The 137,984-nt window shown below is 46.2% G+C and overlaps 7 protein-coding genes across 19 annotated transcripts; 1 reads left to right on the top strand and 6 right to left on the bottom strand.

The window, feature by feature from the left end:
- Positions 1 to 1,285: 1,285 nt before the first annotated feature.
- Positions 1,286 to 3,180, bottom strand: LOC126052223 (potassium voltage-gated channel subfamily A member 3-like). The gene has a single exon (XM_049832619.1). It carries the CDS (start codon positions 3,136 to 3,138, stop codon positions 1,381 to 1,383), a length of 1,758 nt encoding a protein of 585 aa, XP_049688576.1. The 5' UTR covers positions 3,139 to 3,180; the 3' UTR covers positions 1,286 to 1,380.
- A 41,906-nt stretch (positions 3,181 to 45,086) lies between these two features.
- PNPLA1 (patatin like phospholipase domain containing 1) lies at positions 45,087 to 57,592 on the bottom strand. 2 transcript variants are annotated; one of them, XM_049832657.1, is made up of 10 exons: positions 57,471 to 57,592; positions 56,986 to 57,380; positions 53,873 to 54,105; positions 52,562 to 52,627; positions 51,000 to 51,212; positions 50,563 to 50,623; positions 50,338 to 50,478; positions 49,923 to 50,022; positions 49,331 to 49,441; positions 45,087 to 48,818 (listed from the first exon to the last, which is right to left on the bottom strand). In XM_049832657.1, the coding sequence occupies exons 2-10, from the start codon at positions 57,185 to 57,187 to the stop codon at positions 48,815 to 48,817; spliced, it is 1,131 nt and encodes a 376-aa protein (XP_049688614.1). In that variant the 5' UTR covers positions 57,188 to 57,380; positions 57,471 to 57,592; the 3' UTR covers positions 45,087 to 48,814. The 2 variants fall into 2 exon arrangements, with proteins under 2 accessions (XP_049688614.1, XP_049688613.1); XM_049832656.1 differs by having other exon boundaries at positions 56,986 to 57,592.
- A 4,788-nt stretch (positions 57,593 to 62,380) lies between these two features.
- Positions 62,381 to 66,658, bottom strand: LOC126052236 (apoptosis facilitator Bcl-2-like protein 14). 3 transcript variants are annotated; one of them, XM_049832653.1, is made up of 6 exons: positions 66,575 to 66,658; positions 64,893 to 65,614; positions 64,035 to 64,172; positions 63,590 to 63,651; positions 63,049 to 63,312; positions 62,381 to 62,673 (listed from the first exon to the last, which is right to left on the bottom strand). In XM_049832653.1, the coding sequence occupies exons 1-6, from the start codon at positions 66,604 to 66,606 to the stop codon at positions 62,626 to 62,628; spliced, it is 1,266 nt and encodes a 421-aa protein (XP_049688610.1). In that variant the 5' UTR covers positions 66,607 to 66,658; the 3' UTR covers positions 62,381 to 62,625. The 3 variants fall into 3 exon arrangements, with proteins under 3 accessions (XP_049688610.1, XP_049688612.1, XP_049688611.1); XM_049832655.1 differs by having other exon boundaries at positions 62,381 to 62,670; XM_049832654.1 differs by having other exon boundaries at positions 64,035 to 64,169.
- Positions 66,659 to 71,262: 4,604 nt separating this feature from the next.
- On the bottom strand, positions 71,263 to 77,805 carry ETV7 (ETS variant transcription factor 7). The gene is given in 9 exon segments (XM_049832658.1): positions 71,263 to 71,876; positions 71,879 to 72,072; positions 72,739 to 72,839; positions 73,184 to 73,326; positions 73,627 to 73,818; positions 74,738 to 74,845; positions 75,126 to 75,290; positions 75,552 to 75,669; positions 77,724 to 77,805. Coding segments are annotated over 9 exon segments (1,086 nt in total). The 5' UTR covers positions 77,730 to 77,805; the 3' UTR covers positions 71,263 to 71,817.
- Positions 77,806 to 78,470: 665 nt separating this feature from the next.
- KCTD20 (potassium channel tetramerization domain containing 20) lies at positions 78,471 to 109,525 on the top strand. Of its 7 annotated transcripts, XM_049832633.1 has the most exons (9): positions 78,989 to 79,226; positions 100,412 to 100,611; positions 101,895 to 101,929; positions 102,032 to 102,174; positions 103,071 to 103,173; positions 103,694 to 103,814; positions 104,777 to 104,974; positions 105,494 to 105,604; positions 106,212 to 109,525. In XM_049832633.1, the coding sequence occupies exons 2-9, from the start codon at positions 100,461 to 100,463 to the stop codon at positions 106,502 to 106,504; spliced, it is 1,155 nt and encodes a 384-aa protein (XP_049688590.1). In that variant the 5' UTR covers positions 78,989 to 79,226; positions 100,412 to 100,460; the 3' UTR covers positions 106,505 to 109,525. The 7 variants fall into 7 exon arrangements, with proteins under 7 accessions (XP_049688592.1, XP_049688589.1, XP_049688590.1 ...); XM_049832635.1 differs by lacking the exon at positions 78,989 to 79,226 and adding an exon at positions 78,471 to 78,546 and having other exon boundaries at positions 101,895 to 102,174; XM_049832632.1 differs by having other exon boundaries at positions 78,951 to 79,226; positions 101,895 to 102,174.
- Positions 109,526 to 110,501: 976 nt separating this feature from the next.
- On the bottom strand, positions 110,502 to 127,353 carry STK38 (serine/threonine kinase 38). Of its 4 annotated transcripts, none has more exons than XM_049832621.1 (14): positions 127,113 to 127,353; positions 125,117 to 125,249; positions 122,778 to 122,829; positions 122,499 to 122,621; positions 121,840 to 121,923; positions 119,842 to 119,965; positions 118,836 to 118,990; positions 117,617 to 117,719; positions 116,605 to 116,666; positions 115,945 to 116,062; positions 115,623 to 115,746; positions 114,804 to 114,899; positions 114,457 to 114,551; positions 110,502 to 113,792 (listed from the first exon to the last, which is right to left on the bottom strand). In XM_049832621.1, the coding sequence occupies exons 1-14, from the start codon at positions 127,342 to 127,344 to the stop codon at positions 113,662 to 113,664; spliced, it is 1,632 nt and encodes a 543-aa protein (XP_049688578.1). In that variant the 5' UTR covers positions 127,345 to 127,353; the 3' UTR covers positions 110,502 to 113,661. The 4 variants fall into 4 exon arrangements, with proteins under 4 accessions (XP_049688578.1, XP_049688580.1, XP_049688579.1 ...); XM_049832623.1 differs by lacking the exon at positions 127,113 to 127,353 and adding an exon at positions 125,591 to 127,097; XM_049832622.1 differs by lacking the exon at positions 127,113 to 127,353 and adding an exon at positions 126,196 to 127,097 and having other exon boundaries at positions 125,117 to 125,714.
- Positions 127,354 to 129,116: 1,763 nt separating this feature from the next.
- LOC126052250 (parathyroid hormone 4-like) lies at positions 129,117 to 130,661 on the bottom strand. The gene is made up of 2 exons (XM_049832671.1): positions 130,573 to 130,661; positions 129,117 to 129,520 (listed from the first exon to the last, which is right to left on the bottom strand). Exons 1-2 carry the CDS (start codon positions 130,659 to 130,661, stop codon positions 129,118 to 129,120), a joined length of 492 nt encoding a protein of 163 aa, XP_049688628.1. The 3' UTR covers position 129,117.
- Positions 130,662 to 137,984: the final 7,323 nt, after the last annotated feature.

Here is a 137,984-nt window from a genome sequence, read left to right as displayed (position 1 = left end):
GCGGGCGCTCGTGTTTGCAGGATGAGACTCCATCCCCAAATTTCACTGCCAAGGTGTGAGCTCCTCTGCGAGGCAGAGGTGGATTTGTGGTGTACTTATTGCCTACGGGCGCTTTATTCGGCACCGGGGAAGCCGTGGCGGGGACGTGGCCCGGGAAGGGGGTGCCAGGATGGGGTCGCGTAGCGGGGCAGAGCCGCGGTGTCCTGCGGGATGATGGGGCTGGAACCATCTGGAAAGGTTTTTTGCGAGAAGAGCGAGGACCAAGGGGGATGGGAGAAGGGATGCCATGACAACCTTTGGGGGTTTCCCAGGAAACCAGGGTCGTCATGGCAACTGCATCACTCCGGTCCGAATTAGTGACTTCCGCTGGAAGGCGTGTTCGCCACTTTAATCTTCTTGCGATAAGCGGCTGCATCTCTCCCAAACGCATTGCAAAAAAAGGAGGAAATATCCCTTTGTCTCCAGCTGGGTGGGTTTGAGGCTGCACAGCCACGGCGAGGAGCCTGTCACGGATCCTGCATCCCCTGGTCCACGCCAGCATCGTTCCCTGCGCACCGTCGGCTCCTGAAACCATTCCATTTTGCCTTTCGCCTCCCTTCTCCCCACACACAGACCCACTGCACGGCCACAAATTTGACGTTGGATGAAATAATGCCGTAGGGTTACAGGGGAAGGGAATTAACAATGGAAAAAAGGGCTTTTTCTTTTTTTTTTTTCTATTTAAATCAGCACTGATTGCACGCGGTCTCTGACCAGATTAGAACTCCATAAATGATCTAATGGGGGAGAAAAGGGAATCTGTGATGTGCCTGTAATGGCACACCACATGTTTCAATATTAAGCGTCATTTAACAGTGTGGTAACAGAGACTCTCTGCAAAATTAAATGATTGTTTCCTCCCAACCCCCTTCCAGTTCGCTCTGCAACATGTTTTCCTTGTCTCCCCACCCAACCCAGGGTTGTTAATCCAACAAGTGAGCTTATGTGATGGAAGGGAAATCGGTTACACGCTGCCTTTAGGGAAGAGGGGGAAATTCAGGAGCAAAGAGAGAGGTCCCCAAAGCCAAGAAAACAAAAGCAGCCCTGCAACATGTTGCAGAACAAACACCTGTTTTGACGGTGAGTGTGTTTCGTCTTCATCTTTCTTCTCTTTACCCTTTAGCCATCCTCTTCTTCAGAGAATTTTAAATCCTTTTTTTGGATCTTTAGAAAGGAAGGATCTAAAAAAATAAACGTATAAAAACGAGGGCACACACAGACCGACGATGGTGCATGTTCCACACAATACCGAGTACACAGTCACTTTGCATTATTATTGTTACTATTATTTTTTTTTACCGCATCCTCAGATTTTGTTGCTGTTTGTTTGGTTTTGTTTTTTTAAACATCCGTAAAGACCTTTTTGATGTTCACACAGTTGGGATTGTTTGTGGTTGTGCAGTTGCCTGTCTTAAAGGCAGCCTGTTTGAATGCACTGTGGTTGATTCCCCCTTCCTCGATCACCATATACTCAGACTTGCTGAGGGTGGAATTGCTGCGAGCCTTCCTCATCTCCTCGCTGGACGAGAGGTGCTGGCAGCTCCCGACATGCATGTATTGGGCTTGCTCCTCACCCTCTGTCTCCCGGTGGTAGAAGTAGTTGAAATTGGAGACTATCACAGGCACGGGGAGAGCGATGGTTAGCACCCCTGCAATGGCACAGAGAGACCCCACAATCTTGCCCCCAATGGTGATGGGGTGCATGTCTCCATAGCCCACTGTGGTCATGGTCACCACTGCCCACCAGAAGGCATCGGGGATGCTACTGAAACCTGAACTGGGGTCATCGGCTTCTGCAAAGTAGACGGCACTGGAGAAGAGGATGACGCCGATGAAGAGGAAGAAGATGAGCAAGCCCAGCTCCCGCATGCTGGCCTTGAGGGTCTGCCCCAGGATCTGCAGCCCCTTGGAGTGCCGGGAGAGCTTGAAGATACGGAAGACCCTGACCAGCCGGATGACTCTGAGGATGGCTAAGGACATGGCTTGCTGGCCGTTGCCTTGCCTCTCAGCCAGCTCGGTGCCCAGTGTGATGAAGTAAGGAATGATGGCCACAATGTCAATGATGTTCATGATGTTCTTGGAGAAGGTGGCCTTGCTGGGGCAGGCAAAGAAGCGGACCAGCAGCTCAAAGGAGAACCAGATGATGCACAAAGTCTCCACCACAAAGAAAGGGTCAGTGAAGGATGACACCATGGAAGCAGCCGAGGACGAGGAGTTGGTGAAGACATCAGGTGGGAGAGGGCCACTGCCTGTCGCGAAGGTTCCCCCAGTTCCCTCATAGTCGTGGTCATCCCTGAATTCAGGCAGAGTCTCCAGACAGAAGATGACGATAGAGATAAGGATGACCAGGACAGAGACGATGGCAATGCCTCGGGCCGGCCCAGAGCTCTCGGGGTACTCGAAGAGGAGCCACACTTGGCGCTGGAACTCCTTGTCGGGAAGCGGCCGCTGCTCCTCCCGAATGAAACCCTCGTCCTCCCGAAACTTCTCCATGGCCTCCTCCCCTAGCTGGTAGAAGCGGATCTCCTCAGAGAAGATATCGATGGGGACATTGACGGGTCGTCGGATGCGCCCACCCGACTGGTAGTAGTAGAGGATGGCGTCGAAGCTGGGCCGGTTACGGTCGAAAAAATACTCATTGCGGAGGGGGTCGAAGTAGCGCATCCTCTTACGTGGGTCCCCCAGCAGCGTCTCGGGGAACTGTGCCAGCGTCTTCAGCTGGGTCTCGAACCGCAACCCCGAGATGTTGATCACCACCCGCTCACAGCACTCGTGCTCCCCACCACCCGCGGGCTGGCTGGCAGGGACGGCGGCCGGAGTTGGGGCGTGATCGTAGCGGTCCCCCCCGAGCAAAGGATGAGGATGCTGCGGTTCTTCCAGCAAAGGGTCTCCGCCGCCGCCGCCTCCCACCACGGTCATGCTGCCTTCCTCCCCTTCTTCACCCTCTTCTTCTTCTTGGTCGGGTCCCGGCTGGGGGGTGGCGGGGGGCAGCTGCTCCGTGTAGCCCAGGTTGTGGTGGCTGCTGGTCGAGCCGCCCCTCGGATGCCGGCTGGCGGAGGAGGCAGCCGGAGAGTAGAGCAAGCTCCGGCGCTCGTCCATAAAGGTGTGGGGCGGAAGGGGAAGGGGAGGGGGGGGATCGGAGAGGCGGCAGCCGAAGCCTCTTCTTCCTCCTCTTCCTCCTCCTCCGGGCGGAGAGGGAGAAACAGCCGCCCAACTCCTCCAGCGGCTGCTGCTGCTCTGAAGAGCTGAGGCTCTTCTCAAAAAATCCGCCCCCAGCGCTGGCACCGCCTCGCTCAGTCACCGCTCCTGGAGACACCCACCAGCACCCCCAGCCCTGCCCTGCAGCCCCCAGCAAGCCGTGGGCACCCCCTCCCCGACCCCTGCCCGGGGGGGCCCAATCCGTACCCCCCACCCAGCGACACTCTGAGGGGCTTCGGTCCCCTCCCGGAGAGCATCCTTTGATGCTCAGCGGGTTACAAGCAGGGAGAGTTTTTTCCTGGCAGAACCGCTGCCTAGAAAGAGTTTTTCTGCCCTTCCCCGGGGAAGGTGAAATGTAATTTTTATTATTAATTTTGGGGTTTGCCTGTTTGTTTCAAGTCACCGTTTTAAGCCACGGCGGGGCTGTGGGTAATGGAAAGCAGACCGCGGCGGCTGGAGCCGCCAACAGTTGTTTTGAATCAGCGTTTCAGCTAGTGCTGGGGATTTTTTTTTCTCTATAGGAGAGAGACTCTGTGTGTGTGTGTGTGCATGTGTCTGTGTGTGCCCACGTGTGTGTGCGTGTGTGTTTGCACACGCATGTGTGTGCATGTGCATTCCCCCAGCAAAATAAACAGAGAAGTGAAGCTGAGCCAGCCCTCGACCAAGACAGCTTCAGTGTGAACCCAAATCAGCTTTTCAGACTTTCCTGCAAGAAAGCCAAAAGACTCCACATTTTTCTTCTTTCTCCCTTCAATTGATCTTCTTATGCAAATAGTTCCAATTTTTGTCAAAAGGGACTTTTTTAAGGTGAAAGCCTCCTCTGCAGGAGCCCAACACTGGAAAACGCTCCGTTCCCTGGAGATGTGCATCAGGGACAACCTCTGATCTCTGCACCCAGCTGTGTCCCCTCAGTTCCCCCAATGGGTCCCCATTTTCTCAACCCCCCCCCCCCAACAGCAAAAGTGCTTTAAGCCCCAGTCATGTGCCAAGCAGGGTTTAGGCAATTCAGGGAGTTCCCAGTTTGGGAAAAAGCCCAACCACAAGCGTAGGGGAGAGGCGAGAAGGGCGACCACATCGCCGTTCCCATGCTGGCCAAGTGGTCCCACCGTGAGGGAAGTTAAAACCCCTCCACCAGCCGCACTTTAGCTCATCACTGTGATTATTTTTAACCAGCACAGCCTGCAGAAGGTAGGGAGAAAAACAGATGAAAAGATCAAACTTATTTATACTTTAAATTAGAAACAAGCTGTACAAAATATACAAACCTAGGGGGGGAAAACAACAATAAATATTGGTGTAACAGCTGACTCCAGACTGCGAATGGCAGATTAACAGTGCAGACGAGGTCTGAGCGAGCCAAGCCCCCCTTCCTCTTTGCTGACAGAGGGGAAAAAACCCTCTGCCACTAGAAATCAGGGAGATTTCCTGGGGAAATAAGCCTCAGCTAGGTCCTGTGCATGAAAAGGTGGACCTGGCTGCAGGACCTAACCCAACACAGCCTTTAGGTGAGCCACCCGCTCTGCCTCCATCCCCACCAACCTCCCAGTGCTGGCATGGCCAGTGCTGGGATTTTCACACCAGCACTAAGGCAGCAGCTCTGTGTGGCTGTTGGAAGACATTCACCCACAATCACAGGCAGGGACACCCATCTCCAGGCCATGTCACCTTGCCCCAGACTTGGACACGTGTCCCTTGTTGCCACCTCCATCCTTGGCTTTAAGCCCCGCTTTTGAGTCCTGTTTTGTTTGAGGCTGCAGATCTCCTGGCAGGAGGGAGTTGTAGCGATGGGTCCCCAGTCTTGCTCTCCCATCATTCCTACAGCAATTAATAGTGCTAACCATCAACATGCTCCCAGCAAGACCATCCACTCCTCCTTTCCAACATACAGTATCTCCCAGACATCCCAAAACCCAGATAAAGGAGGAAGCAAAGCCCTGGAGCATCATTAAGCTTTCAGCTGCCCATGTTGCTTGCAGGTTGAGAAAAATTCCTGGAAACAACAGTTCACATCCAAGTTTGAGGCTCTATTTTCCACAGGTTTCATGGTCATGAAATAACCATCAACTCCTCACTACATATATGTGTGTAGCGCTTCAAGACTTGCCTGGCTCATCTCTTTCCTCTGCTAGGATTTCTGCCAATAAATCACTGTCATCTGGTCTAAGGGAAACAAACAAGGCTGCTTTAAACCATAAACATTTATTGATGACAAAAGGCTTGAGGCAACAAGGCCTAACTTCCATAATTGCAACAGTTTAGTCTGGATCTCAGGCAGGGCCAAACTCTTTGGAAATTATTGAGAGACCCACAGACCTTTGGGATGCTGCTGGGAAAAGCCCTTCCCTTAAAACCAGCATGAGGATTAAGCCCTTACACCCACCCCCCACCCCGCCCCCCATCAGCCACAACACAGCAGCATTAACTCTTGAGCTCCAGGCAGCTTTGGTCTGGCATCTCACTGGCTCAAAGGATTTGTCCGGAGGCTACAGCCCGGCAGCCCCAGGCACTGCGTGGCCTCCTGGCCCTGTTTACTCCTCCACTGCTTCCCTGTAATCCTATCAAAACCAATTAAGCTGTGCCAGGCAAGCAGCGTCGCTGCAGGCAGAGAGCAGCTGAAGGGGCAGATCACCTCCTCCCCAGCAAAGTCCCCTCAGCTCCTTCCTTCTCGTGAGGTCCCCAGCCAAGGCTTGGTTCAGCGCTGGGGATACAGCAATAGCATCACCTCCGGCTTGGCATCACCCACCTCCAGCCCCACGCATGTTCTCCACAGGGGTTTGCATACAGGCACTGCACCAAGCCCAAAATTTGTCAAGCAGCAACAGAGGTGGCCTAGGTCACATCCCAAAACCAGGAGGTCTGAGCACAAGGGCAGAGGCAGGGGAATAAAAGCCCAGGATAAGGGACATCTCTGTGATGTCCCACCTGGCCAGCGCCTCCCTGCGAGCTGGGAGCTCGTTGTCCAAGGTGCAGTATCAAACCTGCTCCTCAAGGCTGTGGCTTTTCTGTCTAATGCAGTATGTCCCAGTCCTCCCTCTGCAAGTTTCCCTCTGCTTTTTCACCCAGCTCTTCTGCTGCATCTGGTCTCAACAAACTTAATTTTATTCCTATCGGCCATTTAAGAAATCCCCCTGAGCAATGATCTACAGGCTGACCTATAACATCAGATGCAGTTTCTACAAAGAAGCAGAGCAAGCATCATTCTTTTGCTCTTTTAATGGCCTTCTCAGGGCAGCTTTCCAAGCAGAGGGGGGGACACAGCTTCCCTCTTCCCACAACCAGACCTGGACCACGAAGGGAAACCCCCAGCATTCCTCCCCAGGGGCACATGGGCTGCACAAAACATCTCAGGACCTTCACCCCGACCCTCAGCTATTCCAGGCATGGGGCTGCCTTAGCACCCTGCTTCCACCTTGAAATATTGCATCCTTCTTGATTAACCCCATCACCTCTCAAGCAGCCTTTTGGGGTTGTCCTTCTCCCACCAAACCCCCCATTGCCCTCCGTTAGCACCAAGCAGCTGGGCAGAGTGGTTCAGCATCCAGCCTGGCTGCTGCAGCAAGCGGGATCTCACCCGCTCTCCCCTCCCGCCAGCTCTCCCGTCCCTCGTGTTTGAATGGGAAACCTGCCTCCATTGATAAATCTGGGACAAATCTGCTATTCTTTATTTCGGAGGATCAGAAACCTTTCAGCACAAACGCCGTTACAATAATACCTTAATGCGCTGTAAATGTATTGTCTCTCCTCCCACAGCGGGGAACGTGCAAAGCCCCAACTGCTACATCAAGGCAGTGCAGTATTAAGTCACTGGAGAGGTTTCTCATGTCATCTCAGAAACATGAGCTCTACCTCTGCCGCGCATAACGTGGACAAACGTTACAGATAAAGGCTCAAGGTTGTCACTCAGGTCACTAAGCATTGCCTGAAGCCTCTGCAGACAGGACTGCAGAGGACCATTGGCATCAGACAGACATCAGCATCAACCCAACTTTTCAAGGTTAACTTGGAGCAATCCATATACTATACAGCTAAAACATACGTTACACAGCTAAATGAATGTATGCTCTAACCCTGCTCTGCTTAGTTTGCTTCAGTCAGGTTCAACTGCTTGCCCTCCCTGTAGCCTTCAACTAGTTCTTCCCTTCCAGATTATCCCCAATTTAATTATGATTATTTGCTCAGCAGCTGGGGAATAACTTGAACAACGTGACCTCTGGCTCCACACTGACCAGTCCTGCCATCCTCACCTTCTCCCTTGCGGACACAGGAGGTGGGAGCATCCCCGCAGTCCCCGAGGCTCACACCCTTCCAGGACAGCTGTGATGTTATCTCAACCTACAGCAACCTGGGGTCACTGGCCCCATTCCCAGAAATCAGGCATCGCATCTCGTCTCCTCATCAAACCACAAAAGCATCCAGTGAGGGTTACACCTCTGGGGTAACAGCTGTGTAAGACAAATTCTTCATTGATGTCACCCAGGGAGGCAGCAGGAGGGATTGGAACTGAATCTTGATTTCCCAGGATGAATTTAGTGCTCTAACTCTGGAGGACACAGTCCCTATTCCTGTCCCTGTCTTAGTCAGACTCCGGGTGTAACTCAGTCATGGAGTGAATCCTTCAATCTCTCCGTGCCTCAGTTTCTCATCTGTACATTAAGAGAATATTTCTCGCCTCCCACCTAGACTCTATTTAAATCCTACACCAGAAGCCTTTCACTGCGCTCATGGTTGCCGAAAATGAGAAAGACACTGAAATCTGGAAAAGGGAGGAAAAGTCAATGCTGCCTAAATACTGTGGCTTGCTTAGCCCTTAGCACAGGTGAAGAGCATCGCTGCGAGCTCCGTAGGGATAACTGATGCCTCTCTTTAACAAGGTATTTAGCACCAAGCACAAAAGGACCCCGAACACTCTGGGATCCTCTTTGACTGCTGCAGTCCAGCTACGGAAGACAGCACGTCTTTAGAGAACAGTCATTACTGTTAATAGATTGGGGAAGTGAAAATTGAACCGCTAACCCAAAATAACTGAGCATGGACAGGAGCTATTTTTCATATGGTTTTTTTCTACAATGCTGTGGATTTAGCAAGAGTATTACTTGGTCAGCAAAGAACAAGATTTGGTGGCTAAAAAAGATCAGCCAAGTTACTCTGCATTGCTCCGTTATTTCACTCAGTGACTCTGTTGGCTATAACGGAGCTGCCTGAGCTAAATCCCATCCAACCCTTTGGGGATATAGGGGTTACAACTCAGGATATAGTTAGACCTATTTTAATATCCTAAAAATATGATTAACCGGGTGAGATTATGGTGGCCAAACAATGTTAATGCAGATTCTACTGTAATGGGGATCATGTTCCACAGCCTTCACAATGACAGCAAAATGATACCCAGCGACTTCTTATGCAGCTCCTGTTGCATGCCATTATTTGGTCATTAAGGTATAAGATTACATTGACAAAGCAATTTAACCACAAATCCAGGGAGAAAACAGGGCAACGTTACTGTGTTTTCATTATGAAGGTAAAAATGTCCACAGTAGCAGAAGACGACCTGTATTTCAGCGATGGGGAGGAGGAAAGCCAGAGGACTCCTTGGGGACTCGAGGCAATGTCGGGAGAGGAATGGTGCCGAGTTGGACACACCCTCGGCATAAAGACACGAAAGCCCCAATTTCTAGCAGCAAAAACCATGGTGCAGGCAAGGGGTGACTGCTCACCCCCTGAATAATTTATTCGACGGATGTCACTTCTCGTCGGAGTTGGCGACAGTCACCCAGCGAGGCGGCACAAGGCAAGGCACAGCCTTTGCATCCTCCTTAAGCTGAGCAAACCACAATGCCATCCTACGGCAGCGAAAACTCTTGCTATCAGCCCCTACAAGCAAATCCAGCAATGGCTCATCCATCTAAATGAATGTGGTCGGAGCAGTTTGCCCTAAAACACAGGATCAGTCTCTTCACAATACTATTTTAAGTTGAATTTTCAGAGGCTGCTCAAGTTATTCAGGGTGAATTGGTGCCTAACTCCCTTTGGCTGCACAAACAACTCTGTTTTTAAGTAATATGATCTCGTTTTGCATAGAAATACTGGAGAATCTATTAGCCACCATGGGCCACAAAGCACTCCTTGTACAGGCTCAAATGCTTATTTTTTAAACATGTACTCTCCACCTTTTTCCCACTCTTTAGCCAGTTATATTCAGAAAAACAAATCGCATCACGGAAATGAAGTGATTTTTCCTGTGTTGGGTAGCTGGGATGGAGCCTGCCTCAACCCTCCTCTGCCCTGGCACCAGGCACAGCGGCCTCCCAGCAATTAGATCAGTGGGAGCTGGGCAAGGAGGAGATTTATTGAGGGCACTGAGCTGTCTCACCCGAGCACAGGATCCCCGTGACAGCCACTGTGCTGCCTGGAAAGCAGGCAAGGACTTTCCAACTGGTTTTTGTCTCTTGGATTTCTCCACCCTTCCCCAATCCTCCCGATTTTTTCATGACTTTTCATTTGCCAGTTCAGTGAACATCGTGTTAGAGGCAAGAGATGAAATCTGAGCTTGAAGGAGTTTGATCGACACAGCCCCAGAGCAAATAACGAGGGATGAGACATTGCCATCATGTTGTATTCAAGTGGGACATGACTTCCATCAACTACACATCTTTGGCATCTTTGGGGAAGACCCATCATTTAGCAGATTTGGTGTCAGTAAGGAGCTAGCATGAGGAATGCAGCTTAATGCAAGCATCAATATATTCAGCTTGGGGACAAGCCAGCTTTTGGAGAGCCAGGCTTTTCCCCCAGAGCATCCCAGTCCCCTAAGGGCTAGTGGGACTGGGGGAGCCTGACCCAGCTCTGGGTACCCACAGCCCCCATGAGACTACGCTAACCCAAAAAAACAAAACAAGGAAGCTCGCTGGTTTCCACCGAAATCACACGATAGATTTTGCCAGAGGTGTAACTGCTGGTGGTTAAAATGGGGAAGACGACAGACAGGGGAGAGCCAAGAGGGGACAGAAAAGCCCTTTTGTAGGTCATCACGTTTCACCTTCTAACAAACACAAGAGCAAACTCACTATGGTATAATTACTCTGAAGCCATCAAAATTCCATTAGAGTTTAATAAAGTCAAGGGAAGAAACAGGGTGGCTGCCCGGCTGCAATTAGAGAGCCACATGACAAAGACAAGGATGCTCCAGTGAGCTGGATCCCCCAGTGACATGGTCCTCGGGTTTTCGGTCTCAAAGGAAATGGCTAAATAGAAAATTAAAACTTGCACACGTCACCAGGCAAAACACATTACTTCAGCCCTGGCTTAAGTTAATTAGTGAATGTTTGTACAGTGCTTTGAAACACACACAAAAAAGTGCTAATATTGTCATCATTTGCTTTCTAGCTGACAATCCAGGTGAAATTCTCTTCTGCCTGAAGGCCCTTCTGTCTGTCCTCCCCATCTTCAAGTGCATTTAACCCTCAATCACCAGCACTGGGAACTGGCTTGTTATAAAAAGCCCTCCCTCAGCTACAACATGGGGGTCATCTTCTGCAGGGGAGACACATTTGCTCGTGGCTTGCAGTTTGCAAACACAGGCAGTGAGTTTGTTTGCATTTAGCTGTAACATCTGGATGCTGGCAGATCTGCAAAGCCTGCAGGTAAAGCTGGAGCTCCTTAATGCTTCCCAGCCATTAGGTAAAGGCTTCATTTCTAGCTGGGAAACCCAAACGAGCAAAAATTTGGAGCAAAGGAATTTGTGCAGCATCACAGGGAGTCTGCAGGAGAGTTGGAAGACCTGAGCTCTGCAGCTCAACCTTGTGATTTATTTTTAAGCAGATTTCCTGCTTTTTAGCAACAGCACTTCTTCTCCAGGAACCCCCTTCTTGCACAGCCTGTTTCTGAGAAACCCTGAAAACCTTCTTCAGAAATACCCTTGTATCACAGGGTGTTCGCAAGGAGGAACACACCAAAAATGGTGTGAGGGGTAGAAGATGAGTCACTTTTTTGTGTTCTTAAGCCCTCTCATTGGGCCCAAGGGGTGCAATGCTGGGCGACGGGTGATCGGTGACACAGTCCTGCCAGGAGATCACCTATGGGTGCCACAGGGGCTGACCGATGTCCTTTTTGGCAAGAGCTAGTAATAACGAACAAGATCTGCTAACAACGCAAGATTTCTCAAATGACTTTTCTTATGCAACCTCCAAAGCAAAAGTGAAAGCCACCACATTCCTCTTTTCCATTTCTCTAAGCCCCAAATAACAATATAACCAATCTGAGGATGCTGTCTTTGGTGGGGGGTGCTTTCTGGAGCTTGGCTTTTTTTTTTTCCTTGATATATTAGGAAAAACAGGTCCTCGCTCAGCTTGGGGACACCAGGAAGGCTGATCTGCTCTGTCACCTGTGACAGTAACCCCAGCAACAGCTCGGCTGCCGGCAGAGGCAGGAGAGGATGCTGACTCACTGCCTGCTTCGCTTTCACAGCTCACCCTTCATAAAAAGCATCGCTGGAAGAGTCTTGCTATTCCTTTCCTCTAACCCTCCCCTTAAAAAAATAATTAAGAAACCTCAATTATAAATGAACACATGAAAAAAAATATCAGTGAATATCAAGGAAAAGTTTAATTCCACAAAGGAATTCATTTCAGTTCAAAAGGCAGTGCCCACCATTAATTCACTGAAGTCATTACAAACAGAAATGACTCGCGAGACGGAAGGTTTTGCTGCAAATATAAATCACTGAATTATTAACAGCCTGGAGATAACAAGAAAGGGGAAGAAACTTGAGAAGGCCTTCTTAAAAGAAGAATTCTCCCCTAAATGACTGAAAGTCTCTTCTCTCTTTTCCTTTGACCTTATTTGCCTGCTGCTTGCTTGCTTTTTTAATGCAAATCTTGTTCTTTCTCCACTGCTTTGTTCCCCTTCCTCTCTTGGGGAAGCACAAAATGAGACCCAGAACAGGCAAGAGAGAGGAAATCAGTTGACTTCGCCTCTTCTCACAGCTCTTCCTCCTGGTAAAGTCATTTTGGCCAGAGAGCAACAGGAAAATAGTGCAGGCAGAGCATGCAGATGCTGGTGGGAGTGGGACCCAAAGGGAGCTTCCAGCATCTCAGGGAGAGAGGGAGTGGGGAGGGAGCCGAGGTGTCACTGGGGTCCACGACAGGACACACTTCTGCAGCTGCCCCTTTGGGAGCAAAGCTATGTGACACCCCTCCCAATAAATAGTGAATTTGACGATGTTTTTTTAATTGCCAGGATTTATTTCTATTTTTCATTCGTCCATCATGAGTAGTATGTCTAGGTGCCCCCAACTAGCTGTGAAGCTGCCCAGATGGTCTTGCCAGATGTAGTCGTGTCTGGGCTGGGTTCCCTCTCCCCCTGACCCCAACTCCTGCCATCCAGCAGCAATGGAAGACCCTCACCTTTCACTCAAAGGGTGAGTTTCCAGCCCTCAGGCAGAGCAGAGCCAGCAAAAACCCTGCACGAGATATTATTATTATCTTCCAAAAACCTCATGAGGTGCCTGATGATTTCGGGGAGGGGGAAGAGCAGAGGATGAGATGTGACTCATGGCTGGGAAACGCACGAGGGTGGCAGTGCCTGTTAGAGAAAAATCAACCCAAAAGATCCCTCCTTGCTCAACAGTTATCTTAAGCCAGATTTCAACAGGGAAATCCTGCTGAATCCTCCAATTTCTGCAACATACACAACCATGTTCAGCACTGCAGGAACCCAATGATGTCAGAGCCCAGGGCATGTGGATAATGGGGGTCTGGGGATATGATGGGATATTGAAGAAGCTCTGCTGGCCATATAGACCCTACACACACCTTCCTTCCCAGTTCACCCACATTTGGGTGACAAACATCACCTATAGATAAGCCTCCCTAGGAACCCCTATGCCGTAAGGCCAGGTCCCTCCATCCCCAGGAAGCAGCCCCTGCGCCTTGGAGATGCTGCTGGCAGGTCCAGCCTCCTCCTTCTGCTCATGGCATGGAAAATGGGTGAGAAAATGTGTTTTTAACCCCATGCCCTCTGCAACAGGGTTTCAGGCTGTACCTGCCTGTGTCTATTGTCTGCCACCTGCCTTACACAGGAGCTTTTAATAGCTCCATTATGGCAGCAAAGACAGTGCAAGGCATCTCAGCAAAGCTGAATTGGAAATGCTTTTTAATGAGGATGATTCATGGCAGCTCCTAGCCCCAGTGTCAGCTGCGGCACTGCGAACAGGGCGCTGCCTTGCACTGACATTTCATCAGGATGGAGCTTGGAAGAAAAGCTTACGGCTACCAGCATCTCGCAGCTTTATGCAGTGTGGAGGAGAGACTGAGGTTTGGACCTGAGGCTGTTCTCTGCTCATCTGAATCTCCAAAGCAAAGAGGTAAAAGGGGTTTTTGAGCTCCACAGTTCGCAGGAATGCCCCAAAATGTGATGTGAGCAATACTGCAACCACCTCCTCCACCAGCCCGACTCAAGGAGAGGGATAAAGACACAGACCAGGGACAGGAGGAGATCCTGGACCTATATTTTGGAGGCTGCTTCATCATTTAAAGGTACCTGAACTGCAAATCACGGTCAGGGAAAAGCCAGGAGGTTTGACCACATCTGGGTCTGGTTTAGACCATCATTCACTATTCCATTAAACAGATGACTTTGGGACTATTTCCCAAGGTGATGCACAAAATCTGGGGGAAAAGGGACTAAACCCCACGTCCCCTCATCCCTGTCACTGAGGCTCTGCAATGCCTCAGTCTCCCCATCTGTAAAATGGGTTGCAGGTACTGACCTTTCTTGGTGGAGTGCCTTGAAATCTAGGGAAGACATGGTTAGAGTGGCAATTATAATTATTTACACCATCCCAATGGCATTTTAGAGCCCATCGTGGTTGTGCCTGGATTTCTAACATTTGTTAGAAAGAGATAAAAGCTTTTTTTGCTGGTCGGTCTGAAGACTTTCAGGGTCTCTTTGATGTGCTGTGGCTAATAGCCCCTTCATTTGATTAATTTTCATTTCTGCCACCGGTCTTTAAGAGCTGCCACACAGACTTTGTGAATGGATTGGAAGAGACAGAGCAGTGATCCCCATTGAAAGCTGCTCCAATTCTCATTAATACAAATCCCTGCAGGGCAAACTCCCAGCCCTGTGTTCATGTGCAAGGAAGCCAAAAATAGCAACGTTTATAATAATAATAAATAACAGGGCGGGTGTTAGAAACCATGAAGTGCCTCCGAAGGATTGTGTGTGCGTGTGTCTGTGTGCAGGAAGGTCCCAAAATGCAAGTGACAGCAATAATCGAGGCTTTTGTCAGAGCGTGAGTGTTAGGAATAATTGAATTGCTGCCTTGTTACATACGGACCGATTTAGACCCTCATTATGCATTTGGCAAGTACTTAGCATAACGAATCAATTTAAAATGGCACATGAGACTCAAGTAATTCATAATGAAACTCCAAATCAAGATTACAAGGCAAAAGTAAGCCTCCCCAGCTCAAATTAATGGGATGGAGAGGCAGCCCGTGATGAAGATGAGATGAGGGTGGGAAATAGGCTGGAGGAAGTCTCGAAGACTCTGCCGCCACCTTCCACATGGCCTTGAGTCAGGCATTTAAGTCTCCTGGGGCTCTGGACCCTTGTGCCAAAATTGTATGTGTGGTATTTCTATTTCAGAGAGTATTTCATGTCTAGCAAGAGAGAGGCAAGGTCTGGTCTGTGGTCGCTGTTGGGTGTTCCTGGCTGTATCACATCTTCATCTCTCTTGCTACTCAAGAAACATCCTCAAATCTAACTAGTTTCTTCTCCTGAACTTACCCCCCAAAAAGCCCCTTTGCCACCATGGCATATGAGCTTACTGAACCTCTGTTGTCCCTCTCTGCTGAGCCACAATACTTCCCTGCCTCCTAAATATCACGCAGTTTAATGGGCTCAAAACAGTGAGATGGGAAAGAGGCATCATGCGTGGGTGAGATGGGATACCCAGGACAGGACCGAGGCAGAAATGAAGAATGTAAATCCAGAAAGGCTTCACAAACATCCCTACACAGGCGTACCCAACAAATCCAGCACATGATGGCAAAACTTAGCAGAAAGAATCCAGCTGCTGTCCAAGAGGCACAGAGCAAGGCAGAGCCTGGCATAAGCTGCGCTCAAGCCCGGCTTTACGCACCCAAGGCAGCAGAGGAACGTAACAGCACATTCTCACAGCAGCTGTCTGCTAAGGCTTTACCTCTGTGCATTTTAGGAATTATCCAGCTGGGATTAAAAATGCCTCCCACCCCTTCATATTTAAATATAGGTTTTCAGGCTAACAAAAAAAAAAAAAAAAAAGACAGAGACAAGGCTTTGCTCAACTAGAGCTGAATAATTAGGGATGACTAATACGATGTACTGTGGGAAAGCACAGAAGAGACTCTTGCCAGGATGCAGACCCTGGCTGATAAAGCCTACTACATCCATAGGTCATCTGGGGTTTCTGGGATACTGCTGTTTCAAGTTTACAGCCTCCCTTTCTTCTGAGTCTCCAAACAGGCTGCCTTGCTCTAACATGATGGGTAAAAGATGAGTCTATGGGGAGTTTGCTGGGCTGGGATCACCCGTTTCATCCTGTTTCTTTGAAGAGGTCCCAAATACACACCAGAGCCAAGCGGGTGCCCTGCGGGATGCAGGCACAGCTGGCAGGGCTGGAAACTCTAACTTGGCTGGAGCACTTGGGTTACTTGGGGAAAAGAAAAAAAGCCCATCCGAGTAAACTTACACCCAAGTGACAGCCTGGGAGTCTCCGGTGCAGGGGCTGCTGCTCAGCAGCAGGAGGAAGATGCTCCTGCAGAATCCCTTTGCTCCAGGTGGTCCCTGGTTAACCTCTATTCTCCCCCAGAAAGATCAAAAGGGGAATTTTTCATAGGTAATTCCAAATCTCTGCTTCTTGTGCTCAGCCCGACACCTCATCCTAGCTTCTGGCTTAACAGCATAGGTCAACTAAAAGGTATTTTCCAGCCTTGCTGCTCCATGCAGTAATTCCCAGTCATATAGGGCTGCTGCTGGAGGGTGACAAAAGGAAGTTACTAGGCTCCTGAAAGGCAGATGCAATCCTGAATCTCTGTATTATAATGTAAATCATACTATCAAAAATATTTGGGATTCTCTTATATTCCCAGTGCTGCTAAAGTTGCTACCTAGTGCTACATGTGTAGCTATTAGGGACCTGCAGCAGCAGCTCCAATGCTTTTTTTGAAGATCTCAGGAAAAAAAATGGGAGATCTGTGTGTGCACGCACATTTAATGAATGAGATTTAAAAGAACAGTATCATATCCAGTATCACAGTGGAATAATTTTGCCTGAAAGGCATCTCTGGAGGGATGCTGTGCACAGGAACCTTTAAAGCAGTCAAGCATTGTACAAAAAATATTCATGGAAACTTGTAAGTTGTGACAAATCAAGCTGCCACTTGTTGCATTAAGTTTCCCTAGACATTTATTTTTTTTTAATTAATGCTTAAGTTCTTAGAGGTGCAGGATTTATCCTACAAAGCATAGGGATGAAGTTACAAGATTCTTCACAAGGCCATTTTGTCTATTTTTCAACATACAGCACCTAAACATTCTCTTCTTAGTATTACACCAACAATGCAATATCCTATACCGATCCCATTTTGTACAATATTCTGCTCAAACCTCCGCTGCCCTATGCTGCTGCTGCATGTTACCATTAAGGCAGAACAACAAATGTTTTCTGAGGAATATAAAGTTTTGGTGGGATGGGCCCCATCATCTCCAAAGAGCTGTCCCTGAAGTCACTGCAACTTTGCAAAGTTAGCAAAATTAAGGTCCTTGCTCGTATCTTCCATTATGGTCACTGGATCCATAAGGATCTTTACATTAAATGCCCAGAAGCAAGTCTTTCCCATCTCCTCACTTTCCCCAAAATGATTCTTCTCTGCCGAAAACTCTTAGGTGCTAAAAGCAAGTTTTTTCTGCTTCTTCTAAAATCTGATACAATGCAATAGAAGATGAGAAGTTCATTCCCCAAAATATGTTCATAATAATGCTACATAAAATACTTTACAGGAGTCAAAACCAGAATTAAATATTTGCATAGACAAGGCACTTCAGGACATGGTTTATTGGGCATCGTTGACAGTTGGACTGGATGATCTTAAAGGTCTTTTCCAGCCTAAATGATCCTATGATTCTATGATTCTATAAAACATGGGACTTTTAGAGCATCTCTAGTAAGATTAGAGAGTTTGGATAGAAAATGGTGAACTTGGTTACCTAAGCCAGCGAGGGAGCATGTGTGTGCATGCACACACGTTTGCAGAGGACAACTGGGACACAGGCAAGTGTGGACGGTGCATTTTATTAGAAATTAATGTGCTTCAGTGACGGTTCTTCATTAGTATTTTGCAAGCTGCATCTGGGGGGACTGCCTTCCCCAGGACCCGGGTCCTCCACGGACACACACAGATGGTTTCAGGATCATGATGCTGACACTGGTTGAAAACCAAGCCCAGACAGCACAGGATCAGTGCATCTTCTGTGGTTCCAGCGAGTCGTCCTGTATCACTCAGAATGAGAGCAGGTTTATAGGTTGTCACGTAACCTCCTCCTGCCATTTTGTGGCTATATAGGACACATAGCCTCCAGGGAGGCTCCAACGCTGATACGGCATTCTTGATTTACTGAGCTTTGTGCTACAACATGTTCATTGGCAGATGGATTATCTGGGCCAAATCCTGCACTCGGGGATATCCAACACATCTCTCGATGACTTCATTAAGCCTCCTGATCTTGCTGAGCCACACAGGTAGTGTGAGCCTGGGGTCTGTGTGCAGCCACTGGAACAGCCTCCCATGCATCCCATGTGTCTCTGGCAAGCTGTCCCAGCACACAGCCACAGGGCACGGCATGGGGACAGTGGGGAAGGGGGGGATGCAGCCACCCACGGTGGGGATATCCCTCTCAGTGCGACAAGTGTGCCCATGCCAGACAGTCAGAAAGGCAGAATGAAAAGGATAGATGGTGGAGGTGTTCATCAGCTCCCCAGCATGTGGGTTTGGGTTTTTTTAAGTTAAAGGATGGGCTGGTCAAGACAGATTTCAGTTCCTGCTTGTTGTACTGAGCATTTACCCTGAATCCTCCCCAAATCCCAGATCTTGAAAGAAGCCAAGTCCCAGCTGCATGTGTTCAGCCTGTAAGTGCAAATTATTATAAACCCTTTTCTAAGGAGAACCTACCCTTCCATCCCACCACCACCCACACAAATCAATGTCCTCTCCCTTGCTGAGGAAAGGAGTTGACCTTATTTCCAGCTGTCCCTCCTCCAGAGCAATGAGGGAAGATGACACAGTTTGGAGATCCAGCTGTGCCATGCAGTGTATGAGCCGGTGCCTTGGGCTTCATTAGAGCATCCTGCAAGAGTTGTACTAAACTAGGAGGGGTGAAATTTTCAGCACCCACCACCTGCTGCAATGAGCTCTTCTAAAATGCTGACTTGCTCTTAAAGCACCCAAAAAGAGCTTCATGCTACTAAATTCTTGTCCTGGGTAAATGACTGCTCTGAAATACCAACAGCCTAAGTTTAGCCATTTCTTGGGAAACGTCCCCCAGAGTGTGTCCCCAAAGCACAGACTAAATCCATTCTTATTTGACAAAGAGTTTAAGAAAATGATCTGGGCTTCCCCATATCTCGTTCGATGTTAGTACAAAACGCAGATTTAAAGGCCAGCAGGAAGGCTTTTCATTGTGTCTTTCTCCCTGTTTAAAATAAAACAACTTCTTGCCCTGTAATTCCCATATCAAGCCTGGTTTGTAACAGAGCCAGTGGTGATCTTTAACATTACACCTCATCTCAGTGCAAAATTTCCACTACTTCTTCCATTCCCTCTTTATTCCACAGCTGAGTTTATTTAGCTACATCCTACAGACACTCCCATAAAGAGCCCCTTCACTGCTGCGGAAGATAGTCTTTGAACTGCAGATCTTGATGTCTCAGCTCAAAATATGATGGAAATAGAGCCACCATTTAAAAGAAGGAGAGAAGAGCAGGAGCATCTCCCTGCCAAGCATTTTAGCGCTTAAGCCTACCGGATACAGACACACAGCTTAGCCCAGCTTCATATTAATTCTTCTTGAGATGCAGAGTTTGAATGAAAAATGCAATTTTGCTTAGGAAGAAAACTTTATCGCCAGCTGAAGGAGAGACTGCACCACAGCCCTTGACACTGTCCTGGAGCAAACACAGCCATCGAACTCAGCCATCTGAGGTCAAGGAGTTTGTTTCTTATCCTATTTTAACACCAGCTGGGTCCAGGTGGTGGAAAGAGAACAAATGCAGCTGGCAAAAGCTGTTGACTTAATTTCTATTTGTCTCCTTCAATTTTGTTTGATGTTGAACCTATTACTTTTGATACATCCCATGAAGATGCTGCACTGCTCTTCTCAGGAACAGCTTCTGTGCATTATCCAAGCACGACAAACTCAGCAGTGACCAAATCCTTTCTGGTTCTTGCATTAATCCCTACTCTCTCCATTTTACCTAATAATCTCTGTGTTGCTCTATTTATACTGCTCTGCTGACCTCCAGCTATACAGGCTCTCCTGCACTCCCCATGTAGGAAAGCCAGGGATTAGGCTTGTGAATTTTCCAGTCGTGCAGGCATATACCTAGGTGATGAGTTAAAAATTCTGGCTTCAGATTCACAATCTATCTCTCTCATCTCTTCCTTTTTTTTTTTTCCCCTGTTTTTGGAGATTGAAAATTGTGTGAGCTGTGGGGTTTGGGGGACAAAACTGCCACAGCAGCTCCCAGCCCCATATGCAAAGATGGGCACCCAAGAGCAAAGCTGGGGACAAAGAGTGGAGGATCCCCTGAGTGGCCTTTTCACTCCTCATCTCAGACTGACTCAACTATAAATATATGCAGAGAAAATAAGAGGAAAAAAGACTAAGTTTAGCCATCACTGGGTGGATGGGAAGGTTTACTTGTGAGGCTCAAAGATTGACCTTTACAGGTCCAAGGACCAGAGTTCAGTCAAGCATAACAAGTTCATCCAGAAAACCTACCGCCCTTGGTTATTAGCTCTGCTTTAATACAGATGCTACAGGACTCATCTCTCTGCCTTGCCAGTGGGGAAGTCTGTCCTTGGGGAGGCTGTGAAGACACACAGACACCCAGCCTGGTCCCTTCGCCTGCACATTTAGACACCTCCCTACACACACGCACAATCCCCATCTCCTTCTCTGATGTGACCTGCAGAGCCCCAACACCTCTTGATTTCTGCTCATGTACTGGGGGGGGGGGGGGGGGGGGGGGGGGGGAGCGGTGGCAAGCATGGAGGTGTTTTCCAGAAAGCAGAAAACCCAGATTTCCCCAAGTCTTCCCCCAGATGCCTCCAGCTCCCAATCAGACTCTCTTACAGAGCTGCATACATTAAAATCAGAAGCAAATCTCTCCGCTGTAGAAATATCTGACAAGCCTTTGTTCCTTCCCAGGCATAATTGCAATTTGAGGAGTGCTCTCCTCTAAGAGAAATGTCTATTTAACCTCCACATTATCTAGAGGTGGTTAAACTCCATATGTCCATCTGCAGCAGCTGATAGGGAAACACTGAAGGAAGCTGATACCATCTTTCATTTCTCATCAGTAACCCCACAGCTAGCCTGCTGCCAGCCAGCTTATTTTCCATTGTACAAGGCACCAGCTGCATCGTTCCGGGTCCTAACAGCCCACTTTTATATCTATTCAAAGCCTGTCATTTCTACCAACATCATTAACGACAATGATTTGGGACAAAATGTTGTGCACCTTGGTTTTTTTGTTCATTTTATAGTCACAGCTGGGAGAAGGAGGTTTGTTTTTTGCTTTGCAAAGGAAGCTGCTAGGAGAATGACAAGCCTTTGTTCTTCCTAGGGCGCTCAGAGAATTGGCACTTCCAGAATTCAAGTCCTTAGGAGGCCATTCAGACCCAAGGCTGTTAAGAAAATTGATTATAAATTCCATTAAGCAAGTTGAGACAAACTGAAGTTGGCACCATTGATTGCCAGCCCTGCTCGCCTTGAGACAACACTCCAAAATGCCTGAGAGATCCCAGCACCGGCTTTGAGAAAAACCCTTTCCACAAAGTTCAGCAATGCAACTGAATAGCCCCAACACAGAAACCCAGGGCCAAGCGTTAGATTTGCCCCCCACATTTATGATAGTCACACAGTATCAAGCAGCCTGGCTGTGGCAGAGCCTCCACCCAAACCTATTCATCCCTTCCTAGATTAACAAAACATCTTGCAAACTCTCCAGCCAAGAGCTGGAAAATGAAGGGGAGCAAACAAGCAAACCCACCACCTATGTCCCCACTAGTGAGTCTGGCACTGGGATGAAGATGGGGCACTGAATGGCACAAACTAACTGCAGCAGTTGCCCCAAGCTCCTGCCATGGACCCCACACCAAGGAGAGGTTGTCCCTCCTTGCCACAGGTCCTGGCTGTCCACAAGATGTGCCCATAACTGCTAGAGAGCTTTCCTGGAGAGCTTGGAAAGCACTGCAGAACCACCAGCATCCAACACACATCCCTAGCACAGTAAGGAGACATCTCTGGGCATTTTATCAGTCCTGCATACAATGGGACAATCTCTTCTTCTGTGGGCTGATGCTGGCAACCCCCCACCACAGTAACAGCAGAGGGTTACTAATCCACCCTTACTCGATACCCAAAAGTCCTCCACCGGGCTCTGCCGCCCAACTGTGTCAGGTCTTGCCTACTCACCTACTGAAAGACCACTTTTGTTCCAAAAAGCTACCACTGAAAGTGCTAACCTTGCTTCAAAGATAGCAAACTGAGGCACAAGGTTTCCTCCAGCAGCCTCATCTCAGGAACTATGAGCAGATCTCGCATTTGACCTCAACATCCCTGCCACTAAACCACAGGCACCTCTCAGCCCAGCAAGGCGCAAGCTTACAGCTGCCAGGGGAGCAGAACACCAGCTCATTTTGGTTGCCTTTGCACAAGGACTGCTGAATTCTCCCCATTTCCATCACTTATGTTGCAGCAGTATCTATTCCCAACTCAAGCGCCTGGCCAGTATCATCTCACCAGGTGAGATGTGATGGGGGATGTGTGATGCACCAGCACGCCTCTATTTTAAGGTGCTACTGTGCGACTGCTGGAGAGGTGTTTTTCTTTTTCCAAATCTTCAGCAGTGTGAACATAGCATCAGGGAGAAGGTGGAGATGGCCACCCCATCAGGGTGCAGTCATGCATTTAGCTGTGCAATGGGAACACGCTCACATTTTCAACCTGAGTCATCACAGACACACAGAGAAAACAGCCTTCTTTTTTCCTTCCCTTCCCTTCCCTTCCTTTCCCATCCAGCCCATGGCGTGGAGAAGAGCTTGGGATGGGAAAGCTGATGATTTCTTAGGAGTGAGAGAATCGAGTGCCCAGTAACACGCAAAACTCCATCACCCCTTGGTGTCACTGGTGCCTGATGACAGCATCTTCAACCACTTCTAACTGGCCACCTGGGGACCACCACCCAAAACTGCCTGCTAGACAAGAGCAGATCTCAGTGCCCAGCTCAGAGGTGACTGCGCCTGTCTCCATTCCAGCCTCTCTGTTTTTCTACCCACACTACCAACTTACACACCCGGGCGCACAGCTGAACTCAGGGAGGTGAAAGGTGTGTGCCCCACCAGCCCTGCCGTGAAAAGACACATTATGCTAAGCTCCCTCCTGGCTGGGAGTTATTTGTCTTCTGGCATTTGGGAGGGTTATTAATACAGAAGCAAAACTAAGCAGACAATAAACCCACAGTGCTAGAGCAGCAGCACATGTTGTTTCAGGAAACTTAAAAATCCTGTCAACAGGGACTTCAGCCCAGTGGTGGCTAACCCCGTTCTGTTAAGCATGGTTGTGTTTATTTTTAATAATAATTCTTCTATTAAATCTGCAGTGACTGGGGGTTGCAGAGACAGGAAGGTAAAAAAAGGGGACATTGAACCTGGAAGCCCAGGCAGGAACCTCTGCTGTTTTCCTTATCCTGTTCAAAATAATCCTAAAACCAAAAAAAGCTTGTCTCCCCAGCAGCCCATCCTTTCATTTCAGGGGGACGGGGATCTACAAACCTTTTGGCAGACCCAGTAGAGCAAAGAAGAAAGCCCTATACGCTGACCTGCCTCTGATAACTAAGTAAAACTACATTTATGGGATTAGCTCAGCTAATCCCTGGTAAATGCAGTTTTGTTGCACTATGTTTGGATTCAGAAAACAACCAAGCATAAAAAGCAGGACAAAAAGCAGAGGTGCGGGTAGACAGATCCTGACAGGGAGAGGCTGGGAGCGCAGGTGATGGTAAACACTAAAATCCAGCAATCAACTAAAAATTGAGCCTAGGGGAGAATTTATGCTAGATGAAGGTAGTTGAGAGAAGGTTTCCGGGCTACTGCCTTTACACCTGGTTTTGCATTTAACACTCAACTCTGTGACACGCTCATAGAGCAAGAGAAATGGGTCTGAGGCCTTCATTTTAGCTTGGACTGGACCCAAAGCCCACCAGAAATACATTCCAGTGGGGCTGTTGCACACAATGAGATGCTTCCCCACCTCTTCATGGCACACTTCACTGGGGAAACCCAGCAATGCCCAGTACCCCCAGTGCAGCACTACTGCATGTGAGAATGAAGTTAACTTGGCTGAGGGACCAGACATGCCAGGGATGTCTCCAGTCCCCCTCTACATGCTCCAACACCTCCTGCTCTCTGCCATACCCCAACCTGCTCTTCCCCCATAGGGAAACCCACAGCAAGGGATTCTCCTTCCCCATCTCAACACAGCAGATCTCAAAATGGAAAGAGCATGATGCCATCCAGCGCATTCATGGCCACGTGAAGAATGTGGCCCTTCTGCAGGCATGGCTGGACATGTTTCAAACCCCAGGAGACCTCACTCCAGACAGTGCTTTCCTTCCAGGCCTGCAGCAACTGATTCTCTTGCTTTAACGTGACTTGACATGATTTTCTTTTTCCCAGGTACACTGTCTGTCTTTTCCTCTCTCTTTCTGGTTTCTTGATCACTGCAAAGCTGTCAGCCTCATCCCACTCTGCGGCAGGGCTGGCCCAGCTGTTTGGAGAGGGCAGAGCTCTGCAATAGCAGGGCATATGGGGAGAGGGAAAGCTATCAGATGCTGGTTTCTTCCCTTTAATTGCAAGAAGGGAGTCAGCCCCTGCTCCCAGCTTTCTCACAGGGCCAGCTTTTCACAGGGACTATATACTTCCACAGCACCTTGCACAAGGACACCACGAATCACAGCTAGACCCTCAAAAACCCCAGACCCTACAGATTTTAATGCAAAATAGGGTGCTGAACAGCTGGAGAGACCTTGCAATACTCTGCTGTTGCAACTGCAGAGGTGCAGGGTTAAACACAACAACCCAAGATTCATGACCTGTACGGCTTGAGATTTACTTTGGAAACAAACACCTCTCCCAGCTCCCATCCCCTTTGCCACGTCCCTTCTCAGAAGCAACAGCCTGGCAAGTTCAGACTCAGCGTGCCAGATGGAGGACCTCCAGGCGAGCAAGCATGGTTGGATTTAATGTGCTGAACAATCCTGCAGATATCATGGGCCCAGATCCTACATCTGCTCCGGTAGCCCGATGGTGCCTGCAGCCAGCCTCCACAGGGTTCCCTGCATGTGGGGAATCCTGGCATGACACCGATACCCAGGGTGGTAAGAGAAAACAAGTTTGGGGTGGGAAAATCAAGCTATTCCTGTAAAAGCACCTTGGGGACATACTGTGGTAGTCTTGGAGCTGATTTAAGTGACACATGGGGCCACCAGCTAACATCAAGGCCATAAAACAGGGCTGGGTTGTTGCTGTTCTCTGGCAGAGGCTGCATATCAATGCTGCCACACAGGTGACACAACCAGGCTCAGATAAGGCTGGAATACCCCTGTACGCTGCACCCCACTTTACAGCAGCGTGCCGCAGACCCCCCAAACCACACCTGCAGCACCAGTGGCCAATGAGCACCCAAGCCACCACCAACACCTGCTTTTTCATGCTCTATGTATACGTTTTCTAGTCCACTGCAGCAGGGCAGAGAAGTCCCAGGAACTCCGGGTCTGGCGTCCTTCCAGCATGCCGGGAGACCCGTCGCGAAGGGAGGGCGATGGAGTTGTTGTGGATGCCGAGTGTGGCAGGATCCTTGATGCAAGCTACAGCGTGCTATCTTTAGAAGGAACACATGCTATGCCCGATTCCTTCTGCTCTATTTCCTACATGAAACCCTTTACGGTGCATGCTTGCAGGAGCGCAGAGGGAGGAGGGGGTTCTCCATGTCCCACAGCTAGTGCTAACAAGACTAGTCAATGAGCACCAAGCAGGTTGGCATTTAAGCTACGATACCATAATGCATCTCCCCCTGCTGAGGACTTTGTTGTCACTTTATCAAGAGCCACAGGAGCATGCCACTCCAGTGAGGCGTGGAACAGAGCTGCCTTCTGCACAGCCACCCTCACCACCCATGACCAGCTTCAGGGGCAGGAAGGCTGATGTAAGCCCTGGTGCAGAGTATATAGGATCCATCCTCAAACTCAGAGTCCAGCACCCAGACTCATCCAAGTCTAGATGCTGGTGATTTCCATTCTTTTATATACACACAAATGTCAACCTTTTAGTAACAGCTACGCAAGCATGCCCCATGGAAGCCTGTAAGGCCAGTAGGTCTCTGCATGAAAGAACTACCCAGGAAATCATATCTGCTTGGTGTGGATGCTGTTAAGTGAGGTCCTTCCACTAAATTTCTCCATCCTTGGCAGAGATGAATTTTAACACCCTTGGGCTGGGGTTCAACCTCTGCTTCCTGACAGATTGTTTTCACTGTTAGACTCTGCTATAAATGGGACACAAGGGTATTGCCTGCCTTGCAGAGTCTGCAAGGAAAAGTGCTGATGGTTTTTGTGGGATTTGGGTGTGATCTCAGCCTTCTACCTCATGACCCTCCTGAGGCTTAGTCATACGGTGCCCTGGTTTGCAAACCCCAGAGGTCAATGCAACAGAGAAGCTCTGAGCTCAGACCAGCCAAGACAGCTTCACCATTTCCCCTAGATTTCAGGGGCCTCCACGCTTTACAGGAATCTGATATCAAAACCCATGTCAGGAGTAAATGGCAAGCATTTGCACCACCTGGGAAGGAGGACAGGAGAAAGAAACTCCCCTCTAGATGACAAATTAAACCCTAGTGCAGCCCTGAAGGAGAAACAGGAGTGAAGTGGCATTCAGGCTGTCCCTGCCCACACAATCCGGTCTCTGAAAGTCTTCTCAGTCTGCCCCCACCTTTGGGGGTTACAATCTAGCCAAACCATGTGAAGTAGAAAGAAAAATGTTTGGTGAGGAGTCGGAGGCTGCTCTTCTGGGCTGCCAAACCTCATCAGAGCTGCCTGCAGGCAAAGCGGGGCTCTGCCACCTCCGTGCAGCATTGCACACAGCCACCCACCAGCCCCACCACAGCTCCAGGGCAGGAGGAAAATACGCTGCCAGCTGAGGTGAGCAGAAACTGCCCAATACCGTGAGCTCCTGACAGACCCAAGGCAGGATTTTTAACAGCAAGACCATTCTCTCTATTAAGAAAGAACTAAATAGGGAGATGGGTCATTTATTGTCTTCAGTGAATTTAAGCACAATCAATACTGCACTGGTGCGTGATTTATCAGAAGGGTGACAAGGCTGTCACCCGTAATAACCTTGCCCGTTGTGTGCTGACAGTCACCCAAGGCAGAAGCGAGCGTGCAGCCCCCACTCAGGCAGGGCTGGCGGACACAAGGCTGACTGGCGAGACAGCTTGGTTGACTTCTAGGCCACTGCATCAGCAGAGGGGATGTAATCACGGGAGCTTATTGCTGTGAGAAAGCTGCTCAGCAGAGTTTAAATTCCTCTTCTGCAAAACGTTGCTCACTGTGAGCTGCCAGCTCCTGTTTACTTTGCAGGTGTTAAGAGAGGGGGAAAGTGGGAATCCTGCACATGAATCCAAACTGCTCCAGTCTAGGGAGAGAGCAGCAGTCATCCTCAGTCCTGGCAAAGGAGGAATTTTTCTCTGCTCCCCAAAGTTGTGCCCATAGAAGGAGTGCAGGGGACTTAGTGGTTCTCCTGTTCTCTGGGCATCTGGAGCACAAGTCCAATACACCCCATTTCCCACTGAACCCAGAAAGGATGGGGAAAAGCAGATACTTATTTTGCTTTTCTAAGAGGAACTAGAACAAAAAAGCCCCAGCAGTCTCCTGCAGCAAGCAGCCCAGCAGACCTGCTGGCCAGGCAAGCAATTAGCACATTGTCAAGGAAGCAGGAGAACAGCCCTAATGACTGCAACTGCAGAGCAGCCTCTGGCTTCTTCCCTTTTGTTTTGGAGGCAAAGGAAAACAGAGGAAGGAGTCACTCACCCTGTTGGCCAAAGGTCCAATGTGACTTGATCACATCAACACAAAGCAGCCTGATGCACCCTGAACGCCAAGCTGAAATGGATGTAAGGTGGCTGTGGCCAGGCAGCCAGGGTCTAGAGGCAAGACAAGGAGCTCTCTGCCTCTGCTTTGCCAGGGGACATTAGAAAAGGCCACTTTGTCATCCCAAAATGTTCAGCTATGCCTCCAGCCAAGCGGGGTTACCCTGACATTTCTTGCAGCTTCCTCCACCCACCACCAGAACTCCAAAGGGATAAAAACAAAGTCTGGAGGTAGGAGGAGAGGAATCATTTCTCAAGGCATTTCTACTGAAAAAGGACTTAGGGAGTTCTAGTTTCAAATCTCTTCTGGCATTTAGGAAAGCGGACAGCACACCTGTTCTCCTGGGGGACACCCAGCACCAGCAGAAACTCTTCTTGTAGAAGGCATCTCGACCCACATTGTTGCTGGCCTTAATGCCAAGATCCTGCCTCAACTGATACAGACACCCAGGCAGGCAATGGGATTTCAAACTGTGATTTTCAACCTCTGCAGGAATAAAGAGATTTTGACAGCCTCGCAGGGCCTGAGCACCATTCACAGGCAACATCTGGAGCAGGATGAGGTGAAATCTCACACCAGACTGGGTGCTCTGACCCTTTGCACATTGGCAATAATAAAAATCAAAGAATTACAGAGCCACAGATGGAAGCATTAAGCCCCTGAGACAGGGGAGGTCACAAACCAGGGCTGTGTTTTTTAGATGGCACAGCAGCAAGTTTGGCTCCTTCTGCCTGGGAACACACTTGAGCTTGGCTGAAACAAGGAGGAAAAAATAAATGGGGGGGGGGGGGAGGTGCTTGATTAAATATTCATATGAAAAAGCATTACTCTCCTTCATAAATAACAAAAATGTGTTCCTCCTCAATTAATATGCATCACTACTAACTTCTCTAATGAAGCCAAGCTCTATCCCAGGAACTGAACACTAATGCTTTCTGTCAGCAACACACAGCAGCACTCTGAGATTATTTTTTGATCTTTTTTTTTTTCCCTGATTTTCCTCCCAAGGTGGTAGTTCTCAGCTTGTGTCTGTCCTGAACACCATAGCCACAATATGTAAAAAAGAGCATCATGCTAGAAATACAGGAGCCATCACGCTGCACCAGGCAGTGCTACCCATCCCTGGTGGGTTGGGTTTTTTCCTTAACTAGAAGCATAAGCAATCCCTCTTGCTGGCCAATATTTGGACTAGGATATTTAAAGACGTGAAAAGAGGAAGACACAGAAATCCTCCTGAGGGAGGAGGATGACATCAGAAAAGACGAAGGTTGGGGGGGCAACATGCACCCCATATTTCCCATTTTGCCAGTCCATGGGTGGATGATTAGAGAATGATGATGCTGAAGTCCATACCCAGATGCAGTGTAAACCACCTCAAGGCAGAGCTAAGCTCCACCTTGCATCACTTGAGACCCTCGCAGAGGGAGTCTTGGGACATGCTTGGGGCAGTTGCGGGCCTGTACCTGAATGCAGAGGGATTATGCAGGGATTATGTAGATTATGGTTCCACTGACACTCTGCTTCACATCTCACTACAGGTCCTTCAGAAAGGTCCTTGAACCAGTTGCTTGCTTGAATACTTGCTGCACATCTTCCACATTAGTTACCCTGTCTCCTCCAGAGTCCTTTCTGATTGCCTGGATCTGTTCTTTCACAAAAGGCCAGTACATGGCACTTGCTGCCTCCAGCAGCTCTCTGTCCCCACCACATAACACAGCCAGCCGACACCACCGTCTCTCACCTCCCTAGCTGCCGTATGTCACTGCCTGACTTCAATCACTGTCATTTGCAGCTTGTGATAACGGGGCAGGCTGTGAACCGTGGCAGCGGGATGCAGACACATGTGAGCACTAAGCTGTCCCTCCTGCAGGGACAGTCACCTCCAGGCAGCCAGAAAGGTAGCTCCTTCCAGAGCACCAGCAAGATTCAGCAGAACTGGGCTGTCAAAGTCTTTAAGCCCTGGAGATCACAGCTGCTCCACATAGGTTCATTGATGTCTCCTTAAACCACCCTGAAACCCCCATGAGTTTAACTCACAGGGAAAAATGCAGCATCTGTCCTGCTGGTCACAAATTCCCCTTGCTTTGGCTGCAGTGAGTTGACTTTGACAGACGTCGAGCCGGTGGGCCATGCCCAACAGCACATCACCATGGGTCACTGCTCTCCACTTCTATAGCTGCTCTGTCCAGCCTCTCCAGCAGCCCCCAAAATGGTTGAGATGTGATTTTAATGACATCCTGCTGGCCCCGTTCTGTGTCCAACTGCAGGCAAGAGGCAGAGTGCCAAATGCTAGCACTAGCAGTCCTTCCAAAGGGGAAATTTGGGGTCGTTGTAGACAAAGAGTAGATGATGGACCCCGTGCAGCCTGAAGCCTATGAGCAACTTCTGAAATCGTGTTGCTGGTACCATCCTCCTCCTTTCTCAACTCCAGCCCCAAGGAGGAGGCACAAAGCAGTAGCAGAGAGGAGTGCAGGAGCCAGACCAGCTCACCAGCAGCTTTGGAGATGAGTATTTGAGTGAGTTTCCCCATTTAACCCCTCAAAATCAGGCTTGCACAGCCAAAGAGTGAGGCACAAGTCTAATTCCTACTGACAGTTTACACTACATGGTGCTTATGACACCACAGTGCCAGAGACTGTACAAATAAGTAAAAAACAGTCCCTGATTTAAAACCTTCTTACACTGGGTCCCATTCAGGAGGACCTGGAATTGATGGATCCCAAATTTTCTTTCACAGGGCTAGCCAAAACCTTGCATCTGCTTGAGAGAGCACGCGATGTTACACAGTAGGAGAGCCAAGAGCAATACTTCTGATCCTGCATTAACAAACATGACTCACCCATTTATTTTCACTGGTATGTTCATGGTTATTTTAAGCTTTGTCTAAAGAATGCCAGCTACTGTATAATAACTGGAATGCAAGATGGCAGTGTTTTTATTTTGCTTTACAACTGAAGATATATTTTTAGTTCCTTTAAAAAAAAAAAAGGGGGGGGGGGGGGGACAGTGAAACTGGCCTGTAAATTATTTTAAACACTTTGGCACTGATTTCCTAAAGCAGATCCCTGGGAGCAAGTCCCACCTCCAGGCCAGAGTCACCACTAGGGAAAATAATTGGTGGCCCAGGTGCCACCAGCCCTGGATCCAGCTCTACACTGCCCTGGGAGTCAGCCTGGCTGCCAGGACATCCCAGGCAAATCCCACCTCACAGATGAGGGTTTAAGAGATAAGACTTCACTTCGCAGGATGTTTAGTTCAAGCCCAGGTCCAAACAGCCCTGCTGTGTTTCCCCAGCCTCTTCCCAGCACTTAAGCGGGGTAAGATTAATTCTTGGCATGCTGGATCCATCCTTGCTCTGCTCCCTGTTGTGCCAGTTTGCAACCCAGAGCACTCCCCACACAGGGGCTGCCATGCAGGCTTACACCATAAGCTCGTTTCAGGCGGCCGTCTGCTCTGCACAGTTCACCATCTGCTCCCACAGCAAGTGGGTAGGGGTTACAGGCAGCGGGGAGCATGCAAGTCAGGACTTCTGGGCTCTGTTCCTATAGACAGATCAATGGAGGGGAGCATAAATATCCAGAGCTCGAGGTTGTCCTCTCTGCTTCAGAAGTGGGGGAAAAAAGGAAAACATGCAACACCCATCCCAGCCCTGGAGAAACTTGTTACTGAGTTGTTAGAGCCCAAAGTTCAATAAGCTTGTTAGGACAAGAGCAGGAGTGAAAAATCAGCACGCCCAGCTCCTTTCTCCTTGTCAAGATTCAAAGGCGCTCATTTGACCCCTGGCTCTGGGAAAACGGTTGCCTGGGGCTCAGTTGAAGCCTGTGGGAAAGGACAAGCTGGGACTGCTGGCTGCTTCTCCCTGTGGTGCCAGGTACATGGCACATCTCAACACACCCTGGCTACCCTGACAGGAGCTGGAGAAGCAGGGGTTAAGCACCTGTTCACATGGGTGATGACTTTAGTTTTGCACATACAAATTCATCTTACAGTTTCCTCGATGCTGGCAAACATGGAGCTCCCCAGAGCCAAGGCTGCTTGCTTTAGACCTGGCCAAAGCAGGGTTTTCCCTAGGCCAGATCTAAGCAAAGCAAAGATCAGCCACCCTGAGAGCCGCTGTGCACACTCAAGGTGATAGGTCTCCCTGGACACTCCACCATGTACGTCTGGTGATAATTGGTGGTTTGAATGCACCAGGGAGAACATACATCTTCTCCCTCCACCACACCAATTTGCAGGCCAGTGCACTAGTATAAACCACAGTTCCTGTTTGGGAACTGCTGGAAACAGGAGAAGCAGCGTATCTGGGACAAGAGGGGCTGAACTTCAGCTGAGTGAAGGAACAGCTAGCCACACAACTGCATCCAACCATCCATTCTCCAACCTCCCACAACCCTGGTTAAGCACCCTCCCATAGCTTCATTTCCTCTTCCCACTTTCCCCATACTTGTATTTGGAATAAATCCCCTTTGCCCTCCCCAGGAGACAGAGGGATGAGGATAGCTGTGACTCTGCTCATATGAAATACACAACTACTCACACAGGGTGCTCACAGCAGGGATGCTTCTCTTGTTTTTGCTGTCTGCTACATGTTTACGACAGCTCTCCAGGCAAATCTGCAATACACTTCTGCCTCAGAGCAGACCACAGCGTCCCTAAGAATTTTCCATCAGAAAGTCACTGTCACACAGACGTTTCCGCAGCCATTTTCTGCCCTCTTGTGAAGCTCTGCAGAAATCCACGACTAGAACTCTGCAAACCCATGTTCCCATGCTACCTTATTTCCCAGGCAGAGACATGAAGAGATGGTGACTGTCCCCAACTCAGGTCACTAAAATTTCCTGAGCGTGAATGAAGGGCTTTAAGGGCCATCACCTCTCCCAAAAAAAAAACCATTGCTACCAGTTCTGCAATAACCCACACTGGGCTCAACCCCATTTTATCCTGCAATAGATCACTTTTTAAAGCCCTGAGCCAGGAGATTCCCCCTTGTACTGCTGGCCTTGGCTGAGACAAAGCTCTCACTCTCTCCATCCAGCCTAGCCCAGGCCTTACCCCAGGATGCCATGGCAGTAAAGGCTGATCAATCTATTGATTATAAAAAGCCTGAGCATGTCTGTGTGCTCTTCCTACCAACAGCTCCCCAGATACACTGGCCAGCATGCTGCAGGGCTCATCCACGCTTCCATCCCTCCCCTTTTCATGACTTTGAGTATTGCCTACATGGGACACCAGGATTTGGTGGTTTATCCCAGGAGATGTGGCCAGGAAAGGGCAGGGACGCAGTAAGAAGCCTGGGGCTCAGTGTGTTCCTGCCTGCTGAAGACAAAAGTCATTTGTGCAGAAGGAGCAGGAATCTTTGGCTCTAATCCACATTTGGTGCCAGTGTGGGCCATACCAGCATGGCCCAAATTTCCACTTCAATCCCATCTCTGTCCCATTGGCTGCATGTAGGGACAGAAGGGATGTGACTCATCCAGAAACAAGACAGATCAGGGACAGAAGGGGAGGTCTGCTGCCTTGTGGTGCACACTGCCCTCCAAGCACACCCCCGCCCTCCACCTGAAACCCCGCCACCCCACCATCTGACCAACAAGTCATTTTCTTGTTCAGAGAAAATGATACATCTTGCATCAACCCAGCCCAGCCAGATGGGTCCTTCTATAAATCCATAGCTGCAATTCCCCCTGTGCATACAACCTGCAGTGCCCCTCCTTTACAACATCAAAACTAAGGCACAAAAAGGGCTGTGACTCAAAAATACCTAGGCCTGTTGGAGACCAGAAGATTCACCCACACACCCTGGCTACGAAAGCCAGCCCAGGTCAAACTCTGCACAGCAATCAGTATTCTCCTCCTTCACAAAAGTGTCAGTGACAGATGCCAAAGGCTCCCTGGGGTCCCTTTCATTTTCCCAAGGCATTTAATGCTCTCATATAGATTGTTACTGGTCCCATCAATTACTTGACTTTGGCATGATGACGCAATACAAAGTACAACTGCACAGCCCACTGGCTTTTAAATGCCACAGACATAAGGAGAACAAACTCCATTTGGTCTCCTCAAGTCATTTGTCATGACCATCGCAGGACTGCTCCTTAAAATGTAGGGGTTTATTCTGGACTGTGTGATTGCATCCAAGAGCACAACAACACCACACTGAGCCTTTTTCCTTCCAAGAGCTGTTTTTCATCGCTTGGGCTCTGAATCACGCAGGTGCTGCCAGGGAGCTGCTTGTATCGATGCCGGATCCATCCCAAAAGCTGACAATCAGTGTGATCCAGCACGTCCAGAGCCACACGCCAGATGGCATGGCCACCCTGCTCCGCTCCCAGACAAACACTCAGCGACTCACAGCCCAACCCTCTCTGACAACTAAGACAGAAGGAAGGTCAAACCATCTGTTTGCTGAGAGCTCAGTGCCATATTTAAGTACAAAGCATTTAAAGACTGGAAAGCTGATCTTAGAGTACCCCATTATATAGTTGCTTCAGTCTTGCTTCTAGGTAGACTCCATGAGCTTGCAATCGCTTTGGGTGCTAAAGCTGAACAGCTAGAACAGAAATAGGAAAACACCCAACACCTACAAGGAGCAGCAGGACAGTTGCCCTTCTCAAACTAACACTCCCACAGTGAAGCATTGTGCCACAAGACAGAGCCAGACCTGACTGTAAGCCCAGAACAAGAAAAAAGACTGTTATTTTTTACTATTTAAATTTCTGAAGCCCTTGCTGCTAAAATATTTTGAATTCTCCCTGCAGTTTCCATCCTTTCCCAGTGCAGAGCAGCTGGTGCCTTTCATCACAAGCAGCTGCATTTCATGAGACTTTAACTATTGCCAAGTGTTTGGGGGAGCCCCAAGACACATGTGCCCATCTACTCAGGCTTATTAATTCCTCCTGAAAACAAAAGGAGAGTTGGTGATTTTTTTTAAACCTAGCACTCCTACAGACCTAAACCATATCCTGAGTCCCCTGGTTTGAACTTCTGGCTTACACCACTTTGAACAGGAGAGCTGGACTACATGACCTTCTTCTGAGCTCTCGCAAGCTGAGTTTTCAGGCTGTTATTTCTAACTCTAAATAGGAAAAAGCCTTAGAAGCTGTTTCAGGCCCATTACTGTTTGCTCATTTGCTTTCAGAGAAAACAGCTCTAACACACAGACAGCAGCTACATGCAGAGAAGGCTCAGGGGAGGCTTCCTCCACTCCTGCAGATCCCTTGGTGTCCCTGGGACCCTCCAAGAGCTGATGAACACCCCAGGTCTGCAGTTTGCCCTGCCAGCACGTGCTGCAGGGTACTTGAGACTTAGATTTCATCCCACCTCCAATATACACAGAGCAGCCCAGGAGTTAGAGCTAACACACTAAGAAATTACGCAACAAAAATGAGGAGAAAAGACCCAGCACGACCCCACCACACCTCATCGCCTCAGTGTGGGGCGCCTGCCCCGCCCGGCCTTTTATACCCGCGCGAGGGGGCGGAGCCTCCTGCCCTCAGTCTTGCCCCTCTCCAACATGGCGGACAGGCAAACGCAGTCTTGCGCATGCGCGCATTCGGAGCCTTTAAAAATATGAGGGGGGCGTTTTGCCACGAATGGACACCCCTCCCCTCCCGTCATATTAATTTTCTCTGTGGGGGGATATGGGCTGGAAGAAGGAGGGGAAGAGAAAAGGAGGGAGGAACAGTGGGGGGGGGTGGTTGCGTGACGTCACTGGGCGGGCGGTGTGTGAGGCAGGGAGGGAGGGATGGCGGGGAGGCGGCCCTGGGCCGGCGGCTCCAGGTCGGGGACGTGGGGCTGCTCGGCTCCTCCTGGGGCAGGCCGGGAACAGGCCTGGCTTCACGCCGGGGCCGTCTCTGTTAGTTGTGCTGAGGGTGCCCCCTCAGCGGCCTCGGCCCTTCTGGGGGGGTTAATGGTCAGAGTTGCCCCTCACTCAGTCCTGGGCTGGTGGTTCCGACGTGCCCACTCCTGCTAGGCCCTTCCTGGACTGTGTGTGAGGCGAATGTTGAAGCAAAAGGCTAGGTCTGTTGTCGCTAATGCCCACTATGTGTTGGTGCTCTCGAATCATGGAGGAGTTCGGGTGTCCTGATTTTTTGGCTTCTTAAATGGCTGCCATTTTTGGTAGAAAGTGCTAAATGCCTCTGTAAAGATTAGCAGGGTTTTCTGCAAGTTGTGGCTTTTCTCTTCAGAGTGCGAGATAGCCCTTTTTGTTAAACTGCTCATATGAGGTGTTCAGATTCTGCCTCAGGGCCTGTAGGTTTCTGCATCCTTGCACTGGTAAGGGTTTTAAAACTTTTAACAGGCAAAGTCTACCTTTTCCTTGGGCTTTTCTCTTTCCAGAACGTGTTATGTGGCTGCTGACTTGCTGTCCTGGGTGGCGATAGCAATCCTACAGCCAAGAGCACCGAAAAGCTCCTTAGCGGTGTGGGTATAAGCACAGGTGATTAACGCATCAGGTTGAGTGAATGTGACTCTGGCTGCCTTTTAATGGGGAAGCAGCTCTTCCCAGGCCTTCTCCCCAACCTAAAAAGGGGATGATGTAACTTTGCTCTGATACCATGTAGCATCTACTACTATGATATCTTACTACTATAACAGGGTGATCTTAAGGGTTTGGTAAGGCTAAAGAATCCCTGCTAGCCTGAAGTGAAGTAGTGCCTGCCCTAACTTGTTCAGACTGGAGGTGGAGATGTGCTTCAAACGTCTCCTTGTCCTCAAAGCCCCATCAGCAGGAAACCATCTACAGCAGAGAGACCCAGTCTCACTGCGGTAGTCTGTTTTTCTGTGAGCACCATATGCTACTTTCTTTGCCTGCAACTGTAGGACACCTGTGAAGTCAGTGGTTTTCATCACCATTAGGACAGTTCATCTGGCTGCTGTAGACAGTGACATCATGTCATGTGCCTGGATGAGATACTTGTCACACGAGTAGGGGAAGGGTTTCTCTAAATAATGGTAAACATAGTATAGACTGGAGGTTTGTATGCCACATTCCTGTTATGAGGAAAAAAAATATATATATATTGGGGCACATTCTGGGAGCTGCCAAAATCACGGAAATACCAATTTATAAGGGAAGGTCTAGGATGGATCATTAATCTTTTTTTTCTTTTTTTTCCTTTCCTACTTGTAATAAAGGTTGTCAGTGAAATCGGTGACAAAAATGTTGATCGTGTCAACTCTGGCAAAATCAGTGTTTTGGAAGGAGAGCAAGCAGATGAGAGCATGGTCTCTGGAACTACTGTCAGTGTTTTCTGGTGAGGAGGCAGTGAGTGATTTATGATATAACACTTATGCTGGCTAAGAGGTAGGCAAGGTGCACAGGGTGAGCAAAGCACACATTGCCAAGTTGGGAGAAATGGTATTTCCCCAGGCATGGGCAAGTTCAGACTGCTGTCAGAACCACACCTTTGTTCATGCTCCTGCTTCAGTGCACTAAGCTGGGGAGGTGCCAAGGAAACGCCTTGATTAATCACTTTACAGACTATTTAGACATAAATAAACAAAAAAAATATTAATCTTCCATGAAGCTGAAAAAGAGAGACATAAACTGATTTTGCCAAGATTAGACTTTTACATGGAAAGATTTCAACCCAAAATAAAACTGTTATAGTTATTTCTACAGTGATTTATTTCTCTCCTCCCCAATCCTTTACTTTTTTTTTTTTTTTTTTCTCCTGCTGTAGCTCTAGGGAATGCCTGGTTTCTCTGTTTTGGACCCTGCACCATCACAGGTTACTTCCAATTATTCACAGAAGCAGCAAGGCAATGAGGCTAAGCTTGTATGCAGGGAAGCAGGACATGGGCTATAGGCAAGGCTGATGGATCCTTTGGTGTTGGGAGAGTCTTTTTAATGCAAATGTGAAGCCAAAACCAGAACTTGCACCCTTTTGTCCAGGATGTGTGACAGAGGATGCAGCCTAGGCTAATCCCGGCTGACCCCAAGAGAGAAGACACAGACACCTAACAGCAATGGGTAGTCTGTCGCTGTTCTGGAAATCTTGGAGGAGCTTTGCTTTCCTGGCAAGCCATGAGCCCTCTCCAGCTCAACATCTTGCAGTCAGTAACTTTTTTCCAAGTGCCTTTTGCATCAGCAGCTTCAGAGTTCAAAATTCTTCCTGGTCCTGCACAGGATTTGTCCCTGCCAGGGATCTTTCAACTGTCATGGGGCTTTTAGATCAGTGTTGGGCACTGCTACAAGTATAGCTGGATTAGGAAATTTGGGGAGGTGACTCAGCACACAGCTTGGATGAGCTCAGCCCCTCCCGACCTTTGCCTCTTGCCCTAAACATCCTGCCTATCTAAAAGCTTCCTCATTTAGAGGATGCATTTAGAGTAGCCAGACACTGCTGTCTAAGAGGAATGAATTTGTGTTATACATGGCTGAGTGAAAAAAAACATTCAGGACATGGCTTTTCCTTTTTCTCCGTTGCAGATGATATTTCTGGGCATCCAGTGGTCTGCGGGAGAAGCAATGCACTTACAGCTCACAGCTAGTTAAATCCTGCAAGGCACAGCAGTACCAGCTCATCCACTGCACATTTAATGTATTTGTCAAGGTATCTGCAAGTGCTTGAAGTCTGACAAACTGCACATCTATTTCAAAGCAGTGAGGTGATTTGTTGTCCCACAGAAATTAATTCCTCAAAGTCTTTCTCTTGAAATGACTTGCATATCAGAAACTGTATGTGGGTTAGGAACACCACTGGATTCCCAGGACAGTGCAGCCCTGAGGTCACAGTTCTGTCATTGCAGAAGATCTGTGGAAGAAATGTTTTGGTCTGGCATCAGGTCAGTGCTAAAATATACCACCTGGGGGAGTCAAGATAACTTCTTGGCATCTGTCAGCTTATTCCCTGCTGTGTCCTACCAGGCTGCTGAGTCAGCTTCTGTTTCATTTTAATGCCATAGGAGGAAAATCCTATTTTGGGTATTGCCCTGTATTGTCAGTCATTTTGTGAATGCACGTGGATTCCTTTGTTTCACTTGCCTACCTGAAGTGGTTCTTCAAACTGGCCCACCCTGGATGGTCAGTTTGCATAAGGCCAAGCGTGGCTTTGTCTTCAAAGCCGGGATGAAAAATGAGAGATAAATGATCAGGGTCCCTCGGTTAGGAGCTGTTTCTGACCCGGTGATGGAGACATGACACATGCCAAAGAGTATGAGCGTGTTTGGCCTGGTAAAACAACAGACCTAAAACTCAGGACATCATGCAGGGATGCACACAATCTGTCCCATCCTGGTACAGGACAGAGAGCGGCCAAGAAACAGCTTCTGCATTTCCACAGCAGGATTTCTCAGTTACTGTTTATGCCACCTGGGTCACTCCTATTCAGATTTCTTCTATGTTACAAGCCCCACTGTTGAGGTCTGGCTACCTCTCACTGACGCAAAGCCTACCCAGGGCTGTGTAAACAAGTTTGCAATTATTTTTTTTACTCCTTGTTCCTTTTGAAAGACACCAGGGACAGTCTGAGTGTCTTAAAGATGGGGAGAGATGGCAGTACCTGCTAGTGATGGAGTAAGCAGGTGGAGACTTGGCTTCCCTCTACTTTTCCACTATAAACACTATTTACTTCTTGGTGCTGCAAGATTGGGTAAGAAGTTAAAACAAATGAATTTACAAACTATCTCAATAATACAGAGATGCAATTAAGAGTAAAACATGGCCTGTGTGGCCTGATCTGTGGGTTTGGTTTGCGATTTGAGTAGTACAATTATCCAGCTGTGTTTGGAAAGCAGTGCAATAATGTGTCACATTTCTAGCTCCCCACCCATGCTGCTCACTTAAGGGGAGGAGGGCTTGAACCCAAGGCTTGAAGCAGTGGGAATGTTGTTGCTTCTGCAAGCCTGGCTTTATTCTTTTGCCCTTGTCCTGGAGCTGGGCATCAAAGTTTTCCTTAATCTCAAGAGCTTCCTTTGAGTGGCTCACCACTGGGTTTGCAATGCCACATCCCTCTTGCACCCGATAAACAGCACAGAGCATCTTCTGGAACTGACTCTTCTCATTGCAGCTAATTCTTAGGGTTTCCTTACACTAAAGAGTAGAGGGAAAATTATTTCCGGTGCATTCGTTCTCTTGACTAGGCATGGAATATATTTATTCCTCTCTTCTTGAGTCTTCATTTTTTTCTTTGCTCTTTTTCCTTTGCAGTGGGATCTGCAATGTTCATGCAAAGTGTGTGCAAGGAGCCTAGTGGCTTGGCTCCTGGGTGGAGCTGGGTGGTGACATACACTGCTCCCATGTGGAATTGGGGCTGGATTAACACTGTGCCAGTGGGGCTCAGACAACAAGGGTTTGGGGTTTAGTGGAGACTACAACCCTGTTAGCACCAGCACATCCAGCACAGCTGCTGCATGGTCATCAGGGTTGCTTTGCAGCCTCTTTGCATAGATCAGGGCTGCATCCGGCCACAAAACTCACCCAGCACTGCCTCAACACACAGCAAAAAGGAGAGAAGCATCTCCTAGGTGGTTTTGGAAGCCTTTTTACCTGAAGAAATTGGGTAGATTTCCATGTATCTCAGAGAAATATACCCAACTTCTTACTGCTTGTGTTGAACAGCTGTTTCTGCTCTTGCACAGCTTTCAGTGCTGCTTTTCCCCATAGCAGTTTCCCAATGTCTTGCCTAGCTGCAAGGCTAAGAAGGCTTTGCATTTCTGGATGGATAATCAATAGATCACTGTGTTTGTCAGCCTTTTTTCCCCCCTCTTTACTTCTTTACTGACCTGTTGCTCTACTGAAACCTCAGCTATTTAGGAGGCAGATTAAGCCATGAGTTGTTACCTGGACTCTGTTTTTACCCTTTTGTAAGCAAACTCAAACCCTGAAATTGTGAAACTAGGAGAACAACTTGGGTTGTGATTTCTTTAATAATCCAGTCATGTTCTCCCACTCCCTGGGATAGGTTTAGTAACCTGTTACAAATGGGGCAGGACAGTTCAAGCAGCAACTTGCAAGACTCTTGTATACCAGGGAATATTTGCTGATTCTTACCTCCCAGGAAGCTGGAAACTTAGGCTGGGACCCCAGAGCACCGCTAAAGCAGTCCGCCAGCTTGGGAAGCAGTTTTTCTCTCTGGAGGGCTCACTTCAGAGGCTCTGCTGACCTCCCCTGGGCTGCTTCCCCAACACATCAGTGTGACATGTGGCCCTGCACATCGCCTGGGGCTTTTACCCAGCAGCTAAGTGCACACCTTAGAAACATATTGCAATGTAGTGATTTTATTTTAATGATTGGCTTTAGGTAATAAGACATAATATCATCCACTTCTGCCCACTGCTATTGTTTCACTGGACATTTGGCTTAGAGATCTATGTCAAACAGAGAGATATAAGACAGCAGGAGTGTGGTCAGAAACAGAAGCAGGTTGGGAACAGCCACAGCAATTATTGGCTGGCTGTAGAAAAAACCTTCGAACCTGTCCTGGGCAGCTGCTTTCTTGTGGCTTGAGTGCTTCGTGTTAGCAGAGGTGATGAAGATAAATGGAAATGAGAGAAGACCTTTCTCTATACTGTTTAGAGGCTGCAGTTTCTTGATATCATATGAAGCTGGAGTGTTATCTGCTCTGCAGGAATTGTCACCTGACATACTGAAATCTGCATCCAAGGTCTATGGGGCATCTTCAGGATCAGTTCTAGCTACAGTTGCATTGTGTGAATGTGATCTAGGTAAGGGCTATGCACTTCCATTTATTCTGTGTCTAAAGAGATCAAATGTTTGGAAATTTTGGAGTTGCAAAAGATCATTTTTTTTTAAATTATCCTTAATCAGGGGTTAATTCCTCAGAATTTTACTTTATTGACTTCTTTAAGAGTGGAAAACATGGGTAAATTAACCAGCACAGAGAAAACAGACTAGATAGAGTTATTAAATAAGTCATTGCATCTTATTCATTTGAATTAATGGTAAGCATATCTAATATAAGAAACAGGAGTGTCCTCCCTAATAAGGCATTTGGGATTGCTGGTAGGTTCCCAAAACACAGAGGGGAAAGAAAATATTGAATATGGGGAAGATCAGTATTGCTGTTGCATGAAATAAAAAGAAAGTTATGGTCACACAGCTGAGAAATACATTAGTGGGCATAGATGCAGAGCCAACAGGAGGAAATGTTACACAAAGGCTTCCTGTCAATTTTCTCCCATGTCTCAAAAAAATGTTAAGATGTCTTGTGGAAGAAATGGAGAGAAATGGGAAAAGAAAACAAAATACTTCTGCTTCCTGCAATATTGAAGTCCTTGGAGCATCTGGGTCCACTCATGAAAGCTTCAGCCCTAATGAAAATAATAGCTCTTTAAAAGCATTTACCAGCATGGTAAAATGCCCCTTTACTAGGTGGAAGTGCAGTCCAGAAAGTACATAAATAATAACATAAGGGATATGCAATGATTGCTTTGCTTTGCTTTGCTTTAGAGGAGGCGAAGCTGTACGTCCTCAGTGCTATGAAACCCACTTTCTGGGGGTGTATTCCTGGAGGAAAAATCCTTAAAATTGTAAGGGAAGTCTTAAACAAATATCTGCCTACGAACGCCCACCAGCTGGTATCTGGAAAGCTGCATGTTATCCTCACCCGTGTGCACGACTGGAGAAGTGTTGTGGTTTCAGAGTTTGCCTCGAGGGAGGACCTCATTCAGGTGAGCGTGGCCATAGCCACCCTGCAAGGGGAATAGCTGCATGAGATTTACTGCCCGGCCATGCCCCACGGCATCCACAGGGAAAAACTGGGGCCTTACAGTAGTCCATGCCATGATTTCTGTCCTTGCCACCCTCTGAAGCCAGACAGGGTCACAAGCTGAAAATAATAAGAAAATCAGCCCTTCTGATTGCTGGCTGAATTATCTACAGGGCCTGAGTATGCAGGGGGGGAAATGAGGCATTTCACAGGTTACCTTCCTACTTCTCGAACCCTGGCTGTGGATATCAGGCATGGTCTGGTCCACAAGAGTCAGTGGTGTCCAATAACCCAGCCATGGGTCCCCATTTTGGCATTTACAGATAAGCCACCATTCCCAAAGGCAACAGGTTTTTGTGGCTCTTCGCTCACCTGTGTGCTTTCCATCTCACCCACAGGCCGTGATATGCAGCTGCTTCATCCCTCTATATTTTGGAATTTTACCTCCTACATACTGTGGAGTGGTGAGTAGCCTTGTGGTCTGGAGACCCTATCCCAGGTCAGGCCAAGGGCCCATCTAGCCTGTGTCCTTTCTCCAGTGGTGGTATTAAGCATGTTTATACCTGTGTTTGCCACCAAAGTTGCTTGGTGCTATGTTCACAGTGTCTGCAGAGGGAAGAACTGAACCCAGGTTGCCCCACAATCTGACCTCACTGCAGAGAGAACTGACCTTCTTACAAAAGCATCCACCCTCAGCCTGTCCATGGGGTTAGCTAAACACCTTCCTGCTGCACTTTCCCTTGATTTCATTAGGTTTTCTGCTGGAAGGGAGGAGGTGGTGGATGTAGACCTGGAGCGCATGGGACAGTGGTCAGGGCTGTTCCCTGGAAGGCGATCTCTGTAGCCCCAGCACCTCAGTCTAGTTTGGGACTGGGTGGTGAAGAAACCCCAAATGCATGCACATGTGATGCAGCACTCTTCTCTGAAAAGAGGAGGGCTCAGGGTTCCTTGTTTTCTCTCCTAGCGTTACGTTGATGGGGAACTCGGCATGTGGAGGGCCAACTTCGTGTCCCGGACCACGATCACCGTGTCTGCTTTCTCCGGCGAATACGACATCAGTCCCAAAGATAGCCCAGCTGCCTTCTTCACTTTCCAACTCTCTGACTGTATTTTACACATATCAAAAAGAAACATTCACCGCTTGCAGTATATTTTTCAGCTTCCCACACGTCAAGTGAGCTGCTTCTACAGGTACACAGAGCCATGAGGCCCCTATAGCTGGCCCATCTTCCCTGACTGCCATCTCCCTCCTGCAGGTTCTGGACCAGTTTTATACCCATGGCTACCAGGATGCAGTCTCCTACTTAAAAAGACTGAGTAAGTGATTGGGAGTGAGGAGCAGGTAGGTCAGGTGCTTCTCTTACAACGTTGGTTTGCTGACAGAAAGTAAGAGGTGCTGCCAGTGCACCTAGAGTGACTGGGACAGAGACATCTGCATCCCTGGCATTGCCAGGATTACTTGAGTCCCATCCTCTCTGTGGCGTCTCCTGAAGCTCCCTGTTCACCCCTTCCCCTCTGATGATGTTAGGTCCCCTCTTCTCTGCCACACTGGGCATGGTAGAGATTTCCAGGGAACACAGGTCCCCAGGACCTAGGCAGGAGAATGTAGGCAGGCTCAGATGCCCTGTGTGGTATTAGACTGATAACCCACTGGTGTACAAAGCAGCAATGTTTGGTGATCCCTGACCCAGAAACCCAACTCAGATTAGCCATGCACTGTGGTCATCAATTCCCCTGTTTTCCAGTCAACCCTGGTCATGCCTCAGATTGCTGGAGACCTGGTAGTTGAGCAACAAGCAGTGAGAGCTGGATTCTCTTCCCACCAGGTGAATTCGGCATAAATTATCTTGATGATGACTTTATGCTTTCACTGGCCAATGAATCCTGTCAGAAAGGTGAAGGGACCCTGCACTGGAAGCCAGAAACAAGAGTACTTCCCTCCAGAGCCACATACCCTGAGGATGTCACTGAAGAGAATCCAGGGACCATCCAGGCAGCAGATGAAGTGGAAGAGGAAGCCCCACACCACCTTCTCCGCCATAAGGAAGGTAGAGAACCAGGACTTCCTTTACCTCATCAGTTTTCATTAGCTAAGTGACACTTGCTCAGGGCTTTCACTGCCAAAAGAGACTGTCTGAGTTTTTGCAGGCTCCAGTAGGTGAAAACATCAGGAATTGGAGAAAGTCCCTTCTTGGGTCAGTGGTTATTAGTGAAGCCTCATGCTGAAATTGTTTTGGGTGAGGATTGAGGACTTAGGCTGTGGCCAGGTCAGAAGAGGTCTTTGGAGAAGTAGCTCTTTCTATGAAGAAAGGCATTTACTCACCTTGCAAGATAATACCAGATTCTGCCCATGTATCTTTTAATTAAGGGTCAGGGAAGGAGCAGTGTCTCAATGCTTAGAGCTGGGTTTGCTGTGCCAGGCAAATTAAAATTTCTACTAAGTAACTCTGGTGTGCAGCCATGAGTAAATACTTCAGTGCACGGAAAGCTTATTAAAGCTGCAGGTAAACCTCTACCTGTATCATTTTTGAGCAACGTAAGGCAGGTTTAAATCCCAAACGTCTCATTTTCTGCAATCCTACGCAAAACAATGTCCCCTCCCGTTTCAATTTTGACATGGAAAACTGGTGAACCCTTGGCATTTCAGATTCCAGTTTGTTGTCTTGTTACTAGTGGAATACAAAGAAGTGTTTGCTGGAGTGTAACATTTCTTTAAATTTTATTTTTTATTTTATTTTTCTTCCTGAGTCCTTCAACATTTCAGAATTTGTCAGCTTAGGAAAAATTAGGCAGCTTTTCTAACATGATGATGGTTTAAAATGTTGCCAGATAAATTACATAAAAAGTGAAAAAAGACCCAAATATTGTTCTGCTATATCTAGGAGGACCACACCAAGTGAGGAATATAAAGGGGAAAGAACAGCACCATTACCATTCCAGATCTAAAAATAAAAGCTTGAAAAGCATAAAATGAAAGCAAAGACAACATTTCCATTGAAAACAAGACAACTCTACCTATGGGAAGAGACCCAATATAGAAATGCATGACACAGTGTTAGGCTATGAAGTTTGCTTCCATGCTTGCTTTTTTAAAGGCTTCATCAGTTTGAACTGCATGGAACTTTTGAAAGCAACATTGTAGGAACCAGTTTTCTTTGAGCATTGGGCAGGCTCTGGGCTATCAGGTGTCTGGGTCTCTTGTTTGCAGCTCGGCTGCAACATTTTTCACCAACCTAAGGTCACCTGTGGAAGGAGTCAAGACTCATTTGTTAGGCCAGAGAGCAACCAAGAGGTAAGTCAGGGCTCTCAGTCTCCAGAGGAAAAGCACATCAGATTTTTCAGTTCTTGGAAGTAAAAGCCCTGATGATCTAGGCCAGGAAAAGGCTATTTTGCTGTTTATCTGCACAATACTATAATATCAGTGGTTACCAAATAAGCAAGGGTATAAACCTGCCAACAGCTCACACTTGTTTTCCTGAATAAGTCAGAATGTCTCCAAAGGACTACTGCTGTGGTGGAGCCTGCACACCAGCAAGGCTCAGGCTAGATTAGCAGGTTAACCACAAGGATTTGCCTCTTTATCCATGTGCCCACCAGGAGAGTTGCACAATGAGTTGCACCCCCCTTGGTATCTAGACTAGAAGCAGAGTCTGGCATAAAGCACCTGCAGCCAACAGCCAGAGACACAGGCAGGATTGGACATGTTTGTTTTCATTTGGCTTAGTTGCATGGATCAGGCCCCAGGACTCCCCTTCCCACTAGATCTGCAGTGCGGTCTAGCTTTAGAGAGAGCTCCTGCTGACTTGGGTTGTCTCCAAACTCTCATCCCATTCACCTGAGGCTTTGCATCTCTGCTAAGTTTGATCCAGATCAGGGCAAGCAACAGGACAGCAGTATAAGAACAATATTTTAAGGATATCAAAACCTGCTTATCCTATTACCCTCTAGACAACAGGAGGGAGAGAAGCAGCCCTGATCATGCATTTGAGTCTAGTTTGTCTCACAAGAACTTCCAGAAGTGTCTGTCAGATCGACCATCATGGTTTTACTCTCTTTAGGGCGATGCCAGCCACAGAAGAGCATTTCTGACCCTGCTGCTGCCTTTGGCTCCAGTTCATGTTTTAAAGAGAGAAAGAGCAACTTGCAACGCAGCCTGCAGACAGACACCAAGCTGCACTGAAGAGCACACTGTGGCAGCAATGTCACCAGCACAGGCAGGGCCGCAACCCCCCTTGTATTTCCCCTGCCCCCAGGTGATTCCCAGGACCTGCCTTTAAAGGAGGCATTGCACGCTGAAGACAGGATCTATTCCAACTGGTTTGAACTGGGTGCAGCTGGATTTCCACGCTTGCTTCCCTAGGGGTGAAACAAGCTTCTGCACAAGGTGATTTGAAGAACTGCCAAACTTTGCCTCTCTCCACTGCCTCTGGTAAAGTCTCCTTTTGCCATTAGCTCCAAGCTCATACAGAGGAGACAGAAGAAGGGGTGCTTGATTGAAAAGGTGTGGGATTAATAAAGCAAAAGACAGCTGCTTTGAGTGATGAGTCTTTAAATACTTTTATCCTAGCACATCTTTGCAGGTTTGGAGCAGGAGGGGGTTTTTGCTGTGATTGGGTTTTTTTTGGTTTGTGTGTTCCTTGTAGGCTGTTTTTTGTTAAAGTTCTCAAAGTTTTACTAACTTTTTATGTTCAAGCCCCATGCCATGTAGCGGTAGGTGGGATGCACTGGGTAGCTCAAACTATGCTTCTGTTTGTGGCTGAGATTTGCAAACAAATTTAGTGGATTTGGATGTCCAATTCCTATATGAGAATTTTATTTGGGGGATTTTAATTTGCATTTGAATAGGGATAGTGTTACTGCCTGAGGCTGACTGAAATTATTATATCCTGCCTGGAGGTGGTGGTGCTTGCTAGGAAGATCAGGAGCCTGGTAGACGGACTGTTGCAGAAGTGGGGCTGTCTGCCTGGGAGGGAAAGGAGAAGTGCAGTATGAGCAAAACCAAACGATGGGCTGACTGCCCCTACTCCTGCCCAGCGAGTGATGAGTGTCTCTGTGCTCTCTCCACTTTAATCTGTGACAGGAACATAGTCACAGTTCACAAGCCGGTTTTGAGCAGCCCAGCTTTGGCTGCAAGGGTTGAGAGATGTAAATCCATCCAGGATGGAAGGAAGACAGGAGCAGGTTTTGATGGATCCAATGCAAATAAGCATCCAGGTTTCTTTTAGCAAGCTCATGGCAGACAAAATATTCCCAGGTCAGTGATTTCAACCAGAGATAGCAGAACATATTACATTATTCTTTCACTGAGCGTCATAGTTAACTTTAAATCTGTTTACATCAATGCAGCCTTCAGCTATTTCCCACATTCAAGCCTGCAGTCTCCAGAGCTCTTTGTCCAAAACTTCCCTTTTCCCATTTCCCTTTGTGCAATTAAACAACCTGTTTATTCAAATAAACAGCTTGTGCTGCTGTGATCTATTTGTTGCCCATCAGGAACCAACAAACGGGGGAGACTCAGTTGGGGTAAAGCCAATCCATCAGCCTCTGATGTGCAAAATGTATTTGGGATGATTAAGAGTGCTGCCAATTCATTCTACGTACAGACCAGCAACATGAGGTGTGTTTGCCTGGACCATACGCTGTTTGTAGCAGCGAGTTACAGAAAATTGCATGAAAAGAACTAACATACTTGTGAAATGTCAGCTTTCCCAGTGCAATAGGAGATGCAATCTGCAAGACTGTGGTACTTTGAAGCAGGGTGGGGTTAATCTTTAGGTTTCTCTATCCTTCTCCACAGCTGCAAATTCAGAGAGGTCCAAATGTGTGCCTACCTCCGCTGGCAGGACAAGCAGGCCTCTGAGGGTGTATGAAGCTCAAGAATAAATAATTGGTAATATCACTTCAGGGAACGGGACAAAAATTAGTTCCTGGCCAGTGTGATGCTCCCTAAGGCTTCTCTCTCTCTGTTTTCTATTTGACAAATCTCTCTTGAAGTTTTTGAGTGGGAGGAAAACACTTAAAATGTGGCATTTCCTGGCAAATCCTTGCCCTGTAATCTGCATTAAAGCAGGGTGAGGGATGCTGCTGGTGATCAGTAAGTGGAGTGGCTAGGGAAACTGGCAGCTGAGTTGTACATGCATGCAAGATGCCCAGTCTCCCCTACGCAGACTGCAGTTTGGTCACAGATGCAGCACTGCAGTGCTTTTCCTCGGCCGTCATGTTAAAGCAGATCAGTCCCGAGCAGGGAGACTACAGCAGTAGCACTGGAAATAAAAACAACTGGCTTCCCCAAGTGAAAAAAAAAAACCAACCCCCGAAAACCTCCATAAAAAAACCAGCAGTCATGCTGCTGTGTTAAATGAGCTCCAGTGTCGCCCACTGCTTCCCCGGGCAGCAGAACTACATGGCGTCAGAGACCCCCAGGGCCCATCCAGGGGGGTTACCTAAGGGAACAAGCTGGCAGTTAGTTGAGTCAGAGTCAATGAACCAACAGGGACAACTAGCCCCAGGGGCGTTTGATACTGAAGGGCTTTTTTGCAGCTGAGGAATTGTGTAGCTGCCTGCAGTATGAAATCATTCTGTGCAAGTCTTTTCACCGGCTGCATGTGAAGTAACTTCCAAGCAGGTTTTAGGGAGGTATGGCTTAAAAGCTATCTGTGTGACAAGTTAAATGCCTTGAATCCTTGAGACTTTAGTGCCAAAACACCTTTCAGGATCTTGGTGAATGTGCGCCATAGGGAATCAGCACAAAGCTAGTTCATAGCTTCTTTCAGATGTCACTAAATAAATAACATCATGGGGACAAAAATTAGCTACTTCTAATGTGGGGTACTCCAGATTTGGAATTTTTAGCCACACTCAGCATCAGTGACTGATGGGTGAGGTTCCCCGGGCATTCCCTGCTCTGCAGCCTGCCCTCCCTCCACTGAGGATCTGCATCCCCTGAGCATCTCACCTCCTGGCCACTGCTCTCTTAGGCAAACCAGGCACCATGGTTTGGAGGAGCTTCTGGAACCGTTTTACCATGGAGCTCATACCTTCCAGCAGCCCCCACAGCTTCTGCAGCCTACAAAACCAAAATAAACAAGCCGAATTTAATGACCGGTAAATGCAGCAAAAGGGGGAGGGTGTTAATGGTAAGTGCACACTGTACTATGCTTTTTCATAACCAAGCAATCCTATGGTGTTCCTGCTAGCCATACCCACTCTCCCTAAGAGCTTGCCTTCAGGGAATACCAAATCCTCCTGCAGAGGAAGGGGATGCTGCTAAGCCTATTTATGCAGTAGATGTACATCAGGTTGCCCTGGTCCATAGAAAAGGAGGGACTCGCCACCAGCCCGCACTGCCCCACAGGCTGCCCCGTGTGTTTCCCATGGAGCTGCCATCCGAACGATGCTACAGCCCATTGCACACCCCGACACTGGGCTTGCAGGGACGCCTGCGTGCCTTGTGCTAATCTTGCACTGTGTCCCTTCAGCTGTCTTGCCTGAAACTGCTGGTTTCTGTATCACTCTCGGCTTTGATGCCTCTATCAAGATGTTCTTACCCCTTCCTGATGAAAGCTGGCAGCCTGTATGGCTGCAACAGGACCTTCGACAGTGGATCCTGCAGTCCAGTCACCTGCTCCTTCCTCCACAGAGCCAAGCCTGTGCCCAGGAATGACAACAGAGAAGTAAATAAAGACCAGTAATTAGAAATAACTCAATAAATGCAATAATTCCTCTTGTCCAGCAACTCTTGCTGCAACTCAGCCTGTAGGTACTGAAGCCCAGACCAGAATCCAGCTTGAGCTGCTCTTACAAAGCCTCTTTGCAAATGGCTACTACAGATCTAGAAATATTTACTGTAATAAATAACTCAATAATGTCTTAAATATAATACTGCTCCTCTCAAAGACTGCAGCAGCTCTCAGTGGCCCCAGCCATCCCCAAAACCCAAGATCAGTACCCCAAATCCTCTACCTGGCAGGAAGCAAGGAATCAGGCACTGTGGTACCCTTTTGCATAGGCCAGTGCACGTCCTGTTGGATTGTGCAGAGTCGTTCTTCCCACACATGCTGGCAAAGCGGAAATTGCCATCGAAGTAGTTAAAGCCAAAGGCATCTGTGAGACATGGAAAGAAAGGGCTGAGGTTTGCATGTGCGTCACGCTTCAAGGCTGCCCTTCAGGTCTTGGGGTGACACTTACTGTTCCTGTACAGGAAAAGGGCAGTGTCCTGGTAGCCTTGGGAGAAAATGTCGTTCAAGACCTGCAAGGAGAAACATTTGAGGTCACTAAAGAGCCCCCCATCCAGACACTGGAAGGATCTCTCCAAGGCTGTTTGACTGTTGAGGGTTGGGATGGCCCATTTGGGAAGGTAGCAAGCACAAGTTGGTTTCTGACCACCAAAGCACCAGTCCTTTGCAGGTTGTCAAACCAACGTGGACCTCATCCCAGGCTAGCCACCCACCAGCAGTATCCACTAAAATGAGCACTGCAAAACCAGTGGGTACTGCCCCCTCCCGTTAAAAACTGATTAATTAACAAGGGAGATGATTGAACTGAACCTTAAAGCTTGGGAAGGCAGGTCCAGCATTAATTTGTTTTAACCAAAACAAAGCTGGGAAGAAGACCTGGTGGCTTACCATGGCACTAGGTGGAAACAGAGCATAGCTAATCCTGCAGAGGTTTTCTATCGAGATCTGAATGCTGCCGTTGAAGATCTGGAAACAGAGGAAGATAGCGGGACAATCCCGCGGACAGATATCGAGCTCTCCCGTGAACGGGGACACAGTGATCACGGCTTCCTCCAAGCTGGAAACAGGCTGCAGGCCAGTGAATCCTCCATCAACGTATCGCTGAGGAGGAAAAGTAGAAGGAGGATTTGCTTTGAGGATTGTTACAGTGTGCGTGTGAGTGCAGCGTCGCCAAGGGGAAAGCAAGCAGCTGCAAAGGCAACATCTGCTGTGAACCAGTCCCAGCACGTCCTCTCTTCCCACTTGCAATGGCATCTCTTCCCACCCCTTGCTCTTTATCCTGGCCTTTGCCAGCTCCTTCTGCTGCCCTGCCTAATGGCACCCAGCCGGCTCCTTGACCTGGTGCTGTAATCCACAGCAGTTATTAAAATAGAAATATAATTATTTTAATTCACAAAACTTTGTAAAGTTGTTTTGGCAGTCATTTGCCAATTCAAACATCACTGGATTTACAGTGTCGTATAAATTCCAAGTCCTGAGCTCAAGCAGTAGGGCTCCTGCATTTAATAATTGCCTGCAAATCCCTGGAGGATTACTCACTGGGCAAGGAAAATGTCATTTGCTGTATTCCAAAAGGAATCTGAATTTACCACCCACCTCAGTGGGATTTGAGGTTGCAAGGATTGTAGTTGTTCGAATTTAATGCTTGTGAAATAACAGCACAGAGGAGCCTCGTGCAGCAACACCGCTGAGCTCTGGGTCCTGCAAACTTCATGCACTTTGTGGGCAAGCCCTGCAGTCCAGGGTAAGCTGGAGATCTGACCTGACAGCCAGGTACAGACATCTGAGGACCAAATAGACTCAACCGGTACAGACCAACAAGGGTCAAGGAAAGATCCTAGCTCTATGCTGGCTGCAAATCTGGTATCGTGGCTTTGTGGGCTTTGGCACACAAGCAGGTCACGATGCATCGGCTGCTCTGCAGTCCATCTGCACATGCTTCACCACCACGCTGCTGTGCTCCTCCTTCACTGAGGGTTAGCAACAAGCAAGCCCAAATTTGTTGACTTCACTGCAGTGTTTCTCAGAGTACAAATATGCACATGGTTGGGGGAGGATCCTCCCACGAACTTTTGGTATTTCAGCCATGCACGTCTGCACCTGAGCTAACGGAGACATCTGCACTGCAGACAGATCCTGCCCGGGATAACTGGATTGTGTGTCAAACTCCCGAGTGTGCGTGTCCTTTCCTCTCACTTTGGAGATCTGCAAGGCAAGATCTGGTCATCCAGGCTCTGTCCATAGGCAAAGCAGGAAAGGGCTCTCCAGATGGCAATTCCACCCAGCTAGCTTCTTAGGATGGGATGAAGAACAAACTAAAAGGCTTTATCATCCTCCACTAACTAAAGAAGAAGCCTAGACATATAGATCCCTTTCTGCTCAAGGGAATGTAAGTTCACACCCAGGAACATGCTGCTGGGAATGTATGTTTTATTAGAAATATCACTCACCACACCTCGGTAGGATGGAGGGATGAATCCACAGTAGATAGGAAGAAAGCAGCTGCAGAGGAGAGCCTGGGGGAGGAGAGGGATTGCAGAAGTAAATGTTCCTGTCAGAGTTGTCCTGGACAAAAGCTGTTAACTGGGTGCCTGCACATTCAGGCTTGACAAATCGTCTGGAGCCAGGCTGAACTTTGCACTTAACTGTGTCAAGAAGAAAAGTTTCAAGGGCAAAACATCTCATTTCAATAAAGTTGAAACACTTCTCTTGAGAAGGGCATAGCACTTCGTTGTTTACTTTTATGGCTGCCAGCAATATTAGAGTTGTATATCTATATATCACAGTCCAAACCCTGCCCTTTGATGGTGTCAAGGTAAAGCTTTGGGGTCATTTTTCATATTTGTGGGTTTTTGGACAAAACCAAGATATCCTCACAGCACATTTTCATTCTGCTGGGATTTGTCAATGATGAAGCCACTGCTGGGGTGTTTGCAACCACTTTCCGTCAATCTCATCAGCTGGGAATGAGTATCCTGGGCTCCTGGGTTGACCTAGGGCAGGCACCACTGAGTGAACTCCAACATCTCCATGGACTTGCCATCCTCTGCTGTCTTCTGGGACAAGCAAGCCTACAACCTCATGGTCAGTTCTGTTAGGATTTGCCCTGGGATTCTTTCCCCAGCAGGTAATTTACTGGTTAATCAGCTGCTTGTTGTTTGGCAGCACAGATGCTTTGTCCAGCTCTTTCCTCCCAGGAAAGTGCTGAGGCAACAAGGAAAATTACTGCCGGTGGGACTTGGCTGAGGAGAGACCTGTCCAGAAAGCTGAGAGGTCATGTTAGCATTAACCCAGCTTTTTGCAAAGAGTCATTAGCCCAGGGAAGTGGTTGAGTCACCATCCCTGGAGGTATTTAAAAGCCGTGCAGATGTTGGCACTTAGGGACGTGGCTTAGCAGTGGACTTGGCAGTGCTAGGTTAACGGCTAGACTTGAGGATGCCAAAGGTCTTTTCTGACCTAAATGATTCTATGATTCTATTAGAGCTGGCCAACATGCTGGCATCAGCATTTGGAGGCTGGAAACAAACCTGCTTTTTTAGCATTATTTATTCCTGCCTGACTCTGGACCTAACCACATCTTCCTCCCTCCCTCCAAGCCTCACGGAGCTCACTGTGGTGGGACCACAGCTCTGGCAAAGCTTCCTGACACTGTCCGCATCTTGGGTAGAAAACAATGTAGTTAAAGTCATCAACGCTTAGGTACCTCCACCCCGAGCAGTAGGTAGAGATCTTCCTGCAGCATCAGAGGAAGGTCCCTTTACCTGAATGAGCTCCTCTTTCGAGCTGAACTCAGAGGCCATGACGTTTTGGCCATCAACCACCCGCGTGAGAGAGATGTGCAGCCGCCCCGAAGCCAGCTGGTAGGAGTCCTCTGGTAGCATCTGCTGTAAAACTGTCTTGATATTTGCCAGCAAGCTGCACTTGGGCGAGAGAGGGCCCAGGATGGTCTTCCTGACTTCCTTTGCCATAGCAAAGAAAAATTCCTTTAGGTCATCTGACACAGAGGGTGGGGGGAAAGAGAGAGAGAAAGTCAACATCCCTGCTGCTCCAACAGTTACATTTCTAATCTTATTTTTAACAGTCCTCACAAATAAAGTCTTTTGCAGCCCCTCACATGACCCCAGGATGATACTGCTGCTACCGTGGGTGACACTGTGGCAGGACGGAAAGGGGAAGATCACGCCCATGATGTCCTCAAAGGACTACGTATTGCTGAGCATGACCCCACTGGTGAAATCCCTGTCTGCACTGGAGATGGGTGCTCAAGATGTGCCTGGCTGGGGATTAGAGAAAGGCACCAAAAAGCCCCAGGAAGGGGGAGGATGCAGGTGTAGACATTGAGTTTTCGGTGCCAATGTGACTTGCACAACACGTTCCTGCCTTCCACTTCTGATTTTGCATGAAAGGCAGACCCCCGCCCCCTCTGCTTAGGGCTTTCCTGCAAGCCAGGCACCCTGCCTCCACCATGCTGGGACTCCCCGCTCATCTGAGCTCCCCCAGTGACCTCCCAGCCAGTGTTAATAGTCATTACATGCGTCTGCACATCACAGAAGCTGGATTAAAGGAGCAGAGCTGCAGAGCCTCGGCTGAGGGCTCAGGAGACACCAGGTTTTAAAGGCTGCGCGGTGACGAGAGGGAAGAGGGGTGCAGAAAACCCCGAGGTCAGCCTTTTCCCAGGGAGAGAGCTTGGTTCCTTTGCTGAAATGGGGAGCTCACTTGGGGGAATACCCCACCTTGGGCAGTGAAACTCTTAGAGCAAAAAGCTTATCTGGCTCCCCAGTGTTGCAAAGAGCCATCCTTGTGTCTGGGTGGGCTTCCCGGACCCTGCACTGGCATGAAGCTGTTGGCTTGCCTTAGCACCGTGGCTTTGTAGGGGCAAAGGTTTCCGGGCTGTCTCGTGAGATTGCTTTAAAAGCACGGACAGACAGATGGATTAGATGGAGTGTCCCGAAGACAACTGGAGCAACACAGGTATTAAGAGGGGTTATAAATGTTTGAGCGGATGTTCAGGCCATGTGGCGTGATGATTAATGCTGGGTGGGTTCACACAGGGTCCTCAGGGATGCCAAAAGAGCCAGAGACACCCCAGGCAGGTGATGCACCCACTGGGCACTGTCTGGCTGCTTTATGTCCTGGAAAGGGAGGAAAACCTGGAAAACTGCCCACAAGCTGCCAGGTAGGGGGTGAGAGCCAAGCCCAGCTTTGGGAGCTTTGGCTCAGGACAGGGCTTTGGCTCAGGGTGAGTGAGGGATGACCCTGGCATGCAGTGCCGTGACCGTCCCCACCTGCACCAGGTTGCTGGTGAGAAGCATGTGCCCAGGAGGTGACCTGTGGGGTGGCAGAGGACAGCCTGGCTCAGAGAGCCCAGAGCTCCGCACCCAGCCTGGGTCAGGACAGGGACCGGGTACACGACTGCAGCCACTCCATGGGACATCCCTTCAGGAGCCAAGCACACCTTTAACCCTCTTTTTGCCCCAATCCTCCCCAATGTGAACTTGACAGAGTTTGTGCCACATTCATTTTCCTTATTAGAAACCCAACCAAAGTCATCACTACCCTAAAGGTCTTTTCTTCTCCTGGGGAAGGTGTTTTGGGCCCAAGATCCTCTCAGCACCTCTAAGTGGTTGGTGTCGCCCACCCCCAGTGAAGCAGACCTCCATTTCAGCACTGGTGCCCACAGAAAAAGCAGTTACCAAACTGGTTTATACCTGCTGGACAACCTCACCTCCATCCAATTACTCCAGCATGAGGAATCAGAGAGGAAAATTTTGGGGCCTTTGCTGATTTGTAGAGGAGTTCATACCCTTATGGACAGGAAGGGTCCTTTCTGCTTTGTCTAAATATATTTGCCAAAGTTTTGAATTATTTGTAGCTCCAGCAGAGTGGTTCTAGCATCCAGCAGAGGTTTCAGGAACTGCAGGTTTCCTCCCTGCTTCCTCCATCATTATTTGGACCCTAAAACCCCCGCTCCTCCTAAATGTCCCCATTGCTTGAAGCAGGGCATGGATCAGCCTTCAAAGACTTAGTCTTGTGTACACTTGTTTACCCATGGACACTAATTGGAAATATTGGAGGATGTGATTATTAAAAGTGGATTAACTGCTCTGAATTAATTCTACACATAGATGATCTTATTGCTGGGGGCCCTGTTTCCACATTGTCTAAAGAGGTTCAGAGTAAAACCTCTTTTGCGGCAATAAGAGAAACCCCAGCTCCGGGCTGGAGTGGGGACTGCTGTTCTCCCGGGAATGTCCTACTGACGAGCCCTTGAGCTTTTGTTAAGGGGAAAAGTGCTCTGCTATCTGGAAACGGGAATCGTGCCACATCTTCCCTTGTGCTGGGAAGGTTGAGTGGGATAACCCAAAGGAACATGCAAACAAACAGGGCTGTCAGCTCTAGAGATACCTACGTGACTGCCACTCATGTCCCTTCGTAGCTAAAGATGCCAAGGGACCTGATCCATAGGGGAGAAGGGGGCTTTACATGGGCGTATCCACCCACTGTGGCCATGTAGACTTGCTTTGGGACACATCTCAGCACTCCTTAGACCTCGTAGCAGAAGAGAAGGAGATCTGCTCCTTCAGCAGGAGCAGGAAAATGAACTAATAAAATACAGGTATGTCCAGATTTACCCATGCAGTATCTACCTGACCATCTGAGATAACATTCAGACAGTAATAACTGGCTTTTTCAGCTTACACCACCCAAAACTGCTGCCAAAAGTGGCAACATCTGCAGATTTCTTTTATGCCTTGTGAGTGATACGAGTTACACCAGTATCACATCCCCACTGGTGTTTTAAGGCATTAGCTCTCTATTTCTATTTTGAAATAAAAAATCTATACTAAGGAAATCTAGACAGTAATTGTCTTACCGAGGCTGACACCGCACACCACAGCGGCGGCGATGAGCGAGCCGGCGGACGACCCATAGACCTTGCACGCGGACTTGAGGAGTTCGGGAGCCAGCTCCAGAAGGGACTGCACCACCCCAACCTGGTACAGGACGAGAAAGCCACTGCCCGAAAAGGAGAGCGAGAAACGGGTGCTCGAACCCCGGAGATCCCCCTCAGCCATCTTGAGATCAAATTGGTGTATCTGGCTCGATGGTGGTCTTTTTTCACCAGGTGAACCTTGAGCTCTCTTCTCCTCTGCTTTCTCCAGGCTTGTCTCTGGCTGCAGAGGAGTCCAGAAGATGGATTTTCTACCTCCTTTTATGACAGCTCCCTGAGGCGTTTAGTTTCACGAGCTATTTTAATTGCTGCCTGTGCTAAAAACAGAATTTTTCCCCTGATCAAAACAGCTCTTGTAATCCTCACCCACAGCCAGCTCAGATGCTCAGGGCTGTATCAAGGCTCACCTTTTATACGAAGTGATCTGAAGTGCCCTGGGAGCCCTCCCAGAAATGGTCCCCGCATTACTGTGGCCGTCACACTTGGATACATCCATGTAAAATTTCCTCTTTGCTTCATGCTTTCTTCATCAAGGGTGTTTTCCTAAATAGGATTTTCCATCAATCCCAGCTTAGGCACAGCTCAGTACCGAGTGAATGAAGGCTTGTATAAGACACTTAAAGCCAGAGGGTGTTACACAAGGGGTGGATGCAGGGCGTTATGTTGGGTTAGGTTTGGAAATATTGCTTCTACTTGCTCCCTGTTGAAGGAGTTTTGTCCTTGTCTGATTCTTGGATATCCTTGGGGGGGGGGGGGGGGAAACAGGGAGCTGGATTTGCTTTTCTCTTCCCCTGCTCCAGCACTGTGCTCTGTAAGGCCCCAGAAGGATGCCCACAGCAGCACCGTGTTCCCCAAATCTGGGGTTACTGAACCAAAATCAAACTTCCTTCAGGCTATCTTCATTGGCTGAGTGATAGTTAATAAACAGGGAGAAATCCAGTAGATTTCTAGTGCCTTTTCAGCCTTAATAACCTAATGCTGCTGCCAACATGCAGAACAAAAATTGCCATCTTAAACAGATGTATTTTTAAAATATTACTAAATACTCTGTTGCTTATGTTGTCCAAATACATACAGCGTGCACACTATGTAATGAATATTACGTATGTTGTTACATTCAAGGTTGTATATACATACAGAACATGGGCATGTATATAGTAACAGACAGGCTGAAGGAGAGAGCTTTCATTCACTGTGTTGGTGCACCAGCCCGGCCAGGACAGTACAAGAAATTAGAGGACAGTCCCAGCATCCTGATGCAACCTTTGCAATGCTGTTTCACCCCAAATTTTCATATGTTTTTCCTTGGCCTCTCCAGGCATTGCTGGGTCCCCACGACAAGAATCGTGTCCTGTGTGATACCTGGGGGCAGAGACCCCCCCACCTTGATGTGCAAAATGGCCCTGGGTTGAAGTTTCCAGCAACCCTGGGTTGCTGCCCATCAGCAGGTGACCATTGCCTGCAGACCCCCCAGATAAATGTCACTCGGCATGGCCAAGGCTGTCCTCAGCGCTGCTGCCTGGACAACAGGACAAGCAGGAGCAAGTTGGCAGCTCAAAGATATATTGAAACGAGATCTTGGCTATCCCGGAGGTGAACGACTGCTTGAATTAGGGCATTTGCATGTGACCACGACCTGCTGTAGATAAACAGCCTTACTGCATTTGGTCTTCTCATTTCTTGTCTTTCCTTTTGATGTTGGTTTTACATTATGCCCTCATTGGGTGAGTCTCCAACATGTTCGAGCCTCTCTATCAGCCCTCTGGTGTTACCCAAGCTGTGTGATTCATGCCACTGTCTTCTCCAGCCCTTGGGAAAGCAAATGCTTTCATTTAAAGAAACTTACTTCCAGCACTGGCAAACATCTGCAGGTAGAAGGGCAAAAGGTATCATCTCTCACTGCGACTGATCTGATCACGCAAGTGCATCGGAAGTGCATGAGTGTTTGCATGCTGGAAGAAATTGTTTCCATATTCTCTGTACAGTAACTGCCAATTATGGGCATCAGGCCCCTGGGGAATTCAACAGGCATTGCATGGAAGAGGCATAGGATGCTCCTGCTTCACTCAGCACTTGTACCTCCTCAGGCGAGCCCAGCCCCAGCTGCCAAGCTTCAGGAAAGGTCTAAACAATCCCATGGGACCTGTAGGAACATGCTTCCCTATCCAGTGCACAGCACGAGGACAGTTAACAATCCCATGGGACCTGTGGGATCACGTTTCTCTATCCAGTGCAGGGCACAAGGACGGTTTCCCCATAGGAGCTGGACTTGCTACAAAATGTGGTGCTCCAGAAGCACTTTGTGAGTGCAAACTCCGGCCAAGCTGAGCTGGTAGATGTTGTCCCCCCAGGCTGTCCTTCGGGCATCTTGTAATAGTTTCTTCCCTTGCAGCTGCCATGAAGTAACATATTTAATGGGATTTTCCATTCCCAGAGCCAGATGATGAAGGACGGTGCGGTGGCCACAAAAAAGCCATTATCCCTGCAAGAAGCCAAGTGAGTAGCTCCGTGGGGAGGTGCACAGTGAATGCAAGAAGGTCCCTAAGAAGGAGAAAGCCCAGCAACCAGCACAGCTCCACGCCAAGGCAAGGCCAGCCCCAGGAGAGGGGCAGGGGAGGCAAGGCAGGATGGACAAGAGGACAAGTGGCCATGCACAGGGAAGGATGGAGATGCCTGATCTGGCAAGAGGAGGGCAGCACCCCAAAAGCCAGTAACTCAGACCTGCGAGGACTTCAGGGCATGCCCAGACACCCTGGGCTCCCCTTGGGATCCTCAAAGCCCAGGAGAAGCTGGGCTTTGGGGACACACCTTGGGTGTCTGCCAGCCGAGGGCACGCACAGCCACATCACAGCATTTCTCACAAATCGCTCTGTCCTGTTATGGGGTCCTTCTCAAGGCAGCAGGGGGCTGCAAAATCTGCCCTGCACCCTCATCTGCTGCCAACACCAATGCCCCAGGACAGCATCCCAGGAGACAGCATCCTCCCTGGCCCGGTGCCACAGTCCCGTGAGATGAAACCTTGTCATCATCCTCTTAGCGACAGCGAATTTTGCATTAATTGGCTCATTAAGTGCCAGGCTGATTTTCTAAGCTGCCCTCCCCCACCTGGCACTTGGCAAAGCAGGATTAGCGGGGACTAATGACTTTGGAGACGCAAGATCCCAGAAGCAGCCCGAGATGCTTTCAGGAGAAGGCCCCCCGACTCACCCTGAGCACTGGGCGGGCAGGGGGCTGTGTGGGGCGCCGGGCTGCTTTTTGCCCAGGCAGGATCAGTGCCCAGATGGCTGATGTCCATGATCCCAGGGATTTTCAGGCGAGGCGATTGCTTTAGCTGTTTGAAGCCACAGCAGGGCGTTTAGGGAAGGATGAAGGTAATACCGAGAGTTGGAAACCAATCAAAACCCCAGGGTTAATAACTTGCCCTTCTTTAATACTTTCTGAATATCTTCAGTGGCCACAGGAAATCAGAGTCTCAATTTTATAACTAAGAGAGAACCAAGATGCTGGAGTAGCTCACAAGAAGGGACCTGGGCTCCGGGAGCAGCCAGCCCTGGGGTGCTGCACTAACGGCAGCCGTGGCTGCTTCCATCCTCATCCCACTGTGCCACACTGGGGCAGCATCCCTGCTTTCAGTTGGGTTATTCAGGACCAGGAGCCCGTTGTGCAAAGGGCTGTGCAGGTTTCGTTCCTTGTTTCGCCAACACCGCTGCCCCAATGGGTGGGAAAAGGTCCAGCGATGACAGAAGGAGGATATTTGATTCAGCCATGGTATTGGGAAAAGGGCAATAGGAAATGGGAGAGATTAGTTGTTTTTCTCACTGGTGTTTTGCCTGGCAGACACATCCCATGTGCCGAGGGAAGATGATGTCCTCCAGGAAGTCAGCAAGGAGACAAAATCCTTTTCTGCTCCATGCAAATCCCAACCCACACCTGGCACTGCATGAGCTCACATGCAAAACAAATAGGAACATCGCATGATCCTCCTGCCAGGTCCCCAACACCAGCTCGCCCTGCCCCGATCACAGCCCCAGCACAGTCCCCTGGGCTCCGGGCAGGGGACAGGAATCTCGTGATGGGTGCAAACAGACAAGAGCGGTTTCGGTTTCTCCTGCAGTAGAAGTGTCCCAGCTTGGTTCCAGGCCAAAAGGAAGCACGGTGCTGGTGCTGTGCTTGTTGCTGGCACCACAGAAACCAGGAGTGGGATTTGATGTTTTCACAGTCCTAATTACCCTGGGCCAAATTAGACAGAGCCCCTGCAAGGTATTCCCCTCCTTGGGGCTTTTTGGCAGCCGGTGATTCAACCCTTTGTGTCTCTATCAAACATTTCCTCAAAGGCTTTGCAAACAGGGGATGTTGATCTGCGTGGGGAAGGGCTGCTTCCTTCTTACGAGGGCTCTACTTCCTCACTTTATTTTACTTCAGGTTTTTGAAGGACTGAAAAGATCAGATCCTCCAGGAGAGGAGGAGGTTCTGGGCAGACACGGGCTGTCACTGGTGGCCCACAGGGGACCATCACCCCATGCATGGCCCTGACCCAGACCCACAAGGTTTGTTTGCCACCATCACCACCTTCAACCCATTAGATCATCCCACCTCTTGCCCACTGCAAGCCCCAAATGTTGTCCTCTTCACCCCAGGCTGGGTCCAACCCTGGTAAGGGAGATGCTCCTGCTGGTGCCACCGAGCTGAGCGCTGGCAATCCCCCACCCAGCCCCAAGCTGCCTTAATCCATGTCCCTACTTAGGGGTCTGGGCAAAGATTAGCTGGGAACATTCCCAGTGATTAGGGTTTAATCGCTTTGACATTTCACATCTTCTTAGACCTCATAGGTGAGACCCCAGCAGCTGTAAATCCCCTCAGCCCTCGAGGGAGCGACAGCGAGGGCAGCTCCTGTGCCACCCAGGAACAAGCTTTACCCAGTTCTTGGTGTCAGATCAAGCTGCTTTGGCTAATAAATCTCCTGCTGGATAGGGAACAGCTATAAATAGTAAAAAATGGCAGGACCACACCATGTATCTGCTGTAAGACTCCCTTTGTGCCACTTGGCATCTGGCTTGAAAGGAGCAGCCCACAACAGCTGTAGCAAAGCAAATGTTATTCTATGTATAACAGCTGTACACATCACCCATTAGACAAGCCTGACTGTCATTTAGGGACCAATTTATTTGAGTTTTAGGGTTTTTTGCCTGAACTGGACACTTGGCTGGCAGCAAGAATTATGTTGTACATTCACAGATACGCATAGAAAAGCGGGTAAATAAATACACATACACAAATACAAACAAACCGTGAGGTTCAACACATGCACTTGGTGACAGCTAAAATGCAAATACAGGGTGAAATTTGGGTTTTGTTTGATTTACAGACTCTTTGCCCCCAGCCTGGTGGGTTTTAAGCATTTCATGCTGCTGTGGCTACCGCTGTCATTTTCCTTAGAAGATTTTAAATCCGCAGCTCAGAAAATCACCCCACATCCAGGTCACCAACAGGGACTGTCCCCCCCATCAGTAAATCTGCATCCTTGGGTTCCCAGGCACCGCAGGCCCTTCGGAGCAGCTGATGTCAGTCCGGGCTCTCACAGTTGTCTGTGGTGAACTTTTCTCTGTTCTGCTGAGACAGAAGAAAACATCTGTGAGGTCCCTTCCCAAACTGAGCTGGTGTTACTGGTCTTCTAGATGGGTTTAGGAGGCAGTTCTCCCCGAGGAAAGCTGTGCTTACGGCAGGTTGCAGCTATGCCGTGCACTACGGGCCATCTCCTGGCTGCAAAGCAAGTCCTGCTCCTTGTGTGTGCATGGGCCATGCTCACGTTGGAGGAAGGCAAAAGCAACCCAAACAGCACAGAGCAAGACCCAGCACCTGGTCTCCCCCCCCGGTATAAGCCAGCATGACTGCTACCCACCCAGGTCTGTTGATGACCCTAAAAATAGACCACTTGCCCTAACTTGCTGCTGGAACCTCAGCCCCAGACTCAGTCCTCCTCCCTACCTGGAGAATTTTGCCATAGGACAAGGGTGCAAATGAATCTTCCAGGTAGCGGGTGCCGAAGCCCATGATCCTGTTCACTGCCTGGTTGCAGATGCCCGCCACCTTGGCGGTGAGGTGCACTGTGAAGGCAAACTGGATCTCTTGGGGGTTGGCATCGGGTCTGCTGGCTGTCATTTCCTTGCGGACGTAGGCATCAGCCAAGTTCTTGAAGGAGCTGTAGGACATGTTTCTGAAGAACATCTGTAGCCGTGCATCCTCCTTCACCTGGTTAAGAAGCAAGTGAATACATGTTATGAGTGAGTAACACCGTGTGTCATCCTTGTGTTGATACCTGCACTCCACGCTAGGATTGCAGTTGAGGGAGGACAGACAGACAGCCATGCTCACACCCAGTCATGGAATTAAAAGATGCCATTTTCTTGATTTCACTGAGCATTTCCCCGCACTAGGAAAATTGATGGTGTTGCTGTATTTCACAGTAGTACAGAGCTTGGCCCAAATTCCCTCGACCCCATCCAGCTGACCGCGGCTCTCCTCTCACCTGCCTGTCCAGCTCATCTCCTGCACTCTGGAGCAGGGCAACAATTCTCCTGATGGCTTCATCTGCAGAGAGATATCCCACGTTATCTCCAGCCCTTTCTCCAAGCTTCACACCCAGATGTTCTGTTTACTCCCCAGGAAAAATTCCCTGAGCGATGTTTATCCACCTCCATCCCTCCAAAACCCATTTCAGCCTATTGCCAAGTGCCTTGTTATACTCAGCCAGGAAAAACACCCTCCTGCCTTTGAATTTCTTTCTCCCCAAATCAAGCCCTGATGCTGAAAATCTCCCCCAAAGTCTTCATATGACAGTTCGGGTCACATAAACCCCTGGGTTAGGATTGAAGCAGGGTTTGGGGCCCGTGCAGGCTCTGCATGGAGACAAGTCTCGTGCACATGTTTTCTACATGTGCCAGCGATGAATCGCTTGCAAGGGCAACACTCACCGACACCATCGGTGCTGGCCGGCCGTGGTGGCTCCCCACATCCATGTGCTCTGCTCCCCTGGCTTTCGCTGCCCTGCACGATCAACCCGATCTCTTCCGAGACTTGTGCGTAGTAACCGTCGGACTGCTCCACGTCTGCTGAAAGAAAAACACATGTTCAGAAGCAAGGATTATTTTGTTGTTGTTGTTGGCCATTGATTGAAAGGGAAAAGCAGCCGCAGCAGTGACTGCATCCACGTGGTGCTCGTGCCCACCCCGGATTAGTGCATACCGCGGGTGAATGATGGGGCTGCGCTCTCTGAACCATAACAGAGCGGCTGCAACTCGCCCTGGATCCACCAAAGTTTTGTGGAAATCCCCTCACTGGCTTTTCAGCAGGGGAAGGGCTGGGGCAGGGACGGGGGTGTCCCACGGGCTCGGCCGCCTGTGCCGGCTGCCCGCACTCCTCCCCACAGTAAATCGATAGCAGCTTAACGTTGGCCCTAGAGCAGCTTAGGATTTAATCTCAGGTCTCGAATGCAGATTTAAGCTAAACCACCCATGTCATTTGTTTGCCAGAGGGGGAAAACCTGTGCTTGGATGGTTACTGCCGGGCAGCTGGCTTGGGGTAACTTGCTGCGCTTACAAGCTGAAGCAATGACATGTGGTCAAGCACAGGCAGCTTGACCCTTTCCTGGGGCAGCAGGTTGAAATTGGAGTCCTCAAAACCTATCCCAAACCCCAGAAAGCACTGGGAGGGTGATGCTTAGGTTAGAAACCAGCACTAAACACTATAGATTTCCCAAAAGAAGGCCAACAGAGGTCCCGTTGGTAGTAGGGTTGGGTTTGGGTCAGGGTTAGGGGTGGTGGGGGTCCCACCTGGTGTGGCTGGCGCCTGGACATGCCGCAGGGGAAGGCAGCTGGGTCGCTTGGCCCTCGCCCCGGCTGCCATCTCTCCCCGCTCCTCCTCTGCGTGCTTCTTGAAGGAGAAAACCCTCTTGAGGCTGGGTCTTCTCTTTGGAGCTCTGCCCAGCGGCGGGGATGTGCTCAAGTCCCCTCCGAGTCTTTTAGCCCCTTCTGGTTTGGAGCTGTGAGGACCTTTGGCATCTTTCTCCTTTGCTTTTTGCCCTGTGTTTTCCTTCTGGTCCTCAGGGCTCCTCTTGAAGAGGAAATTTAAGAAACTTTTGAACCAGGTGCGTTGGGCTTTGCCCTGGGAAGAGTTTTTTGTGCTTTTCCTCTTGGGCTCCCGTTCCTCTTTAGGGACCTCCACGGGAGCTTTGCTGTCATCATCCAGAGCCTCATCCAGGTCCAGTGCTTTGGGTCCCTCCTCCTGGTCCTTCTTGGGGCTGAGTTTGGCACGTGAATACTTGCAGAAGTCACTTTTTGACCGTTGCAGCACACCTGACTTCCTCCCCCGCCCTCCAGCTCTCTCCTGAAGCATTTTTTTGGCCACCGGTGAGTTTTCGCAGCAGCTCAGAGAACGCCTGACATAGATCTCCAGCACTTTCTTGGCCCCTTGCCTGTCCAGTGAGAGAATCTTGCCCGATGGCTGCCTCCCCACGTCCCACCGAGGCTTCTCCACAGCCAGAGCCCACATGTTGCTGCAGAGAAAAAAAAAAACAGAAAAACTTTCAGCCCGATTTTTTGCTTTCCTCAGGATGATGCGCAGTCAGGTTGGGCATGATGGAAATTGCCCCCATTTTGGCACCCAAGGGTGCTTTAGGTGTCCAAGACTGTTTATGTTTGCAGTAAATGATCAACCACTTTTATAGTTGTTATCTGAGTGCTCCTTACAGGCTGCACACGCAAGGTTTTACAATGGGCTATAGACACCGCTGATAAAGGAAGCGAAACTGGGGAGAGGGTGGAGACGAGCTGGGCACCTCTCAGAGGGAGAGCCTGATTATCATATAGAGGGTTTAATCCAGCAAGGGTATCATCCAGATACCGTGGTGCTGTATCTTTCTATTGCAATGTGTTCCCATACTACGATGACAAACTACACGCCAGGAGCACCATCACCCCAATGAATTGCGCAACCCAGATTTTTTAGTAATTCCCCACTTGGAGCACCCAGTCCCTGCCTTTCCCATTGCCTTTTTTCTCTACATTTACAAGCAAAATTAAATAGAAGGTGCTGCTATTGAAAAACCAGAGAGCTGTGCCTGTGCCTTGTGTTGGCTCTACTTCCAAAATCAATTTCACCCTGCAGAGAATTACACCCAAACCAGACTTTTTCCACCACTGGACAGCACGCAGGAAGCCAACACCAAAATCTGGCACGCTTGGGTATACAAACCCCCTGGAGCCGGGCATCAGCCTCTGCTCAGTCTGGATGAGCATCATCACAACACACAAGCACACCCACCCACACCACCTTGGCCTTTTTTTGGATCAAGAAGGCAAGTTTCCTTCATCCAAGCCAACACCAAAGCCACCCGACCACCCGATAATAAATCATTCATCAGATTTAATGACAGCAAAGCAACAACCCCCATCCTACTTTGATTGATTCCAGCGCATTGGCCACATCATTCTTTATTTGCTCTTTTGATATTTACCTTTCCATCAGTATTTCTGCCCTTCTGGACATATGTCAAGACAAACTCCTCTGCCACGGGCACTGAGGGTTGTCAGGCTCTCCTGGGAGGTGCCTTTTTTATAGCTGAGGCCAGTGACTGAGTGAGTTAAGTCCTATTTTTAGCAGCCATTCAGGTAGGAGAGCGGCCAATGCTTCCGCCTGGGATCCCCGATATCACCACCCTCGTGGTGGAAAACCAGCAGGCGTGAGTTTCGCTGGAGGAGAAAACAATTTCCTTATGACAAATAGCAGCAAAACAGCATAAAAATCACCTGTCACCTGGTGTAAGCACCGGCCTTTGAAACCTGCTATCTAGGCCATCTGTTTAGCATTTGGTTTTGGTTTAGTGTTTTTTTTAATGGGTGTGATACCATGTATGGGCTTTTCTGAGTTGTTTTTGTAAGGAGAAGCCATAACTTTCTCAGATAAATGGGGTTTCAATGCAGCAAGCAGATTGCCCTGCTCACATCCCAGGAGCTTTCGGGAAAGGGGATGTTGGGGGCTGTTGTGGGACTACAGACACTCTGGGGCACGCTGCCATCAGGTTTTTGCCTAACACTGAGCATGGCTGACCTGCAACATTCTTGAAACCCACCCTGGGGTCCTTCAGACAGCCCGCGCACCCACCCTAAAACACAAAACGGGACCGGCTTCATGACCCAAATCCTGTGCACCCACATGGCTCCCACTCAGCCTTGCCCACAGGCAGAGCATGTCCCAGGGGCAAACCCACAAGACAGATCTGTACATCCCAACACCTACAATCTGCCCCTGGGCCAAACAAATCTTCTCACACCTCTCTTGCACCAAAGATCTATTTGGCCCCACAGCCACCCCCTTGCACCCCTGTGCCTGTTACACCCTCCCACAGGCTGCTGCCTGCCATCCTCATTGCTATTTTGCCATCTGATGGCAATATTACGCACTGCATCCTGCAGGGACTGTGCTGGACACAGATGCATTTGCCAGGCAGTGGCTGCCGGCACGTAGGATTTGGAAAACCCCTCGGCAAGATTTCCGCCTGAGCAGTGCTCCATTTTCTCTAGTTTTCAGGTGGGCTGATGAGCTGCCCAGGTCCCTTCTGGGTAAAAACAGTCTTTTCATGATAATGGGTTCAGCTTGCAATTGGAACAGTCCAGGATTATTTTCTTTCTGTTTCTACAAACTTTCTGTGCCATATTTTCCTAAAATTGGGAGAGATCCAGTCCATTTCCCTCCGTTTCTCCTGAGCCTACACTGATGAATCAGAGTCTGGTATTGATTAGGAATTACCTGGCTTTGTTTTCCAGTATCCCCATCTACTTGTGATAAATAATTAAACTGTCCATGAGGAGCTCCATGCTGCTAACTAGCATATGACCACGTCCTTTCATAAGCAGGCTGATTCCAGTGGGTGAGGAGTTTCACAATCAATTTTGTTGGGTTTCTTTCCTCTGCAACATCCATAAAATGAAAAGGCACATCCACTCTGGTGATGAGGCACAGTTTGGCCACCTCCAGTTTGGAGATCTTGCTACTGGAGATCATCCGAGGCTGAGTCCAAACATCATCCCTGCTCATGGAGGACTTCTCATGATTAAACTGGGAATCAGCTTTGACTTATGGCCACTTGCAGGCTTTTCTGCTTTGTAACAGCATGTCTGGACACAGCCTAAAGATGGGATACCCAAAGTGACTCCAGGAAAAATCTTGACCTGAATTGTGATTCTGGATCCAGACCTTTATCCAAGTTCAGATCTCTCCGGCGATTTGGGACATGCTCAAACCTAATGGGAGAAAGGCATAAGAAAAAGATGTTTGCAAGAGACCTGAAACAAACCAAAAGCCCACTACCAGGGTTGGGGGAAGAGATCTGGATCCAAATTTGTCCACTTTTCTCATCAATACTCGGAGAGAATGAGAACGCTGGCTGGAAACGCAGTCACGTGGAGGAAGCACACAATGCTGAGGTTGACATCTTCAGGCCAGTAACATTGGAGGAAAAAGCAGAACTAAAAGCATGGGGACACAGCAGGGGATAACTGGCTTATTTACAGGAACTTGCTCCAGAAGATGGAAAAAAACCAAGGAAGAGGTATTCCTCACACAGAGCTGCAAGGTGTGGAAGGTTACAGCGGGTTCAGGAGAAGACAGGATTCAAATCACCCAGATTTCCTGGGAACAAGACGGACAGGCCACAGGCTGAGGTTGAACATCAGGAAAAGCCTCCCCCGCAGGAGGGTGGGACAACCTCAAATGGGTGTCCAGAGGGGCTGGGGATCACCATCCTTGGAGATCTTCAAGATTTGGCTAGCCAAAGCCACAGCCAACCCGACTGGCTGTTGGAGACAGCTGTGTTTTAAGTGGACCACAAAAGTCCCTTCAAGCCAACACCCACCCCCTGGGCACAAAAATATCTGCAGTTTCAGATCTGAACTCCGACGGACATGTTGAGGGGAGCCACTGCTCCCTGCACCGGCCAAGGTTTGGACAGATGGCACAGCCAACACGTGCCCTCAGTGGAAACCTCTCAGCCCAGTTGTACTGTGCCTTTGATCCAAGAGGGTGGTGGGCATCAATTCCCAAAGCAAATCTTCTTTTCCTCCAGCCCCGGAACTGATTTTAGCTGCTTCCCTCAGCAGATGAGAAGTACAAGACAGCAGCGGGCATGCACGGGCATTTGCATTTGCTGCCATGAAATACCCTGCCCTGAACACCACTAGACCTGGGGCTGCTGAAGCATGGATGACATCCAGGGAACAAAGCACCTGCAAACCTTCAGAAAAGCCCACACGTGGCACCCGCTTACATGCCACCGCCCCTGGACTTCAGCCATGGCAAAAGTCACCAACTGCTGCGTGCTCTTCCTCCCCACACACCCACGCCAAACACCCCGGCACAAGCGGCGGTTACTCAGCTGTTTACCCAAAGGGATGGGTCCCCGTTCCAGGAAAGCAGCAGGTTTACAGCCTTCCTGCCTCTGTTTACCGCAGGGAAAAGAGACACATCGCCCTGGGAAGGACACAAGGGCTTCCTGGAAACATGGAAGGAGGTCATCATTGCAACCCATCCTTGCAAAGGTGCCCTTTGATTTTCACCCTCCAAGATCTCTCCGGAGCCGCAGTGGCGTGGCATGGCATGGCACGGCACAAGGAGGGTTGAGTGCTTTTGGCAGCTTCCCAACCGGGAGAGGAAATCTCCGTCCGAGTCCAGCAGGATCCTTAGTCATCGCAGGAAAAACAGGTGAAGAGAGAGCATCTCGCACGGTCCCTGTGAGCAGGGCACAAGTACCAGGGTGACCAACTGTCACCTGCTCCAACAAAACAAAGCAGGCTAGAGAAGTGGTGGGATGCTCAGGAGTCATCAGAGCCGTTTCCATGGCAAGAAAGCGGGGGAATGTCTTGTTAGGAGGTGGTCAGGAAAAATGCACGCACCGGTGTATATCCCAGGAGCGACACAGGGCCAGGATGGGACAAAGTTGCCAAAGAAGGAGGTCTGCTTTCCCACCAAAGCTGTCTCTTAGGGCTGCGCAGGACCTACACTGACTCTCTGCTGGATTTCACCCCAAGAAAGATCTGGCTTTAGTCTTCTCTGTGACAAAAAGCACCCTTTGTGGAAGGAAGGATGAGGTCTGGGTGCTTCACTGCACCTCCCCAATATGGTGCATCGCCAGGCTGCAGCTTGGCTGGGTGCTGAGTAACCTCCAGCCCCCTCTCCTAGCAGAGATTTTGGCCTCCCTTCCTAGCTAGGACCTCCCAAAAGCTGTAATGCTATGCTCATTTACCCTGCAAGCTTCTCATTTCCTTCTCCTCCATCACTTGACTCATCAAGCACTTGTATTTTGCCAACGAGCTGGTGATTTCTGGAAGTGAAACTTCTCAGCCAGTTTCCGGAGATGTCGTACTGTTGACATTTTGCCAGCCAGGCACCATGTGTCCCACCACCACCGTCTCTTGCTGGCTACAGCCCACCAGCATCTCCAGGCTCCAGTTAATCGACGCAAAGTAGTTTTGGAGGAGCCACACTAGTTACGGCAAAAGGGACTGTAGTTTCAGGTTGGCAACAACCAGTTTTGGTGGAAACCTCAGTCACCAACACTTGCCAGAGTTTTTCACAAGACTGACAGTTCCAAGTCCCATTCACAGCATTGCTGCCCCCAAAGCAGTGCCAATGCAGCTCAGGCTTGGGAAAGCGTCCAGAGCAAAAATGTGAGGCAGCAGGATAATTTCTGCTGTGGTGCAAAAGAGGAGTTGGAAGGAACTCAGCCATGAAACATGATGCTGCTTCACGACCTGTACCTGTGCTTGTCCACGTAGCTACAAAACACCATGTGTTTGCACTGCATTCACTCATCAGCTGCTGAGCAGCTTGGACTGTTGCACTCTCGTTTAGGGGCTGCTGAGCTTGGGGACAAGATCTGGGTGCCCACATGAGCTGGTTTGAAATGAGGAAGGCTTGGATTCCCCAGTTTCAGAACTTGAACCAGCAAGAAGTGGGATTTTCAACCTTACACAGTCATGAGCCTATTTCCTCAATGAAAAGTAATCTGAAAATATTATGGATATTTTCAGATTTAAAAACCACACACACATTGTTCTTTCCAGGTCACTAACTGTGCCTGGGGTTGCAGGTATTCCTGCTTCAGACTCAAAGCAAATAACCACGTGTCTGACTATGAATGTGGTCATATTCATTACTGGCTTTGTTTCTTTTCACATTATTTAGTCAGCTAATTACAAAAAGCATTACAAGGAGGGAAAGAAGTTAAAATGAGACCCAGCTTAGGGCATCCATACAGCCTGGAGCTCAGCCAGGCCTGATCCAGGCAGATATGTTAACACACTCCCACCCTTAATCACAGGAGCAACCCCACAGGAGACAGTGAGATTACAGCATATCTGCAATGTAAGTCCATTCTCAAATCAGGGAAATGGCTCAGATTCAGAGCAGCATGTTCACTCTTCAGGCCACTGCTTGCTGCAAAAGCACTTCGGCAGACACTTGACCCAGAGCACGTGCTCTGGTGCTCTCTGCTCAGCACGTCTCGCTGTAAGAATGGAGCAGTCTTTACCAGCAAGTTTGAACCCTAAAGAAAAGCATCAAAATTTACAGAGCAGAAATATCACATTCCCTTCCTCAGGACAGAAGGGAAGCAAGCAGAAGGCCAGCCCACACATTCACCTGCACTTTTCGGGGCTGGGAGACAGTTTCTGGGCATGTTTTGCTAATGAAGCCCCAGAAGCGTCACAGCTTTGGCTCAGGGCAGGTTTTGAAATCCAGGACCAGCTCTGTGGCCTTCTGTCCAGGAGATGTGAGAGACACCAGCACTTCCCAGCTGAGCACAAGTCTGTCTGCAATGCACTGCAAGTGCCACCTTCAAAGATTTCCTACAGTGAAACCTCCAGTGGGTCTTCTTTCAAATCTTCATGGTCCTCGTTCTCCAGCTGCTCCAGTTTGCTGGATTTCTCATGGATGATCTCCCCAGGAGTCTTCAAAAACCTGCAACACATTTTTTCAATGGCTTTAAGGGCATGTCCAAACACAGCCCCAAAGCAGGCTGTAAATGCTGGAGCCCTTGCCCTTGTCAGCTGAGCTCTGGAGCTCGCCAGAGGGTATCCACCATCCCCGGGCTTTGCTGAGGATCCCAGCTCTTGCTTTGCACCCAGGATGCACCAAGCCTGGGGAGACAAAGCTCAGCACTCATCGGCCCAGAGCTGGCATTTTAAGTCCAAACGAGTCCCAGGGAAGCAGCCAGCACTGGAAACGGGAGGCTTCTGGCTTATTTCCACCCCTTCCTCTGTCTGGAGGTGGACTTCAGACCTGGTATCACTGAGGAACAGGAGGGACCTGTTCAGCTTGGGTGGGCTCAGGGGCATTTCCTCCAGCACCACCTGGACTCCATGTAGGAAAGCAGATGGATGCTGGCTCCAGGGCAGGTTGCTGGCTCGCAGCCCTGGAAAGGGCATCAGATGGGACCCAGATCCCAGGCAACCCAGCTCCCGGTTTGCAAAGGACAGAGCCTGGACACAAACCCACCAGGATGTTGCATTTGCAGGGGAGGGTCTTGCTGGATGAACCAGCTGTCAACATCTGGAGCCCACTGCCTTCCCATGCCCCATCTGCACTGTCCCAGACAGCTCAGTTCTCTGATCTGCTTCATCTCACCTGAACAACAGCTTCTGCCCTGGCTCCTTTTTGATGATGTTGAGTTTGTAGTAATGTCTGAGCGCTCGTGACATCTTCTCGTACGTCATGTTCATCCGGTTCTGGAAGAAGAGAATTGGGCAGGGTTGACTAAAAGCAAGCATCAACACCTGATTTGGGTCCATCTGCAGCAGGACCACATGTGGGACATTCGAGGTGGTTCTTGGGCATTGCAGGCTGCAGCGTGGGTCTCTAACCCAGACTTGCTTCTGGGTCCACAGCCATCATGGTTTGCTTTCCAGGGGATGAGAAAGCCTCCTTCTTTAATCACCAGGAGGTTGGCATCTCTCAGTAGCCCTATGCCCACCCTGTCTCACCCTTCCCAGTCCATCAGCTCTGGAGAACAGGTCATGAAGGCAACATGCAGAAGCCCAGGAATGACAAATTTGTTCTCAACTACATTTACCTTGTGGTTCCCCCAGAGCTGGGCAAGTCCGTTTGGGTTAACAACGCGGAAGACCTTGGCTTCCTTGTCTTCCCACTTGATGTAAGGCTCGTAGCGGCTGTCAGAGAGGAGCTGGTACACATAATCCCACAGCAACCTGCAGTCTGAGTGTTGGTGGAGAATAAATTGTCACAGAGCTCCCACTAAGGCACCTATGCTCCAGTGAGGGTTGATCAACAACAAGATTGCATGTTAGCAATGATAAGAAATATAAGAAGACGCCAGAGCTCACACACAGCACTTTTATTACTAGATCTCAAAACACTAGCAGGAACTACAATTTTTCAGGTGGGAAAACTGAGGCAGGGAAGCACACACTAATGCAGGGAGTAAATGGAAGGGAGACAGATGGGCAGACGGGACAAAGCACAAGCCAAGGAACCAGGCTATAAAGTCATATTTACCTGCAATTCTCCCATCCACTGGGGCTGACAGGGTTGTAGGAAAAGAGCAGATGTCATCTGCCCTGCAGCTGCCCTCCAAGCTGTGATGGGAGAGGTTCAGTGGCTCTGCAGAGCTACAGGACACAGGCTGTTCTGCACAACCCAGGCAGGAGGAAACAGCAGCTGGGGCAGCCTCAGCTCTACAGTCTGTCCCTGCAAAAAACAAACAAACAAAAAACCCCCGACAAATCCCAAACCAAACCCAAACCCTGGTGTACATTGCGGCAGGTCCCAGGAGATCTTCCAAAGCCCTGAACCAGGTGGGGAGGGACAGCCCAGGCTGGTTATGAGCATGGTACCAGCCCAGCCAGATGAGGTGGGTACTAAGGAAAGCCTGGGACTTTCCTAAGGCAGAAGCAGCAGAAAGTCTGGGAGGGTTAGAGAAAATGCTAAGTAGGGCAGTGGCCAGATACAGAAGAAAAACTGGCATAGGAGAACATACCAGAGTACAGCACTCCCTCATAAATTGTTGTGGGGGCTTAAGGTGTTCATCACCCTATACCTGATCCAGCAGAAGAGCCCAGGAAAGCACTCCCAGATCCACCTCAAGGCAAAGCCAATTATTAACCACCCTAACTCCTACCTAGACCCCCTGAGGGCACTAATTAGCCTCACCGGCCCTGACCAGCCTCACCTGGGGCCTCTCCCCACTCCACCCACTGGCCCAGAAGCTCTATTTAAGCTCAGCCCTAGCTCCACAAGCCTTTCCTAGCTATGTTGCAGGAGAACTAGTCTCCAGCCATAGCTGTGCCTCTTCCTGTCTGTCGACCTTCCCTGATCTAGATCTCAACCTGCAGATAGACTTCCTAGTGTAGCTATAGCCTTGCTGGGTTGCCATGGACCTACATGGTGCTTAAGCCCGATTCTGACCAGACCTGCTTCATCACTATAAACTTCCTTGATGACCTGGACTTTGTTAGACCTGGCTGCCATCTCTGGGACTGTCCCGCTTCCCTTGCTCAGGTAGTGCGGGATGGGTTCAGCTGGCTGAGCTTCAAACCCCAGATGTGTGCAACCCACTGCAGCTGAAGGCAGGCTCTGTTTGATGGACAGCTGCCATTCTCTAGCATACCTTCCTCTGTGCTCCTGGCTTCCCTGAAGGGTGAGTTCAGCAAAGGGCTGCACACCAGAGCTCTTCTTTGAGTCTTAATGTACTGGAGTATTTCATACAACACATCACCTGCAGAGAAGGAAAGTCTGCTCAGATGACTTTGTATTGTCTCTCTCAGTTGATGCTGTTGCTTAGATTTCTGCGCTGCAGAGTAAGAGGTTATTCCCCACCCCAAAGCGTTTGCCGTCCAGAGGGACTAAAGGAAGAGGATTGTCCTTGTCTCCAGCACCCAACTGGCCAGGCAGAGCTAAAGCCTGGTGTGCTGGGACCCATCCAGCTCCTCTCAGCAGACCACAGCTTGTGCTGTACTTGGGACAGTCCTCAGAAACACCCTTGCACTCGGTCTAACCTGAGCTCGGAGCTCGGTATCTGAAGTCATCCTTGGTGAGGATGCACAGGGCTTTGCCGTTCATTTCAAACTTGCTTTCGTCAGTTTGCCGAAGGGAATACTCTTTCTCAGCCCATCTTAGCCAGTGGATCACGTCGTCCTTGCTCCACAGTGAGGGCTGGATTCCTGAAACCAGGGGCAGCCTCTGAAACAACTCGGTCCACCTTCAAAACTGCTGAGGGGTGGCAGGGTGGGATACTAGTCTTCTCCACCACCAAATTTTCCCTCTATATTAAGCACTCGCAGGTCAAAAATGCCCCAAAGAGAGAAAATGAACCCTGATAACTGGGTGGGACACCACGGCTGTACCCACCATATCCCACCCTGTGGGAATTCCCTTTTTTTTTTTTTTTTTAACCAGCATTGACTTGCTCAACCTCTACTCACTCAGCCTGCCTGGAAGCTTGAAGATCTCCCCCTTGCTGATGGGTGTGTGTCTGGCCTGGGATGGGGGTGGTATCGAAGCTGCAACAATGGGGCTGGAAAAATTGACTGCCACTTTACCCTGGGGAAAAGAGATCAAATGCATCAGTGGGGGAAAATTCCCAACTGTGGTCCTGCCTTTGCTTTGGAGATGCCTCCACCATGGTAAACACTGCTCAAATATTTTTTAACTGGTTTGTCATAGCAGCATGGTATGCTGTCTGCAGCTCTTCCACACTGGCTCTAGGTCCATTACCAGCCCCAGGATGAATCTCTGGTTGCCCAAGACAGCATTAGTAGCCAGACATCCCCCTCTTTCTCCAGCTCTTTTCTTTAGCAGAGGTACCTGCCTTCATCCAGGCACTAGATTATCTATCCCCACTGCCCCATGGCTGCAGAGAAGTAGAAGACAAAGCCAAGACTGGCAGAGCCTGCAGTGACTGTGCTGGCTCCCGCTTCCTCCAGGTTCCTCCGATGATTGTTGGATGCCCAGGGTTTTAGGACAGTACTTCAATTCTTTAGAGTTGTAAAAATACAGCTGGTAGTAGCGCTTAGAATTTGTCTTAAAAACACTGTATGAAGAGAGATCTCTAACTTTTTCCCCAGTCATCATTTGGGTATAAGTGGAAACAGCCATCCCACAGTTTAGGGGGATGTCTACTCATCTTGCTCGCCTGTCATTAAGTGCCAGCCCCTCAAGAATTACTTTTCCCTCTCGGTTTCTCATAAAGGAGCCCCTCCAGCCTCACTGAACAGGTGAGATGGTCAGTGCTGGGAGAATTGGCAGCCCCAGCACCTCTGCTGGGCTGGGGCGGGGGGGGGGGGGGGGGGTCAGCATCGCTCCCACTCTGCCTCCAGGCTCTCATCCAGACCTGTGAGGCAGAAGGGAGCTCATATCCTGCTTTCAGCCCCGTCTAGATCTTGAAATATTACTGGCAGCTAAGCAGATAATGCTTCCTCTTAAAAATCTATTAACACGAATCCCAGCAATTTCTCAGCTTCATTCTCTGGAAAATTAACAATTTTGCCTATAAATAGTATTTTCTGAGGTGGTTGCCAACTCTCGGCACTTCAATACACCCTCGGGAAGATTTTCAGAGGTGGTTAGAGCAGCCAGCGCTGCTCGACCGTGCGTGGGGGTAGAGGAGCTGAGTCCCCCCCTCCTTCCTTGAAAATCAGAGGTGAAGAAAATCAGTGTGCACTGACAGAGCAGATGGGGGTTGGACGCATCTTAAATGCAAAGCTGGTGTCCCCAAAGCTGGGAGCATGGGAGAGAGGAGCAAAGTGCTCCATCCCTCCCAGGATAAAAGCTTCTCTGTGATCCAGGGGAAGTTACAGCCGGAGAAAGGCAGCAGTTTGGTGATGGATGAGGGGGTTTCTTCAGTGGAAGGATGAGTGTTGACAATTTCCCTGCTAGTGGTGTAATGATTGCTGGCTGTCTCGGGGTTATTGGTTTTAGCAAAGCAAGCAGCTGCATGATGTTGTATGAGGAATCCAGAGAAACTCCAGTATAAACTCTGAACAGGCTTGATAGCAATGCAAACTCTTTCGGATTCATTCTAAGCAATAAACTACAGGAAAAATAAAAGTGAAAGAAATTGGCCGTGTATTTTGTCTAGAACTCCTTTAAAAAGGTATTTTAGTGTTTTCCCATCGGTGTGACTCTCTTACAACGAGATTTACAGTAAAAACAGACCAAATGTTTGATATTCTTCTTGCTCCTAAAGATTTCTAGGGCATGAGACACATTCTGAATTTTTATTACTTTGTACCGATTTTATTATGTTCTTGCTTTTTTTTCCCGCTTAGCTGCTTTCACACACATTTCCGAGATGACATTTCCTTGCTTCAGGAGGAAATATTGTCCTCGGAAGTGTTCGAGGGGGAAAGCGAGAAAAGTAGGGGGGAAAACGAAACGCCAAGATGTGCGAGAGCAGCTTTCGGCTCAGTCCCCAAATGGGGAGGACGGAGCCCCCCCGGCTGCTCCGTGAGGCCGTTTGGAGGTAGATGGGGGGCTCACCCCACCCCCACCCCCCCGGGGCATCAACTTCCAGCCCCTGGGGGTGGGAAACCGGGGGCGGGGGACGACGGGGGACGGACACGGACGGGACCGGGCTGGGGGCGGGCAGCTCTTACCTGCATCCCCGGTGGCGGTGGGTGGCCGCTCCCCGCAGCGGTGCTCGGCGCTGCCCCCACCCCGGTAGAAGCCGGAGCTCGGCGCTGCCCCGGTGCCCGGTGCGGGCGGGTCCCGTCCCTGCGGCCGCTGCGGCTTCGGCGCGATCCTTCCGGGAAACGAAATCGAAACGAGCCGGAGCCCCGGGAGGCAGGAGAGCGGCGGTGGGCAGCGCCCGGGGCCGTATCCTTCCCCCCGCTCCTCTCCCGGGGCCGCCGCCTCCGCCCGGGGGGTCCCGCTCCGCCCGGTGGGTTTGGCTACCGGCACCGGGACACCCTGTTCTCCCGGGGGTCCCGTCCCGCCGCGGGCTGGAGCGCGACCCTGGGGACGGACGGACTGCCGGAGGAGGGGAGGGATCCCGAGACACGGCGGGGGCGGGTGCAGCTCGAATATTTGGGTTTATCCTTTTTCTCCCACCGGGAGCGACCGGGACGGGACAGCGCTACTACGAGGGGAGCCGGGTGACCCGGGGAAGCACGATGGGAGGGCGGGGGGAGCCCGGAGACACGGGGAAGGAGGGGAGGACGCGCACCGCTCCGTGACCAGCGGGCCATGAGCACCGGGAGACGCGCCTCGGGGGGCGCGCGCCCCACCGTACCCGCGCGCCCCGGGATGCCCCGCCACGCCCCGCCACGCCCCCGGCCTCACCCCCCGCCCCTCCCGGTTCCCATTGGCCAGCCGGCTCGGAGAGCGGGGCCAATCAGAGTAGCGGCGGGGGCGGGGCGGGGCTTAGCGGCGGGACCACGCCCTCCGCCCGCGTGAGGGAGCGGCCTCGGCGGGGACGCGGTGAGTGAGGCCTAAGGGCGGGGGGGGGGCGGCCGGGGGCCCTTCGTGGGGCCTAGGGTGGCCTGTGGGGCCTTCCCGACCCTCCGTGGGACTTGGGGGAGGGCTGCGGGGGCTCTTTCTGGCCCTCTGTGAGCCTTGGGGGGGCTTCAGGGGCCTTCCCGGCCCTCTCCGTGCTTTGCGGGCGACTTATGGGCCTGTGGGCGCCCGTAGTACGCTGAGTGCTCGGGGGAAGGGGGGCACTCGGGGTTGGGGGGAGGCCTTGCCTGCCCCCTGCGGGCGTTGAGGAGGATGTCTGTGGGGTCACAAGGGACTCCATTGTTCTCTATGGGCTTTGGGGGGGCCTGTGGGGGCTGCCCTTCTCCCGTTTGGGGAGGTGCGTCTGGGGCCGCCTTTGTGTGCGCTGAGGGAGGGACATCTATGGGGCTGGGGATGCCTCCACCTGCCCCGTGTTATTGGGGGGGGGCTTTGGGGCCTCTTCTGCACTCTGTGTTTGGCAGGGGACTGGGGCTGTTACCCCTTGAGTTAGTGCTGCACCCCTGCATCTTTGACACGTCACCCCTCTCCCCTGTACTGTGTGGGAGGCCTCAGGGCCTGGACTGTGCCCGGTGCCCTCTGGTGGGGCTGCTACTTGTGACCACCACCACCCCCGGAGCAGGAAACATCCTCTTCTCAGGGTGCTGGTTGGTCACACTACCTTCCTATGCATGTTCTGGGATTGTAGGCTGGGGCGTTATTATGCTTAAGCATGTTTTTTAGGCTTGAGTCTACCTTCCCTTTTCTCCCTCCTTTCTGGCCCCACTGTGCTTTGAAAGGGAGCAGGAGTTTCTAAGGGCTTTTCCCCTAAACGGGTGTAGTAGGTGAGACCTCAGCCTGCCTCTGCTCATAGGCACCTTTTTGTGTTGTGGCTTTCCCTGTCTCTGATCCTGGTCTTGCTCTCTCTGTGCTGCCTTCTCAATGACCTTAGGCTTTTCAGGAAAGGGGTAATAATAATGCTGGCAATCTTGGGTATAAACCTGAGAGACTGAGAACACACCTCTGCAGGGAGAGTGTTTTGAATTACTTTGCCAGGGTTGCTGCAAACCCAGGTCGTCTTGTAGCAGTAAGTTACAGCTTTAAGACAGAAAATTCACCTGTGCTCCCTGTGCCTGCTTTATCCTTACCACAAAGTCGCAATCCTCCCTGCTGGCATTAGCAGAAATCACAAACTGTTAATTGGAAGGAGGTTGTGTCTGGGGAATCAACAGAAAGGCTCAGCTCCCCCTGTTGAGGTGTGTCCTCGTTTACCCCAGTGCCTGGACTGTTCGACTGCAATGCTGACAGTCACCTGGATTTAAGCGTTATAAATACTTCTGCCCTCAGTTCATAGAAGCATTTTCAGTGATGTAAGCATCAAAACAGTGAATTGTTTGGCTCAAAAACTGTGGGTTTGTCTGTAGGCAAAGCTGCTTGTAAGAGTTGTTAGTTATTCTTCAGACTGGATTTACACGTGCCTTTATTACAGTGGAGCAATTTTATTTAGGGAAACAGTCACTTTTAACTAAAATAGACTGATACTGTTTACAGCCTCTATGTACTTATGTCACTAAAAAAAATGCTCTTTTGCAAAGCAGCCTGCACAACAATTGCTTACAATTGTCTTTATTTTCTATAATAACATCCATGTTAGAGGGTCTTCTATGGTCTGATCTTATGGTTGAAATTGAGCAGTTTATGTAGACTAATCCTAAGGGAAACCTGTGCAGAAGATGGTGTCCAGACTTATTTCAGCTTCTCTTCAAGCAATTAAGAACAGATTAAAGTAATTTATGCTGTCATGGAAACAGGTGTGTGCTGAGTTAGCTAAATTGGTGTTTGTTTCAAGATAGACTTATTTGCAGCACATTAAATGCTTTTTGATCTCTTTCAGTACTGTCTTTTGCTGCTAGAGTTGAAGGGGATGAGTTTTCTGTTTGATTTGGGCTTAAAATGAATGATCTTTTTGGTGGGAGTTCATCACATAATTTTATATTTTGCAAGCTTTCTGTTTTGTAGTTATTCTGTATAAAGTTGAGTGGACTTCACTGGGCTTAGTCAAGCTGCAGGTGTCTACCTGGAAGAAGTTGTAGCTGAAAGGTGCAAGCTGGTTATTTATATACTTCTCAACAGTGGTGAGAAGCAAGTTATAGCAAATACATTTGAGCTGTTTGATGTAGATTGCATGTACCTACAGGCAGAGAAAGTGGTTGGGACTTTGGGAGATTTGTTGGCGTTGGTTTTTTTCTGGAAAGGTTTTGTGACAGTTCTTTTGAGTGGAAGGTAAGATAGTAATTTCAGAGCCTCAAAAATAGGAAGCCTCATCACCTGTCACAGTTATGCTAACAGAAATGTATCATCTAAGAGCCATGTGAATGTGGCCAGGTTTGTTGGATGTGTCCAGTATAACATTACTCAGTGTTACGCTTTATTTTTCTGTGTTCCAGAGGAAGCCCAACGTCTGAGCTATACATAGCAGTAATCTTTGCTCCTTCCCCAAAGTATTTTTAACCATCAGAATTGAGAAACCCTCTTCCTTTAGCTGATTTGATCATAAATCTGATCTTACTTTAGTCTTTTTGAGGTGCCTTCATATCTTGGCATGTTCAGTCTTGCCTTCTCGGAATCCAAGAGGTTTCATAACCACTGGCTTGGAGTTTTCTGTTCAGGATATTGTAACATTTTTTGTGTGGCAATTCAGTCTGTCTTTACAGGTCATGAGAAGTAAGAATCCTGTCTGGTTGTATTAGTTGATGCTTTCAGCACAAAGTTTGGGGCGTGCTCAGATGTTTGTCACTCGACCTCATCTTGAACTCATTCCATGTGCCCATGACAGGCAGCCAAGTGGTTAGTTCACAGTGTAGGAGCATAGTCAAAGAAAGCAGAGTATAATATTGTTTAAAAGTAATGCTATTAACTCCACTTTAAATACCTGAAAACCCATAAGTAGAAAATTTGGGTGTAGAGAAAGGTAAATGGTACTTTACCCTTTGTAATGAATTTGCTGTAGGACTGCAATGCTGTACAGCAGTTACCACCTTTGTCCCCTTTTGCCAAAAGCTGTGATCATAAAGGAATATTGGCCAAGCAGTAGGTAGTAGTGGTACTGTATTAATAATTGCATCACAAAGTTGCAGTTCTGTTATGAAAGTCACTGCATGATGACAGGCTGACTCAGCAGCCCAATAACTTGTGAAAGGAGACTCGCAGAGCTACCTGAAATAGCACGTACCTGTGTAGTCTCTGTTAGTTACATGTTCTTGCCAAAGCCAGTGTCAGAAACTCTTCTTCCTACGAGAAAGTAAAATCTTGTTTAATAAATGCAAAGTGAACCTCTTTAGCTAAAACTTTAGCTTGGGAGCAGATTCTGGAACTGCTGCGTTCTGCTTAGAGATCCCAGAGGAGTGTGTGGATAATGAGCTCTTTCTTTACAGGAAAAATGCTGAATTGGTGCCTGCTGATAAAGGCCACTTCAGCTGTCTAAAGGATCTCCTGATTTTTAAATGAACTGCTTAATAGAAAATAAATGGTGCAACTTGATGATCTTTAAAGCCTTTTCCAACCTAAACGATTCAATGATTCTAAATTTAGCTAGAGGATCAGTTCATTACTGGCTAATTTAACCCATATCCAGACAAGCAGCATAATAAATACTTTTTCTGTGGGGAAATGTGAAGGGGTGGGGAGCCGCCACCATTTTTTCTTCTACTTTATTCATAACTAGCATAACCAGAGCTAATGAAGAGTTCAGAAATTACCAATTTGGTAAAATTAACATTTTCTGTAGAAGCAATGTGATTGCAATATCTGGTTTTGGGGTGGACTTGGACAGACTGTTGATGAAAGCCCCTCTGATTTCAGGTTTCTGATCCCAAGATCCCTTCTGATTCCAACATGACCGTCGGCTAGAGCTTGTGGACCATCTTTTGCCATGTTAGTACAATTTTGGGTCCCTGGCTTTTGGATGACCTTGCCATGTGAACTGTTGTCTATTGAACAGCCTCCCAGTTCTGAAAAATTCCCTAATTTCTGGGTCCCATAGCCCAGACTGATCCCATCTGCATTCTGAGGAGCTGAATTGCCTTCCAGTGGTTGTCTCTTACCAGTGTCTGTATAGAGAAGCTGGGACTTGTAATCTAGGCAGCTCGGGTGAGATGAATCCAACCCCCTATGCTCCAGGGTAAATAGGGGTTGCTTAAGCATGCCCCATGCAGCCCTGCTTTATCCTGGGGAAAGGGAAGGCAACCACTGCTGGGGGGGGTTGGGGGGGGTGGGGGACATGCACCTACAGGAGGGACTTCATCCAGCCTGCAGCACAGCAGAAGGTAGAATTTTGCAATGTGAATAGCAAAACTGCAGTTTTCTGAGATGAGAATGGCTAGCGGCTGGTCTCTACTGCAGAGCCTGACATCCTGCTTTTGCAACCACATGTTCCCCAGAGAGGCTCGGACAGCTCACAGCTAAGATGGACCCCTGGACATGTCTATGCGTGGTGGGAGGAAAGGCCAAGGAGCAGTAGTTTTGAGGGTCAAAGGATATCCAGCTTTCCAGAGAATGGGGTTGTAACAGGAGGGCAGGGAGGAGGAATATGTCCTGTAGTCTCAGATCTAGAAGTAGCAGGAACTTTTTTCTTATCAAGACCCTGTTAGCCTGTACCCATGGAACTGGTGACTAGAATTCCTTTGCAGCAGACTGGGGACTGAACTAGGCTGGGTTGTAACATAGCAGAACCACAAAGGCAAGGTAAAGTGGGCTTTCACATGGGTGTGTTTCAGGAGTCTTATTACAGGGAAATAATTACAGATGCTTTAAGTAACTGAAGTCCTGGGACTTGCCTTCCCTGTGTGTCATTTCATCAGCTTTCATGGCCATTTCTCCTCCTGTCTCTTGTTCCAGTTCTAATTTGTGGTCAAGATGTGTCCTCTGGCCTGAGCAGAGACTGTATGCTGGCCTGTGTATTTTTTGGTCCTACCTGTCAGCACAAAAGAGGGCTAGGACTTTTGAAGGGCAGTTCTTCCATGAGGCCTGAAATTGAGAAGTAAAATCAATGGCTGGTAGTCTTAGAAGAAGCACTGAACATGGGCTGTAGCTGCTGAAGTTCAACATTCAGTAATTTCATCTGCAGTGACTGGGATTGTTTTTTTCCCTGGCTTTTGCCCTCAGAACAACCTCAAATGTGTTATGTGCAGCTGTTAAAAATGGTGCTAATCCAGGGATTGCTCTTGAGTGTGGGAATGTTCAGTCATTGCATCAGTTTTGCTACTGAACACACAAATATAGTAATACCCTTGTGAACTATGAATTGGAACAGGTTGTATGTATCCCACTGTCAGAGGGATTAGACAAGTAGTCAGCAATTTATTGTGAGAATAAAAAACTGCCTGGGATCCAATACTGCAATAGCCAAAAGAAGCAAAAAAAGGGGTGAAAGAAATCGAATAAAGATAGAGAAATGAGAGCGCAGCTCCGTGTGTGTCAGGTCTGCCTTTGCAAATTGTGGATTAAAATTTATTAGTCATACTTTCAATGGCAAAAGCATGTATTACAAGAACTGGGAAATGAATGCAACTACCAACTAGCTCAAAATAGTGCTGTCTGATCCATGTGTTCGGATGTAGTAGTTTAGTCCATTGAATCAGAGAGTTTTCAGAAGGAAGTAGACCTTGACAGCCATAAAAATAGTAGAACTGAGCCTTGTGCCTAATGCTCCTCACAACAGAGTAGTGCAAGAACGTGCAAGTCCAGTGGCAGCCTGGTCTTATGACAGCAATAAGAAATGGTGTATAATAATTAGCGGTTGCTGCTGCCAGATAATGCCTCTTGTATGTCAAGTTTTGGCAATGTAGCTTTGAAAAACAGATTAGGCAGGCAAAAATAGTGAGGCCATATTTAATACAAGAGGGGTTTCCTCAATAAATATAATTCTGGGTCTAGAAAGTGTAGCTGGGTTTCTTGGAGCCCAGCCCTGTAGCTTACCCCGCTGGGACAACAGCTGGTGACATTTCCTTTTTGAAATTAATCTGTGAGTCCACATGATACCATAGGGTGTCCTCTTAATGGTCTTGATTAAGCATATGCCCCAACTTTAGTGATTTTCTCAGTTTAATAATAATTGACATTATTTTTCTCTGAGTAGTATCTGTATTATAATTTGAATGACTGCAGTTCTCACTTGGGGTGTTTTGATAGCTTGGAGAAACTGGAGTGAAGGGTCCACAAAGGAGGTGAGTAGGGAAAAGGCAGGAAGAAACTGTTCCCAGCTGCTGTGTTGCAGCAGCTGCAGCAAGAGTTTCTAGTAGGACTGGAAATTAGCTGAGTGGATTTTACAAGTCTCCCAGTTCATGTGTGGTTAATATCATCCACTAGTTCATCATAACTGCAACAAATAATGGAGGGAAACAGAACAAGGAAGCTTTAACCCATGTGAAAGCTAGCTAATTTCTTCTTCCTCTGGGTGAGTGGATCAAAAATCATGGTATTGCATAATCTCTAGCCACGGAAAAGGTTACGTCTGCCTGGAATGTTATCTGCTGTAGCAGTTGGTAGTTATGAATGAGTTCCCTGATCCATTGACATAAATGTTCTGGCAGGCACTTGGCACTTGCAAACCTCCTTGTAGTCTAATGGTTTTTGAGAAGACTGCTCTGCGTCAGGTGTTAGTGACTGATACAGACTCAGGAGATGGAAGTTTACAATAGCAGAGGCCTTTTATACAAATATGGTTTTTAGAAAGAGACTTTACTGCATGTGTTGGGAAGGAGTCTTTCAAGGTTTTCAAAGAAATTGCCTTATTTCCTGTAACTTTCTTCAGGAGGCCAACTAAGGAATAGAAAAGAAATATAGGTTATTTAAATTTCACTAAGTGCCAATTTGCTGTTACCATTCCATTTTATTTATTTATTTAATCTATAGAGTTTAATATATATGAGGAAAATCTTTTTTCTTCTACAGGATCTACTTTGTTCTGTTTCCTTTCAGACAGACCAGGGTGCAAATATGAAAAATCGTAAGATTATTCAGTGATCTTCAAATCGGGTGATTCAAGTATATTTGTGAAATGGTTTAGCTTTAATATAAAGCACCTCCAACACAAGTTTTTGTTCATATCCATCATTTCTATGAGATCCATTCTTATATGGCGTTAATTAGCTAATGTTTGAGTAATTTTGGACTAGACAGGTTTTAGCTTTTACCCTTAATGCTGCTTATTTCTGGATTAAGGTGTACTGTACAGCAATTTAAAACCTTTTTGAGTATGATCAAAAGCCATTGATTGGGATGCTGCACTAATGGAGAAAAGTATTGATTGTGCACATTTCTTGGGCATGTGTGAGCAGCAAGTGGTGATGAGAAAGCTCCTCTCCTTCCCAGAATAGTCCCCTGTTTCAGATCCTGTAACGGGACCTGAGCATGTGTCTGTGCCCCTCTCTGCAGCAACCTGTCTGTTCCGTTTTCAAATGTATGGGTGAGGCTGTGGTCAGATGTGCTGTTTTGGCTGCTGTTGAGTGGTAGGAAAAGGTTGCTGTGACTCAGCTCTGCGTCACTGCTCCCAGCCTGCTGAAGATGGTAGTCCCTTCACAGGGCTGTATGATGTGGCTCTCAGAAAGACCTAAATGAACGTACTTGATAGTGAGGAAATGCGTTTACGTGCAGTTTTGCTGTCAGACTTGAGGAGCAGTGATAACCAGCTGGTTTTGAGACGGTTAGCTTTGAATGTGCTACATGAGATACTGAAGTGAAACCAGTCAAATGATGTCTGTTACCTAGTGTTGGATGAGCAAGGGGGAAACTGGATTTCTATTTACTGGTAATTATAAAGCTGTGGAGAGCTTAGTGCATTAAGGCTGTGCTATATTTAAAATGTACCGTGTCTGTCAAATGTCCCTATTACAAAATGTTCTTTGCCAAGATCATGGGGTGGGCCTCTTCTTTTAAAAGCTGATTTTGAAACTCTTAATTGTTTTCAGAAAATTGGTTGATATGCCATGACATATTGGTTAATACGATTAATATGCCATGTGGCATTTGTATCTGTCTTCCCTTTATGCTGTTAAGTCATTCCAAGACCATTTTAAAGGTGTTGTGGACAACTATGGGAAATGCCATTTAACCACTTGTAGAGTGGGATTACTGCATTTCTGAAAGATGAAATTCTTACTAATGCAGAAAGTAGACTCTTCTCCAGTCTCACCCTCTGTGCTGCAGACACTTACTGCTGTCTTTAATGAGGAGCCTGTCACAGCTGAATTAAAAATAACAATTCAAAACAAAACCTCCTGTGAACTCAGGCCAGCCAAATTGACAGCTGTGAGACTTAAAGGCTTTACTTATCCCAGAGCAGCTGGAGCCCTGACAATGAGCATACCAGCACCCTCGTGCTGCCCCAGCAGCGTCCCACAGATGGGGTTGGAAGAGGCATTCACCCGCTGGTGTTGAGTGTGTTGGGATTTCTGCCCATGTGAGTTTTGGTCCAGGTTTACCACCAAGAAGTTCACTTAGGGATGGTGGTTTCTTGTAAGCATCTTGTCTAGCTGGCTGCCGTACTGAAAATAGCAAATTCATTTCTTGCAGTCCACATTAAGAGCTCTAAAATGTCACGGTTTTGGTTATGTCTGATTGGGATTGAGTTGAAATGCTAGGGTTAGAGAGAGCTGCTTTGTACATTAATAGACCCTTTAATTAGCAGGTTTCTGTCATGGTTTAACCCCAGCCAGCAACTAAGCACCACGCAGCTGCTCACTCATTCCACCACCAGCCCTCAGTGGGATGGGGGAGGGAACTGGGGGGAAAAAAAAAAAGTAAAACTCATGGGTTGAGATAAGAACAGTTTAATAGAACAGAAAGGAAGAAACTAATAATGATGATAATAACAATAATAAAATGACAATAATAATAGTAAAAGGATTGGAATATACAAGTGATACACAACGCAATTGCTCACCACCTGCCAACCGATGCCCCGTTAGTTCCTGAGCAGCGATTCTCCCTAGCCCCACTCCCCCAGTTGATATACTGGGCATGACATCACATGGTATGGAATACCCTGTTGGCCAGTTTGGGTCAGCTGTCCTGGCTGTGTCCCCTCCAAACTTCTTGTGCCCCTCCAGCCTTTCTCGCTGGCTGGGCATGAGAAGCTGAAAAATCTTGGACTTAGTCTAAACACTGCTTAGCCACAACTGAAAACATCAGTGTGTTATCAACATTCTTCTCATACTGAACCCAAAACAGCACTATACCAGCTACTAGGAAGACAAATAACTCTATCCCAGCTGAAACCAGGACACTTTGCAGTAAGACCTATCTTCTTCAGGATTTATTAAAATCGTGCATAAGCTCTACTATTGGAATATGGTAATTTATTTGTGAATCTCTTGGATTATTCAGCAGAGGAGTTGAATATTCCTTACAAGGATAGCCTTTGAAGACTGTTTCCTTGAAATAAACAAATTTTTTAAAATCCTAGCCTTTCTTTTGCCTGTTGTCTTTGAGATAAACATTCATGAAACCAGCTGCAAATTTGGCTAGAATATTGATGGGTTGCTTGCTTGTAAAATTAAAAATGAGCTGGGGTGGACTGTTCTGGAATACATTTCAATTTTAGAACTTTCCACTTTCAAGAGTGACCTTATTCAGTGCCCAAATGGGCACCTTTTCTCTGCACGAACACCTCATTATGTGTGTTGAAATAGGCATCGTCTCCGCTTTTTCAATTTTGTATATTTTTTTAGTGGTGTTTTCCCTTTTTTAAGCTTCCACAAAATGTGGCTACAGTTCCTGGCTAATTTTGCTGAAACATGACACTAGCCAAATATTTTTGTGAAAGAATTATTAGTCACATAAGAAAGAATGTAATGGAATATTCTTAGAAAGTGTTATAACTATGCTTGACATGTAAAATATTTATCCAGACATGTAAACAAAGGAAGAGGTGTCTTGCCAATGTACTATTGTAAACCACAGTTATTTTGAAATCTTGAGCAAGATGTTTTTCAGTTCTTGAAAATAAGGTATCAAGTTCTCTGCTGACATAAATTGACAGAGTGCTAATGGTTGGCTTTACCTAGCTGCAATTTTAGCCCCTGCACTTGCCTCCCTAAAAATACATCAAGATGTGTTTTCCTGATGAGCTGCAGTTGTGCTAAACAAAACTCTTCTGTTTATTTTGATTTCGGATTACTTTAGTATTATTTGCAGTTTACTAATGCGGCTGCACTCTAAAAGGTAGGCCTTATTTTGTTTTGCTTTTTATTATTGTCTCTATCTTAATGTAAATTAAACAACTTGCTTGGTTCAGAGAACTTTGTTGTTCCTACAGACCATGCTGATAGTCTTCATTTTGCTTGTGCCTCTGCTCGTAAGGAGTGTCTCAGCCCTTCGCCCAGACAGTACAGCTGTAGCTTCAGTGGCTTTATCTGAACTGGCTTCCAGCGACTTGTCCTGCTGACTGTTGCGGTGAGATATGGCAGTGCAGGATAATTACCCTGGCAGGGATCTCATGCCAGCCAGTCTTGTACCAAAGTTAGGTAAAGATCTCCTGTGCTCGGTTATGACACTTGAGTTTTACCAAGCCTGGTTCTGTTCTTCCACACTAGACGCAAACTGCTGCTGAACCTTTAATCGGTGACCGCAATGCCTGGCCCAGAGCACCAGCGCCCTGTGCTGCTGGTAGAGGGGTGGCTTGCTCTGCTGTGCCCTCTTCCCATTCCCGTGTCCCTTGCACAGCCCTCCTTCAGGCCCTGAAATGGAGGCAGAGGTGTATAGGTATATCAGAACTTACTCAGGTTAACGTCAGTAAGCACTGAGCTCCTCCTGACTGTAGTACAGATGAAATGCTTTTTCAAGATGGGAATATTTACTTTCAAATTTAATTGCATTTAATTGAACAGTATGCCGCTTCCCTGGTTGTTTTTTATTTGGGTTTTTTTTGGTGCTGTATGCTTTGTTACTCTGAAATCTCTTTGGTGAATAGCTACAGTAACTGTATTCAACTTTCAAAAATCTGCCATCTATTGTTAGTTTTTCAAGCTGCTGCCATGTCATTGGTTAAAAATGAATGGCAGTTGGAGTTGTAGCAGATGAGCTGGGAATGAGTGAGCAGTTACTTGTTGGGATCCCTTCCAGAGAAGGAAGGTGGAGTTTTAAGCTGCTCGCAGCCTTTCTAAAATAAGAGTCAAAGCAAGTAAGTGCTTTTTGCTATGGGTGAAACATCAACTAACTTTTGTAGGAAACCAAAAGCTCAGTAAGGAAGGAGAGGAATTTTTTTTAGTCTGAATATTCTCTCTATAGATATTCTGCTGTAAAATAAACCATTCATATTAAAACTGTTGTATATTTCAAAATATACTGATTAATACAGTGATCCTCATCTCAAGAGGATCCACACTGGCCAGTTGCTATGCTAAAAGCAAACAGGGTAGTTTAGCCTTTGTGGTGCTGCAGGCTCTGTGTGTTGGTGTTGGGACCCTGTGTTGCAGGCCAGAATTGCAGGTGGTGGGGGCAACAGCTCTAAGTACTGGGCTTCAGCCACTGTGCAGTTTCTGGCTCTCCTAAGGCCACTGTGGTGAAGGAGACAGGAGGGGTTTATGATGTGTTCAGTCCCTCAAGAGTGAGCTGAAGTGTTCATTTATACCGTGCTGTCATTTCCTTGGTGATTTGGGGGATGAATGCTCTACTGCATGCTTTAAAAGTGTAACAAGCTGCCTTGATCTTGAGCATTGTGTGCTCTGTGTGGATTTTCATAGTCCTGAATGATGGCAACCTGCCTCACCTTGCGTGGGACAATATGCCTTAGTGATTAGAGGCTGTTTCTCTTTCTTTAGGTTCCCCCCAAACTCTTTAACAGTCTACAGGTGCTTTATTGCACCTATATCTAGATAGACTAGAGAATTGGGCATTAAAGAATCAAAAGCTTGCCCCCAAACCAAGTGCTTGCAATATATTATATGTATGTACAGTGCAAAGATGAGTTAGTAAATTAGTGAGAACTTGTTACTATGTTGGATTGTATGGTTTGTTTTTAAGATACCTCTTAAGGCATCTTTCATTAATCTATTTAGGTGCTATGTACTGTTCAGACTTTAAAGCTTGTCAGTACACACATATGCTTTATCACTAGCATGAGTCAGGATGAAAATAGTTTCCTACTTCTTCAGGTTCTCTTTGCATTAAAATTTATATATTATTCATGATATGTGATACATTTAATTCTATTGTTCTGTGAATCTGTGTTTGGAGCAGTCTCTGAGCAATCAAGATATATCTTAGGGGAAAGCATTAAGAACAACAGAATAATAGATTGATTTAATATTTGAACTGGTAAAGGGTAACATTTCCAGGTGACGTAAATGTGTAATGCCTCTGCAATGCATTGCGCGGGCATTGACATATCAAAATAACTCACTTTATCCTCAGTTACTGTAAGTTTGTTTGGGCCCAAGTCCAAGGTCTTCTGGACTTGGGAATCTGTGTGCACATGGTTATGTACATATTCAGAAATTCTGGTAGTTAATTCCTTTCTGCCTGCGTAAGGGATGTGTGGCAGATGAGTGGCAGGAGTGTGTTTAAGCATATGGCATCAAGGGTTTAATAAAACTGTGCCTGAACCAGGAATCTGGGGAGAGAGAGATTGGGGGGGGGGGGGGGGGGGCCTTTTGCTGAAAAGAGGAGGCTTAATGTAAAGCTATTTGTTACAGTACAGATTTTTTTAGATTCAAACTTTTCATGAATCAGCTGGGAGGGATGGGTCGAGGACTTTTAAGCTGAAATATTTACATGAATCAGACATCTGGGCTTTGGGGGAGTGACCATTGCTGCACAAACAGTTTAAACTCTGTAGCTTTGTTGTGACTTAGTGCTTCCCTCTGTTAAAGAAGGATTTCAGGATATTGGTGTTGGTAGCACTGAGAACACATGAGCCGCCAGTAAGTAAGGAGCTGTGGTGTTTGAGAGGGGGTGCTTGGCAGAGGGTTTGCTCTAGAGTTACAATAGGAAACGTGGGTGATTATTTCTGTTCAGAAGTTCTGATGTCTGCAGGTATATTGGACTCGGGGTTAGAGCTTTCTCAGAAATACTGTTGTCCTTATGCTTTTTTGTATAGCTTATAATTGAGAAGCTTGAATTCTTGTAGTGTAGATGTAGGAATTGAAATTGTGTGAATTTGAAACCAAGTTAGATTTAACTGCCTAAGAAGAAAAATTGAGAAAGAAAATAGCATTTTAAAATCTAAAGGGGTAAGGCAGGTCTTGGTTTTATGCTTTGTTGAAACATGGGGGTTTTTTTGAAAGCTTTGTAAGTAGTTTTGCAGAAAATGGTGGAACAGAGAACACAGGGCAAAACTCATATTTCTGCTGCTACTGTTGCAGATTTTCACATAAGTATTTGTAGCTTAATCTAAGGCAGGTGAAGACAGTGTAACTCCAAGGTGTCACCTGGCTTAAAACTTTATTTAGCTCAGTATTCTGTATTTTAACAGGGGAACATTAGTTTGTCCTGTCTCTAGAGAAGAATATCCTGGTTATATTTGCAACAGTTCATCTTTCACCAGAGTTTTTCCCCTTACCCTGATCAGATCTGCATACTCCATCCTTCTGCCTAGAAAGGAGGTCTATATTCTATATGGGCATGGCCAGCTTTATTTAAATTGCTGACTGAATTTAATCAGATAGCGCTAGCAAAGCTGCCATTACTACAGTGTTAAGAAGCTCTTTATGAGGATCAAATATAAGAACTATAATTTTTCAGATGACTGTCTTTAACCCAATAGTGTGAATAGTGGAAATAGCCTTTATAGGTTGCCTGGTTGTGCTCTTTTAACACTAGTACTTTGAGCCTTACAGGGAGGGAAGTAGCCCTAGCAAAGCATTAACCTGTTGCCTTATTCAGAAATTTTGTTCCCTTCCAAGACACCCAATGGTAGGACATTACTGGATGCACTTCATCTATTCCAGTTGATGAGGCAGCCACAGTATAACTTTAGTATTTTGGAAAAGCCTATAATAGGTTACTTCAGGTTAATAAATCTCAATGATTTTTCTGCATGTATTAGTCTTCGTGATTATAAGTTGGCAAAATAAATGATGCTGTCAGTGTGGGGTGCTGATGTGTGGGTCAGTGCCATCAGCAATGATGCGAGCTTTCAGCTTGTAAATGAGGTGCTGGCAGTTACAGGAGGACCTGGTGAACCATGGGTCTTAAATCAAGGTGTGGATGTGCGGTGTTAAACCATGAAAACTGTACTGCAGACTGTAGTTTTGAATTGCATTTGTAGAAACAGTGGATTTTTGTTAAGACTCAAGTAGACGAGTAAGTCTGTAAACTTTCCTAACAGTGAAGCTCTATGCACAGAATAGGAGAAAACAATCAAGCATTTCATCAGCCTTCTTGCTGTCTCTTGCCAGAATTTGCAGGCTGTCCTGCATTGCATCAGTCCTGCTGGACGTTATTTTCCACCTATATTTTGAAGCCAGATGGAAAATGATTCCTCTGCATATTGATAGAGTTATTTCATAACAAGCAAAAAGCCTTTTGTAATATGCCTGTGCTAGTTCAACCTATACATCAGCCTTTTATTGTCTGGATATGTTTGCGTCTATAGCGCAAAATGAAACAAGGATCATTAGTAGGTATGAGAAAAGCATGTTAAAGGCTCCAGGTAGATTTTCTATCTGATGCAATCTGGGTGAATGCACTTTTATGTTGTTCTCCTGTGGTACAGGCATATCTACAGGTGCCAGTGAGTGGCCAACCTCAGACCTGTCAAGTGTTATGTTGATTCGAGCATCCCTTGTTTGATTCAGCCACACAGGGCAGTGCCTGGGGCTCAGACCCGTGTGCTAGAAGGTACACTTGCCCAGGGCAGCCTGGTGACACCAGCTTCCCTGCTTATGTGAGACTTCACACATGGCCCTTCACCTTCTGGAAGAGGATAAAAACTGATCTAGACAAGTCTTACGGTTAAAAGAGAAGTAGTAACGAGGAACCAGATTTGTACCTGACGACTGGAAAAATGCTTTTAAAAAAACCAAAGACCAAAAAAACCACCTGCTATGAGAATGAGAGAGCCTCCGAATCTTAAAATCTTTAAAGACTGTAGAATTTGGCCAAAAGCAAGGAGTAGGATTTAAAAGCAGGATGTGTCATTGCTTTGGAATTGACTTTCTTCAAATGTAAATGCTGCAATACTGATAATGTGGGCCCATCACTCGCTTTTATTTTTTAGTAGATAAAGAATCGACAGGCTTGTGTTTACTCCCAGCAACTTGTAAAAGGCAAGGTAGCTTCTTACATTTTAAACTCTAGGGGAGTTTTTTATACAATTGATACTGAAATTGTTTTTTAATAGGCAGGTTTTATACTTTGTCTTTTCCAATTTCCTAATGGTGCTGTGTTTCCCTCTTACTGGGAATGCAGAAGGGAACAAAGCCGAGCATAAGACAGGAGGCTCCGTTGAGACTAGAGCAGGCACCACCTGGCAGGTTTTTTTCCTGTGCCCTTCTACGCTGTTTCCTTTCCCTACTTTCTCCATTTGATCTTTTAAAATCTTCAGGGACTCCCAAGGACTCCCAAGTTACAGGTGTGGGAATGAACAGAAGCTGGGGCCAAAATTCCTAGGGTTTGACTCGTGTCATTCATGCAAATTAAAACCTGCTGTTTTCAGTGGATTTCCTTCATATTTACAGAATGAGACCTGAGATCTGTTCTTAATCTTTAACAGAGCAGAAAGCTTTACTTTTTGCTTTTCTTTCTAACGGTTAGATTACTCTCATTCTGCACAGCCCTCTGGTATGCTTCCCTATGACTGGGGAATTTTTATTGCCACTGAACTGAGCTGACAAGCAGTATAGTTATTTTTCTCTTCCTCCTTCTCTCTGGGGAAGTATGCATCTGATGATCAAAACCAAATAGTTTTTATGAAAATTAGAAAGTTGGATTGCTGCCTACTTGCCAATATGATATTTTTTCATAGCAAGTTTAATCACTGCTTTTTCACTTAACCAAATTCCAAAATTGTATAGGGTGCACAAGAGCAGACCAGCTGAGAGAAGATGAATGTGAGTGGCGACTACTACATGAGAGAGGCCAGGTTAACTCACTCAGCGAGGTACAGGACTGAAACAGCTAGACTGCATCTGGCCTCCGACTGACAAATCCACACGTTGTGTATGGCACAGCGAAGCCTTGGCCAGCGGATCTCTCCTGGCTTGAGTATCTCTGTGCTGCACCCCCGTTGTGGTTTAGACATACCCTATACTGATTTGCTAATCCTTTCGTACAGGAAATGCTTCTCATTATTTATCTTAAGCCTGTGAGATTTCTCTTTTTCTCTCCAGAGGAGGAATTCAATCATTGCTAATTTGTTTTTCTGCCTTTATGTTTAGAGACACTTTTGACGTGTTCCAAGGATATCTTTTAGGAAATTAAAGCAAGGCTAAACTTTTTTGAAAGGCGTGCAATTATATTAGAAATAAGTCTTGGTCTAAAGTAGTAGACTGTAGAATTAGGTCAGGCACACCCTGCATACGCGTGTTTCCTGCTTGCTCATATTTCTGAGAATAATTGTACATGGGAATGTTTTTGTAGATTTACAGGAGTGTTGTCTCCTTAAAAATGAGTTGTTTGGAGTTTTATTTAAGTCATCGTGGTTACGCTGTGGTTTAGGAAGAGTGGAAGATTGCTAACCATCTGATTCACTCCATCAATGTGCTGGTCTGTCTTCGCCATTTGCAAACCGAATGGTGAAATAAGGTTACTCACTTCTACTATTTTTACTCTCTTATGACTTCCTTCTTGTCATGCCAGATGACAGTGAAGCAGTGCATAAGCTGTCAGATGTTACAGTAAAGGGCTTTACTCTTCATGGATTTTGACAGCTCAGCTTTTCATGATTTTTCTTTGACATTTCTCTGAAGTTCTGCAAACTTGATACCTAAATATTTTATAATGGCTCTTTTGAAAAAAAAAAAAAATCCCAAGGGTAAGGATAAGGAACAAGTAATACAATAAAAAGTTAGAAACCAGCAAGTCTGTACTGATGCTTTTGTTACCTTTTGCTTAATAAAATGACCTACATCTAAATGGGTTTTCTCTACTGGACACGTTACTGTATTTGAGTTTCTTTTCTTTGCACACATCACCTATGTACTGTTTATGTTGGTCTGTACAAGATAAGCCATTCAGCTCCTTCCAGTAGCTGGGTGAGAACTATGTACCTTGGGAAATGGGTTTGGATGTTCCTCAGATTCGTTAGGGTGGGGAAGAATAATGTGCTGAAGATCCTCCCAGCCTTTTTACATTCCAGTACACTTCCTTCTTTCTCAAGAATTACATAGAACAAGGATCAGCCTCTTTATCTCTGCAAAAGGTTTGTAGCATGACTTGTGTCAAAGATGCGTTGCTGCTAAAAACTGTTTCCAGTTTGTGTTTAAAAAAAAAAAAAATCACCTCCATATTTTTCTCTCAACAAAAGTGTTGGCTCTAAACAAGTTTAAATAAAGATGACTTCACTGTGACTATCAGCACATGGTTTGGAGAACAGAGATGCTTGTTCAGTTGCACAGCTCATTCTTAACATTGTCATGTTCTGGAGGGAGGAGGAACCTACATGCTCCAAGTTAGGCAAAACCAACAGCCAGAGTCAGGTGTGAATTTTGATTTTTGGCTGTGATGCTGATTTCCTTTAAAAAAAAAAAAAAAATCACAGCCTATTTAGGACTCTTTCTCTGATCTTTAGTGCTGAATGTGACACTGGGCTTTTGATATTCATGAGTTCCCAGCTCCCAAAATCCAGCTGTCCACAAGCCATGAGTCTTCAGTTCCTCTACAGCCTGGTCCCTACCTGGTCCTTCAGGCTCTGAGCATACAAACAAGTTACTGAGAAGTGAGCTAAGAAATCAAGGTGCTCATTTACTGCTCATGATCAATTCTGTGGTACCAGCCAATTTATGCTTACCAGAGGGTAGAAACGTGCATGGAAACAGACCTCAGAAGAAAATGGTAACCTGCTTGTGTTTGTCCTGCTAACCACAGGGTAATTGCTGGTGCATGGCCAGGGAGCTTGAGTAGTGAACATGCTAAAAGTCAGTGTGTAACACTTAGTTAGTGGACGTGATACTTTGGCTGGTCCTGAAGATTATGTCTCTTTTTCTGTGTGCCTGTTTTTTCTCATAAAAGAATTCCCTGCGGTGCTTCCCAGGGCTGTTAGGAGCAATGAGCAGTTAATATTTGTAAAAAGCTTTGAAGATGAATAGTGCTAATTATTATTTATAGGTATTCATTCTCACCACGGGTAGTTCACCTTGATCCTGGGCATGAAAGGAGACCAGGACATTTGTAAACTGGTCAGGCATGAGTGTGGCCTTCTGAAGTCTTTATGTACTAGTTTCCCTACTGGGTTGTATGCGTGATGGCAATATATTTGTCATGTTAAATGACTAGTTTGGGTATTTATTGTACCAGCCAGATGTGCTAAAGGAATCCTTTAAAACCTCAATTCTGCTGACTTGTAATGTGTAGGATTTGGGCATGCCAAGAGGGGACAGAAGACAAGAAAATGCCATTAGCCTGGCCCAAGTTGGATTATCAGCAGGACTGAACATTCAGCTTCCCATAGATTTAATGAGGAAAGTCAGATCTGATGCTTGCAAGAGCCACCACAACTGCGAAGAGCATCTGTTTCTGAATCTTCCCATCGCTGCAGTTTTTAGCACTTTTCACTGGTGCTAAACTTAGTGTAACAGAAAAGAATGAGCAGAAAGGTGTCAAACACTGGGACTTTTTTCCTAAAAATCCTGCTTAGCAGATTAAGCCGAAAAATGGGGGGAAATGATCAGGGAAAATTCACGTATTGTAGTTCCTGCATATCTGATGATAGTTCTATAAATAATCTCTGAGATATTGTAGTAGAGGACTCCACTGAATGGCACTCAGGGTCCCTTGAACTGTGCTTTAATTCGGAGCTTAAGGTGATGAACAAAGATTGCAACATTCATCAAACCCAATCTGATGGTTGTGAAAATTCAGTCTGTAGGTGTTTTGTGCTGTTTGACATCACTTAAAAAGGGCTTATAAGGCAGGCCTCTTGTGAAGTTATGGAATGTAAGCGTCCCTCGATAAAGTTGCTGTTTGCCTGGGTATAAACTGCTTATTGATCTGACTCCCTGCCTAAATCCTCCTCTCTGTTAAGTAATGTATTAAATAATCGAGAGACTGTTCAGACAGCGCAAGTGGAGCTTATTGGCGGAACTGCAGCAATGGAGCACTCCTGAAAGAAAGAGGCCTAAGTAGTAAATTTTATGCTTATCAAGTTTTCTTAATAGAGTTCTTGTCAGCTCATAGAGCAAATTCTGTTCCCGAGTGTGTTAGCATCTCAGTTTTATCATGGAGCTTGTTTTAATACAGAAAAGTTGCCAGGGAAGGGGAGAGTTCCTGAGACACAGCCCAGTACGCTGTTTGTGTTCTTCCTGACAGCTAGCTAGTCTCAACGACGACTCCTCTTAAGGAGCCTCTTAAGGGCTATCCCAAGATGATTACATATCCACTCGACAAGGATATTTTCTTCCCCATCTCAAAACACTTTTGCCTAACTCAATCAAACTGCAGTTTTAAAAATTATGTTTTAGCTTTCTGTGCATTTACCAAATTTTAAAGCATTTTGGTCAAAAAGTACAGCATAATTACAATGTTTGGAGTTCAGTGAATGTGTTTGAAACCACAATATTAATTGTATAAAAAGTTTAACATTTGCAGCCTGGAAAACTCGAAATTTTCTCACAATAATTGAAATAGACTGTACGAAATAGGGGAATGGTTGCATTTTTGTTGCTATGTTTGAAATTATCAATGTATCAATGAAATTATCAATGTACAGGATGTGGGTTTGCATATTTGGGGTTACTTTAAAGAGTATTTTCTGCATATTCTGTGTGTTTACTCACTTATATTCCTGGGATAGTAGGTTTGTCCTGCAGTTGTATGAGTGGGGCAGTTGGTGCATTGCACATGCAATTGGTATGTTCTGCTTGGATACTGGGGATTCCACACACCCGTGTCCCACTGCCCATGGCCCAAGAGCAGCCTGCTGGCCTTCCTTGCTACCTCTTTGCTGGTCTGACACACAAGAGAAGAGGGTAAAAGGTGGCACAGGTTTATTCAGAGGTAGTTTGTGTTGCCCTTAGCTCAGGCAAAAGGGGATGGATTTGTTCAGATGTGAACAAAAGCAAGGCAGCATTCACGGGGACTGCTGGGTTTCTGATGGGACAGATGAGGGGCTTTCTCCGGGGTCCAGGCAATCAGTGCAGTTGGCCCAAGAAAGCAGCCTGGAAAGCGTCAGGAGAGGGAGTTTTCTGAGCCAAGATTGGGTATTTGGTGAGAGGCAAGGTGGATAGTGATGCACTGCACACTGTTAAGTTTGCTGGAACTAAGATGAGCCTCACAGGCTCCTCGTGTTGCTGTTCCTACCAGCCAGCCAGGGCCTTTAAAAAAGGAAAGAATATAGCAGCTTTTCACATGGCTTTGCTGTTGCCAAAAATCTTCCTTCTGATGAATATCACATGATGCGTAAGCAACAGACTTTCTAAAAATATACAGATATAATAATGCTGGCAACTTAGTATTTGTTTTATGGGACAAGGGGAAGGAATTGTTATTCCTTTTTTAAATTTCTAATTAAGAATTAAATGCTTACACTGACTGCCAGTAATGATGGACTTGAAGCCCACCACTGAACTGCTCATTAAGGCTTTCATCCTCAGCAGGTCCTGACCAGAAAACTCGCCAACTTTTATTTGGCATTTTGTTCTTTTATTAGTGCTGTATTTTATCTGGTTTGTATCTAGCCATGTCTGTGTTCTGCCATGCTTTATAGATGGCACCCGCGGGCCCTGGAGTCTTAATTCATTCAAGAAAAAGACATAGGACAATTGTTCTGCAGGGGGGAAATTGGGAAAATTCATTAATGAGAAAATTGGTGGTTTATGTTTGAAAGAGTGAAAGCAAAACACTTCAAGCCAAGAAAGGAGAGCTGGTTTTTGTCCAAGGCAATAGCAGGACAAAATACATGCCAAAGAGAGAATGAGGGAAAGGGTCAGTGCTAGGAGATACAAAGGAGTGAAGTGGGTCTTAAAGATAGGAACAGGGAAGAAGAATTTCACTTGAGTGAAATGGCCAAACAGCAAAAATGGAAGATGTCTCTGTGCATATGCTGAAAGAACATTTAAGATTTGAATGGCATTGGTTAAAGCATTGTATGTATTGGACTGAGCCAGGGTGCAATGGATATAAGGCTGCTGCAGTCATGGCTGGTTTATGTGGTATGAGGATTTGTTGTAGGACTATGTTGGGTTAAATAGTGGGGTGAGCACAATATGATGGGAGGGGGATAAATCAAGGAGGAGGAAGACAAAAAAACCAAAACCAAACCAAACAATGACTGGGAGTAGAGAACCTCCTAGTCAGACCTCAGAGTGGTTAAGAGGCAATGCCTGAGCTGTTAACTGGGAAAATGTTGTGTATCAGGGTATTGCCATGTTGCAGAGCTCATTTTGCCAGTGCTGGGAATTGAGAGATATATAAACATTTTTAAAGGGCTCTAGTGGTCTGGATGTCAGACAGTTGCCAGGAAGGTATTTGCAGGAACACACATGTGATCTAAAGACATCAGTGGCATTCGACTTACTTTTAAAAAAGCAAAGGTTTATAGATGAAATAGACCCCTGGTTACTTTAAAACCTTTTCCTTCCCCCTTTGCTAGGTTAGTGTAGGGACACGACTAGCATCATAAGCCTCTCTGAAGCCCAGTTTGATCTTCATTGCTTGGGAGTTTCTTCCAAAACTAACCACCTGGTATTTTCTCTCCTAGCTCTTCTCTTAGGAAACGCAACCAACTCCTCACATCACGGAGGCCCAGCATGAATATTAACTGCGCTGGTGGGACAGACTGGTCAAGAAATCTGGACTCCAATCGCTCTGTGGAAAACGTAACTGTAGCAGTCCATGAGTCAGAAGAAAGTAATGTGGTGCTAGGAGGTCACAGCCCTGCTGCAGTTCCCAGGACTGAGGGTAAGGATAATGTCTTTACCTTATAGTTATCTTTAAGGGAGAATTTTTTTTTTTTTTGAGAGGTGTTATGTTTTGGAAAAATTCCCAAGGCAATTTGCACTGGGGAGTGCAGAATGTACGTACCCTGCCTTTGCCAGGCTGTTCTAAAGGACAAAGGTCCACAGCAGAGTTTAGGGTCTTGCTGTCTTGGCAAGACCATCACATCCTGGCCAACTTGCAGCTCTTTCTGAGGTTGTCCCTGAACAGATAAACTGAAACTAGCTGGACAGTCCTGATGAGCTGTGTGCCCACCATGAACTGGGCATCAAGCACTCCTGGCTTAAACCACCTTTAGTGTGGTGTGTGCTTCTGCTCCAGCTTTCCTGTGAGAGTAGATGTCAATACCTGGCATCTGTGGGTCTATATTTCTAGCCTTGTTTAATTCCTGTGCTCCTGCTCTTTACACACTGAATCCATCTTGCTTTAACAAGACATATCATCATGGTTGTCATGGTTTAACTCCAGCCAGCAACTAAGCACCACGTATCTGCTCACTCACTCCCCCCCCACCCAGTGGGATGGGGGAGAAAATCAGGAAAAGAAGTAAAACTCGTGGGTTGAGATAAAAACGTTTGAGAAAAGAAGAAACTAATAATGATAATGATAACACTAATAAAATTACAACAGCAATAATAAAATTATTGGAATTACAAATTATGTGCAGTGCAATTGCTCACCACCCGCCGATCGACACCCAGCTAGTCCCCAAGTGGCGATCCCCCACCCCCACTCCCCTCAGTCGATATACTAAGTGTGACGTCACATGGTGTGGAATACCCCTTTGGCCAGTTTGGGTCAGCTGCCCTGGCTGTGCCCTATGCCAACTTCTTGTGCCCCTTCAGCTTTCTCGCTGGCTGGGCATGAGAACCTGAAAAATCCTTGACTTTAGACTAAACGCTACTTAGCAACAACTGAAAACATCAGTGTTATCAACATTCTTCTCATACTGAACTCAAAACATAGCACCATACCAGCTACTACTAGGAAGACAATTAACTCTATCCCAGCTGAAACCAGGACAATGGTTCATTTGGGAAATTTTTTATCCAAAACCCAACTGCTGGCTCAATTTGAAAATGCAGTCTAATTTTATGTCATATAACATTACTCTGACAGTTAGGTATATTGACATCCTTTGTTATTGTATGACTCAGTTTTGTCATTACAGTACTAAGTGTTACTATGACATGATGTTTTTCAATAAATTATATCTTACCTGTGCAATATTCATTTGTCTCTCTCAGGTTTAGATTCTGAATGCCGACACACTGCTTGTCCAGTAAGTCCCCAGATCAGTAGCATGTTGTCTGCTCCTGAAGACACACACAACTGTCATTTCCAAGATGGAAATAAGAGACAGTCAGAATATTTTAATACCCAGGAACGCCATGGATGCGGCACTTTGTCTTCAAGCAGCAATTCGCAAACAGTGGCTCCAGAGAAAGTGACGCTTGTGGTAGACGGCACTCGCTTTGCAGTGAATCCACAGATTTTCACTGCTCACCCTGATACTATGCTGGGAAGGTGGGTAATTTCCACTATTTTCAAGATAGCTCAAGGGGGTCAAATGGTTGCTAAAATGGAACAAACCCCTAATGTTTGTTTTCCAGTCTCATCTATACACACAAGTGAAGCGAGGTTGAGCTCATTCAGAACTTGGCTGTGAGTGAGGCCTTGAAGACAAGACCAGATGTAGAGAGAGTTGGTAGTTCTTTAGACAACATACTCCCTTCATTCCACTTCCTTAAACAGTGTGCACTTTTAGCTAGACATGGTCTGCTTTTGCTTTCTCTCCAAGTGTTTGCCTTGTTTATAAGTACTACATCTGTTCACTGCTGATAAATTTCCTTCCAGAATGGGGAAAATGATAATGCTCCATCCCCCTTCTGCTATTATCTTATAATACTCTCCCATTAAGAGAAGTTCCTCAGCTCCCTGTAACGTAGCTTAAAGGTTGGAGCCCACTGATGCAACAAGAAGCACTTGTTTTCTGTATTGCCAGCACTTTCACCCATCTCTGACCACAGGGAGACAGGATCTGGTGGATTACTGACCCTTGCACAGGTCATTTTATAAAACAAGGGGTGAAAAGGCGTATGATGGTTATCTTGCATAGCCTCAGTGAAAGGGCTTTATTGCCAGGGTATTTTCCAACCCAGGGTTGAATGATCTGTTCCTTTGAGCTGTGGCTTGTTCCTTACAATACAGTAGCTATAGTGACAGGCAGAGTCCAGCTATAGGAAGACTTAGGTGAGACAGCTCTTGTGCTTATTTACTATGTAAGAGATTTGAGTATAGGTTTCAAGTTACTGCATATATGTGTCACTGCTGGTTTTGTTTAACCTCAGTGCACCTATTGGTCTCTAGAATTAATGCATTTAACTACACTTGTGCACTTACATAGATTTTTATCTTTTCAGAATGTTTGGACCAGGAAGAGAATATAATTTCACCAGGCCAAATGAAAAGGGAGAATATGAAATTGCAGAAGGAATTAGCTCAGCTGTGTTCCGGACTGTGCTGGTAAGGAGATTTTTACAGATTGAAAAAAAAACAATCTGTTTGTCACATGTGCAAAACTGAGCCATCTCCCAGGCAGCTGCATACCCCCTCGGACATATTCTTTTATTACTGTTCTGCATTGTGATTTTATTTTTTTTTAATTATAATAGACTTTGGTATGAGTCATCATTTCAGATATTTGTTCATGTTGCCTTTTACCTTTCTTGTGTCATGCCATTGTAGTTCCTGAGCTGTGTCCTGACCTTGTGTTTGCATATAAATGCATATTACATATGAGATGTTATGAAACCCTATGCCATGGGAAAAGTTTTAACTGGAGCTCACCATTTATCAGACCCAAGAGGATCTGCAATGAGACGTAGATTCTCGGACAAGCAGGGCTGGTTTTACTGTTCACAGAGCTATATATAGCCTCTGTAACTCTCAAATGTTGGTTAACAAAATAAAGAACTAATTAAAAATTATCAGAGTCCAAGCTATTCTTAATTTTTCTCTCCAAAAACTGTCCTTTTATTTGCAGGATTATTACAAAACCGGAATCATTAACTGCCCTGATGGGATTTCCATCCCAGACCTTCGAGACACATGTGATTACCTCTGCATAAACTTTGATTTCAACACAATCAAATGTCAAGATTTAAGTAAGTATGGAGAGAAATCAGCTCTTAGGAGATCATCTGCATGGTGTTGAGCACTCTGATCCTGACTTAGTGCATTGCTTAATCATGTGCTTTAGTTTGAGCACAAAGGTATGGACTCCACTAGGACTGACATATGCATTGCATTTAAACAGCTTCCTTTTTTGCTGCATCAGTCCAAAGTGAAGTGATTGAATCCTGCAGAGTGCAGACACCGTGCCCAAAAAAGCAAATTGAAATTGTAAAAATTCTAGTCTCTTCTTGTAACAGAGGCTGAGAAGAAAAGCTTGCTGTTACAGCCAAACAAAATGAAGGCTAAAAGCAGGTTTATAACTCCTATCTAAAATGTACCAGAGAATCATGAATAATTTAAGCTTATGGATGATGGGCAGAGCAGGAACCAAAGACACCAAAGTTGGAAAGTAGTAGAGAGTTCCTAGTCATGAAGGGATTGGGAGCAGCTTTTTGGGTATGTATGTTGGCAAAAAAAGTACTTTTAACATAGGCAAATCTGTGAAAGGCACTATACTGAAATGGGACATATGGTATTGTAGCACAGGCCTTGGGTGGAGTTTCCTACCCTGTCCTCTGATCAGTGATCACAGAGGAGGCAGAAAATGTGCTTTCAAGGACAGAGGTTGTTGCTGGAAATTCAAGTTAAGTGTCATAATGAATTAATTATTCAGTCTGTTACTGTTGTGCTGTATTGATTGGACCTTGGTGGTTTTTTTAATGGTAATGTAATGGTTCTAGCATGTAATTTATATTCCATTTGAAATGCAGTCTCATATATCTGATTTTGCCAATTCTGGAGCTGGAGACTGTTGATGCATCTGAACATATGTTAAGGAGTTTGTCTAAAGAAGAATGCAGGCTGTGCTCTTGAATGTATCTGGAAAGTGTAGAGCTGGGACATATTTTCACGCTGTGTAAAAAAGCTCATCATATGATTTATGCCTCATTAGGTGCTCTGTTACATGAGCTCTCCAATGATGGTGCTCACAAGCAGTTCGATAGCTACCTGGAGGAGCTAATTCTGCCTATAATGGTGGATAGTGCAAGGAAAGGAGAACGTGAATGCCATATTGTCGTGCTGACAGATGAAGACACTGTGGATTGGGATGAAGACCATCCACCTCCAATGGGAGAGGAGTACTCGCAAAGTAAGGGCTCTACCCTGGGGCTCCTGTCTCTGTGTGGAGCACACACACCCAGACATGTGGCCATAAGGAAAGGACCTGTTGCCCAAACAGCAGTCTTTCTCCAGAAAGAGATGCTGTCATATGGAGTCCTGTTCTGTACGTTCCTTCTGAACTGGCGGCTGCTAGAGGCAGGATACCTGGCTAGTTAGAGCTTTGGTCTGACTGCCTGCATTGGTAATGACAGCACTCACTGCATCTTTTCCTTTTGTTTGCTGCCTCCCCCTCAGCCTTTTCCCAGCTCCCTACTGAGTGAATACTCTTTGCTTTACTCTCTGCCATCACCACCCATTCTATCCAGACTGTAATGTGCATCACTACCCTCCCACCAAGGAAGTGCAGCTAACTGCAGTGATGAGAACAGATACCCAAAGTAGTTCTTGGAAACCAGACCTGTTTTTTGGCACCCCCACAGCTGAGCATGTCAAAAATGGGGAGAAGGTCCCTCCTTGTAGATTCTAATCACCCTTTTTATTTCTCAAGTCCTTTACAGTTCCAAGCTGTACAGATTCTTCAAGTACATTGAGAACCGTGATGTTGCAAAAGCTGTGTTAAAGGAACGGGGCCTGAAAAATATTCGCATTGGCATTGAAGGTAAAGTATTTCTTCAGAAAGGAAATTCTACAACAGGTGACTCCATAGTCAGTAAAGCCTGGTTTCCTCTGGACTCTAGGCATTTCCTGTTTTGCTCTGTGTTTTACTAGGCATTTATTTTCATGAAGCTAGTAGAAGCTGGACATGTTCCTTCACCTCTATCATGTTACACTGAAATTGGCTAGGAGGCTCAAAAGTTAAGGGCAAATGAAAGATGTGTGGCATGTATCAGCAAGCCTTTGTCTCTTTAGGACTGAGTAAACAGGAAACGGGAGTCAAACACTTCCGCCTGCTGATCCAAGGGTTCCCTTAGGGAGCTTAGAGAACATTGTGCTCTGTCCTGGGAGGCTCCTATTTTTGTAGTAGCTATGTTTGTTCGCCAAATGGTAATGCTGTGCAGCCATTGATCATATGACCACACACAATGCTGCACCATCTTTCCAGGAGAAAAGAAAGGAAGCCAATAATGTGGCATGTGAGCATTTGTCTGCTAAGTCCCCCCCTTCCCCCATAATCACTCCTGCCTGGCTGTTCTTCTGGGATCCTGTTGTCCCTTTGTGCAAGTCAAAGGGGTGTAGTGCAACTGACTGGCTGTCTGTGTTTTCAGGATATCCCACCTGTAAAGAGAAGGTGAAGAGGAGGCCTGGTGGCCGGTCAGAAGTGATATACAACTATGTTCAACGGCCATTCATCCAGATGTCATGGGAAAAGGAAGAGGGCAAAAGCCGTCATGTTGATTTCCAGTGTGTTCGGAGCAAATCTCTAACAAACCTAGTCACTGTGGGTGATGACGTTTCAGAGGACCATGAGGTTATAATGCATCACCCCCCACAAGTAGATGAACTCGACAGGCTAAACGCACCATTCTCCCAAATGGCTGTTAACGATCTTCCAGATTAGTTGTGGCTCAGGGTGAATAGTCCTGCTTGATGTTGGAACATCTCAGCATAGTTTCATCCCAGGTGATGGAACACAGACTCCTGCAAGGTGCTTTATCCTCGTTCATGCTCTTACTACATTGTCATATTTCAAGCATGTTAATAAAGAGCCACACTCCATAGCCTAATTGTGCAATCAAAAGCAACATCTCCTCAAACAAAAAGAAATTGTGCTTTTTGTTTCTACTACAAAGGCTTCCAGATTGGTGGGTGCTGAATATTTTACCTAAACTTCTAAAAGAGGAGCAGAAGTATTTAGAAACGTCTTGTTTGACATCAGAGGAAATTCTGGGCCTGTCAAGACAAAGTTTTCCTTTACCATTAGGCACTTAGCTTGCTTTTGTGATAATCACTTACAAAGGACCGAACATCAAAGCAGGACAGATGATACTCTTTCATCAACCAGCAGAAATGTAGCACAGTTGTGACAGCAAAATCCTGAGTATGGAGGAATGACAGCAAAATCCAGAATGTGGAGGAATCTGTTTATACTGCCACCTGGCTTTGCAGCCAGCATGTTGTACTGCTGTTCTAGGGAAAGATGAACTAGTTCAATAGGAAGCATTTGCCTGTTCACAGGAATTTCCCATATATACTTCTCCATAGGGTGGAATCACTGTTTTTAGGGATATTGTCTGTTAAATTCAGTAAAATGAGTAGATCATGCTGAAGAAAAAAGCAAAAAAGAAGAGACACTAGTTGATATTTTACCAACAAAGTAACTCTCGTAGCTTATTAGATTTAAGAAGCTTTCTAGAGGTGACTGTGCATGCTAAAGACTTTCAGTTGTCTCCTCCATCCCACTGCTAAGACAGAAGCCAGTGGAGGAGGTCCCAGTACACACAGTCTACTACCTGAGTGAAATGCTTGGTATCATCAGTCTTAGTCAAAATTTCTGTAGACTCACCAAGGAGCACTCTACTGTTGCGGTTGTAAATGGTCAGCTACTTTCTTCCCATTTTGGAACAGACTGGACCATTTTGCTGTCAGGCAGGTAAGAAATACCAATAGTAAACCAGCCTTCTGTAGAAAAAAATACACATACCTGGGAACAACTCTCCTTTGCTGCTCTGAATATATTATCCTAGTCTGTGGTTAAGGCTCTGTTCATTTTGGATTCAGTGCCAACAAAGCTGTGACTGTAAGAGACACACTTCAGGCTGGTTTAGCTCAGTTAGTTATATTAGAGCCTAGCTGGTCCTGTTCCTGCAGCGTGGAGTTACCTGTAGGCTTGCTTAACCCCCTGATTAGCATACAGTGAGTTCAGTACTGCCTCGACCGAGCTGCTACATCAGCCAGAACAGGCCTGCCTTACAAAGCCATCATTTCTGATGGCTCTGTATAGATTTTACATACACAAAGCGGAGTACTTAACCGTGGTGCTGGTGCAAAGAAAAGCTGAAACCTATTCAAAAAGAAAGAGGGAGATAACTCCCTTGCAAAGTTGTTAAGTTCAGGTCAGTTCTGCTCTTGCAATTGACTGCTGTTGAAACCTGTTAACACTTAGCATTGAGTTACCTGGTCATACCTGGCAAAATAGAGGTAGGAATCAGTCTACCCCTAGAATGTTTAATCCTTTGTTGTCAGGGTTGCATCATCAAGCAAATCTCTATTATTCTCTATCTGTCTGCAAAGTGTATGGAAGACTTAACATTGAAGATTGCTGTTACTGTTGTGCTGCTAAGGATGGGGTTTTTTTTTTAAATGTAAGTAACATGACAATATCAATCACAAATTTTCTTGCAGGTTTGTGAGTGTCATTTTAGTGAAGAGTAATAAAATCTCTGCCAAGGCATATACTTGCCAATATATTTAGTTCCCATTTGTATGGATACATGTTCCATTATTTGAAGTCTTTCTGTTCTTAGCTTCTTTCCTAAGTGCAGCAAATAGATTTCTTCTTTTTATAAGTGCCTATGGGAAGATTTCCAAAAGTGCTTCAGGACCTCCTGAGAGTCCCAGGGGTTCAGATGCCCAGGTCCACCTGACTACTTTTGAAAAATCCTCCCTGTGTGTCATTGGATCAGTATAGAGAAGTGTCCTTCAGTATCTGCACAGAGATAGTGTGCAATCACTTTCCATTACTGCTCTAGATGAATTTCTATTTTTATAGTAGAGAAAGGAATACATACAGACCATTAACCTTCCAGCTAAGGGCCAGACTAAACCCATTACCTGCTGGTAATGAGCTGTTCCTGTAAGTCAAGCAAAGGCACTGGTGAGACTGTGTGTCCAGCAATGATGGAGCTTGTCCCCAGGCCCTCTGGAATTTTGTTGTGTATTTATTTTTACAGCAGTGTAAGTTTTAAGTAAAAGTGTATTGGTATTGACCAGCTGACTTGGAATTGGACTTTACACGTTCTGCTCTCAGGACCTGAAACGTGCATGTTGTTGAGCGCTACCCTACAGGACTGTGTCAAGGCATCGGATGCCGAGCATCTGACTTCAGTGCACCTTATGGGATCTGACAGCTAAGTACCCTATTCAGCCAAAACAAATGTCACCATTGTCTGTCCCTGAGCCCAGTGTTAGCTAGGCCTCTTGAAGGATTTGGCCAGTTTATTAGAAATAGTGATTGCAGACAGGCAACTGCAACAGGCTGTTGCCTGAGAGCTAAAGACTGTCAATGCTTTGCAGGAGCTTGTTGGTACTCTGTGTAATCAGTTGGACGTTCAGCATGGGATGGAGGTATCCAGCTTCTATGATTTCCATGTAGTTCTACCACTCTAAAAAGCCCACTGTAGTTTATTGGCTTTCACAAGTAATTAAAGATGAATTTATTTATTTTTTAGTAGACTGAGTTCCATTGGAACACTAAACCGAATTGAAAAAGTATGCATCTGCTTTTCCTCCTTCTCTCATGGTCATCTACTTCAGGTACAACATCAAGTTTTGTCTTATTCTAGATATACTGAAGTGTTATCCGTGGTGTGTATGAACTACAGATGTATGGTTTCTTTTCTGTATTAAAGTATAAATTATATGTGGCTTGGTTGGCTCTTTTAAAAATTGTTTTAAATGTGGAGTAGAAGAATGGGCAAGGGATAGATTGCTAGAAGGTTTTGTTTCCTCGCTTCATAAAGCGTGGCTTCTGAGCTCAAAGCCTTAGTAGTTTTGCATCAGGCAGAGCCTGGTTGATTTGGCAGGAACCTTGTGCAGCAGCTGCAATACTACCATTTGTACTGAGAGAACCTCAAAGTTTACCAACTCAGTGCAGTGATGTTCTAAAAGCAGCACCTAGCACAGGTATGAGATGACACTATTTAACCCACAAAATATGCAGCATCTGTAACAGGGCCTAGTGCTATTTTTGGTTAGTATGCTGTGAAAGATGGTCTCTACGTCTACTTGTGGAAGACGACAGCTTTGGAGGAGGTTGGGCTTTTATTTCTATCTTCAGTGTTGGATGCAGTATAAGGGTTTTCTTGATGAAGCTTGAGAAAGGCATTAAAGTTTGAACAAGGTGGTAGCTAGTGGAATTACTGAAGTGACAACGGGAACTTGTACTCACAAGTGGAGCTGTTGCAAAGGTAAAGCGATGAAGTAAGAACTGCAAGTTGATTTTGGCATGTTATGAACTGGTAGGAAAGAAAATGAAGGGTCATAGCTTTGCTTCCACTGCTACTTGCTCCCTGCTTATTATCCCTTTTAAAAATAGATAGGGGAAAAGATTAAAAACAACTTGCCCTGAAGCTGGTAAACTGAAGTGACATTTACACAATGCAGATACCTATGCATTCTGCCAGAAAGATTTAATTCTTCTGAAGATCAGCACTGTCTTTCACCTTTAACAGGGTGCTCATTTCTTCATCTCTGCTGTGCATCTTTTGGAAATGCAGCCCATGAGTTTACCATTGCCTTCTCATACCTAAGCAGTTGATTCTAAAATCAGTTTCAAGTCTGAAAAAAAAACCAACCCAAGAGATTCCAGTTTGTAAACACAAAACATGCTAGCAAAATTGTGTTTACTAAGAGGATTTTATTTACACAACACAATGCAAAGATCATTCCATAAAAAGTTGGCTCCCCCAGCAACACACAATACATCTGCCAAATTTTACAGTGCAATTTAGTAACAGCTTTTAAATATTTACAGAACACTTTTTCAACTTACAGGTTAAGGCAGAGTCAGGGCACAGTGATAAGAAACACTTAGTGCAGTTTTGTGCTAGGCATGATACCGAGATGAACTGGCAGCATAACTCATGTTCAGATCCATTGGAAATTCAGATTGGAATTACTCCTAGAAGTCCAGCAACAGCTTGCAGCTTAAAAAAAGAACTAAAAGATACATACAACCTCAATACACAAGCCCAGCTGCTAAGAAAAATGTTTGGCTAACATGGGAGATGAACAGGCATACAAAAATCTTAATCTGTTAGCAGTGCAGTATGGATCCTGGGAAGAAGACATTGTACTTTTTTCCCTAGTGTTGGTGAACAGCTGTAATAGGAAGCAGGCTTACAGTGCAACTGTGATACAAACTTACTGCTGGAAAGGTGTGTCCAAGAGGACTATCTTCAAAGTCTTCCAACTTCTACTGAAAGACAACAGGAATGAGGTACCCAACTGCTCCTTGTGCCTTTGAAAAACTTCACCTTTAACTCAAAAAGTGAACAATCTGAGGTTTCAGAAGACTTTAAAACACAGGTACTAAAAATGCACAATACATATTACTATATAGGGTTTGTGGGGTTTTTTCCACAGCAAGTTATCACAACTTTTAATTGTTTAGCTTCATCATCTTTGGTATTTATAAATAAAAATGCCAGTCCCTTTTAGTAAAGGGCTAATAATGCAGCTACTATCCCAAAATCATTTATTCCTAATCCACAGCAGCTTTAAAAGATTTTGATATTTTTATTTTTTAAGGCAGTAACTAAGCTGTTAGGAATTTTTAAAAAATGTTTTGATGCTAATGCCTCTTAGTTTTTCAATGGTTTATAAGGCAACTTTTTCAAATGGCTAGAAGAAACTGCAGGATAAGGAGATGGAGCAATTTGAGAAGTTGGTATCAGTCCTTCATAAAAAAGTAAAAAGGGAGCAGAAGGTGGTATTAGTGACTAGCTGATAAAAAGCCTGATCCTAAAAATCATTATTTCAGTTAGCCCTTATTCATCTGAGTAAGCCCTACTGACTACAGTGATCCTGGTACCTGTAATTAAGGCTATTTTTGCATTTCAGCTTTGTAGGATCCAACTGGTATCTAAACTGCTTATGGCAATTCATTAAACTCCTAGGACACATACAAAAAGCACAAGGGGTGGTTAGGGAGAGGATGCTAACAAGTTATCACCCAGTTTTAGCTATATACGGTACTTTGAATACCCCAATCAGTCCATGATGGCACTCAATTCAAAAGACATCTAGGTAAAATTTCCCTAAAAGCACCTATTAAAAAAATAAAAAGTTTCACTACAAACCCATTTTCTTTCGTTTCCTAATCTAGAAAGTTAGGACTAGATATAATTGAAAGCCTTCCTTTTACTGTGAAACACTGCTCTAGCTTTGTTTTTAAACAGGGCGGGGGGGGAGTCTGTGCTATATAGTTAGTGTTCAGCACCAATAAAAGTTTGCAAGAACCCAAGACAGTTCTAATTGATACATATTTTTAGAAACCTCATTAAATTTATATTTTAAAAAAACCCATCTAATTGCAAATTAAAAACTGGAACCAGGCAGGCCCAAAGGTTGATGCTACCTGCCCCTGGAAGTGCAGAGTTAACTACAAAACAGGTGCCAAGTGGAGCTCATGATTATAAAAAGGAATTAGCAAAAGCTCAACTGAGGCAGAGTCCTCCTTCCCAAAATGCAGTCATGTTCTGAGAGATGCTTAGGCAAGGAAAGGCACTTTTGGGGCTCTGCTGGAGAGCAACCTGATCATAACTGAATGTACTTTTATAAATTGCACTAGTCAATAATCGAGTGGACATGGTGGGTCCCACTGCCCCAAAAGTGACCCCACGAGGCACAGTCTTTTCAGAAGACTACAGGGACAGATGGTTCAGCCATGACAGCAAGAGGAGCTCTGTAAGGAAAACCCAGGGAGATCTCCATCAGCAACACTCACAGAGGAATCTGATACTGTTCTGCTCAAAACCAAGATCAAAGAGGCCACAGCAGATGGTTTTGTCTTTAAGCCCATGGAGATGCAGCAGATCTTAGAAGTGGCCAAAAGATGGCAGCAGCAGGAACGGGAAGCCTCATGGCTGACCCAGCTGTACACAAGATGCCCACCAAGGATCAGGTTAAATAATTTCCCTCCCTCTCTGCTCTAACTCCAGATCCACTTGTGTTACCGGTTGTAGTTTTTATCTGCATTGTTTATGGATCCATCTTTTCATACAGTAACTGAAAACTGTTGGCGCTTGATGGAAGGAGTGGCCCATTTCTCCTATCACTGTCTAGAAAAGAAAAAGTGTTGCACGATTTTTTAATTTAGTAAAAATATTAAATGGCTTGAAGGTCACTGTCTTAGTACCAAAAGTAAAGTGCACTGCAACTGGAGGCCACTGCAACAGAGTTGAGAAATGCTATTAAAGAGGCTTCCAAGTAGCATTATAAAAAACAGCACTACAAACTAAGGTTAAGGCAATAAGAGTTGTATCCTTCTACAAGATAGCTTACTGGAGAGTTGTCTATCTCAAGCTTTAATTATTGCTTTGTTTCCTCTGTACTGAAGTCCTTAGCCACTGGGAAAACAGTGCTGGCAGAATTGGCAGATTGAGTTTGTCACTTAATGCAGGACCGGCAAAACAGTCCATATAAACATCAGGTGATTTGCAATGTCAGAGTGAAGGCTTGCTCTCATCTCCTGATGGACTGTACAATCTGGCAAAGAATTTAAAAAGAAAACTGAAACGCTTGCTCCTGAAGCAGCAAAACATGCTTCCAGCAGAGATGATGCAAACATTTTGTGGAATTTTTCAATGGCGCAGAAAGAAAAAATCCGTAGTAACAAACAGGGTGTGTAACAAATTAGGGTCCTGAAGTCTTCTCCAAGAGTTGATAGCCCTCAAGTTTTCTTTAACAAAAAAAGAAAAAGTTCTTTTATGGGTATAAGCCCAAAGTACAGGAACAGAATTCCACGGCTCAGAAGTTGTCCCAGGTAAAGATTTATTACTTTCCTGCTTTCATATAGGATGGTATTGCTCCTCGGGCAGTCAGACCTTCAAAACGCTTGTAGGTGTAATTGATAAAAACCCAGTCTTTGTTCTTGTAGTCAGTCTCCGGATGGTTGCTTGTTGCCACTGATAAGACATAGAAAAAAAACTTATCCTTTGAAGACTGCAAAGCTTATTTTCATACAAAACACTCGATGTGGAGTAGGTGAGAATACCTCTAAAGAAAGAAATATCATAAATCTAGGCATTCAGGTTCATTCTTCAATCTCAGCCAAGAACTCCTGTAATGTATTTTCTTAAAACACATGGAGCAAATGTATGACTATGCTTTGACACGTAAATACAAGATCCTTTAGAAATTTACACCAAAAATATCATCCCCTTCTGTCTCACCCTCTCCCTACCCCCTATACTAAGTGTTAGACATGCTAGCAAGAATTAGCCAGTACCAAGGGGTACTAGCAGTGTTGGGCTCACAGGTCCTGCTGAGATCTGAACTTGCTGGGAGCTCTGATGCCTCTTAGAGATGCCCTTTCTCAGGCAGCTCCCACATCATTCACAAGTCTGCATCCCATTTCGTGAAACCCAGATTACAGCTTGCACACCCCTCTACCACAAGACTACCATCCAACAATTTGATCGTGATTTAAAAAAAAAAAAAAGAAAAAACCAAACAAAAAAACCCCAACAACTAGCATCTAGTAAGATTCTTTCTATGATTAACAGGAAAGTTACATTATTCTACTGGACAAGAGGAAAGTTTGTTTACGTGCAGAACCAAAGCATTTACCTGTTGGTTTAAGGATATCAGATTCTGGAAATTCATCAAAGTTTGAGGTATCATCAATGCTTTTAATTTCTATTGAAATTGCAGCAGGTCTCTCTCTGCCAAGAAGAGCAGTTTCAGCATTAAGATTTCAAAGGCAGAAGAAAGCAGGATTCACCCACTTTCCATTTCTTACCAGAATCAAAGACTGTAGGTACCTAAACTTTAGCAAGCTTCAGATAAGGAACAAAATACTTTCACCCACACCTAGATATAATAAATGCCAGTCAAGCCTCTCCCTTCTGTCGAACAGGACTAGCTTTAAACAGTCCATAAAGAAGAGCAGCTTGCTTTTCCCCAAAGCATCTTACCTGATATGCTCCCAATCAACCCCTTCAAAGAATGGGTTACTCTTTATTTCCTCCACACCAGATGCACCAATTCTGTGCTCCCATTCACAGCAAAATCTGGGATGGAAGGAAGAATGACAATGAAGGAAGAATGAAAACGAAAGCATTCCATGCGGAAATGGAACAGCTTTCTGAACTGATACTACTATGGTTTCTTAACATATAAATGAAGAAGGTTAAGACTTCCCAGTGCAAAACCAACACATAAATTTATGTTTAGGAAAAGTCATGTCAAGTGCTACAATTTAGATGTGGTATTCTTTCACAACAGGATAATGTGCCTGTTCTGTTTCAGGACCAGTGTAGAGCAGGAGAACATATAAAGCCTAAAAAGCTAGACATTTATATTTCTGTCCTGAGAATAGGTAAGTGATTGAAAATAAATGAAAGAGCAAGAGTCAGCATGCACTGGGATACATTTGTATGCTCCAGTACATACAATGTCAAAACCATTGTTACTGTAAGAAGCTACCTCTGGCAAAAAGATTAAGATGCTTCCACAAGAAGCTCACAGACAAAATAAAGAGTAGAAACATTCCTATTTTGCCAGGCTAGCAGCACTTACATAGTAGGTCCTTTTTAGCATAGGTTAGTCAGGGGACCACAAAATGACCTCTGAGAGACAAGTGTATTTGATGAGGGAGTTCAGCATTTGGTGCGTGTGGGTAACAGCACATAGCATCAGATTTTTTTCATGTGAAGCAAGCCATGAGAGGCATGTACTACAGTTTGCAAGACAAAATTAGTACTATATTAACTGGCAAACCATATGGCTGGCACCTTAAAATAAGATCCTTTGCTTTATCAGATATTGGGACTTCTGGAGGAAATGTCAGAGTCTCTTTCCAATTCATTACTTTCTTATATGTTTCCTGAGGAGTCTCAGAACAGAATGGTGGATAACCTGAAAAGAAAGAAAAATACAATCTCGTATAAAGCAAAAATAGTTTGTGTAGTTACTGAAGTCTACAATGCACCAGAACAAACCTCACAAACCATGCAAGGAGTGGATACTTTGAGAACCTGACCCTGAGCACATAAATACAGCTGGTATCTTAAGCAGGAATTGTGGTGTAGGACTTGTGCACTGCCAGTTTCTTACCGATCAACATCTCGTACATGATGACCCCAAGTGACCACCAGTCACAAAGCTTGTTGTATCCGGTCTGCATGAAAACTTCAGGGGCAATGTAATCCGGAGTACCCACCGTAGAAAAAGCCTGGAACAAATACCCTCAGTTATGTATCTTTAGAGAAAACTGCCTGATATGGAAGCGAGAACTTATGCAACAATGGTTATTTTGAGGAACACACCAGATTGTTTCCAAGATCCTTTAGCAAAGTTGTTTAAAGCCTTTATTTCAAGATATGTAGGGACAAAATCAACATGTTCACGTGAAGGAGTCTTAAAATACTGTCAGAGAAGTGGGGAAAGGTACCACTGTCTATATACACCTTGGAATGGTATTAGCCCTTTGCTATATTTAAAGTGGCAAGAGCTGTTCGTTTTAGCTGGGAGGCACCAGATATCAATGTAAATAACTACAGCAGTGCTATCTCAGGCACATATGTCACCAGCTGTTCAGCAGATGGATGAAGGACAAACTAGAGTTGTTCCTCTTTTTAAAAGAAAAAGCATGAATCTTTATTTCAGCATTGTTCAGAACTCTGAAATGGATTAATGCCTGTCGTTTAAATATATGTGCCATCTGAATGCAACAGCTCAGCAGAGAACATTTCCAAGCAGGTGAAACGTACTTACCAACTGCCGTCTATTTCTCTTCCAAGTCTCTGCTTTCCTTTTGGAATTCATGTTCTGGAAAGCTAAGGGAGATTGGAATATATGTGACTGAAACCTACTAGTCACCCAACATACATTTTCACCCCAAAACCTTTACACTAAGAGGTAACTAAAAGGCTACACAAAAAAGGTAGCCAAGGCCTGGACAGAGATCCCATTTTGTATTCAGCTGTCCTGGTAAGACATTACAGTGCCCAGGTGCTCATCACTGGCCCCTACAGCCAAAGTTTACCACCACAACGAAGCTGAAGCTATTTGTGGAAGCACACCTTAATTCACCTTACTGAAGATAAGCCACATCAGCAGAAGTGAACTAGTTAACCTGCCTCAGCCTTGCCTTCCTCAGCTTACCTGGCACTGTCTAAGGAGTGTCTGCAGTGGCAGATCAGAGTGGCCAGCAGCCCCTAGCAAGCAGTGGCAGCTGACAGTTAAGAGGAAAGCAAGGGATGTAACCTCTGCCATCCGTACAGAAGGTTGCAAAGAGCACATCTGTCAATACCTTAAACCTATCAGCAACTTCCAAACCTATGTAATATTGATAAAAATCTTGTCAAGCCTTTTATTAGCGATCCAGGCTTTCAGGCTTTTTTTAACTCCATGACCAAAGTTATCCCCTCGAGAAAATTACTGAATATTCAAAGAGAATGTGTGCTCACTTATTAATTTAAATAACACATGAGATGCAGGTAGCATCTACCAAGTCACACCAAGTTTTCATTTGAGGTTTATTACACATGCAAAGGGCTACAGCAGAGTCTATTTCAAAGACAAACTTCTGGAAATGAAGATGGTTTTGTACATTAACTGAAATTATTTTTATAAAAGATGTTATACAGAAAATCAGAATTACACCTCAAGATGCAATGTTGATTATTAGATCCTCCACTGTGGCCTTCCGGCTTCACACTGAAACAAGTTATGTCAGGCACCAAGAGCAAGTACACAGATACCTTTCTGAAGCCAAATAACTTACTGAAGTCACTAGGAAGACTATGGTTCAAGTTTCTATAAAATTCTGTTCTGTGGGCTTTCTTTAGTCCAGTACACAGACCAAAATCTGAGAGTTTCACGTGGCCCTAGAAACAAACAAACAACAAAAACCCAAAATACAAAATCAGTATGAGACCTCATCATAGCAAATAAACTTTTATAGTTCTTCCCTTTCTTATATTTTGTATAATACATAGATGTGTTCTTTTTGCATTCCTTCTTTTAGCCTAAGACTGGATGTGTACATAGAATCAAGCTATTAATACTTTCATCACTACTACACATAGAAAGCCCAGTAGCTATGTACCTCAAGAAACCTCTGCTCCTGCAAGAATGAAAGCAAACGTCTCCAGAGGGAGCTGTAGTCCCTGGATTGTGCATTGACTCCAACAGAAAAGAAAAAACACCTTAAATTCAGTGATTTGATCTGTCCTAGTGCATAACATGTGACCGCAGTGACTAGGTGCAATTTTTAGATGTATATCTAAAACATACATCCTTTTCAAAGTCTGAATTTATCTACATCTGGATGCAGACATACTGAATTACATCAGTAATTCCAACAGTGCATTATTAGCTGGCTAGTGGTAAAGTATAATTGTTTACTGTTGGCAAACTTTTTCCAAACAAGCTAAATTTTAAGCAAACTTGTAGTGAGCAATAGGAGGATAGTGAAACAATCAAGCTTTCTGCAAACTGCCTGCAATAACCATCTAGAAGCAATCGGGTAGCCTGGCCAGCCTTCAGAAATATGTCCTGATTCTGAGGGAGATAATATCTCAGTTTTCAGTCTCAGTAATGGAACAGCTACATCCTTTGCATTTGATATGATCATCTACCCAATAGTTCGCAAGCATAAGCATAACAGATGTGAGACCAAAAGGAAACATCTTTGACTAAGAGGGGAGAACTGAAACTGTGTTTTAAATTGCAGGTGAAATAACCAAAAATAGCTTAAACAACTGTCAGAAGAGAGCTCATAAGTGAGGTATGAATACAGCTGGAGGTGGAGGAGAAGTCTTTCTTGGCTTGTTTTTTATGCCCCCAGCAATATGGCAGATATGCCATCAAAGCTAGAAGGAACAGGGCTAAGAAAGAAGCACCGTCTTCTTTCACAATTGTCAGCGCTAGTTCAGGTCCATATTAAAAATTACAAGACCTTTTTACTACTACCCAGCCACTGGCCAGTAGTTAGTACATACCTTGCTGTCCAGAAGAAGGTTGTCTGGTTTTATGTCCCGATGGATAAAACCCAGCTGATGAATAGAATCAATGGCTAGCACAGTCTCAGCTATGTAGAACTGTGTCTCTTCTTCTGTTAGAGTGTCTTTTTTCATCAACAGTGTCATCATATCACCTAGAAGCCCCCCCCAAACAGCAAAGGTAAATACAAACACACAAACTACACTCTCGCTAATTTTGAAGACATGTACAAAGAAAAGAGCTAAGCTATTTAAAACCTCAGGAAATCCAAACTGATTTCATGTAAAGTAATACAGTTCCCCAGCACTTCTGTGACAAACTTTTGTCTTTTCCCTTGTATGTACTGAAATTGCATTAAACTTACTGAGACAGCTAAAGAGCATAAAGATGAAATAGCAGTATAGAAGCATCCCTTCAACAAGAGTCAGCTATGGACTGCTGATACTTTCATCTACTTTCAGCTACAAAGCTGTTACAAAATACAGATTGCATTTGTGCAGTGTCATCTCAGAAAGCATTCTTGTGGTTTCATTAGTCACATATATTATAGGCTTTCAGTATAACTTTCTTCTTAAGTGAGTTACAGTAGCATTATCATTCAAGGACAAACATCATCATCCTCTGAAAAAGGAACCTTAAAAGCTATTTCTGCTGCAAGCCAGCTAAAAGCAAAAGGTTAGAAAAATAAAAATCTGGTTATGTTATAGTTCTATAGATAGCCAGTGCATGGTAAGGATAACAACTAGCAGAATATTAAGGCCAAGTTTCAAACATCTGCAGCTAGAAGACCCAAGCAGATAACCTCGAGCCTGACCCAAAGACCTCAGCACCCTAACTCCTAAAAGCAGAAAGATTTACAATGACTTGTTTACTCACAAGGTAATGTCCAGCACAAACATCACTGTATGATAACCACATACACTCTAGGCCCAGACTACGTTTGTAATTAAGAAATTAGAAATCCACAAACAAAAGGAAAGCAGTCTTTTGATTTCAGGTAGTTACCTCCAGGCAGGAACTCCATGATAAGGTAGAGGTTTAGCTTGTCCTGAAAACTATAGAACATTTTCACAACCCACAAACTGTCTGCCTCCACTAGAATGTCCCGCTCCGCACGAATATGGCCAACCTGGAGATACGCATATGCATTTGATTAATTACAAGTCTTATGTTTTATTAGATGCATTTATTTCACAGACAATTCAAGTATTATATTGAAAAGCATCAAATATTGAAAAGACAGCAGTCAAACTTCTGCACAAGGGCAGAAACACTAAAACTTCAATAGTTACACCGCTCTATATCTTCAGGTAATAAAATAGCATAACATGTTCAAAAACAAATCCGAAAGTCACGCATCTGACAGCAAAAAGGTGAGATGCTTTCATTAAACTTCTATATTTGCCCAGAATGTTTCTTTCCCCTCCTGCCCCCATCTGATACATCCCATTGAACACCAACTCCATTTTACTCCTCAGCATAAAGATCTGAAAGATCAGATCCTTTTACATTCAGAAATTTCCACTGGAAAGTTTATGGGGACTTTTGCCTTTGGACGTTTACACTTGAGTAACATTTGTTCTTATCACGTGACTTTTGCTTCCATAAATTGAGACATATGTAGGAGGCCAAGAGAGCACTAACCTTATTCTTTTAAGCAAAAACTGAAGCTAAAGAAATTTAAACCACCCTTCTGAATAACATGGTTCCGTACAGAAAAATAACCCACATTTACATTTTTATTCTTTCAATTCTTAAGTCATTTGGGTCCCCTTCAAATCAGAACTGTACAAGTGATATGGGACACTATGAAAACACTTCTCTTAAAACCACTTAGATAACAGACCACTCCAAAACACAATGTATTAATTACCATGGGAAGATTCAGGAGGACAAATGTATGGTTGATTATAAAGAACAGGTTAATCCTATATACAGAAATCTCAGGTCTTTTACAAAAATGTCTAACAAGTAGATCTCTAAAAATCTAGCTCTTCTCTAAACAGTTAGCATACCCTTTGATATGGCTTCAGCCTATTCCTTGATTTAGACCAAAGCACTAATTTAGCAGTGCTGCATAAAGCTTGTGTGTGAACACACTGCTGTTTGGTTTTTAACCAAATATTTTGGGAAATGGAAACCAGTTCCACTTCCTGATTTTATGAACACACACACACGCAGTGCCTTCTAGATTCATCCCAGTGCTTAACAAGAAATTGTCTCAGACCATTATATTCCCAGAAGTACTAGCAGATAAAAGCCTTAAAAGTGTTAAACACCACTACTTTATGTCTCTCCAAGTCAGAATTCCAACAGTAGCATCACTTTGATATTTATATCCAATTCCATAAATCAGAAATGCAGTAAAACACCAATCTTGACATCTATACTGAATCATTTGCACATGTGTATGTGTAACATACATCATCATAAAATGAGGAGGAACATAAATCAGATACATAGAACTATCCTCCTCTTTCACTGGAGAAAGACAAACCTAGTCCTTAGAAAAATGCTCTGCTTCCCATGTTTTCAAGCAGAAAGTGAGTTCAGTTCTACCTTGCTTCAGACTGAAAAGCCTCTTAGAAAAGGTGTTACAACTGCAATTTCCATTAAGACTAAGCAAGGCATTAGAGGTCATTTGAAAAACTGTTCTGAGCATTCAGTTACATGCAATAGCCTGTAAACTACTACTGTAACCCTTTTTAGATGAGAACTATATATTCCTCAAACTTTTGCATTGTTACAGGGAACGTTTTCCTTACAAAAACAAAAAAAAAAAAAAAAAGACTTGAAAGAGCCCACTAGAAGACAGGTCCTTATGAATTCATACGAGATTCTTCTGACCTACTTCCTCCGTAAAAAATGGGGAAAAAAACCCACATAATTTTTTAGTTAGTAAACCTAGCCCACAGATGCCTATTACTCTCTACACATCAGAGTTACCTCCCAAAGTCATCTAAAACATGGATGGTAGCGTTGCTACTCGTGGTGGCTATTCACCTGCTCTTTTTCAAGCATATCAGCTTTACGTAGTATTTTCATTGCATAAACATGCCCCGTATCTTTCTTCTGGACAAGTCGCACCTAGGAAGTATAGAAAAATTTGAGTCAAATACAGCATTAGCACCAAGACTCTTGACAAATTTGGGTATCAAGCCCTTGGCTTCCATTTAATGAAAGCATATGGAATTATAAAAACAAAACACATTACATAGTGCACAGTAACAGCAAACAAGTTCTGTTAATTCTAAGAGATGAGATCATTTTAACAGAGATGACACACTGAGCAATCATATAGCTTAAGCAGATGGTCCAAAGCCACTTTCTCTGAAGAAGGCCACCAGAAGAGACTACTGCAAGTGGCTCTCCAGCTCTCCTGTCTGTAAGGCCAGCCCCAGGAGGTCACAATTAAAGTACACTGCCAAACTTGTATTTAGCTTGCCCTTCAAGCCCTTTTCAACAGCATTCATGTTCCTTTCCAGCACATAATGTTCTTAAACCAACATTTATTAGTCATAAAGACAGATGCACGTGACTGTTAAGCTAAAAATCAATCTGCGGTTGTCACAACTTCTATACTTCACTTGTGTAAACTATGCAGTCTTTAACAAATATCAGTGCCATTTTAAAATACTTTTAGTCATCTTTTTTGGACTTACCTCTCCAAAAGCCCCTCTGCCTATTACTTTTAAAGACTCAAAGTCTTCCAAACCAAGCCTTGTTCTCTTTAGGCGAAGAAACTCTGTTTCCTTTTGTGCATGTGCTGACCTCCTGATTCTTTTCTAGAGTTTAGGAAAAAAAAACCACACAGTAAGAGTCCTGGAGGTGGGCTCCACAGAGATCACAGCAATTCCAAGTAAAGATTCTAGATCTCCATTTATAAAAGAAAATCACTTGTATTACTTTAACCATTAAGGTAATTTTCTCATATTCATTACCTCTTCATCTTTCAAGCCTTCTTCTTCCATCATTTGCTCTAGCTTCTTTTGTCTATAGCAGAGACAAATTAGAAAAATAAAGGTTGAATCATTAATATGGTTTCTTAATCACACGCACGTATCCAACACCTCTGCTCTGTGCTTGCTGTAAAAGAAGGATGTAATGCCAGCAAGTAACAAGTGTAAATGATATATATAAGGCAGACGCAGACATGCAGTTAATTTTGAAGAATCTAATATTACAGCTTTGCCATTCTAGCCTTGTCCTCTCTAATTTTGACAATCTAAACCTGTCTCAAGTTTCACACCTTATTCAAGTGTACATTTTCATTGTATGTGAATGTAGATTGAGATCTGGGTTCAATTCTTGTCTCTCTCCAACAGCTGCACAAGTCACTTATGGCCAGAGCTATAATAAGTACTTAAACACCAAAGTCTTACTTATTCCAGAGAATTGGCTATTTAAACACATCTGTGGATCTGCACTGTAACTTCTTTGCATCTCAAACTCATCATATGCAAAAAGAGAAAAGTTACTTTATATTTCCTAATACCCGAGATATTCAAAATACTTGGGAAGAAGAAACATGTCTGTACACATTCTGCCTCTTAAAGAATCAGAAATATTTACAGCCTTACTACAAAATGATTATTTAGGAGAAAAGAAAAAAAAGAAGCAAGACTTCAGAGGGGGGAATGGCTTCAGGGGACATTTGTAATGATAACCCTCCAGGAACTTTTTCCCAACACCTATCTTATTAATAGCTAGCTGAACTGGGATCGGTGGTTTTGGGGTTTGTTTTTTTCTCTCCGTGTGCGTTTTTATTGGTATAGCATTAAAAATTTACTAAAAAATTCCTTTTCTTTATGCAAGTCATTCTTCGCAAGATCCTCTTCCGGCCTCCTGTGCCACTACGCAGCTGCTACAACGTGATAATATTTTGGGTTATCACTTCCATAATCAGGCACACTTAAATCGCTTTGCTCTTATTTAAGTACCCAGTGAGCCCTGTCTGGTCATCTCATTTCACACTCAAAGCAGTGACTCCAGTAGCAAAAGATGACTGCTGCAATACACAGAATTAAATAGCTCAGCATGACCAAGCAATGCTGAAATTCCCCCAAATATCCTTAATAGGTCCTATCTGCACTTCAGCATACAATTTGTCAACACCATTTAAACTCCAAATTGCACATCCACAGACACATCTATTGTTAAAAAAACCATGTAACTTGTATAGTCCAGTATGTTTGTTCAGACAAAGTCTTGAGCCTAAACAGAAAAAACCTGTCATTGAGGTTTTGGGAGTAGACAATAGCACTCATAATAAAAAAGCAAGTGCTATGCAAAGAGAAAGAAAGGAATTAAATCGGTGATATTTTCTGTTTGGATTAGACCTCGATCTCTCATTACTAATTTGATGTTTTGAAGAAAATATGTACGCAAGTTAGTATTTATTTGTAAATTGCTTCCTCACTTCTGCAGTTACTGTAGTTAGCAGACATTCCTCTTGGATCTAGTTAGGTTTTTAGCAGTAAGTCTCCAAGTGAATGAACGCTGAATCTTTTTGAAAATTCCGATTATAGACTACATAGCAAGTTGGGAGAACGTCAGAAGTCCCAGTGCCACAGCTTGAGGGTATTCAGCAAATTAGAGGGTTCCAGCCAAAGGAAAGTAAAAGTAATACTTCTCAGTTAAATTGCTTGTTATGTTTTGACCGATATATTTAAAGAGATGCCATAGGTTCAGCTAACTCACAGACAAGAAGTTAACATCAAGTGACAGTCCTTACAGGAATCCCTCATTGTCTTTGAAAAAAATTACCTTCCTTTATCAGTAGACTCGATCACACATTATAATCCATACTGAAACTGATGCTCTAGAATGAGTTTTAAATATTACAACCAGGGACATAAAATGGGAAGAGGCAGCAGAACACAGGCAAGACAAACATTCATAAACATTGGCTTTCTACTTCAGAATTGTACTTGAATGATTCCAAGCATATGCCAAAATTAGCTTCTACCTAGTCACGTAATCAAATATATTGGTTTTTAAAACTTGGTAACAGTCATCTCACTTTTGCATTTGCAAGCACATTTCAATTCACTTCAGAAGAAACTCCAAAAGCTGCAGCCTAAACAACTGTGGGATTCAGAAACCCAGCAGCTGCCTCCAGATGCTCGTGCCAAGCCCCATCCAGGTGCCCATCTCAGGAGCTTAGGTACACGCTCAGCAAAAATGTTCTATTTTTGCTTTGGCTCCAGAAAACTAAATGCAGTTAATATATATTTTTGGCTCTTACCCAGTTTGGAAAGGCAGCAAGAAAGATTTTTACCTCATCTCTCGTTCTTCATGCTGTGCGATGAGATTGCTGTAGAAGTTTTCTAATGTCACCTTTGTCATTGTAACTCGCTCCTTGGTGTGATTACTCATGGATGAGCATGGTGTTGGGCCTGTCATTGCCATGGCTATTAGGAAAGAAAAAGGGAGGAAACATTTAACATTATAAATGACAAATAACCTTCAAACAAGAGCTGCAAGCAATTCAGCGATGCTGAATCACAGAGTTAAGATTTTAGCAACAAATGCTAACAGCCCAGTTGTCTCAACTAAGTAAGGAAAAGTCTTAAAAAATAAAAGGTGCAAGTCAAACTTCCTGTTTTGAACATTTTTGATCTGAAAATAAGAGGGAAGGAAACTTAAGAAACATGATGCCTCAAAAACCGCAGTTTCAGGCAGTACTGCAAGTGTTTATTTCTCCCGATACATTCTATCTTTAATAAATGTTAAAAATTCAGAAATATCACACTGAAACATCTAATCCAGAAGTTCCTCTTCCTGTGACCCTTGCAGAAATAACTCCATCAGTTGCCTTCTGTCTCTTCTGCTGTGAGAAGATCAAAATCCTGAAAGCCAGCCCAATAATGGAGCAACTGAGGATGAGGAAAGAAAGGCATTTAGTTGCTTTTGAGCAGTCTCACTTTTATTAGATGCTTTCACACAGAAATCTGGCAAAATACCTTTGAACAAGTTGTAGTTTAAAAAAAAACACCCAAACTTAGGGTAAGTATCCTGCACTTACATACTGGATTCTCTTAAAGAAATAAATATATCAGAGTATGCCACTTCCAACCAGTAGCACAGCTTTGGGGCATATTAGACAACACAGCTCTCCTTTCTAAAATGCATTAAAATGCAAAGATTTCAAGTGTAAAACCACCTCTTAGTCTTAGTGCCCCTGGTCACAGCATAACTCGCAGTAAGGTAACTGAGTTTTGCAACTATTACTCGAAATTGCAGACTAATATAGGTTAGAGACACACTTCCCGTTTTGACAATGCCCGGGCACTGGCAACAGTTTATGAGTTATTCTTTTCTGTTTACTTTTTGCAGATCTTCACAAAGCATCATTACCATGCCTTTGCAAATCACGTCCTTTACAGATGCCAACTATTTTGTTTGCTGCTCTTACAGGCTCGTTCACAGAAAAGATAACGTGGGAGCCGGGAAGAACCTCCAGCTATAGGTTTTTTTTGAGATGGAACTCGGCCTGGATGGAGGAGCGGCTCCGAGTGACACCACAGGAGTGGCAGGTCACCTTCTCCGCGCACCCCCGAGGAGATGGCGAGTTACAGCCCTGCGTGCTGCAAGCAGGTAGGTGTGAAAGCCATGCCTCTGGTTTTCACTTCCTAGAGAACAGAATATGAAAATTATCTGGCAGAAGCAGGTTACAAGGGGGCGCGGAACAAAAAGGGAAGGGGAAGAAATGAGAAAGTAACCGGGGCTGGGAGGCAGCAGTGCCAAACCACTTGTTGGCTCTCGGGCGTCCTTTCTACCGGGACGGCTGCTCGGAGCCGACCGACGCTCAGCACGGCGATCGGGTGGTGACGGGGCAGGATGCTCCCGGCACCGGGGCTCGCCCAGAGCCGCTCGGGGCCGAGGCAGCCGCCGGGGGCGGCGGCGGCGGCGGCTCCGCGGCCCTTCGGGCGGCCCGACCCGCTGCGCTGGCGGAGGGGCCCGGCAGCATCACCGGGAACGGATAAACGGGGCCCAAGCCCCCCGACCGAGGGGGAGGAGGGTGTCTCCGCCGCCCCCAGGCCCGCAGTGCGGCCACCCCCGGGGGAGGAGGGAGCCCGGCCGCAGCGCACCCGCCCCCAGCCCCACCGGAGCCGGGGGCTTCGGGAGGGGGGGCCGCCCCCTGCTCCCCCCCCCGACCCCGCCGGGAGTGGCAAAGGACCCCGGGGGGAGGGAGGAGAGCGGGGAGGGGACGCGGAGCACCGGGCAGGGGGGAACACGGGGGTCGCCATGGCAACCAGGCGGGAGCGACTTACCGGAGCCCCCCGGGAGGGGGGCGGCGAGGAGCCGAAGGCGACGGCGGGGTCCCGGCGCCGCCAAGCCAGGCGAAGCGGCTGCGGAGAGGCGAGACGGAGCTGAAGGGGGGGGGAGGGGGGAGACGGGACGGGACCGGGGCGACCGGAGCCCCCGCGCCGCTACCGCCGCCCCCCGCACCGACGGCGACCCGGACGGGACAAGCACCCCAGGGACCGCTACAGCAGTGCGCATGCGCCACCATCCTCCCGGCCCCGCCCTCTGCCCGGGGGCGGAGCTGCTGCGCCCCGCCTCTCTCGCCAGCGGCGCATGCGCTTGGAGGCTTCGCGCCAACCCGAGGGGCTGGGGGGCGGGGGGCGCGCACTGGCGCATGCGCGGTGTACTCCGGGCCCAGGGTGGCGGGGGCGCAGCTGGGGTAGGCCCGGCTATGGGGGCTGCGGTAACGTCGACGCACTTTATTTCAAATCAGCCTTTTTCTCCACCGGGCCCAGCCAGAGGTACCAGCGCTTCAAGCCGTAGGGTGCCAGCCTGCCCGTGGTGCTCCTGCAGGCCTGGGGAGCCCTGTCCTGCTTCCTTCCCTCCTCCCCACAATGGTGCTGTGACCTGCGGCTTCACAGCACGTAGCCTCGCCTCACCGTCCTGCCCGCGGTGAAGGCGAGGTTGTTTTTTTCCTGCCCCCACACGGGTGACACACATTGGGTCACCCGGTGGTGAAGGGCTCCCATGTCCCATCTCAGCAAACTCACTGCTTGGGCAGTGTAACATGTTTGCCTGCTTTTCAGGAACATCTGAAACCTCAGTAATGGTTTGACTGGCCTTGGGAATTGTCGCGGGGAGCTCTGAGGAATGGCACAACAAAAGAAATGTGATTCCATACTCAAATGTGTGGAGATACTAGCAAAAGAGGATTTTGCTTCATTTTATTTACATTTCCATGAAAAAGCAAGGCAATTTCAGAGGGCGAAAAGGTTTTTACTACTTACGTCAAGGAGTTCTTGGGTTTTAATCTATCACTGAGAAACCCCTTCTGCACATGGAGTTGAAGTCTATCAGCAACAGAGGAATTTCAGGACTTAATGTGTAGTCCCTACATGATGGAAATGCTGATATATTTGTAACACGTGACAGAGATTTAATTTCTGAAAGACTGATTTTGCAATTAAACTGGACCTTGTTTTGTTTAGACAGACAGAGCCGGTCAGTTTGATACTAAAGGTGAATAGCAAAATCATGTGCTACCTCTTTCAGGAAACACAGATGGCCTCATGAAGCAGGTTTTCTCCTGAGAAAACTAAGCCCTGTGGGAGCTCCTGGAGAGGGTTTCACATGAACAAAGAAAAGGTAGGAAGTCTTGAAACAAAAGGCTCAAACAGGGACCCTAGAAGCTGATTCTCATCTCTTCCACCAGCAGAACAAGGTGAATGTCTATGGCTTTGGCTGGGAGGGGTGGGGATCACTACCAACTTCTACCTCTGTGGCCTGGCAAAAGTTTGCCACCCTGAAGGAAGACCTAAGAGGCGAGAGGCTTAAATCATTCTGTATGCTGGAGAAGCAGGAAAAAAAACCCTTCAGACTGCAGAGCAGGGCAGAAATGCAGGCAGGTGTGAAGTAGAAGAGAATCTGTATTAGGAGATATGCTTCTTCAGGAGTCAAAACAGTAGACTGCAAGTGAGCCTGTGAATATGCAGATTAATGAACCAAGCTTTCTGCTACATGTGGGCTACAAGAGCTGCCACAGCCCTAAGATACCAGTAACAGACAGGGAGGGACCTGCCATGGAAAAAGATATTTCTGGCCTGTGACAAATGACCCCATCTCTCAATCGCAGTACACGGACTGCCTGCGAGGGAGAGAACCTGGGTCCTTACAAGCGTCTCTACTCAACATCTAGGAGCAGCTAATGGAACAAATGAACATTATTTTTCTTTTGTGGTTCACCATTGCGCTAGAGCTTTTCCTTACAACATCACATGTCTAAAGCAATAGATGGACTGAGCTGGATTGAGACTAGTGGGAATAGTTCTGTGGCTGGGTGCTAGGATTTCTCTTGCTCCCCAGCTCTTTGATTTGAAGGAGGTCGAAAAGGTCTTCTGGGTTCCAGTTACTCTTTGGGGTCTTCATGTACTGCAGCAAATCCAGCTGCTTCAACGGGGGGAAGCCCTGCTCTTTTTCTGTCAGCTCCAGCAGCTGCTTCATCAGGCTTGAAGTCTCGTCTCTGCTGATGCTGTTGTAGAGATCTGAGGGATCTTGGCTCTTCTGCGAATCCCACATGGCATTCGAAAGCGAAATATCCCTGCTGCTGGCTGTGTGCACGCTACCTAGGGCATTGTGGAGCCACATCAGGCGCTTCAGCCCTTGAAATGCCTTCCCTTTGTCATGCATGAGCTGATGCTCCGTCACTGCTCTTTTACTGCAAGGGAAGAAAGAGTTAGTTAGGAACTAAGCACAGCCGGATCAAAGCTCCTATTTCAAATGTGGCTGATTTGCATCCATCAATCTTAAGTGCTTCTCTAAGCTGAGGAAGGAGCATTGCTGGGGTCTACACAAGATGTGGAGGACAGCCCCGAGGTGAGACTAGTAGCGCTGGTGCCCACAGCCAGCCTGACCCTTGCAAAGCCCACAGCGTGAACACTCCCACGCAGGCTAGCCCAGGGAGCCTGTAAGGCAGCCAGGCAGCCAGTTCCTGAAGATGGGAAGCTAAACACTGTGCCATTCCCAAAAGCTATACCTTGATTCTCTTTTTTTTTTTTTAAAAAAAAAAAAAAAAAAAAAAGGCAAGCTGCGGAGACAGTGACAAAATTACCATAGCAGGCTTAAAGAGCTCTCACAGAGATTTGGTCTTTCCCAAATTTGGGTTCTTTTCAGAGGTTAAAACACCAAAATAAAATTCCCTTTTCATGACCTTAGTGTTCAAGGATTGTTGGGTTTGTTTCTTTCCTTCCACAGCTGGAGTAATTCAGGAGTAATTTAACTGAAATCAGAGGTGTCCATGAAATGAAAACAAAGCCCTATTTTCTTCAGATACAGCAAAAATTTTGAGCCAAATATTGGCTGGGGGGGGCAGGCTAATTCTGGGATGCAAATATTTCTGGATTTCAGGCTGTTAGATAACATCTAACTGCAGCTATAGGCTCCCACTGCAGATTTGGATCTGAACAGGAACCTAAATATGGAATTTTAGTATGTGCCATTTCCATGGCTTGCGTTGAACATCCTTACATGGTTTGCTGCACTGCGTTTTAAAAGCATCAGCTGAAATGTGGTATATGTTACGCATCTAAAAATGCAATTGGTCTAATTTTATACAGCATAGACTGCAATGTAAAATGTTGCTGTATCAAATTTATAGAATTTTCCTTCCATCATGCCATGGAGTAAATGACAGCAGTGGAGAATACAGCCCATTAAATCAAAGGCAAGCAGTCTTCTAATGATACTAAGTAAAAGGATGATATTGCTTACGTTTCAGTGTCTTGGCACGTTGCAAAACAGGCAAAAAAAAGAATTGCCAAAAATGTAATCATCTGCAGAGATCTCTGGGGCAGGAACATTTTCTCTCTTCTTTCAATCTGCTCCACAGGACAAGAAGCTGACAGTGTGATCAAAAATCTTTTTTCCTCTGTTCTTTCTCTCACCTGACAAAATGAATTTTAGCCTTTAAGCACTGGTAAAAACGGAGCATTGTGCTATGGTACATCATCCCAGGACCTCCCAGAACATCAGATGTGTGGATTTGTGATATATACCAGTAAAAGATGAATAGATTTCATAGCATATTTCTACATTTCCTTGCTAAGAGTCCTAAATCTCCTTTTCCAATGTTGCCTCTCAATATACTACTTCCCACTCTTGTGCATTTGCAAGCACAGGTGATTATTTCATTTAGAACTGGCAAGAGACCTTTCTGATAAAAACTTAGCAGAAACTTAACAGAAAGATCAGGATTGCTGCCTAAGAAATCTGTCAGAAAACTCCAAAAAGAGTTTAAGGCTGGACCATGCAGATCAAGTTAAAAGGTGTATACAACCCTGGGATTTGGACCTTTAATAAGACAAACTTTTCCACGAGCAATACAAGTGCTGACATCCAAATCTGCCACTGCACAAGGATGATATTAGACTGATACTGGAGTTCTTTTCTGTAAAGAAGTGGATTTCTGGCTTAGGGAAGTGACAACTAGAAAAGGTAATTGTGCAATGATTATTTGCATCTAAGTTATAACTGCACTCAGTTCTATATCTGCTCCTGGCCTTGGTATGCCTCTGTCTACCCATCCTTTCAACCCCACCGCTCCCTTTATTGCCAGGTCTATCACCAAAATTTCTGCATTTTTTACACTAATGACTACCCTGCTTCTAGGATTGGCTCCAGCCTGTGCCTTTAGTTATTTACTAGCAAATTCTGTATTGTTACATCAAAACCTAGATGAACAACAAAACAAAAGTTGCAGCATTTAAACTTACGTAATAATAGTAAAGATACGTCCCTGTATAATGAGGTTACTAATTTCTTGAAGAAATACTTCTTTTTGTGCAGAAGCAGTTTGGGTTAACAAAAAACTCAGCATCTCCTCAAATGACTTCTTTTTATACGAACTTGAATATTGAATTGTCAATGACTGGACAGAAAGGCAAATTATACATTTGGTTGTAAAAATTAAGCTTGTTCTTAATAAGTCTGTTGCACTAATGAGTGAGTAATTTCCTTGGACAATATGTTCAAATTAAACTAGATATGAAATAACAAATGGGTATTAGTTCTGATTAAAAAATACCTGTATTAAGTACAGATATATATACATATAGATATGTGTATATATGCAGTATATTTTAGGTTATGCTAATGTAGAACTGCTTATACATAATAGATAAGCTATACTTTCCTATTGTGATCAACAGTAAACTATGTATTAATTAAAAAGCATCTTCCAGTTACAAAAGTAACATTATCTACTTACTGATGATCTTGCAGAGATCACGGTGAAGTTCTGATCTGCACAGATGTGTCTCCTTGCCAGTCTTGTCGTGATGTTCCAGCTGCAATGATGAGTGCCTTTCACCTTCTTTTATACCACCCCAGAAACCACAGAAACAATAGAAATGATCTCTACAGCACTTTGTGACTAAGACCTTTCCTCTCATGTCAGTGAAATGAGACAGCTCCCTGTTTCCAGTGATAATAAATCTTGGATTCTAAAATGTTATGTTCAGCTGTGACTAAGGAAAAGATCACAAGTTTGTGGACGGTTTCTTATTCCTTTGCTGTCTCTCCTGTTTTGCGAGAACTTTTTATTCTAACACAGTGTTCCTGTGCCCCAAGATGATGGAGAAGGGCTATTCAAACCTGTTGTTCCAGGGTTGACCAGGAAAAATGTCTCTGGTATGCAGAAAAGGTCTCCCTCCTTTGCTGTCCTCATGGACTCACATACAGGACACTAGCGTTGCATAGGAGGAATCTAAATAAAATAATACTGATGAACTCTGTAATGACAGTTTACAGACAATCAGCAAAATGGGACAGTTACAGAAAATCTGAGGAGTTGGTAAATAAGATCCCACTGGATTTTAATGTTCAGTACAAATTTCATTTAAATATCTTGATTGTACAGTAAACGCACTTGTTTTAAATCTTGGAAGCTGGGGAGATACAGAGAAGTGTTATCAACTGACTACATAATAAAAATGCAAGTAGTAGCTCAGGCAAAAAGCCAAATTCTGATATTCTTTGAAACCCTACGAGTTGATGCTGTGCAAGGTTTATACACTGTGATCACTAACCAGGTAATTTCAATAGAATTTGGATACTCGAGATGTGTCTGGACCATTAGGCTGAAACAGTAGTCTATTTAAGAGGACCGGTTCCTATTTCTCAAAGTGAAAGAAAGTGAATGTATTTGTCATCTCTGAGGAAAAATTCCCTGGAAAGATTGAAAAGATAATTTTCCCAGTGTTATCAGAAGTTACTGATTCCTTTCAGAGAGGCACCGCCATACGTTCCTGTTAAACCCAGTCTCAGGTGAAAGCAAACACATTGTCCAAACGGAGACAGGCCTTATTAGCAGTGCTTGCACGACCTCATCTATTCTCGCAGCTTCTACGGACATCAAATTGCTTTTTATTATATTCCTCATGACAGCTTATTTTGAGCCCGCTATTTCAGAGCAATCAAATAAGTGTTCCTGATTTCATTACGTGAGTCCCAATTGTTAAGGAGAGTGTCACTCATTAAAGAGAACAAAGTGTATCACCAATTAAAGATGACATTTGTTAAATGTTGGTACAACAGGGGCCTGCTTCGCATCTTAGTTTCCAGGGTAGCAGTTACACTGCAGTTACACTGAATTATCTGCCCATGAAAGCAAGGTTTCTTAGTTACATCTTGAAGGACTAATAAGCCTTGGCCAAAGTTGTGTCCAAAACATCTGGTCTAATTCATCCTTGAACTTTTTGAGTCTCTGTTGTATAATGGATTTTCATTGAATGCAGTTACCAGCATTTCCACCGGAAGAACTAATATCGCATTAATCCGAGTGACTGCAGGCAGGCCAGAGACACTGAGATGGGATTAGTCAATGGGCACTTGAAGCATTCTGTAATGGCCAAACTGCATTGCTATGGCTATGCTATTCTACTGGATATTTCTTTCCACCCAAGGACTTAGAAGTCAAAATAGCCCTGGACGTGACTGTAACATCTCCCCAAGAGGTGTATGTGAGGGACAGGCTGCTCTGAAGTTACAATAGATCTTTGAGAAGCATCCGGCGCAATGACTTACTGGCACTAACCGCGCAGTAGGGAAGAGATCCTTGCACGGATTGATTTCCATGGTTTGCAGTATTTCTAAAGAAAATATAAAATGTGTCGATTGCACCGCTTATACCACAGCCACACACATCGTAGTTGATATTTCTAACTATGATGGGAACGTTCCTAATTTCACAAGGAGAAATTGTACAACCAGCACTACCGAGTGGTATTTTTAGCTGGTATAGATTAATCTCTGCAAGAGCCCTGAACACTGTAGAGCAAACTAAGAGCCCATTTTGCCCGGGAAGTTACCAGCATGCCCAGCTGATTGGAGTTTGGTTACCTCGGGGCCTCCCTCCAAGCACACTTGGAGCCATCAAAGGTTTAGCCTTGGCTTCAAAGCCTTCGCTCCCACCCTCGGGCGGCTTTTCCTAGTCTTAAGGCCTGACTTTGCATTAGAGGGTGCCTTTGCTGTTGAATTACCTTTTTCAGTGGGACCCTTTGAGCGAGGAGGGCTGTGCAAATTACGGTTTCCTAGTGAGTGATTCTTTTGTTTTGCTTTCCAGTCCTCTCCCCAGGGAGCCAGGTGGGGGAGGAAGGGAATATGGCTTGCTGCAGAGCATGAAAGAAAAAGGAAAGAGAAAGCCTGGAGGCCAGTTGAGGGGGAAGATGGAATGGGGGGAGGGAACAGGAAGCAAAGCAAATGTGCAAATAGCCTCGTTAGGGCAAGACGGATCCTCTTGCCCGGGATTTGAAAACTTAATTAAACAAAGACTGTACCGCCTCAAAGGGATCCTCCATCTGTAGGGAGATGGGTAGACAGATCTGGTAATTTTTTTCCACGTGCTGTTCTGTTATTCACCAGTAACAGGAGTGTGGGCTCCAGAAGGCTTCAGGCTTCTCTAATGTAAAAATCGACCTTGTTTTTTTGGATTGGGCTTTGGTTTGGGGTTTTTTTCTGCTAACTGCTCTTAGCCTAACAGACTAAAATTCATATGAGCTGTTCAGTGCGGTGTGTGGAAAGAAAGACACCGCCCTGTTGAGAGGAAACTGTTTGACCACACTTGGATGGTAAATATAGTTCCCCTGAGCTGCTGGTAATGAATGGCTGCTCTCTCTTCCTGGCCTCCCTAATTGAGAGATCAGAGGAAATGACACCTCGCAGCAAACCCACAGGCCACGAAGACTTCTGCACCACTACACCCGCATCTCTCAGCACTACAGGGGCCATCACCAGCCCTCTGTCTCTGGCAGGAAGGGGCTAACAGCAGCATCACCTCGGTAACTAAAGGAGATGAAATTCAGCTCCTAGAGAGCAGGCTCCAGGCTTCCCCTCGCTTACAGCTCTTCTTTGTGCAATCCGGGGAGGCGCAAGTAATCAGTAATCGCATTTGTTGGGGGCTAGGCTCCAGGACCAGCATATGGACTGCGTGGGCAGTTTTAAATCCTGCCCCCTAATCCACTATGTACTGCTTCATCCCAGAGAGAACTCCCATCTTCCAGGGGATTAAAATTGGAGTTGAACAGCAGTGAGTCAGGCTCACTGTTTCAATTTTCCCTTTACTGATTTCAAGCCAGATTTACAGAAGTGCCTGAGAGTCACAGGTCTATTTCAACACAGTAGCAAGGATAAATGTTTTGTCCTGCAAAACCTGCCCTGGAGCCAAGCCTGAGGCTGACTCTTTCTTCTTCCTTCCCAAAATAGTCTCCAGATGGACTATTTTCTCTGTGCAAAACAAATTCAGGTGAAGCTGAGGCAAAGCCTCCAGTCCCTTGTGCTGCTTCTGCAACACCCGCTAGGCTCTCTGAGCTTGCTCCTGGTTCGGCAGGGTTGCAGTATGCCTGGAGAAGTCTGCTGAGAACCTCGACTGAGCAAAAACAAAACAAAAAGAGGGGTATCCCCCAGTGCCGTGGGCCCTGCCTCGCCCGCAAAGGAGCTCTCCGGGATCTGCCCCTGCGAGAGGGGAATGCCGCCACCTGGTGCCCATACCTTGGTTTGGCTGGGCCGGGGGAGGAGGTGGGCAGGTGGGTGCTGACCCCAGCTGAGTCGAGGGCTGGGGCTCAGTGGCAGCCCTAAATCCTGCCTGAGAAGCAGGGGAGCTCAGAGGTTACCGGGCAATCAGCTGTCTTGTCCCCAGACTAGAGGGCTTCATGCTAGAGAGGGTGCCCAGTTGCTAGTGTTGTAGGACCAAGAAGGTGTTTCTTAAAGGACCAAATTGGCCAAGAGCTGGTCTGGATTTCTTATTTCTTTATAGTGCCGGCAAATGGTGTACTGGCCCTGAGGGAGAGCAGTTCGTCAGTCTGCCACCATACAGAGGTCATGGGGCTCCTAGCAGCAGGGTCTGGGGTTGTCATCAACACCCAGCCCTCAGATGTAAAAGATGCAGGAGGAGGTGGGACCCCAGCAATGGCAGAAGGCTCACACCTGGAAAGATGGGGATGAAGGTTGAGGAACTAAGTCTCCAAATGATATGTCATTCAAATAACTGGACTTCTTGCTAACTAATCCCCAAGTGCTGAGTCTTGGGGACGTGCTGTGCCCCTGCACTGGATGCTGAGTGTGTCTTAGTTTAGGTCTGTGATGTATAAATTATAGTCTGTTCTTTCACTCTCCCTTTACTTGAGGTCTGAGGCACAGCTAAAAGCTTTCATGGTGTAAAAAATTATATATTTTAAAAGTAAGGGAATAAGGAACAGAGACTTTGTACCCTGTAAACAGAAGAGCAGTCATGGTAGGAATAAGCTTACGCCAGCTGGTTGTAATATATCTAAATATCAGGCAAGTGTAAGTCACTGTTTCTTTAAAAAGTAGCCTTCATCAAGATTAGTCTGTTGGCAGGATGTGAAAATGGGTTGAATTCACAAGAACTTCACAAGCACCTAACTGAGGTATGACTACGTGCAGTCAGCTTTCTGACTGAAGTAAAGGCCTGTCCCCTCAGACCAGTTCCTGTTGTGTTCATGTAATGACATTTCCTAGCAAAAGACCTTTCTGTAGAGAGACTCATGCCAGTAAATAAGTATTTTTGCTAATCTCTAATTTTGCTTGAGGAGCAACTCTAAGAGATCCTATTGCTGATAGAAGTATTCTTCACTAAATACTGTCTGTCTCCTGAAGTATCCCTTAAATTTGGCTTACATGGCTGAGGTTTCTTCCAAATTATAATGGCTAGAATGTGTTCATCTTTTAATGTGAGATTTAAATCTCAGAAACCATGACAGCAGCTTGAATATAACACCTTACTTCATGTCAGTGTGGTCACGGATTCTGGTCTGGCCATGTTATAAACTAGATAACTGTTCCACTGTAACTGTGCAGGCATTAGATGCCTGTTCAATCTAGTCTCAGCCCACCTATTTAGAGTAGATATGGTTTTGTTTGCAAAGTCAGTGTTCTCTCCTTCCTTTTATGGAAGATCCAATGAACGTAAAAGTTCCGTACATCTCATAAATACTGGCCACGAATGGCATTTTCTTACTGCAAAAGCAAGAGAGTTGCAAGGCAGCAGGATTTTTCAAACACTATCTTACAAACCTGGAATAAGGAAGAAAGTAATGTAACACAATGCAGCTTTCATATATGTGTACATGTACACATATATAGTGCTGCTCGGAGCTGTTTCAGGGTATCATCTTTCGGAGGACAATCAAAACGCTGACTTTTGAATTACTGAAGTGCTGTGTGGCTATGTTGGGGCATCCTAAAACCGGCTGTGGAAATAGGTTGGGGTTTTGGCTGAATACAGTTGCCTCTGTTCTGACCTCTGCCTTTTGTCACAGTTGTGCGCCACATTTAGTTTCTTTATAATGCCAAAAGCAAACTGAAAATGGATTATATTTGGATGACGTGCTTTTTACAGCATGTGATTTATAAAAAATAGTGATGGGCCTAAGCCCATGTAAGCAGTGCTTTGAATAGAACAGGTAGTATGTCCTAGATGAATGCTGAATGTCATGTTTACTTTGCAGGAGGTGAATTTACTTCTGAATAAATCCTTTGTTGCCAAGTCTGTCATCTGTAATTATTTTCATATGTCATGTGTAAATTTGATATGGAGTTAGAAGATCTGTTAAGATTGCAGGGTTGTCCCAGTTGCTCTCTAACTAATGTTTGGTGTGTTTTGGTTT

The sequence above is a fragment of the Accipiter gentilis genome, chromosome 29, assembly GCF_929443795.1.
Source record: "Accipiter gentilis chromosome 29, bAccGen1.1, whole genome shotgun sequence".
Classification (NCBI taxonomy): domain Eukaryota; kingdom Metazoa; phylum Chordata; class Aves; order Accipitriformes; family Accipitridae; genus Astur; species Astur gentilis.
Note: the sequence above shows the minus strand (reverse complement) of the source record. Positions and strands in the feature narration are given on the sequence as shown.

What these genes read in the sequence shown, in the direction of transcription:
- KCTD20 (XM_049832632.1), top strand. Translation starts at nt 78,964, where the DNA reads ATGGGGCTGGGGATGCCTCCACCTGCCCCGTGTTATTGGGGGGGGGCT. An exon ending in TGCAGTTCCCAGGACTGAGG is followed by an intron (nt 100,612 to 101,894) that starts GTAAGGATAATG and finishes TGTCTCTCTCAG; the next exon opens with GTTTAGATTCTGAATGCCGA. An exon ending in CTGTGTTCCGGACTGTGCTG is followed by an intron (nt 103,174 to 103,693) that starts GTAAGGAGATTT and finishes TTTTATTTGCAG; the next exon opens with GATTATTACAAAACCGGAAT.
- PNPLA1 (XM_049832656.1), bottom strand. Translation starts at nt 57,187, where the DNA reads ATGGCTGAGGGGGATCTCCGGGGTTCGAGCACCCGTTTCTCGCTCTCC. An exon ending in CCTTTTCCTGTACAGGAACA is followed by an intron (nt 50,479 to 50,562) that starts GTAAGTGTCACC and finishes CATGTCTCACAG; the next exon opens with ATGCCTTTGGCTTTAACTAC. An exon ending in CCAGCTTTCATCAGGAAGGG is followed by an intron (nt 49,442 to 49,922) that starts GTAAGAACATCT and finishes TTGGTTTTGTAG; the next exon opens with GCTGCAGAAGCTGTGGGGGC.
- LOC126052236 (XM_049832653.1), bottom strand. Translation starts at nt 66,606, where the DNA reads ATGTCCAGAAGGGCAGAAATACTGATGGAAAG. An exon ending in GCAGAAATACTGATGGAAAG is followed by an intron (nt 65,615 to 66,574) that starts GTAAATATCAAA and finishes TTTTCTCTGCAG; the next exon opens with CAACATGTGGGCTCTGGCTG. An exon ending in CCAGGCGCCAGCCACACCAG is followed by an intron (nt 64,173 to 64,892) that starts GTGGGACCCCCA and finishes TTTTTCTTTCAG; the next exon opens with CAGACGTGGAGCAGTCCGAC.
- LOC126052223 (XM_049832619.1), bottom strand. Translation starts at nt 3,138, where the DNA reads ATGGACGAGCGCCGGAGCTTGCTCTACTCTCCGGCTGCCTCCTCCGCC.
- STK38 (XM_049832621.1), bottom strand. Translation starts at nt 127,344, where the DNA reads ATGCGCACTGCTGTAGCGGTCCCTGGGGTGCTTGTCCCGTCCGGGTCG. An exon ending in CATGAAGAACGAGAGATGAG is followed by an intron (nt 122,830 to 125,116) that starts GTAAAAATCTTT and finishes TCTCTGCTATAG; the next exon opens with ACAAAAGAAGCTAGAGCAAA. An exon ending in GTTGATTGGGAGCATATCAG is followed by an intron (nt 114,552 to 114,803) that starts GTAAGATGCTTT and finishes TCTTCTTGGCAG; the next exon opens with AGAGAGACCTGCTGCAATTT.
- LOC126052250 (XM_049832671.1), bottom strand. Translation starts at nt 130,661, where the DNA reads ATGTTCCTGCCCCAGAGATCTCTGCAGATGATTACATTTTTGGCAATT. An exon ending in ACGTGCCAAGACACTGAAAC is followed by an intron (nt 129,521 to 130,572) that starts GTAAGCAATATC and finishes CTTCCCTTGCAG; the next exon opens with TAAAAGAGCAGTGACGGAGC.